General features: G+C 43.6%; 2 protein-coding genes across 5 annotated transcripts; both read right to left on the reverse strand.

Annotated features, from left to right (window-relative positions):
• Nucleotides 1-513: 513 nt before the first annotated feature.
• Nucleotides 514-48,121, reverse strand: SMURF1 (SMAD specific E3 ubiquitin protein ligase 1). 4 transcript variants are annotated; one of them, XM_049791069.1, is made up of 18 exons: nt 47,889-48,121; nt 20,555-20,593; nt 19,765-19,873; nt 19,023-19,156; nt 18,840-18,905; nt 17,887-17,962; nt 17,284-17,522; nt 16,398-16,482; nt 13,868-14,014; nt 12,406-12,610; nt 12,049-12,152; nt 10,236-10,350; nt 9,069-9,247; nt 8,077-8,214; nt 7,578-7,698; nt 5,870-6,071; nt 4,968-5,043; nt 514-4,219 (listed from the first exon to the last, which is right to left on the reverse strand). In XM_049791069.1, the coding sequence occupies exons 1-18, from the start codon at nt 47,941-47,943 to the stop codon at nt 4,120-4,122; spliced, it is 2,190 nt and encodes a 729-aa protein (XP_049647026.1). In that variant the 5' UTR covers nt 47,944-48,121; the 3' UTR covers nt 514-4,119. The 4 variants fall into 4 exon arrangements, with proteins under 4 accessions (XP_049647026.1, XP_049647025.1, XP_049647024.1 ...); XM_049791068.1 differs by having other exon boundaries at nt 4,968-5,052; XM_049791067.1 differs by having other exon boundaries at nt 17,284-17,537.
• A 4,051-nt stretch (nt 48,122-52,172) lies between these two features.
• Nucleotides 52,173-59,968, reverse strand: KPNA7 (karyopherin subunit alpha 7). The gene is made up of 9 exons (XM_049791036.1): nt 59,868-59,968; nt 59,227-59,312; nt 57,481-57,749; nt 56,894-56,976; nt 55,454-55,717; nt 54,854-55,087; nt 54,330-54,512; nt 53,486-53,635; nt 52,173-52,409 (listed from the first exon to the last, which is right to left on the reverse strand). Exons 1-9 carry the CDS (start codon nt 59,907-59,909, stop codon nt 52,329-52,331), a joined length of 1,392 nt encoding a protein of 463 aa, XP_049646993.1. The 5' UTR covers nt 59,910-59,968; the 3' UTR covers nt 52,173-52,328.
• Nucleotides 59,969-111,518: the final 51,550 nt, after the last annotated feature.

A 111,518-nucleotide genomic window follows, 5' to 3' on the forward strand; every position in this document is an offset into this window, starting at 1 on the left:
ACAAATAAGGTAAGAAGGGAAAAAGATTAAGGCTGGTAATTAATCAGTTAAAGAATGAATGAAACAAAGTGTTCTACCTGGAAAGGAGGAGTTTTATCTGGGCAGCCCATATAAATCTGTTAAATAAATTGCATTTCCATACCTTGGCCACCGAGTTTAACTACCACAACCACAATCCCACTGCAGAGGTGCTGGAACTCAAAACAGCGTGAGCCAGTTTTGTGAGCAAATGATGCTCGATATTCATGAGAGACTGTGTTAACACCAGGATAGCTTCATCACGCAGAACTCTTAAATTAAAACTGGATTTTTTTTACCCTTACTCACTATTTGGTAATGCTACATCATTTTCAATAACAGCAATACTTTTTTTTTTTTGTTGTTGCTGCCTTTAACACTTTGCCTTTATCCTCCACCCCCAGCTAAGCACAGCACTACCACACTCTAATCACAAGCATATCAATTTTCCTGTGACTTCCATAAATATTTTAACAAAATGGTGGATACCAAGAGTTTAAAGTTGTGAGTTTATTGCATATGTAACAAAAATGAACATGACCTCCTGGGTCCAGCCTACTATACAATCACTGTTTATTCCAGCTGGTTCCATAACCACATTAAATAGAACTAGTATTTCTTTAAATACTTTGATTTAGACATAAAATGAAACATTAGTGTACAACTTTCACAAAATAAATCTGCAATAAAAACAGTGGGAAGAATAACAAGGATAGCAGCAATACTTAAACATGACATTACAAAATAATAAATTAAAAAAAATACATTATAAAGTGGTTGAGGAACAAAAAATTAACAAATTAAAAACAGATCCATACTGTATTTCTGGGAACTTGCTGTACCACACGGCCCTGAACCTGGGCACCGGCTCCAGAGGGCCCAGTGGCTGGATCACTAATTTACAAAATCTGTTGGATTTCATAACCACCTCGACTTGAACTAAGTACATACTGCTGAGCAAACGCTGATTTCACCATCTGGAGCTTCGAGCAGCCTTTTTGAAGCAGGGTCTTGTCTAACATAATGCCCAAGTTAACGCTAACATTCATAAAACAGTCTCGTTTCTTCCCGATTTAAAAACACGAGCAAAGTGGTGGTTTCCTACATCCCTGAGCATATATAGTATAGGCTGATGAGCAGTATCAGGGCAAGCACTGAAGGTCTGTGCCAATGGACCGGCTTTTAGGTTTGCCTTTAGGACAGGAACAAAAGACACACTGTACCTTGTATTTCCTTCAGGTCAGATCCAAGAGTATCCGTGTACAAGGTGGAACGTGTAATGACAAAATGAACGCCAGACTTGATGTTATTCTTTGGGCAAGTTTGAGAAGTAACAACCAGTTCAAGTGCTGGCAGACCAAGTGGGAACGAACATACAAATTCAGACAGCTGAGGTTATCCGAACAGCTCCCGAGAAATCAGAGAGTCAATGGCTCAAGCCACACAAACTCTTGTTTGTATTTCATCCTTCCCTGGCCTTGAAACCAGCCATAGGAAGAACAAGCCATCGCTTAAAACCCATTCTGCCTCGCTTCTTTATTTTCCTCCATCCAGCCAACCAGCTTTAAGGCCTGCCTCAAACGCATGTACAGAACAATACAAAAAAATGTCTTCATCGTCACTGAAGTGGCACAAAATTGCAAAGACAACACGATGGGAGAGGTGGTGAAGCTGTTTAAAAGAGAACTGAAATAATTAAAAAGACAGTGCCCTATTCTCATTACTGTCAGCATGGAGGAGGTACCTTGACAAGGGCTTTTAAATACAGCAAAAAACAGACGGACTTTTCAAAACAACAATCCTTGCCTATTCTTATTTTGTGCATTCAATAAAACACTGACCTAGCAAAGACATTAGGAACTATCATATGTCAACTGTGTCATTGACATAGAGCTACTTGACCTATAGATCTCCAAATCAAGGGCCTTTACCTTCACCTCGCTTGGTTTTTACTGAGCCAGTTGTGCTGCATGTAGAGCTTGTGTGATAGGATTTTTGTTAGTGGTGGGCTTTAGTATCTTTTTTTTTTTTTTTTTAAACTCTTTTAGTGAAAAATCCACATGAGACTGCATGCAAAGCTTTTGGGCAATAATCCATTTTGCAGTTTTCCTATCTGACTGGTTTATTGCACATTCAAACAAACGTACTGAAAGGATTAAATACACTCTATGAACAGGTATGACTTCACAGCCATTTTGAAAAGCCAGGGCTGTGGGGATTCTGCTACTCAGCCCAAGACCGTACAGATGCTTGTCTGCTGACAGTTGCATTTCCTCTCTTTTCTGCAAAAGTGTCACACAGTTTCATTTACGTCCCAACAACCACTACTGCAGAAACTGGTCCCCAAGTGCCAAAAGATTCCTACAGAACATGGGTCTAAACATGCCTCTCCTGTACAGTCTTGCAGGATGAGCATCTTTAGCTACCCCGTGCAAATCTCACAATATGGTACAATTTTACACCTCCAATGCAATCCTTACTCCCAACAACAAATCACAAGAATTATGGTCAATGGAAGAAAGAAAACCACAAACAAACAAAACAGAGAAAGATGCCAGGGTTTTGACAAGTGTCTACTTTCTGTCCTATCACAGTTTAAAGCTATTATCAAATTCAATTAAAAAAAAGACAAAATAGAAGTATTCCAGCAGACATCTTCTAAGAACGATCTCTCACCCACAGCTGAATTTCAATGCACTATTCCATAAACATAACATCTGTTAAATGTTTCAGTAATGAATCTCTCTAAAAATCAGGCTTGCCAAAGAAAAAAAATCCTATACGAGCAAGTCTGCTTTACTTAAGTTTAGACATGTTTGATAGATAACTGGGTCTTTCTGAAGCCGTGTTATTTGTTAAAATACTGTCTCATCTTGGTGTGCAAACTGGAAAAATTGTTAGTGATTCAGGTATTTGATTTGCTTTTGTTTCCCCTGGGAAGTTGTTTTAGCAATGTGTTAGAGAACAAACCTTTCAATATTAGTTTCAGATATTTGACAAAATAGCCTTATATGGCTCTCTGGAGAAATCTTCATCCCTACAGAACTGAAGTCATAAATTCTTCCAATAGCTTTCCATAACATTTAAAATGTACTCACTGTATAGTTACCCTTTTACCTCAACCTCCAAATAAACCTTTCCCAAGGCCAAAAAACTTCAGAAGTCTGCTCTGTTAACTTAGCTTTCAGCAATTTCCATGTGAGTCTTAGAATTTGAAGTCACACAAACACATCTTGGGTAAAACAGTGGCACAGAAATCACAGCTTTGGGACTGAATAGATTTTTATCCTCTGTCTCCTCCTTACAAGGCTTCTCTGCAAGGTACTTACATCTGAATGAACTATGGAAAGTAATTCTGCAGGAGGAAATAATTGTTTTCATGTGCAAAACAATTAGATTTCAGCCAGGACAACCAAAAAGAAATCACACAATACCATTTAAGCTGTCCCAGATTCCTTCACTTTTCTCAAGGTGAGCCACAGCTTCCACTGGGAGCTTCCTGCTAAGGCAGAACTTGGATTTCTTTACCTTTCAGTTAAGTGTTCATATGGAGGTATTTTCTGCTAGAAGTTTACTTTTTAAACAGGTGTTTAAAATGTGCAATGCAAATTCTAGTGCCAGTCAGACACTATGCACCCACCGGACTTTACAAGGGCTCAAGCTTGATTTAAGACAAACTAACCAGGTACACCTACCAGTTGCAAGTCCTCAGCAATTAAGCTCATTCTTAATTATACTTTGATTCTCCTGTTAAAAAAACCCCACAGGTCACTGACCCTATCACAATATGTGTTACAAATCTAGCAGAATATCCTGTGTAACCAAAGCCAAATGCTGAACTTGGCTGCATTTCATTTTACGGGGGATGGAAGAAGAGGGAAGGGGTTATTGTAACAAAGGGGAGAAAATAGAGTTGGAAACCACCAACAAAAGCCCCTACCCCCACCCTCATCCACCAGCGGCGGAAGGGAAACAGCCCCATCTCTAAGTTGTCTAGAGTTCCGATGCTTCAGACAGCTTAGCAGGAAGTTCACAGCAAGCTTCTTCTAGCTTTTGATTTGGTGGTCCATGAGCTAGCATCTGTTTCCTTTGGTTGCTTTTTCACTCCACAGCAAACCCACATGTCTCTTCCACAGCTGTCAACAGCTTCTCATAAAGCTTCTCATATGACTCGTAAGGCGGAATGTCAATCCGGTTAAAGCTAGAGGTAAAATAACAACACATTGCAGTATATGAATCTAAAATATTTATTGGAAAAACAATTTCTAGACTAGCTAGATCAGTAAAAAAAAAAAATTTAAAAAAAATTTTCAAAGAAAGCCTCAGCCACTTCCGTGGCTAAACGAGACAAGATAGAAAACAAATGCATTTCTGCAGCAGGAATGCACGACTTAATAGGGCAGCATTTGGGAGGAGGTGGCAGGTGGCAGATGCAGGAGACTTGCAAATAAAGCAAGACATCAGACAGGCGTACTCCCTGCTCTGCCTGCAGACAATCTGTGCCACTGCTGAAATGATTTCCTGTCTCTGAAAGAGTGTGACTTCCGTACGAGAGCTCAGTTCTGTGCCTATACTGTACCAATAGCACGCTTTTCCTACATTTTACATCTGAAAACTATTCTTTGTAATCCTGTATGAGGACTCACTGATGTGAGTCATTTCTCAGTGAATACTTCTGCTGAACACACAGAAATAAACTTACAAACACCTCAGAATAATCAACTCCGGGATAAATGAAACCACAGATAGAAGACAAATCAAGCTATAAGAAGAAAAGTCGATTATTTTGCTGGCTGCAGAGCACAGATATTTCCAAGCTAGCAGAGCACACTTGGAGTCATCTATGCATATCACATGGTTAATCCATACGCAGGACAAAACAGAGATGACTCCTTTAAACCAAGACAAAAGGAAAGCAAGCACTGACAGGCAGAACGTTTTCATCTTACCAAGTGTGGGCTTTTGGAAGGTTGTCTGTGTTTGCATCTATTAAATGGATGGTAAACAGTCTGGGTCCTGCAGCGCCTGTAGAACCTTACAGACAGACATTCTAGTTAATGCACTTCAACAAAACATCATTCATGGACACAAATTTTGCTACTTATAAAAAGGCAAGAGAGAAAATTACAGCTGCAAACACAAGTATGTCATAGGCTAAATCTGTAGATCAGATATGCAGCTGATGAAGGGATGGCTGAAGTGATAGGGCTGGTCATGACAATTAATTTGCAGACTAGTATTTTGGAAAGCTGCTAAATTTTATATCAACAAAGTTGCACCTTCAAAAATGAAAAGACTTAAGTGCAAGAAGGTTTTCCTTGTAAAACAAAACTATGTATGTCAATTTTGAACATCAGTTTACTGTCAGCCAACAGATGGAACTTTATCAGGAGAATCGCAACAGCCTACAACACTGCCACCCTTTCTGATGACAAAAACTGCAATTTTCAGGAACTTGTTTTAAAGTCTAATGGTTCGTTGCCAAACAACGAAGGGAATACAATTCTCATGTAAAAATGTTGTTTGGTCAGCTCTATAATCGTGTGCATGCTTCCACCCAATGATTTTAACATCAGTCCGCAGGGCTGTAAGAGACTGATTAGCTAATATTGACACTAGTCAAAGCACTACATGATGACAGATTTACCAGCTTCTACCACTATCAGCAATGGCTAAACTGTTCGCCATCAGCAGAGCTGCTGACAAATGTAAAACTGCTCTTGGGATCTAAAGTTTTTGAGTGCTTGAGTTGTCCAGTAATACACTGGTATTTTACAAGGGGCTAGCAAATACCACACAATTTTTATCTCTTTCTCCCACCACAGATTAACTCGGCCTCCACATCAGTCACCTTGTAAAGCCTTGAAACCTTGAAGTGGGACGCGCGTCGAACCCGTCACAAACTGCAGCAGCCTTGCCCTTCTTTCTTCATCGAATGTTTCCACTGCTTGCCAGAACCACTTCACAATATTGCTATCTGCCATGCAGTGCTTTAGACGTGTGTTTGACTTCCAGTCATTCAGGTCTATCTTATCCAGGCCTCCTATGATTAGCTGTTAAAGGATTAGAAAATGCTTTAACATTCATTCAGAGTCATTTCAGGTTTGCAGCTATAAAAACATACATCCAACCATTTTGCAAAGCCTAGCATTCTTTATGCGCATGAACTGCCTTTTTGGTGCAAGTAACGCTCCAAAACAGTTTAGAATGGATGTTAAATCTCTCCAGTTTAACTGCAATGAAACTGAGGCCAAGGAGTACACTTATCAGAACTAGAATTTTCACAAGGAACTGGAGTCAGAAGCCCATTCAAGACTTGCTTTGTTAAATCTACGCTACCTGAAAAGTACAGCATGTCTTTGAGGGCACAGCACAGACTTAGAAGGCGGCATGCCATCTACTGTGCTACACAACATCATTGTCCTGATGCAGGTTTGTCCTAGACGTGCCAGTACCAGCTAAGACAGAATCCTGCCCAGCTTACAGTAACATCCTAGTTGGTTTGTTGTTCCATGACAAACTACAGAAACTTTTCATCTGTTTTCTGATGTCTTTTGAGAGAGGCTCTGACACAGACCAGTCATTCTACTTCAATCTCTTTTCCAGATGACACCAGGTTGCAAAATACTGTAAAAGGAAGTCACTGCTGGCCATGAATCTAACCACCGCCCATGGCAATGACAAATAAATGGCATAGAGAAAACTTCATCACTCAAAATGTGTGTCATATTCTAAATTTCCTATAGTATTACATATTGAGGATCACGTTTCTAAGAGCTACCATTTAGCAGCTGCCTTTTTGTGCCACCAAGAAGACAGCACCCGCTTACACTCATTTACATTATTAGGACAGTTGTGACTGTTCTGACGCAGACTATTGAAATATTTAATGGATTTTTAATCTCCCTTTTCAAGCAGCTAGCAAATGGAATGCAATAACTTCATGGGATTAATGAGTATGCATGAACAACTAGCACAAAGCTAGTGCTTCCAATACCGCAAATGGTCCATATTCCACAAGTTGCCTTATTTTTTTGAAAAGGCAAAAGCAGAGGAAAAATTGCTGTAACAGGAATTATTTTAAGAGGTAGCATTCTGCATCTCAGGATTAAGTGAGAAGACAAATTACTTTCTTTTCTATATGCTCTACACTTCTATTTTAGCCCCTGTAAACCATGCCCTACGTGCATATGGAAACAGCCATGTATGAAAACAGTTACTGAAGAAAACAAGCTCTGGGGTGGGTAACACGTTAGGTCTTGCCAACAGTTCCTCAAACTTGCAGTACTTCCTCCCTGCCCAGACCACCTGCTTTGAGCATTATTCCTTGGTTAGACAACATGGAGTATTTGTCTCTCCCTGTTTAAGTAGCCCTCTCAATAATGTTAACCCAAAGAACGTGGGTTTGGCTAAACAAATACACAGCTTTCTGGTATGTAAACTGCAATAAGATTTGTGCATTTGTTTTTTGTGTTTTGGTGTTGGTTTTTTTAAAATCAGTGCTTGATTGTGGATCAAACAAATTACAAAACAATATTCCATGTGGATATAACTTGTACCTCAAGTTCCTTCTGGTCGAAAGGCTTAAGGAGATGTTGAGGAATAAGTTCATTAAAACCCTTCTGCAGAGCCAGGAACTGTGCCTCTATTCCTCTCATAAATCGCCAGTTTACATACAACCTGGGGGGGAGGAAAGAAAGGCAGGGATGATGAGCTAGATAGGACTGGGCTTTTTACAGCAGAGCTGGAAAATGCCCATATTACTGAGGAACTTGTTTTAATACACACATTTTGTAATATGAAAGAAATGCTTATCAGTTCCTTTTTTCCATCCACAATTAATTATTGCACTATCAACAGAAAAACCAAAGTACAATTCAGAGCTTCATCTTCCCAGGTCTTACAATAGTGCGTTGTGTGAAAACACTCATGGCATTTACGATTCAGGTGTTTCCCCCCAAAATACTTACTTGATTAGTTTCACTATATAAAAAAAATTCATCTGTTTACTACCTTCTTTCCACTATATTTGCAGGATACATTTTTGGTCTGCAATACCTGACATATTCTTTCTTGTTCTCTTCTGTCACTGGAATATTCCTGCCATTTGGTTTGAGCTCATGCTGTAAAATCCGCCCAAAAGCATTGTGTTCCACACAAAATGTATGGTCCAGAACTGGGGTGATATCGTTCTCTCTGGCAATGGAAAGACAGAGGGTAAATCTAGAATTTTTGATATTTTGATAACTCTCAGTGGTGATGCTTCGTTATCTGAACACTTGGTTAGTCTTCAGGATTAACCTAGTAACTAGCCATCTGCATTTCACACCACTAGACGAATATTGCCACAATCACCAATTTCTATACAGCTTAAGGCATGTTGAAGAGCCTGATCAGATATGGGTCATCCATCCAATTCTAGTAGTACTCAGGATAATGAATAAAACCCTATATACACAAAAACACATACACATACATATATACAGCAATAATCTGATCTGCTATCATGTGTAAGTGTGAAGCACGGAAAAGATCACATGCAGTGAACTTCAACAACATCAGTAACTTTAAATACAAAATTCAAAACAGCATTTAGGAAAAGAAATTGAGACAATGCAGAGCCGTGCTGGAGTCCCAAAGCTACACCAAATGTTGGATTTTGTTCTGAACTGTAAGCATACAGAAGCCCACATTACTTCCATTTTTTTTCCATTTTAATCAAAGTTGTTTTTCTTTTGAACCAGGCTGTACTTCCCCACAGAACTCTGTCCTGAGTTTGGGGTTTGATACTGTGATATTCTACCATACCCATGCAACGTTTAATGATTTAGTATCTACTTTGCTGCAAGGAGAGCTAACACAGAGTTTGCAACGAGAACTTTTCCTCAAGTACCTCGAGATTTTTGACATAGTAGTTTAATAATTTTGTACAGATCTCCACCATTACAAGATTTTTTGCAAACATTTTCTGTAAGGCTTTATCTCACTATTGCCAACATACTCTACCCCATCTTCTCTAGAGTGAGACAATTGAAAAATACAGTACTTACAAGATCCAGACTAAACTTTTGTGTAACTCTGGGTCAACAGATTCCAGATCGGAGAGCTGAATGGGCTTCCCCAACAGCTGTTTGTAAAAGGGAACCGTGAAACCCCCATTGATATAGTGTCCATGGAACACAGCCAAACCCATTATCCGACCAACAAAATGGAAATAAGATAAATGGTCCTGCAGGCAGAGAGGAGAGAAAATCAGGCAGCAGGAAGACACTGACATCTTGTGGTTATATCTGTGCCATCAGTTCTATATTCAGTGCAAGTTATCTGCAACCCCCTGGAAAAAAGGAGCCACCATTTTTCCTCATAACATAACCAAGAACAGAAGCATTTAATGATTAAATGCCTCAGACAAGTATCTGTGCATTACCTGACTAATAAATTGGATACAAGTCCTCTAGACCTCTCAAATGGCAAAACTTGGAAAAAGAAAATCCCCATGAAACTCCCAGAATCCAAGAAGATATGACAGTTCCAAACAAATTAGTTTATTCTTTGTTTAACCATCAAAATCTTTTTGCTCTTGAGGAAGCAGGCCATGTGCTTGTTTCCTTCATGTCTTTCATGTTGCTTATAAACTGACTTCTGAAAACTGAGGCATAAGTCCTATGGATGAGATTCTTCCGATCTATCTTCCCCTTCTTACAGAGCAAATGTCAGGAAATGTGATGTCAGGAAAAATTCCCCTGTACTAATACAGAATTGCTACTTCTTTTAGGGTCTGCACCAATACAAATCCTCCAGTAAGAAAAGAAAGCAAGCACAGCAGCTTACTGGGAAAGGGCAGGCAAGGCATACAAGCCCCTACAGTCACGGGGTGAACACTGCTTAGAAATACAATGCTGTCTACACAACTACCTGCATTCATAGTGAAGATGAATTTCACCTACGTGTATCTTCTCAGAACCATGGTGCATCCCAATCAGTACTGAGGAATCTCAAAGAAATCAGATACTTATCAAAGGATACCTCCTCTGTCATGTTTTTAATTTCTGAACAAAACCCCTCTGCTTCATACTATATCAATATAAGACTCATTAACACATCCTTATTCTGCTTTATCCTTCAGTTCATACTCTTGTCATGGAAGACCAGCTGTAACAAAAAACTGCAGGGGACATCTGTTAAAGTAGGTATGTTGCTCAGAAGTTAATACTTACAGGATTGATAGAAGAGTCTGGATTGATTTGCAGCATGTAAATATTATCTGTGGAGTACTGGAAGAGTCCATAATAGGGATTCAACATTTCATGGCACAGTAAATACAACCATTCTCTGCCCAAAAAAAACCCAAAGGTATTTTAGAAGGGTGCAACTTCCACTTAAGTTTCAGACAACACAATTATTGTGAATCATCAGTTATGAAATGCTTATTTCAAAATCAGATCACCTTGTACTGCCCGCCATTTACAGACCAAAAAGGTATGCTTAAAAACCCATAAAGTGTCCTACTTCACTCACAGGCAGACTTGTTTTAGTTTAGAAGTACTGAAGGGTTTAACATCAATTAGAGAAGCTATAGCTAGCTGTTAGACAACGCCATCAACAAATTGAGTCTGAACAAGACCCACTTCCATAAAAATCTTGACTTTGTACAGAGTTCAGATATTTGGAGACTAAGACATCCACTCCTCTGCAACCTGTACAGTATAAAGAAATACTCAAAAAATCTGTTGTTTAAAATCAGCTCAATCACTGGAAGTCTTCAGAAAAGCTGTTTTTCTGCAAATGCTTGATGACTAGAGAAGCTCTGCTTTCAGCAGAGAGGCCAGAAGGGGCAGAGAGAGCAAAAGCAATGAAAGAGGAAGTGTTAGGTAAATTCTCTCACCTCAGTAACATACAAAGACTGGAATGGAACTAAAGCTATTTCTGACCTCACAACTCACCATGACAAATACCCCTTTATTATTAAATTTGGACACCCATCCCAGGTCCAAAATATTCTGAGAACTATCAACTTTAATGCTTAGAAGTGGAGCCATACTGATCTGAAAGAGTCTGTTACAGCAAATGAGCGATTATGAAAGCCATCAGGGCAATAGGATGTCAACAGTGGAGACACTCAAGGTTGCCTCGGGTAAGGCAGCTCAGAAAGTTCCAAATTCTTTCCTTTGTCCAGGGATGGGTTACTGAAAGACACCTAAGTGGGTGATGCAGCCTTTGTGGATCTGAGAAATTTCTCAGTGAATTTACACAATGCATCTGAGCCACCGCAAAGATGAGCATTTTAGTGATGCTACAATCAGCTCCAGAACTTCAGATCTGATGCAACCCACAGGGAATTATTATTTTTAAGAGGGAGGCAAGTCCTCTCTAAAATTTTAGCCTTTGTTTAGGATTAGTTCATCTCCACTCCTGCTCCAACAGATCAGAGGACCCTCCTGAATGTGGCTGAGACGTAACAAAAAGGAACCCCTATCGTCTTGCAATCCATTTGCTGGAAATCAGACAGGTGTATTTAACAAAACCTTTACTGTGATTTGGATTTTACTTCAGAGTCTATATGCCTCTTGAAAGACCTCACAATTTGAGCTGATCACACTTGCACTTATGAAACTGGAGCCCGTTGCTGGGATCAGCACTTTCTCCAATAAGATCAATAGCCTATCCTGAACAAGCCTTTTACACTCACTGCATAATGGTGATGAAGACAGAGTACCTATGGAGAAGAGGGGAAACAGAAAGACCTCAATCCCGTGTTAATTCCAGTAACATTCCCAAATACAAGGCATATTAACTCATTTAGTACGAGCCTTTGACACCAGGAGGGTGGTGGGACAACTGTTAAATCGCATGCTTCCACTTTCCAATCTGCCATGATATGAAGACTGAAGCTACAACCACTACCTATAAACTAGATCACAAATAACTAACACCATTAACAGATAATTTGAAAGGGAATGATATCAGCCATGGGTCACTTTAAGAACAATTTTACAGTTAAAAAGTGTCAGACAAACCCCCAAATCTCACCTTGCTACTCCTCCATAATCCAGGCCTTCCTCTCCTCGAAATTTCACCATAAGCCTCTTTTTCAAGTCCTTTGGCCTCATCTTCATTATCTGACGGTAGGATTCCTGTATGTGTATTTTTACAAGTAGATATTTTATTTCCTTCCTATAATTAAGTCTACTAATATGCATTACTGTAATACATAGATTGTTACTCAACTACAGAAAACATTAGTCTGTGAAGCAAATTCCAAGGACAACTCTAACACTTGTATTCACTACCTCTCTGGTGAAGCAAACTTGCTGTAATCAAAGATGAGTTTTACTTAACTCTTGCGTGTCAACAGCTGCTATTAGTAGTAGAAAGTCAATCAAATACCTCAAATATTTCCTCTCTGGATACTTCAATGCGACAGTGACCAGCCTGTGGTTGCTGAAGAGAGAGCTCATGTCTAAGAACTTTCAACTTTTGTACCAAGTCTCTTTCATATCTCTGTGCAGGCAACTCCTCACCATCTTCTAGTGATCCCTCATTTGGAGCTGGCAAAGGCTGCTGGCTCGGCTCTTTTAGCTGGCATTGATGACTTTGAAAGAAAAGTAGAATATTTATTCTAGAAGCTTAACAATAAGGAATATGTAAAACAATGATGGAAGAACTGATTAAGATTCTCCAAGAGGAACCTCGAGTGAAATGTGTATTCAGCTGGGTAACTTCTATAGCATCATTACTCTACATTCAGGGACTTAAGGAATACAGATATTTACAATAAAGAGTTTCAGCATTTTTCAGCTCAGTTTTTACATAGCAATACATTGCGGAAGGCTGTGGAGCATGATCACTGAATTAAAATGTTTGCGTGGTATTTCCCCCATACGGAGACAACTTTCAAGAGTGTAACACAAAAAGAGACCTCTAATGGAACAAACAACAGCTTTATAAATGGAAGTACCTAACAACCGCAATGAATTTTATTCCAGCTCCATGCAAAATAAGGCTGGGGATTCTTGACACAGTAAAAGTACTGCATCTGTGGTTATTAAAAAAGAAAGATGTACCTGTCCCAAATAGTTGCAGGTCCATACATTCAAGTCTCCTTAATCATCAGTGCTTTATTTGGATTGTGGAGCAATATTTTTTAGATACAGAGATTCCCCAACTGGCTTTAAGCACAGACAACTTGGATCCAGGAAAAAGTCTCATCTTGCGCTCAACAAGCACTGCCAAGCTGCTTCCAGGGTCAGTTCTGTAACAGTTCAGCTGCCTTTGCATGATGCAGAGCTTGAGCTTATTAAATCCTGCTAAACCCAAACTGGCTGTGCACAGCACCAGGTGACCAGAGTCCAGCTGGCTTTATATTCCTGTTGTCTGGAGCTCAAGGGAACATGAAGCCAGTTCAGGTCTAGCATAGCTAGCACAGAACTAGAACTGCTAATCCAGACAGGCATGAGCTGACTGCTGTGGAACCACCTGGCAGTCCCTCTACTCCACATCCCAGCATTTCCAGAACTGCATATTCGCTCCAGCACAGCTTAGGGAAATTTTGTCAAACCAGCCTAAAGAGATTAGTGTTGTGCCAAAATAAGCAAGCCCTCCCTTAAATCTGAGGGCTGGAAAGCATAGTAAAAACATTTTTGAAGAGTCTCTGCCAAAAGCTTAGATAAAACCAGCACTGAGAACCAATGCTCAGACCCTGACTAGAGCATTGGTTGCATCTGTTCTCCAATATTGTTATCATGCAGTTTTTCAGCTCCTCGTGACTCCCAGACTATACTTAAAATTGGACAAAAATAAAAGATTTAAGAATCCAAACTTGACATGAACTATCAGGCAAGGTTCTTACTTCATGATGTGATGTAGTCGTGGATCTGTGAATTGTGTGGTTCTGTTGTTATGATCTACAAAATATATTCTTCCTGAAACTGTACTTCTAACTTCCCAGCCTGGAGGCAAAGGTCCTAGTTCATCACAATTCACACTGTTAAGGTCTCTAAGGAGAAAAGCAAACAAAATGTTAAAGCACTTCTTAAGTTAAGATGAGACCAATTTACATTAAGGGGAGACTGGGGAATGAATTTGGTGCTCAGTGATTCTAGGCTATCAAAGTCTTAGGAAGGAGAGAATAGCTATTTTAATGCTGTCTTTTTAGAATCCTCAATCTAAGCAGTGCAACTCCCTATGTATGCGTGGTACATGCACAGAAAGGTAAATCAGCAAAACACCTTCTGTCTTTGGCAGGCTTGGAAAGTAACAAAGCCATACAGCTTAAAAGTAACTTCAATATGCAATATCATCATTTAGGTGATGACAGGGCTTCTGGGGGCTATAAAAGGAGGAAGAGACATTTTTTCAAAGCAAAAATTTCATGGAAAAATTGCCATTAACACTAACGTGATCCACATGCAGAAAACTAAACAATTAACCAAAGGCCTCTGCACCAACCACTGTCTCCAAACACCCAATAAGTTAAGAGGCTAAGGCAGCCAAATACTAAGATCACCTAAAAAACCAAAAATGTCACCACCTCTTTAATTAGACAAGGTTAGAATCCTAACTATTTTACTGATAAATCATTGAGAGTAAGGCTTTACCAACACATTCACCCCTTTCATCCTAGATAAATTTCGGGTATCACTCTACGTGCTGCTAAAGGTAGTCACTCACTTTCAGGTAGTGTTCAAACTCAATGCGTAGGATGTGCTTACACCTAGAAAACTGAAAACACTTAAGGCCCCAGCCACCTAATAGAGGAAAACACCAAGAGTGACAAGAAAAGGAAGGAAGGAAGGAAACCTGAAGATTATTTTTAGACAGAAAAGCTATTGTTAAGTAAAGTATTCTTTAGACTGCTGGCATGGATTCACCTGTTACCCAGGGTTGAAGACACAACTCTATATATTTCCTTACCTAAATCTAACCATGCAACATCAGTATAAATGAGTAAATGGAGAGGCTTTAGAAAGGTAGAAACACTTTGTACACCAAAGGCTTCATTAGTGTCCCAGTGAGTATAAGCCAGCAGGGGATACACAGGCAGACAGACAAGCCTTTGTTAGGCTCCTTAAAGAAGATTATGGTTGTAACCATTTGTTTCAATCAGCTGTGCATCTGAAAGTACTGTAGAGATCTGATTACATCAAGTTTTAACCTACATCTGTGCTAAATGCCAAGGTTAGGTTTTGGCACTGCAAGTTGGTAGTATGAAAGCCACCTTCAACTACAATAAGAGTGACCTGTGACTCACAAGATACTGTTGTGTCCACTTACTTTGCTGGTCCTGAAAACCTGGCTCAAAGGTTTGTTGAGAGAAGTAGCAATACCTTTCATTAGGCCAACCAAAACCACTTGAAGAAGAGACAAGGCTTTGGGTGCACAAGCCTGACATGAGTGACGTGAACGAATGAGCATTGTAATTTCTTCTTCCAGCGATATTAGCTAATCTAACATCAGCTATTTTCTCTCTCTCAACTTTATTTTTCATATCCTTCCATATACTGTGGTTTTATCAACACTTCTGCCCACACTACTTTATATCAGTTTTCTAATATCCTGTATCACATCCACGTATTATCCAGCCAGCACAGCAGCTGAAGAAGTAACAAACTTTGTGTTCCACTCTTGAATCTGGTGCGCAGGTGGTCCAGTGAAACAGCCCAGATTCAGAGCTCCTCAAGGAAGGGCGCCAGACCTTAGTCACAAAGACCTGGATTAACTGCAGCTTAAGGTTTAAAGAAGCTTTACTAAATTAATCATGTGCAGGATTCAAATTTTCTAGCTGCAAATCATTGGTCTAAAGCATAAAAAACCCCAACACCACTTCAAGTTTAAAGATGACAAGTAATCTCTGCTTCAGTTATACATGAGTGAGCACTATTAGAGCAAAAGTTACAAGTTCAATACTCAGGAAACAGTGGTTTTAAGAAAGTAGTCACTTTTTTCTTCCATTTGCAGTACAGTGTTTTCATACAAAAAAAGAAATTTAGGTAAAAAAGAAATTTAGGTAAGATTCAGATATCTGTAGCTTCACCAAAAGTCATATCGACATTTTAAGAATAATTTGTCAAATGGGAATTCCTGAAGGACTACATATTTTTTTCCCTTTCATTTTACATGATTCACGAGTAGATAACTCTCTCTTTCAAAAAGAGCAATCGTTAATGTTTGGTGAAAAGGTAACTAGAAAGATCCAAAACTATTCCTCTGCTCGTAGCTCTCCTTTTAAATTTAGACAGGCCATTTAATAGATTTTTGCTTTTAAAGATTCAGCCTACTGCCATAGACCCCCCCCCCCCCCCACCCCCCCAAAAAAAACCAAAACCAAAACCAAAACCCAAGCCAAACAAACCCCTGACTTTGTAACTATAAGTACATACCTTGGTATCCTAGGGTCATGCCATGTGCTAACTCCAGTCTGTGTGTGCAAAAAATAAACCTGTCCCTGTACCGTTGTTCTTTGTTCTATGAAAAGGGAAGACAGATTATTCTTAATTACAAATCTGAAAAAAATCAGACTAAACAGTTTGTTCAAAGCCATTACCATATTATCTTTCTGTCAGAGCTAGGAGAAAGTACTTGAGCCATCATCCTGATCTCTTGCAGCATAGACCGTTTTGTCCTTAAATGCTGTCTTCGCAAATTTACTTGACTACACATTTCTGTGCTCTTTCTGAAACTCACAAATCCATGCACCAGTATGTTTTAGTTTGCATTTTTATTTTTAGATTTCAAGACAACCCAAACCCCCAAACTGGATTTCTTTACTCCTAAATTTGGTGTGCTCTTTTCTGAGATTTAAATTCTCCTTAATCTCACCCTCCCTAATCTTCTGTACTACTGGCTTCTTTGTTGCTTTTATATATTCCTGATCTTTTCTCAAATGTGGGCTCAAACCTACACAACATGCCAAGGGGGAAGGAAAAAATAGCATTACTGCTCTAGTTTAAAGAGCTCTTTACATTCGTTCTCCCTAGATACAGAGCCAAGATTAGCAGTGAATTTTCTGTAACAGCATCATACCACAACCTCATGTTTAATTTACCATCAACCCCTCAGTGTATCCTGGCGTAGCCAACTGCTAATTAGCCAATCTCAAACTCCCATCTGCACTGCTTAGTTCCTTTTCCAAAATACAGACCATTAGACGCATGTGGATGCTGCATGTTCTAACAGGTAAACCACATCTATATATTAAAATGGGAGAATTTTTCTCTGAAGTCTTTTGAAAAAAACTTCAATTTTATAGTTCTGGAAAACTCTTACCGTAGCCTTCTGGTAGGTCAGGCGACTGGTGACCATGCGGTCTGTTCTGAGGTGTCTGTACATGACCTCTGACTTCAGGAGTCCGAAGTCGCTGTGCCTGAAGCCTCTGATCTTGACTGGGGGACTCTACGAAGCGACAGTTGCCTCCCCCAGCAGCCCCTGTAGTGTCTGTATACGGTGCTGGTTCTTCCATAAAACAGCTCAGCGGCCTTCCCGGCCCAGAATCTTCATAAACCGTTCTGAAAATGGGGAAACTTCAAGAGTTTCCATCACGAGAGAAGTGAATGCAGCAATAACTGTTTTTCTCTCTCTCTCCCTCTGTTACTTCAAGTACGGCAACTTTTAACTCAAGATATGCCACTTTCTTAATGGTTTTATCTCCCACATTTCCCATGGAAGTGCCAGAAGCACTGGTAACAAAAAATATCAAGTCCTATCCAGTATAGCTTATTTTCTTCAAGTATCCAGCTACAATCTTACTACCTGATATGTATTCCCAGACAATATATTAGTCACACTGATATTTAATATTTTTAGTGTTAATTACATTCTTTCCACATATAAACTATTCTTCTAATTAAGTGTAAAGAAAACAATACTTACCCTTCATTCTCCAAAAGCCCTCTACAGTCTACTACAGAACCTCCTGTGCCTATTCTGTCCCGTGTCTGTAAACTGACTGAAATAAAAAAAAAACAAAGAGAAGTTAATAATAAAAGAACAACTGTTCCCTTAAAAACAACATAAAGACAAAACCCCCACATTTTTACAGGGTAAAATATTAAGGAAAGCTATATCCTACACACAAGAGCACACCACTTACCAAAACTCCTTCTATAACCCTAAAGCATTACTGATTTTTTTAAAAAGGGAGAAGCAAAACCAGAGGCATCACCCCCTCAAAACTTAAGCGGAGCCTATTTCTGTAAATATCAAACATGTCAGGTTCTACATCTGTGTTTCATGAGGATCCAGAAAGCTAAGCTGGAAAGAAATTACTCACCACTAGATGTCATCATTACGGTAAAATTTGGGGTTTGCCGAATACATTACCTTATCAATGAAAAGCCTGGGTTGGGTGGGGGGCAGCAAAAGGTGGTAAAATGGGTTAAATTAGCCATAAAACTAGCACTGACTGGTTGAAATTTGAAAATCGGTTACATGAGTCAAAGGTATTAAAACAGCAATTTGCAAAATTTCTTTAACTCCTCCAGATCCTCTTTTCCAGGTAAAATTCTCTTTGCCTGTCACCTTGGTCCAAATGCAATCAGTTTCACAGTAACATTTACCCTTCTGGAACTGCATTAGAAACCTTACCAGATGCATTCCCTCTTTTTAATATTGTTTCCCATTATCAACTGAGAGAAAACAAACTCCTTCAGAGCAGTACAATGAAAATTTTCAGGTTATGTAATTTAATCCCATTAAAGTCAGAAGAAACAACACAGAAAAGGCACAGAAGCAGTAATGACTACGGGTTTGTTTTTTTTAATACAACATTTGTCCAGATAGTGTATTTACATAGCGTATGAACATTTAGCTGAGAGGATTCTTACCCACTATTTGGCCTCGTACAGCATCGGTATCTGTGGGATTTAGTTTGCATAGATCCAAACGCTGGTCTGCAAATGAGAAAAGGGAAGATTAACTAAACACCAGGGGTGGGTGGGAATACTATTCACTACTCAGATACAAGGCACTGAAGGTTCTTGATTGCACCAGGTAGGAATTGCTCTTACATCCAGTATCTTTTAGCCTGCTGATGGCATTGGAGAGGAGTCGGACACACCCCAGGAAGCCAGCTCCCTGTTTCTTGTGGATTTTTTTATGGTTCCATACACTGATGGTTATGGAATCTGTCTTGCCAACATATCTAGAAAAATACATATTAGAAGAGTAATTTTAGAAAAAATAACCTCTCTTTACTCCACAGAATTTATGCTTTATTTGGTACAAATTCTGATACATTTTAGTGCATTGGTCATGCTGCTTTATTATCAATACAGAAGTGCTTAAGCCTGAAATGGTGTTATTAATGAATTACTGCACTATGATTTCACACAACATGTTAAATTGTTACTGCTGCAGCATGAATTTAACTACAGACAGCCTCATTAAAAGCTATGCAACAAGCTGATTAATGTACAAAATGTTTAAAATTTATGTTTCTAATAATTTGAAAAAAATAAATCACTACAAGGACAATCTTTTGTAAAAGCTGGGCTGCACTGCTCCAATAGAGCTTACTCTAAGCAGTTGTGCTGTGTACCTGACACACAAATATTTCCAAATTCAAATGCCTAAAAGCAAAGTACCACTCCTTTATTAACAGGTAATTTCTTGTTGCAAAAAATCAGTCCTCCTCAGCAACTGTGACTCTTCTTGCTAACACAAAGTGAAGCTGCAGTGCCAACCCTTGCATTCTGTTTACTAGATAAATCCCTGGAATATTTTTTACTTATGACTTTATCAACAACTCACAGATCATAATGCTGGTTCCATTTGGGGTCCAGTGTGTTCTTCACAGTGTCAGTTGAATGGCACTGACCTGACCCATCAACAACTATTTTTGCAAATGGGTCAGGAAGTCCTGTAGAAGGGAAAAGGTGCTATGAAACATAATACTTTTTGGATTGTTTCTTCCAATATAATGCTATCATGAGCTCCCACTTGTGTCCTGCCCCCCGTCAAGAAAGGAAAGTTGCCATTATCCTAAAACTATTTTAGTAAATCCAAAATGGGGAATTGAGTTCCTAATTAGATAATGTACTTTTGTCATACAGATTGGTATCTGCCATAAATTGTTAAAGTTTCTAGAACACAAAAGGTTAAACGCGCTTAATTTAACAGTGTTTAAGTAACCCATGCATACTGATACATAGTCATTCTTATTCAGTCCTTAACATAATATGGAGACTGCAGCACTGGGATATTTTACTCGTACCCTTGGCACTCTTTACAAATAAAGCCCCCTTTGAGATTGATGCTCTTGGTATCCCACAACACAGAATCGTAAGCAGCAACCTGCCTGCAGTGTCATCAGCCAGACTTTCAACCAGAATTTGAGTCTCCTTGGTCTTTCTAACCCTAGAGTCTATGCTATCTAAATACAATACAGGGTAACGTGTACTCATGTAGTAATGCGATGTTACTGCAAGAATGGAACGACAGAACAAATGACATACATAGATGAGCTACGACAGTAATGCACAATCCACAAATAAATCTGATTAATCAAGAGCAGAAAGTTATACAATTAGGGCATACTTACTGAAGAAATCTTTCTTTGCAAGATTCTTGGCACATAATACTGCAAAACAAAATATCAGATAAAGACATCTTAAAACCATAAAAAAAAAACTTTCCAGCAATCATACCAGCTACAATACTACTTGATCTGATCATAATTCATAAAAAACCCAGCCAAATATTAAACGTGAGCATTGTTTTCGTTAGATAAAAATTCACATAAAGAGAAAAATTCCTTTACTGCTTTTGTTACAATACACAGAAGATTTAATGAACATCCCTCTGTGTTAAAACCTCCTAATTTTCTATACTGCATACTTACACAAATGCTAAGCCAGATTTTTTTTGTTGTTGTTTCAGAACCCACCCATTTTAGAATAAGGACTAAGCAGCTTCTGAACCAAGAACAGTTATGGGGCTCCTGGATGAGACCTCTATGCTAAGTCCCATCACACACAGTGCAACCTCCTGCTCTTTGCACACAAAAGGTACATGACACATCATAAAACAAAACATAGGAGGTATGCTATAACAGCATAAGCAGTTTGCAAATACAAAAAGGGGTTGTGGTAAGTATGACAGGACCTCACTCAAGAGAAAAAAAAAAACAACAAAAAAATTTGCATCAAGATGTTTTCCTTTGAAAGGGCCACAAATTAGACATCATTTTCCTCTTTCCAATTCTACTAAATAGCACAATAGTTTAAGCAAAAATTAGATCAGGAAACTCACATCAATCTCCATTTCTACGAGGTCTATTACCAGCTACAGCAAGGACTTCAATAAGGACTGCTGAGTATGATCTCAGCAATCCAAATTGTTCAGTATCTATTAAACTCTTCTAACAGGCCAGGAAAAATAACTACAGAGCCAAAGATGAAAACATTGGATCTCTAACTTATCTAAAACTAGGATCCAAGAAAGGAAGAAAACTATAAAAGACCTAACTATTTTTGAGGTAGTCTGTTTCCTACCCAGTTCTGATCTTTCAGCATGAGAATGAATGCTCAGAAGATACTCAAATGGCCATTTCCCCTGGTACAGACCATTTCTTCTCCTCATCTCCATCACACCTTGCTCCTGACACTTACACTCAGTCTCACCTTAACCCTATACTGGGGAAAGTGAGGATGCGGTAGCAAAGATATGGCAATTTTTTTTTCTTTTTTTAAAGTAGAATTCCACCTCTCAACTCCAGAGCAACATTCCCCACCTAACAGCTAGCAGAATAAAAACTGCCTCACCTCACGTCAAGCAAACAGACCAAAGTAGTCTACTCTTTAACCCAGATGTTCATGGAAAAAAAATACACAAATCCTCTGTCTTAGTAATAATTAAAGCAGCCACACCAGGAAACTATTTTTAGAATGGATTAAAAATTACTTATTTCTTACATTGGCAAACTGCATAATCAGAGAAAGTTTCTCTTGTATTTTTTTTAAACAGCTGACCAAAAAAGAGAAGTCTGCAGGACTATGGCAATTCAATTTGAAACAAAACAGGATTACAGAATTGCCATCCGCTGTTCTATGGAAGCACGACAGGGCAACCTTTAATTTCCTCTTCCTGTTGCGAGTGCTTCAGAAGAAAAAAATACCAGAAAAACAGGGAATAATTTCAGGTAAAATCAGAACTTGTATGTTCTGGTACTAGCGAAAATGACTTTTAAAGCTCCTGTGAGTGGTGGAGCTTTTTTTTTTTTTTTTATAAATCAAATAAGTCATTTTACTTTCCCATCCCCAATTTTAAGAACACATTGAGCTGGAAAAGTATACCATCTGTAACTATCTGCATATAGTCTGACTATATAATTATTACCTTTATTCTATATTTCAGGTGTGCTTTCTAGAGCTAACTAGCAGCATAAGTTCTAAAGCTATTATTGAAGAATTATATTTTTTCATTTAACTCTTCTGCCTCTGCCACAGGCTTTCGGTTTACAGTAGATGAGCGCAGCTGCCAATTTTCCAGTTGCAGCCTGTGAAACCCTCAATTTTAGGTTGCAAAAATCATTACTCTTTCTTGTAAGAAAAATATTGGCACAACAGCTAATAGCCGAAATAAACCTTTATGGAGCAATCTCCAGAATAAGGCTGCCCGAGATGGGCCATTGGCTCTGCTCCACTATGTGCATATTAAACCCACTAGAGCAAAAAGATATTGTCAAGTGGTCTATCACTTAAAAGCCACAGATTTCTAAATTCCAGTAAAGAAACAGGTGACAAAGGTCAGCAACGGGAGACTTGGACGTGAAACCATGCCGTCGGCAGAGCAGACTGCCCCTCCCTGCTCTGCAAAGCTGGGTATACGCCAGGTTTGCTTCTTAAATGCATTGTCTCCAACGGGACTTCGGCAAGACTGCTAGCAGGATCTGACTGCTGCTACTTCAAGCCCAAAACCCGTGAACTTGGGTAGATTTAGCTACAAAGGCTTAAAAAGTTATCAATTTTATCCCTGCATCAGAGTCGGTGGAGGAGAACGCGACGGATACTTATCTGCAAACCAGGCAACTGAGACAAGCTTTGCACAACCCTCCCTTTTCCTACTTTCCATCTTTTCCAAAGTGCTTTTTCTTTTCGTTTTTCTTTTTAAACAAGAAAGGTTTAGGGCTTGTCAGCAGGAGCAATCTCCCCACATTTGCTGCAATGTTACAGAAGGTACTAATTCTCCTGACTTGGGCATTTACATTCTGCCTTCTCAAAGTCAACCGACTTGTTTCAGCTTGACATAGTATTTGTTTATACTCCGCTCTGGATTGCTGCACAGCACTGAAGAACTATTTTTTTTAATACAACAGATCCCAAACAACACTGAAACAATGTCTTTACATCTAGATTATAATATTTATAAAGGGATGGGAATGTTTTTTTAAGTACCTGACATTATTGAGATAATTTCAAAGGCCAAATTAGCCAGCTGGGTAAAGTACTAGTGTGAAAGCATATTTGGCAGGAGGTGAAGAAAGGACGAGCCTTATACAAAGTGAGTATTCACCCTGGGGATGTCTTCAATGCAGATGTAACTTGAGCAAGTTGAGCGGTTCCTCTGCCAGCCCCCGGTTGTCCACCCTGCTTCCAAAGCAGAAATGAATCATCTGCTGTGGTTCAGGAGGTGCCGCAGGAGCAAGCTGCAGACGGGTGTAGTAAGGGAGGCACAAAGTGGCACCAATGTCTGAACAACCCAGCCGAGAATTGCATCAGAAAGCTGCTGCTTCATCACCGAGACACCTATCTCTGCAGCAAGACCAGCATTTTCAGAAAGGAGCCAGAGAAGGACAGCCTGGGTGAGGAACCATTTCAAACATCCCCAAGTAAACAGACCCAGCCTACAAAATCAAAGCCTTTGTGGCCAAGTTCTTCCTTCTGAATTGTCAGCGCTCAAAGTATGACTGCTAGTCTGCAAGAGAGTCCTCACATTGCTGTCTCTGCATCAACACCGGATTTATTCGCACACACCATACCCCATCCCATAGCACACTGCTGAGACGCTACAACGATTTTCAGCTGCACGGTGCTAATATGCTACAACTGTTTTCAGCTGCACAGTGTAAAAACTAGGTAGGCATGTTTTGAGACCTAAGGGAAAAAGAAGGGGGGGGGGGAGAAAAAGGTAAGCAATGAAAATATTACGTAGGTCCCAGCCTGTACCAATGCAAAATAGCAGGCAAATTTGCACCTGGGACTGCATTCATTCACACTTTGTGAGTTAGAGTTAAGAGCCTCCTTGCTCAAATCAAGGACTTTTACACGTGGATAGGATCTGAGCTAACGATGGTCTTCAATGTAGTACTCAGGTTAATTCTGAAGACAAGACAAATCAGCAGTACGTCCACATCTTCCTTAGGAGAGGAGGGGGGTTAGGTCATGCTGAACGATGCTAGCAAATACACCTTTCAGCCATCTTTGGCCTTCCCTTTGATATTCCAGGTTAATCATTTGTGCTTGTACAAACAGGCAGCTAGATTCCAGGATACATTCGTTTTGTTTTCTGACAGAAGATAAACACAGGCCAGCAGGCTGATGACGTAGAAAGGACTTTACTTAATATTTACTTCTGTGTAAACCATCTTTAATCATAGAGATATGTAGCATAATCATTAAAAGCATTACAGGTTGGTTGGTTTGTTTTAAGATATAAGCAAGAAGCAAAGAACAATGAGGCTTTGGAGGAGAGGGGAATAAAGATCTTGACATAAAATGAAACCAAAATTACTGCATACCACTGAAAAATAAAAAAGGCTGCAAAGCAGGTCAAATTTGATGCATCCAAGTAGTGGAAACATGTCTGCTAATGCTTCAAAGTCTGCCTAGCTTTTGACTTGTGAAGCTGGTAAGCTGTATTGGAGGTAGGGTTGCTTCAGCTCTACTGTATGACAGCAGGACAGCCCCCTGTGCATGCCAGCTTACAGGCTGGTTTCTACAGCAAAAATTCTGCCATTCTGAAAAACAGTTTTCAGAAGGCTGCACGGCAAAAATGATGAAGAGTAAAAAAGCCTCCAAAAAGAAGAAAAAAGCAAACATCAGCTATTTACCACATGCTGCTCTAACACCCCAAAGCGCTGTGACCCACAATTAAAATCTTTGGTGAATCTGTTATGTGGAATCATGTCTCATCCAAAGGGTTTGGTGTATTTTGTGGAAAATACTCTGAATACCACAAGCCAGCTCTCCTGAACTGCCTTTATGAATGACTCTGCTTACCGTTCCTATTCTCTGCACGTAACTTTAAATGAGACTTCACTGCAGATAAACGTCTGTTTTTATTTCTACTACTAGGCAACCCATGAAGATTTTAAGTGTTCTGCTTTTTTTAAGGGTGATGATCATTTTTATTTGGTAGGGTACAAGAGAAAGGGCTTATTGGGAAAGGAAAGATGGCTGAAGGCACCAAGTGTGTAAAAATGCAGTTTCTTTACAGCTAGCTGAAATATACCACTTTCACAATTCACAAATTGGAGTTTAAATTGTCACCACAAAGGCCAAGGTTTCTATTCTAGTCCTTTTTTTGTTTGCTTTAGGAATACTTTTGGTCTTTCTCTTCGTCTGCTTGAGACTGAAATGCATAAATCCAGACTGCTTTAACTTCTCAGTAACCAAATCTGAATCACTGCAGCGCCTAGCATGCAGAGAAGAGACAAACAAAACTGAAGTCTTCCGTTACATTTGCCAAATAAACCAATTAGCTGTACAGAACTAATTTTATACAGACGCGTACATTGAGTGGCCTTCACTAACAATCTTAGCATTATGATACCAACGAGATTTGCAAGAGGACATGCAAGGCAATGAAAAAAACCCTGAGACCCCTCAGACTTCAGGACCAGCATCCATCTTGCCCTGACATTGGAAGACTCTGCCTGAACTCATGCTAAAACAGACCTTGACTACCAGATTAAAGCAGTGCTTCATTAAAAAAACCTCAATTCTCAAAGAGCTGCTAGATTTGATACACGAAGCCTTTTTGTGGCCCTTTTGTGTAGGCTGCAGTAAAAATCAAAGCCTCTTTTCAAGGCATGCTTTCCTCGTGGGTTGGAACTTGGCTTCATGTAGCCAGTTGCAAACACTAGACAACTTTGAAGAGATCTTCAAAAAACCACACACCCAGAAAAAGCCATTTTTATTAGTCCATTAACATGTCATTAAAGTTCCTACTTAGCCAGGAATCAAAATTCTGTCCTACCTAAGCAGAAACCAGTCACGAACAAGAGTCAGTCCTCGTAGTGCAAACAATACCAAGTTGACAGAACGTAAGAGTTTCATCTCCAGGATTCCTAAGAATTACTCAAACTGAAAAATCCTCCTGGGCACTGACCAACAGTAAGTCTTCATATACACACCAGCAAGGGCTGATTTAGCTCGCAGTAACATAAGTCATTAAAAACCAGTACAGGACTATTGGAAGAACAAGACTCATTAAATTCCCAGTTAACTGAGACCATGTGCAACACAAGACCAGTAAAGCAAGTTTAAGAATGAACTGACTGCGATGTAAAACTTGGAGAAACACTAAGACTTATGGAATAGGTTCAAGAACTTTGCAGGGATGAAAAAGGGAGATCAATAGGAAGCTGAATGAATGCTGACGTACAGAATCAGAGAAAGGCACACAAATCAGAGAGGTGGAAATAAGCATTATCCAATTATCCCTCATACTAACTGTTCTTTCTTTTCTTCCCCCTCTGCTCACCCATAACAAATGCCTGATATAAAGGTTACCTCCCAGATTAAATCTTTCATTAAATCCTAGCTATTACATCAGTTTTCTTATGACTCTGCTATGCCTTCCTCTAATCCAGGCCAAGAACCTTCTCATATTCTCTATATAGTCTCCTATTTCCTAGGTAGACATAAAACCCAAGCATCCCCGACTGCTTGAGTCTTACAGACATGCCCTCAGCCCAGCCTCAGCTCCAAAAGCAGAAGCTGCCCATGGGATTTATTTGCCCCATGTACCATGGGGCAAATTCCAGCTACATTAAGTTCCTATTTCTCACTCAAATTGTACCTTCAGGGGCTTTTTTTTTTTTTAAAAAAAAAAGTTTATTTTTTTAGGGCGAACATTTCATAAACTTCTGCTTCACCACCTTCAGTTATTTATTCTTCTTGGCTCTGCAGTGACTGCAAAGCTGTAAAGAACACAGCCAGAGATGCTGGGGCAAGAGTGAGACCATAACTGATGAAGACTCCTCTGTCATCAAGAAGATGCCCTTGAAGCACTGTCCTCCCTCACATCCTTGCACCTTTTCTTTGCAGACTGTCTCCCAACACATTCAAAGCACAACCACTTTCTTTGACAACTGGAATTCAAGAGGTAAGTCAATTATTACTGTTGCCATTTTACACTCTCAAAAACACCCTATCAATTACACAGTCTTACCAGAGAAATGTTAACAGAACATAAAGTCATTTATATTGACTGTATGGTTTTTAAAACTCAGTCCTCCACCCCCAACAACACATCTGCCAGAACCACAACCAAGTGGAATAATAATTTTGTAGAGAGAGAGGGATTTACCAAATTCAGTCAAGTTTTTCCTTTGTTAAAGTGTCCACAAATGGTCTCCCAACTCTCTGAAAACAGAGTATACACTCGGGCTTCAACTATAGTATCAGGTTCTCTATATGCTAGTAAGAAATAGAAATATCTGGAAAGAACTCAAAATTTCTGTTAAAACTACACAGAATAGTATCTTGTTCTCAGGGCAAATACAATCCCTCAGCTGACAGTGAAACAAAACAATTTCCATGACAAAATTCCTACTGGAAATACAAAATGGCATTTTACATTTACTCTACACTTCATTGTGCAAGTTATAGTTACTGGGGTCAACACAATTCTGGATTTCTTCCCTTACATCTCTTGTATCTCCAACGACGTGCACTGGCATTGAATAATTCATATTTTCAAGCAAGTCATGTCTATCAAGATAGGCTTATCTGCACAGCTTGCACATACTTGTGTTCACATTTTGTGCTGTGCGACATCATCGCCATAATAAAAACACACCACAAAAATATGTGGCTCAATTTTCTTAAATTACATTAAAACTAAGGAATAAATCTACACTGAAGTCTTAATACTTAGCTTTTATAGTTACCCAAGCACTGAAAAAGCATCTGGAAAAAAATTCCTAAAGCATGAAAAACATGTTCCTCCACCCACATGCACTCATAACTCAGATTCCAAACTGAATTTTACTAAGATTGCCAGAAATATTTTGCACTTTTAACACTTGGAGTTTTCAAAGCACCTTTTTCAAATCTCTACAAATGTCACCACCTAACAGGACCATATACTCAATCTAACATTGCTCACAACAGGTTCCAGGCAGAGCTGGGGATCAAGCTCAAACCTAGCCCTTCTCCTCTACTCCCAGTAAACAAAAGGCCCTTTCTAGAAATACTGTCCAAGTCTTCAGACATATAGATTTGTTTCCCTGCAAAATGCTAAACAACCAACAGTGAATTACTAATCAAATATAGAAAAAAAAACCCCAACCAAACACTCTAGATATTACTTAGGCAGAAATTACACATAGTTGACACTCCTGTAACAGAGAATGAGAGCCCCTGTGCAGCACAGTCTACTGCTCAGTCAGCATTTAATTTAGGTGTGTTTCATATAACGTGTCTCTGATCTCCACTTTCATAAGTTACATGTATAAAGCGTTAAACACCTTATTTTCATTACCAAAAAGAAGCTTATAAGGACTCTCCTGTGCAGCTGATCATTTGCTTACTAATTCAGTACATAAAAGGCTTTTCCAATAAATATTATGTTCACTATAAACCACAGAAATTTAGATTCCCCTTCTTCCCAGATATTCTCTATGGGGCTACCCACACCACTACTACAACTATATGTTTTATAACCAGTTTGTGAGACTCAAGTTACAAGTACATTTCTGTATTAACAGCAGCTTTTCTTCCCCCACAAAACATCATCCAATTAATGGACTTGGAGCTTTTACAAGACATTAATTTCCTAAGTCCATGAGGAAAACCTGCACAACTGCTCTCTGCTGCTTTATAAAGGAGGAAAAAGTACAGGACGAGAGACCAAAACCAGAAGCAACACACTTGTGGATGCTTACCATATACCTCGAATTAGTAGAAAGCCCAAGCAATCAGACCAATTAAAACAGATCCAGCCTTGGTCCTGTCCATGGAGCAAAACATTTTTGAAATTATAGGAACAGAATACAAACTTTTGTACTTTCTAACCCAGTATTATCTCCAGCTCTCTTCATATACATATTGTCTTGCCTCAAAATAACCCGCTTGTTTCACAGAAAGCAGAAAAAAAAAGACTGACCTGCCACTGCAAACATGTAAAACCTGTGAAAGCAGAAACCTCAGTATTGAAAATCTTGGCAAAGGTTGACTAGATACAGCCAAGCAATTTTTCAATAGAAACACTGAATTTCTGTCAAACAGTAAAAGGTCTAAAACTTCCAAGCTAAAGCGAAGCAGATTTTTCAGTTGAATACCTAAAACATATGTTTTGTATCTCCAAAGAGTGGCTGGTATTTACATCCCTTCACATACAGGTAGTATCAATATTTCAACAAAGCAATTCGAATGTTAAACACGATTGTGAAGGAGGAAAAACAAATGCAATTTAACACATCTCAATTTAAGAACTGAGATTTGTTTTTCCAGAACCAGTATTTCACTTCTTTGATATCTTACTGCAATTAAATAAGCTACAAAATCAACTTTATAGGAACAAAAGTTTCCAATGGGGACATTTTAATAAACAGTACAAAATTAATGTCTGGTTTTCATCAAGCTCTAAGTAGATTGCTTAAAAGCAAGAACATTGTTATTTAAAAAATGAATGGCGTTAAGTTATGTGTAAGTTGTAAACTATGTAAACTATTAGTTCATCCCATGAGGGCTTAAATGTATCAGTAGAAGAGTTTTAGTTAAACAACTCACATGGAACATTGCCTTAAAGCTAAATATACAGGTTTGGCTCTGGCCAAAGTAGGACTGCTCAACTCAGTGTTAAACTAAAGCTGCACTGTGAACCAAGAACAGGAAGCTGGCAAGAGAATTGCTTAGGTGACCTAGGACACTGCTGATGTTGAAATTAACTGCCAGCAAAATGGGGGCGGGAGAAAAAAAATCTTTAAAAATATTGAAAATAAGAAACAACATATTTTGCCAGAGTAATTTTTAGAAGTTGCAGTTAAATGTATGAAACACTGATAACCACCATGGTCACAATATTCAAGAATCCACGCTTTCATTCATTCTGAAACATTCAAGTGAAGAATCTCCAATACAGAAATTCCACAAGAAAAAGAAATTTAGGCTATAGAATATTAGGTACATAAAAAGAACAAGCCTCAAGAAAAACAGTGCACTGGGTTTAAGTTGTTTTAGTAAAACTCAGACACATTTTGCATTTAATAACTGGACAATCTTATAACATGCAGTTGCTAGAAATGTACTGTAAAGAGTAGCACTTACCAAGCACCTCTTCCAGCATTACTGGCAACTTCAGCAACTGCTGCCAGCACAAATTCCAACAGGTACTGGATGACTTTTCAAGAGGCACAGTAAACACCCCAAATTTTTTTGCAAGTAAATGAAAAGCATTCTTTCTTTCAAACAAGGCATCAGTATGGCATCATTGCTTTAAAACCACATACCTAAGGTTAACAAATTACTTACAAACTTTCCCTAATTTCTAGCGCATCTAGTTGTTTTCCATGCTTGTATTTTAACTGAGGTATGCCAAGTGCGTTTTGGCATGTTTGGATAGAAACATAAAAAGCCTCAAGTCTTGTCAGATAAAGCTTTTCACAGCTATGGGCCTCACTGCCAAAGAAACTTTTTCATGCTCCCTCAGCTTTTGCCTTCTTTATTAGCAGATCTGTCGTTCGTTTTGCAGTAAGCATATTAACAAACAGATGAGATAGGGTAGTACTTTCTGAAGAGACTGAGAGCGAGCTCAGATTTAAAAAAATCAGGGTGGTGAAAGTCAATATTCAGTGAAGAGTTAACAGCATACAAAAGCCTAGAGCAATGAGTTCATTTTGTTCTAGGCTACTTAGTGAATGGACAGCCAAAAATTGAACCAGCTGGAATTCATTCAGAAGTAGTTCTTTCTTCCCGTAGCTCCCCAGGCTGTCATTATCAACCTGAGGATAACAAACATACAGATCTTCAAGATCAAGTTGGTGCTGGAAAGAAGTGGCATAGCCTAATAGCCCATAATAAATGAAGTTTCGATCCTAACTTGGATCTTAGTACTGAGGTATAAATGCTTTTGGTCTCTTATGGGGAAAAGCATAGGAATTGCCCAAGCTAGATGGAATTAAAACATTCTACTGACTTCTCTTCTTGATGAATACCTTGTTACCAGCTCTTGTACATGTAGTATTTAGAGAACAGTTTTAACCTCCATTCTTTTGCTGGGTTTCAGCTGCTGTCAATACAGAACAGACAGTATAGATTACTAAAAGGGGAAGACCGCATTTGTTTTAAAATACTCAGTCAAGTAAAGCTATCACCGCAAAAAAAAAAGCCAGAGTTGTTCAAAATAGCACTTGGATACCTTCCTGTAGCAAATCTGTACTAAAGAGGAGATGAACAGTTTTATTTGTCGCACACAACCGACACCGTATGTCAAGAAAGGAGCAGGGGTTCACATAAAGGACAATCCAGTATTTTTTCCAAGTCCATTCAGCTGGGCTGAGCAGAGCTTGGTCATTGGTATGGGCACAGCCACCCCACGATCGGCACGGCGGAGGATTGCCCTTGCAGCAGCTGCCGTCAGACCGGTGTTCTGCAGGAACACGAACCACAAGCCTGTTACAGCAACTCTGCATACTGACATTGGGCAAAATTACAGCCACACATCTATTTTTGTCTTCATTACCATTTCATATTCAAATTATATCCATCAGGTTCCAGATGATTCAAGAGGCACATGCAAAAAAACTGGAAAAAAGACAGCTTAACTATCCCGGTAAAATTTAAAAAATAATTCAGACTGATTAAGTGCTTAGCTACAAAAAGGGAAAAATTTCCAATACAAAAACTAAAATAAAGGTGCAAAGTTTAAATTCAGGAAGAGGAAAGAAAACTTGTGTTCACCCAAATTAATTTCTTGGCAACACTTCTGATTTTGAGTAAAGTACATCAGCTCTTTTAGAATATTGTTTTTTAATTCTTGGAAATTTTCAACTCTAAAATCTTCAGTGGTTTGTTTTGTGATTATTCAGGCAGTTATAATCCCTTTTAACATCCACCCAAGATGTTACAAATTGCTCTCCGCTTTATGGTTTTTTTTTGGTTTTTTTTTTTTTTTTTTTTCCAGAGAGCTCTGCTTAAACCTTCCTTGTTTACAAACGAAAAAAAACACAGTAAGCCCCAAATGCACAACTGTATTTGTGAAGGGCACCGATGCTAAAAGGTGAGCAGCGATGCTGGATACCTGCCAGTCAATAAGCTCGTCTCGGCTTATTAGCCTGGGCCCCGCGCCAGCACTGCTGAGCTCGCAGGGGGTGCGTGTGACAGCGGTGGCACCAGTTAATGGGGAAGGAGGGGGGCTGTGCGTGGGTATGTGCGGGAATAAGGAAGCTGTGGTAGAGGGGAAAGGAGAACGGGACAGAAACCAGGCTTGTTCCAAAAAAAGACTGCAATTACAGAGATATTAATAACTTTTGGAAGCCAAATTTTTATCATTCATTCACCTACTTTTGTTCTTTCTATTAACCCCAGTACAGAATCACTATTTTCTTCTATAGGACATTTGTGCATTGGTTGCAGGAAAAACATCCCTACGTAACAAACTTTCTGAGGAATTAGTACAAAAGCTTTATGCAGAGAAAAAAACCCACCCTGATTTAATAACCAGTCCTATTTAAAAGCTACAATAAGAGAATGATGCATAAAAGACTTTTTTGCTGCTGCTGCTGTTACTCGGCAAGTCTTGTCTACAAGGAGCATATACACACACTCTCTACAATCCACCTAATCACGTATTAGTCACACAAGTGGTAAATCCCTAAAAGCACTTTGGCTTGGGTCATGCAAATGCTGGATGAACCAAGTTACATCAGTTCTCATCTGATTTCCAAGCAATGAGATGCATGTGACTGCTGCTCTGCCCGAGGAAATGTGGGTCAATACGTGTGCATCCTACTGCTGAATTTGCATGCTCTCTAGGGACTTACAGCAGTGTGACTCAGGAGCACCGGGCTGTCTGCAGGCGCACGCTGCACATATATTAATATTATCGCTGCTCCTTGCCGGTGCGTTCACACTACACCGCCAGTCATCTGTAACAGATCTTCAAGGAGTCCAGCAGACACACAGCAAAATACTCGGCGTCTCTTACGGCCATGCTCCATCTAAAATGTTAAAATGATTTAGAAGGCTGACAGGCACATCGCATGACAGTAGCCATTGAAAGGAAACGTCTTCCTTCAGAAATAATTAATCACCCGTTGTGTTTGAGTATAAACATCCAGATCTAACAGGCATGTGTTTCTCTCAGCTGAGCTGCAGCGAGATGGACAATCAAAAACCGCTACTGCTTCAGAGCTGGCAGTCATGCTGCTCGCTTGCTCGGAGCGGTATTCCTCCCCGAGACACGGTCTAGCTGGATGTGGTTAACCAATAACCTCACGTTAGCACCCCCTTCTTCCAAACACGATTTCCAATTAGTATCAAAGTTTAGCAGATCCATGTTATATCAGTGTCATCGCTCTCTTACACAAGCAAAGCCATCCTCTGCACTTTAGGTATTTTAAACGAAATGTCTAATTCTTGTGTGACCTACGTGAAGGCACAAAACTGAGAGCTGAATAGCACCAAACAAGATTCATGAAAAGGAGGCTTTTATTCAGAATAAAGCTGTATCAGCCTATGTGTTACTCCCTTGTTCTAATTATATAGGACAGCATCTATTTAAACTGCCAAGTTAATGACTTCAAATTTGATCAATAGTCTCTGTTTATTCAGCCCAGTGCTACTGACAGTCACCAGGGATGAACGACAAAACAAACAGACTGGTCAGAGCCAATCTATGGTTGAGCAAGAAAAACCAATCCGCGACGGCAAATACCCTTCGATTTAGTCGGAAGGTGGGGAGGGAGGTCTGTTGCCTATGGACATTGACACAGTCCCTTTCCTTCATGCCCATAAAACATTTATCCACATTATTCTGCTAACAACCAACTCATGAGTTGAGTGAGCTCAAGCAGAACTAACATCATGGATACAGAGTGACTCCAACCCTTATCCTGTACCATCTAGCTATGTTAAATATTTCCATTTGTTTTCAGATTAAGTGTAGTAGAACATGACAAGAACAGGAGGACGTCACTAAGCCTTTGGATCATAAGCAGTGACTTCCCTCATTGTCACCGAACCCGCTGAGGAAGGAAATTTCCTTTGGAGCAGCTTCAAGAAAGGCTGGAACCATCTTCTTGAAAGCAGGATGAAAAACGTCCTTGAGTAAATCTCCAGCCAAAAGATGCTAAGAATGTTTTAGTTATAGACTGACTTCAGAGAGCAAAATAAAAATAGAGTTTAGAATGAAAACAGATAACATACAGCATGCGTGTAGCATTCTAAGATTTTTTTTTTTAATTAAAAAAATAAACACTTTCATTGCAAAGTCAGTTTCTCAGCAGTAGCTTAACAGCAACATATGTGGACCTCCCCCACACCCCTGGCAGTTTTTTTTAAGAACAACTTGCAAACTACTCAATAAAGGAAACCCCCTTTCTAATCCCAAGTGAATCTGCAGTCACAAAGGCTGGGATCTTGATGAAAATGTTTCAGTGCATTATTCTGACCAGGATGTTTGGTTATAATTTTCTCAACATTATACATTCATCACTTTGCCTGCAACAGCAACTGTTTGCTGTTTTCCTTGTACAAAATGTCAGTGTCCATTACATCAATAAATTATAATCCCACTACTGCTCTGAGATACCTCGATCAAAGGTACTATATAAATAAACTGGAACTGGAACGAAAAGATACCATGTCTCTTCCTATACAACCTTAATGTATGTGTTTCATGTTCAGACATAAGATTTTATGCAAGTGACACCACTTGGCTGCAGGATCCTGCAACAAAAAATATGAAGGAAGTTCTCTTAAACAAAAAGTTCTTTATCAAACTACTATATTAACACATCCAAAGTCCAAAATTTAATATCTAAAAAAACCAATACATGAGGACAGCTGGTTCAGTCAAAGCCTAAAGACATTTGCTTTCCATTTTAAATTGATTAAATAGATTCAATACATTACATTTCGCACGGATGGTTAACAGTGCTAATATTGCAGATAAAATGAAATGCTGTATGAAGAAAATTCTCACTAGGGCTAGGTCTCACTGGATACATTACTTGTTCTCACAGTAATTTAGTATAACAGAGGCCTAACAGTTTCACTGAACAGGATTACACAAAAACCATCTCTTCACAGTTCATGACACAGAAGCTCCCAGAAATATCTATTTCTTCACTACCTTCTCAACACAGGGAATGCACTTGAAAACAGGCTAACACTTGCTTTGTGGAAACCATAAAATAATATTTGTTTGTTTGTTTTTAAGAAGGTGATTCCCATTTATGAAATAGTTGAGATATTAAAAGCAAGCCTTTTACTTGCATTCATATCACTAACAGGACTCGCACACCTAGGAATCTGATATTGTCCAAATACTGAATGACAAACAACTAGATAGAACCGAAAGAGAGCAAAATTTAATAAACAATTTTCATAAGAGAAAAACCTTTAAACACCATTTTACTCCTTACTAAAATAAGCTATGTGGCACTAATTTGAAGTGATAGTGCTGTTCTTTTAATTAAAAAATGCCAGTAGGAGGTTGATGCATTGGCTGATGCTGTAAGCGACGTGCTCACAGGACACAGATGAATCTTTGTGTAAGGAATTAACACACAATTTCATCTGGATTAAAAAGCAAAACAAACCCCCTAAGTCAAAACAAACATACAGGGAGTGTTATTACAGGTGCTTGATAAAGTCATCTGGATGTTTCTCTTGGAGAATGTTGATAAGTTCTAGGGGAAAATAAACTCCAAAACCAAACCACTCTCGGTCTAGTTGTGCAATTAGGAGTTTAATTCATGAAGCCTGATTTACCTATAGGTGTGTGGTGGACTTAATACATATATGTCCTTCCCCTTCGTACCTCAGAGCTCCTCTCCCACTCTCCCAGGTTGCCCATTCCACATCTCCTGTCCACACGGCTGGGGCTGGGACTGGACACCCCTCCTTGCCCTCTCCAGCAGCTCCAGTGGACCACAGGAGGGGGGATTTGCTCTACCAAGCTACTCATCTCCAGGAGTCTTGGAGACCCGGGATGCTTAACATCTCTGCCCTTACCAAGTTTGACTGAAACCAGATGAAAAGCCAAACGTAAGTGAAAAGCCAAACATAAATTAGAAGAGAACGACAAGTGCGATCCCTTTTTCAGCCTGGTAATTTTTCAGTCTGGAAAGAAGATTAAGCTTGTCCCATAAGTTTATCCATCAGCCTGATGGTCAACTAAGGCAGCACCATCTCCCAAATTCTGTAGACAGCTTCTGTGTACTAGGTTTTACTGCTGATTTGCGAAACCACCGAAAGCCTAGAAAACTGATTAATATCAGCTTTCCAGCCTAGAAGAAATCCCCGCAAAAATATTTGCTGGATCCTTTTCCCCTTGGTCTTGCAACATCTTAATTCCACCACCCCAGAAGAGCCTGGCAGCCACGACCAGGACCTCCTGCACGAGTCTTTGGTTGCTGCTATCATAAAAAAAGAGCTCTACATAGGCATCTGGAAGCATGACCGTCCATAAAACTGGCAGCTGCTCCACTTGATACAGCCTCCCTAGTGAAGAAACTTCACAGAAACAAGCAGGACATTTTGTCTTTACTTGGTATACAGACTATCAAAGAGAAGTCAATTTATCCAAAGGCTTCTAGTATATTTACTCACCACTCCTACAATGACTATTTCAATCACGTTTACACTACCAGCATCATCTCAAACATCACAGATTAATCTGCTTCCTTCTGGTGTTTCAAAGTCTGTTTTCTCTCTGCACACTTGTAGGATTTACATCCTAAGGCAATGGTAAAAAACCCCTGCTACTACTTTCCAACTGGGCTTTGTTTTCTTTCCCCTCCCTACCCCTTCTATCAAAAATAGTTCTCATCTATGCTCTATTTCAATTTGAAAGTAGCATATGCAGACTTGATAAGCGTCCTGCGAAGGAAATGCCTTGAATTGCAGACTACTTACAACACATTTTCCCATGCAACTTTTTATAAATCCCATTTGATGGCTGGTTTGCTAATTTCTATTGAAGTTTATCAAAACACTATTTGTAGACTAGTCAAATTACTTAAGTGATTAAACCAAAAAAATAACCAAAAAAACCCTAAACCCTAAAAAACTGCCACCACTGTGACTGCAAGTCCAAGCCAAGCTGTTGGATTAATACTGAAGTATTATTTATCCTGTTACCAGACAGACCTTTAACGCTGAAAAGGTATTTAATTTTAAACTAAATAACACAGAAAAGCGCCTATTTACATGTTTCGTTTGCCTAAGTCTCCTAGACCATGTAAAAGCACTACTAATAAGAGCTGGTGACAGCGCAATTATTGGAACCGATTACATTACCCTAAGCAGATCTAGGGGTTGCACACTTGTGTCAGGCTGGCCGACTGACTCTCATACCTGTGCTCATTTATCGTGCTGTAGCAGATACATCTAATTAATAAGTCTTGAAAGAAGTCTATTAACATTCAATTCCCTAAAAATCTTGGAAAGAAGGACTAAAAGATATAAGTGCTCCTATTATGGCATATTAGCTATACATGTAGCATACCATATTTTAGTTAATTATTGCACAATATGCAGAAGTCAGTCCTACAAAAAGCCAGACATTTATTCCTATAGCCTATTTACAGTAGTAAATTTAATGTTGGATTATTTAATGAATTATAGTGCATCTAGGAAAAGGTGCAGGGGCAGAGATTTAAACTCGAGTGTGGTTACATCACCCAACTTGGTTACATCACACAACTACGACGATGAACAGAATAATTAAAGCATAAAAGCTCACAATTTGGACCCCTTCTCTGACTCAAGTACATTCACAGGCTGATGGAGCACACCGTGTTTCAAACAGTTGTGCCACTCGCTGGCACCTACTAGCTCCCTAACTTCATTTATGCCTTTTAACCTTATTTCACCTTATTTCAGCACTCATCTGTGAAAGGGGGACCTCAACACAAGTATTTTCACTCTGGTTTAAAAACAGTTTCAGGAGGGGGTTAAACGCATCAGCAGATCACAGCATAAAAATGCTTCAAGTAAGAAATAGCTGGGAGATGAGAAATTACGTATGCAGAAATTCTCTGCAAATTCCAAAAGCAAATTCCCAACACTTCAGGTATTTTGTTTTTCTTTTTCCACCAAGACATCTCTGTTCTCTCTGATCCGTTATTTAGTAGGGTGTTTACAGACACACGGAATATGAACAGGCCCATCGTAGTACTTAGCATGACAGCTACCTGCTGCTTGGAATTTCTACTATATATAATGCTGAAGTAAATGTCATTTCAAGAGCCCAGAAAATTCACCCTACTTTTCTTTCAAAGGCTGACATCAGACCTTTAGCTTACATTTACCTATTTGATTCCAAACCCAGTTTACCAAATCTAACAGATTCTCTTCCCATTAATGCTAAAGAAGCTTTGTTCAACAATGGGGTATCTGCTAATTAGACTTCTACTTGTAGAATATGACACCTCTGCATTTTAATTCTGAGTTTAAACTGAAGTTCCCACACGCTTAGAAAAACATCTGCACATGCAAAAAAAAAAACCAACCCAAACCCAAACTTATCAGCTGCAAGGATAAAAACAAGGCTTCCCCTGGAAGTATATCAATCACTGCACGTCTGAATCAAATTGAAATTCCTTGCTTTTCTAAATTCTGCACTTGTGTAGTCAAAAAACGATGTTAAAGCAACAGCACATTCCATACACTCGGTTAATTTTCATATGCAGTCTGGACTACTTTTTTTTCTTTTGCTCTTCAGGAAAACGGAGCACATGCATTTCAAAAGATGTTTGCTTTTCAATAAACTTTTCAGGTCATACACCCTACGTACTAGAAGATGTAAAAACACTGACCACAGGGACCAAATTTTCTGTTGTAATGTCTGGTTTGCTTTGAGGATGCAATACAGACCACATTCGGGGTGTGAGGAAGAAAAGTCAGGACCATGAAAAAAGAGAGTTCAGACTGATGTTCGTAGTTGCCTTGAATTCAAAATAAATAAAAAGGCAACTATCTTCAATGGGTTTTTAACTTTTATTTTAAAAGAGAAAAGTACAAAGGAGAGCTTTTCATATACTGTCCTGGAAACTAGGGAGATTAATTAGAAGAATAGACTTTTACACATGCAAATTTAATTTGCCATTTTGTGAAGTAAACAAGAGATGGAAACTTCAAATTGATAAGAACATACGCATTTTATTTTAGTCAAACCATCAGAGGAAATAGGCTGATTTTTATGAAAGACAAAAATGCAAACATATGAAAAGGTCAGAGAAAACGCTATTCCTCCTAATTCACTCATACAAAAATGCCATTTTACTCCCAATAATAAAATGTATCTAGAAAGACCTCATCAATCTGAGGAAAAAAGATTGCATCCTATTTAAAGTATTTCTTTACCTACTACTCGTTGTAGAAGCAAAAACTGTAAAAGCAAAAACTATTGCAAGAGAAAGATAATACCAGGTTATCTAGGAAAGAAAGAGAAACAAATTTTATTTTCTTCAGCAGAGCTTCTTCACAATCAGTTGGGAAAGAAACATCTACCATTCAAAAGAACCAACCATGGCTAAAACTGCACATTAGTGAGGACATTCAGGGACACATAATATTCCTGGAGAGTTCTAGTGGTCAATAATACTCGAAGTTAATAGCATGGTTTAACATCGCCTTTTATTCCTAAATGGGCTGCTGTATAGTCTTACAAGAGCATCAGGAACCAAAGTGTAAAACACAAAGCTATTACAAACACCTAATTCCACAGGATTTTCCATCATTTCTTATGGTCATAACAGCACGATTTAGGATTATGAGCTTAACCCATTTGAACTGCTTCATCACACAACAGCCAACGTAAAGGGCTGGTGCTCACCGGGACACAATGCTGGAGTCCATCCTCTGCCCATGACAATTCCCTCCAGCTGTGGCGGAGGTGAGCACAGCTGGAAGGCGGAGCAGCCTGCAGCACCACGCAGTCACTGGGGGGATTGTGCATTATTTTTGCATTACTCCCACACAATAATGGATTGTTTTACCCACAAACAGATGAACAAACCTTCCATTTAAATACTTTCTGTTAAATTGTATTAGTATGCGTAATAGTGTCCCCATCTTCAAAAAAACCCAGGCAAGAGGATTTTTCATGGGGGAGGGGAAGAAGAGTAAACGAGTAAACCACGCTCTGCCAGCTTTATCTATCTATGCTGTGAATTGGGTAGCCTTGGGGATTTTTGCCTGCTGTGCTTAGTGTCCTTGACAACAAGCCAGTTTGAATTTTGGCCTTTAACTTGACAAAAATGACTTACTGAAGAGGAAGGCATCAAGCTATTACAGCCCTGTGGAGAGATTCTTTCTAAAACAGCATGCATGCTTATTCTGCCAATTCAACTAGAGTATCGTCAAATTTATCATCCAGCTCCTATACCCCCAAATATTCCCAATGTATTGCCAGTTCATAAGAGAATATTCAAAAGAAAAACTGTCAACATTTTTTGCTATGTCCTTCCATTGCATTTTAAGACTTTCACAAAGAAAGATAGAGATGGAAAACAGAAAAATATCCCCTGGGAAGCCCTCTCAGAAATTACTAAATTTCTCTTCAAAGACATGTGAAACAAAGTTTAAAAACATGTAGCATCTTAACCTGTTACGGACCTACCAACTCTCCTGTAGCAAACATATGTGCCAGTTTCTTCCTATATTACCTTAATACTTCAATAAATATTTTGTAAATTGATATATACTAATAAACAAGCTCTAGCAAAGCTTGCTGCATGGTTTAAGAAATCACTACTCTTGCTTCTGTTTTTACCTCCCAAAATCAACTCCCAACAGAAGGCAACACATGCACATACCTCAGCTTTTCAAAGTCCAGCATCTTAGTTTAAATTCTTGAGCTAGACTTACACTGGGAAGCTGAATTTGTACTGAAGCAGCTGAAGTATAAGCACAGGTTTTCTTCCACCAGTGTCCTCATGGTGGGTGACAAATTTTTGACAATGCGGGTCAGCAGACTAGCAAGGAAATAACGTCTTGAGTTACTGCAGCAGTATCTGCAGGAACTCATTTGTAAGCACCCAAAACATCACAATCTGAGAGCAGTGCAGCTTCCATAGCTTCTGCATAGCCATAACATGAGTGCTCAATGTCGACTACCTGCATGCTTAACTTCAAGCTTTCCAACACACATGCTAAAGAAGGCGAGATGATATCAAGGTAAAGAAAACTGGAAGTTAATCAACTGTAGTGCTGTCCTCACCATCAAAAGAGGAGGCATCCTGGCATTGGCAAGAGCATCGAGGACTATACGTGAAACCTCGACACAGACGTACCCTAAAAACTAACAGATCCACAACAGGAGGAACGACGTGGTGGTTGTCAACAAGTATCTCGAGACTCAAGATCTCACCAACTCCTTTCTCCTCCTGCAACTGCTGCTATAGGAAAGAACAAACCATTTTCAGAAACAGCTTGTTTCACTCTGGGAGAATAATTCAGCATCAGTTTTCATGAAAAATATCAAAGCGCTAATACAGGTAAAAGCTTTCAATGATATTCCAGAATTTGGTCCTTTTCACAGTAATATTTTGACCATTTCCAGAGGAATCATAATGGAAAAACATAACGAAAGAGATTAAATTCCTAATTTAGGGAAAAAGATGGCAGATGGAACTGTCTCTTCTAGCCTTTTTTTTTAACATTCTCTTCACTCAAGTCTTAAATGAGTTGCTCTGCTGTGTACATACCTAATTTCACAAGTATACTACATCAACCAATTTAACTGCGTCTTTTCCAAACCACTCTGCCTTATCGCGCTACCTGAGCCAACATGGCCCAAACCAACAAGGCAGCCGAGTGAGTAGTTAAGTCTAGAACCATAAATAGCAGCAAGTAATGTAACCAGATTAATCCAACTTTAAGCACATCCACTGGACTTGCTTCAAGTTGGGCAGCAATCCAGGTAAACCTCCAAAATACACACATGGATGGTATTTCCATACAGTACTTCTTCATTCTGTGACCCACCAAGCACACCTCCAGCCAGCTACAGAAACAACCGAGGGGTCTCATTTGTCTGTATTTACAGTGGCAGTTTTAGCAGTCTCTGAGTTACTGTCAGTAAGAGGTCAGCTACCCAGCACATATAACATGGCGGTATAAAATCAACTTCCTCGCTGAGAAACTGGAAACACTTGCTCATGTTACCCAGAATTGATGCTTAATTTTGCAACGCAAAGATAAAGTATGATGCTACAAAATTTTAGAAATGTGATAAAGCCGTTTAAGGGAATAGATGAGAAAACTGTTCTTAGACTGGTGGGTAGTATGGAATAAAGAAGAAGAAATCATTAAGTAACTGCACAACCACATCCCAAATTGCATTTCTTTATATGAAGACATTCAATTTGAGAAAAGAAAGTTTCAAGTTAGGAATAAAGTAGTTATTGTTTCTACTTTCCCTGCCTGAGGGGGATATTCAAACAAACTCCTTTTGGAGATTTAATTTACTTCCACTAGGACAATGGTGCTGGCACAGCTTTGACTTACTGGGAGAAACAAAAAAGGAGACTCGCTACCCATAGCCTGCCCAGAGGAAAAGACTGCTCTTTGGATTCCCACTCCGGCAGCCCAAAGATGCCAGCTGGCCGCCTGCAAAGGCTGCGCTCTCCACTTCCCCCCATGAAAGCAAGATTTTTAAATTTTTTTTTTAAAGTCCCCATAGTTACATGCCCCAAGCCTCTTTGCCATCCCTATCCGAGGGGCTCCGAACAGCCACAAATCTACCTTCATGAAAACGCTACTACTTCATAACACAAATGAGGAAGAGAGGCAGAGAGAGATTAAGCGCCTTGCTCAGCATCGCACAGGAAATCTGCGGCAAAGCTCAGCGTCGAGTTCCAGCCCAGCGCTCGAACCACAACCAGGCAACCCGCTCCCAGAAGACGTGGAGTAGAGAAAATCCTTATGAGAAGAAAATAACGAGACATAAGATTTCGACATACTCCCAGATTACTGTGCAAAATAAATTTGGAGCTACTAAACTGCCACTTCCCACTGTGTTCCCCCCATTGCACAAAACCGGCTCAATGTTAAATTCCAAATGCCATGGCGGGCTGGGCTGAGCGGCCAGCCGTTTCTGCCTTCTTGCACCAGCGCTCTTAGCCTGCAACCCGTAGTCGTTCTAATGTATGACCATAAACCTACAGACAGCCTATGAAGTATTTACGATGTCTGTCTGATATAGAGATCCTTACACAGATATTCATTGTTTCTGAACACTGGACATAAAACTGCCCAGGTCACCAATATTAGTGTTGCTATTGATCAGTCAGTTAACTTTCATGACTAATGTATTGATCAACGCAGCAAAGGGAAGCAAAACATACTGACGTTTGTGACACATTTTAACCTGTGCCTTTGTAACAATCCTATGTAAACACTGCTCTTAAGGTAATGTAGTATTTTGTTTTCTACTTGAAGTCGCTGTCGTCTTTTACATACTCCTTAAATTACAAATGCATATCTGCAAAAAGACCCGAAGCCACCCATTTACCAGCTACTAAGTGGTCAGGTTTTGCAGATGGGACTTCCCTAAACTGTGCTGACTACAGTGAACTGAAAGTGGTGTTCAGGATACTTGTCTGCATCACCTCTTTCCCTTTCTTTGCCACTGCTAAGCACTACCACCTTTCCTACAGGAATCAAATTTGTCACCTACAAATCCCCTCACCTCACAGAAACCACCCGCTTCCTCATCATCTTCCTCACTCCTCCCCAATGCTTCCAACACTGCACTTTCCTCCCCCTCACACCTGGGAGGACTCTCACCTATACCCTCCCTCCAAAACTGCAACAACCACCACCAGCGGCCCAGCATCTTCCCAGGCCATGTCTGCCAAAGAGAAAAACATTTTTACACTCTTGAGTACTCTGAACCTCGCTAAGTGAGATGCTTGGAGAAGATTATTTGTATTCTCCTGTTATACCAACTCCTGCTTTTCTGTTAAAGAAACTGGTTTTGCCATCAGCCCTCGACACAGCCATCTGACCTTATACATAAGATTGTTCCCCCTTCCTGCTCCATCTATGAAGTGATCCATAAAGTTTAAACTAATGCGTTTTCCTTCCCAATCTTTTCTCAGTTCCACAATGGTACCAGAAGCCAGCCAGCTTTTAACACCTCAGCTGAGACACTGCTGAAAAAGCCAGTACCGATGAAGCCAGAACACAACTTGCAGCTTTTTTTGGTAGAAAAGTTACATGTTTAGTCCACTTCTTCACAGCCTTTCCAATTCCATCTGCAACCTTCGCCTGCAAGCTACCTGGAATAGGAACGTCTCCGATACCCAGCACAGTGAGACTGCAGTTTTCCCGAGTACTTCTGGGTGATATAACAGTATGAGCAAGACGCCTGTAAGCCTCGGAGATGATGAACCCTTTGGAACTTCCCCAGGGAGCAGCAACTGCAGCAGCAAACAAAGGTTTCAGAGAAGTACATCAGTAAAAAAAGGGACACGTGCTCTGCAAAGGTCCCCTGGCTTGTGGATTGTGTTCCTCCCTGACCCGGCAGATCCTGAGCGGACTTTTCGAGCACCTGTACTCACAATATCACTTTATTATTTCCATCCCTGTTTTGACAATTCTGCCACTGTTGCACTACCCCGATGACAGTACGGATACAAAGAGTCTGTATTAGACTTAACAATAGGTTTTACCTTACTTTGCCTAGAACTGCTCCAACCGGCAAGAGACAAGGCCATGAATATCTCTGGCTCCTACATCACCAGCAGTGGTGAAAGCGCCAATGGAAATAAGAGGAACGGGCTTTTGGAGAAACTGAGATACAACGAGAGATTAGCATGTTTGAGATCCATCGGACACAAAGTCATTTTAACCCACCATCCAATTTACTTGCTGATATTGGGCTTCTTAATGTATTTCTAAACAGGATGCATTATTTGCCTTTTTAGTTCATTATGATTTGTATCAGAATAGGACCGACACCATTCTGTATAAGCTGGAAGATCCTTTCTGATAATCATCACGGGATGCAGAACTTTTAGATATATTCATGTAAATCAAATAATCCCAACACACTGCTAATACAAATACCTTTCCAACATACAAGAAAAAAATTATGTCTTTAAGCATTAAAGATTCTACCACCGTTTGCTTCCCATTTACAAAGTAACGCTCACAGGCATCTTCAGACTAAGTGGTATTTACACAGCTATTTTCAGTAGTGCAAAATGTAAATGGTTTCTAATCATAGGAAACACAATGCAGGTAGTAAATCATAACAGAAGAGGTCCTCTGTCTTGATTTAAACCTGCTCAAATCTCTCAATAGCAAAACAGATGAGGAAACAAAAGCCACACTAGCTACAGCTATTTGAAACAGGTAAGTCAGCACACTAGTCTCCAGTGAAGCCAGGAATACAGCATTGCCTAATGATTCTAAAGCTAAACCTCTCCCAAAGCAATTTATTTTTTGATGAAATACAGCAATTTTTGTCACACCACACAGGTTTCCTGCTTGTAAAAACAGAAGATGTGTTTGAGCAAGCAGGAGATTTCTTCAATATAGTTAAAAAAGAAGAGAGAGAAAAAAAAATCCATGAAGTTGCTCAATAAACTGAAACTTCAGTCTCTTCCAGAAAATGTTCTCAGCTAGGAGAGAAGACAGTGCATGCTAAAAGTAAAAAAGCATTTTGATGCAGCGTTCATCCTTTAAAATTAAAACTAACAGCTTCTCTCTGTTATTTAAATTATATCCTCCAGCTCAGAATAAGGGCTATGACCACGGCGTAAGTTACTTAACTCACAACATTTTTATTGACTGACTTGCATAAAAATAAGCCACATTAATGACTGAGTTGACATTTAGTATACATCACCACAAAACTAATTTCAGATCAAACATCATCCATACAACCTAAAAATATTTTCAGCCTTCTCACGTCCAAGAAAAGGATTTTCAGATTTACATTATCCTCACAAACTTTGGTCCTCTAAAGCACAAGCAGTGCAGAATCAAAAACAGGATTAAAAGAAAACCAGGATTTTTTTTGAAGAGCTGATTCTGATTGATTGCGTTGTATGCCAGAAGCAAGTTAACCTGTAACTGAAGTTTAACTAGAGCCGTTTTCTCATTATTTGACAATGTTTTATGCACCCACAGAAACAGCTCTATATAGATCAATGCCAGTGACTTGGAGTAGCACTGTGGCTCCTTCAGCCCCAGAGACCTTCAAGCATCCACCTGTTGCCTTTGAAAGGCTCGACTGGACCTTATTTATTAATAATTCACACAGCAGTCTCAAGAAGCAGAAACTGTGTCTCTTCCCATTAAAGAAGCAGTCTCGGCATCAACCAGAGCAGCTTCTAGAAGACTTAAGCCAGATCTTTGAGGGTGCAGCATAAGTTGGCTTATCCATACATACACCCTCGCAGAGGCCTCGTAAGGAGGCACAACGCGCACCGCTTCTGGTGTCACCTCTCGCTCGGGGAAGGAACTTCAAAAGTTGAATGCACAATTTGCCAGGCGAGACCAAGTTGCAAGGAAGGAGGGAAAAAAACCAAAACCCGAACACTAAAAAAGCAACTAAATGCATGTTCTGTCATTAGCAACCGAGTCCTCCGTGGTACACGGGAGGCTGAGAGGGTTTATTAACTAAAGCGAAGCAAGGCAAATTACGAAAGGCTTTGCTAAAAGCCAGTCTGTGGGAGAGGTGGCCCTGGAAACCCTCCTGGGGAAGGGTGCTGAGGAGACCCCAGGAAGGGGCAGAGTGGCCTGGCTTGCTGCAATGGGCTGGGTGGGGGTCTACACAGGGACCCCCCCCAAAGTGGAAGGTGCAGAAAAGACCGCAGGAAGGAGCGAGGTGCTCTGGCTTGCTGGAAAGGGGGGACACAAGGATCACCCCCCCCCCCCCACGGGGAAGGTGCAGAAGAGACCCCAGGAAGGGGCATGGTGCTGGGAGGGGTGTGTGTGTAGGGGGGTGGATGTGTGTGTGTCACAGGGACACCCCCCCCCCATGGGGGAAGGTGCAGAAGAGACCCCAGAAGGGACAGGGTGCCCTGGCCTGCTGGAAGGAGACGGGGAGACAGGGACACCCCCACCTCAAAAAGCCCCCCCCAAATTTATGTCAGCCTAAGAGGGCCAAAGCAGCTGGTGGAGTCCACACCTGGGGGGGCTGGGGGGGGGGGGGCAGGAAAAAAATATAAATAAATAAAAATTAAGAAAGGCTCCGCCGGGCCACGGAGGTGGAAGCGGGGCTGAAAAAAACGCACAAAACCGGCGGATAAAAGTTAAGTAACGATCGGAGGTCGGTCGCGGCCTCCCCCCCCCCCCCCCCCGCCTTGGGCCCGGTCTCCCCTCCCCTCACGCCGTCAGGCCGGGGAGGGGGCGGCCGCCCCCTCCCCGGCCTGACGGCGTGAGGGGAGGGGAGACCGGGCCCCAGGAGAGATGTGTGGGGGGGGCCCACGGATACACCCAACGTCGCCGCCACCCCGTTACCTGTGAGGCGAATCTTGATGCTGGAACCGTTCCGGCGTGTACCGGGATTCGACATCGCGCCGGGAAACGGCGGCAACGCCGAGATCAACCGGCAGCCCTAAGCACCGACCTCCCCATGCGGACAAGCCCGTTCGTTTCGATGCCGTTAATCTCCGGCCTCCCCGTGCCGCCGCTCGCCTCAGTCACCGTCGTCGTCGCCGCCGCCGCCACAGACCGACGCGCCCGCCCGGCCCGGCCCGGCCGCGGAGAAGCGCGCTGGCCACGCCCACACCCCCCCGCCCAGCGTACGCCGGGAGGGTGGTGACGTCAGCGCGCGGCGCGGCGCGGCTACACCGAGCCGCCATCATGGGAAGGTCGGAGGGTGGGTGGGACGCATGCGCAGAGAGGCAGTTGTTTTGAGGGGGTGTAGCGCCCCCTGGCGACGGAGGGGGTGGGGGTGGGAAGTGACATGGCGGAGGGGGGTGACAGAGGGTGGCATGGAGGGTGAATAAGGGGGCCTGGGGGTGGAATGGAGGGTGGATCGGCGTTCCCAGGGGTGCACGGTGGTGGAATGGGGGGTACAGGGCTGGCATGGAAGGTGGCATAGGGGTGACACGTGTGGCACGGAGGGTATTTAGGGGTGCATGGGGGGGGCAACGTGCAGGGTGGTGTTGGAGTGGCATGGAGGGTGAATAGAGGGGTGTGGGGGTACGTGGTGGGTGTATAGGAGTGTGTGGGGTGACATGGCACTCGGGGTGGCATGGAGGGTGAAGAGGGGTGAAATGGAAGATCGCGTAGTGGTGACCTGGTTGTGGCACGGAAGGTGGCAAGGGAACGGGTATGAATGCGTGCGCATCAAACACGCGGGGTCTGGGAGAAACAACCACAGCCCTGGGCATCTGGGACCACCGGCACAGCCCCCAGGACCCGCTCCGGATGGTCCCCACGTCCCCCACCTTGCAGGATAACAGCCACAACTTCAGGTGCTGCTGCCCGCCAGCTCCGCCGTGCCCCATCCCTCCATCCTTCTCATGACCCAACCCCGGCTATTGATTTACTAACTGCCAAAAAAACCCTCCAAAGTATCCCACAAACCACCCCTCCTGCTCCCACCAGAAATGAAATCATATTCAATGGAAAAATCCCTAAATCCAGAACCTCTCCAGAGGCAGAAACATCCTCCCGGCTCCCTGTACGGAGGCAAACCTTGGGGCCAGCCTTGCTTCACGCCGAGCCTGGGCTGGGCTGTCTGCACTGGCACGTGCCGAGGGTACCTGAGGCCCGGCACAAGTAGTAAATACCTGGCTTTTATTTCTTTGCTCTCCCCACCCCTTCCCAGGGGCAAGAGGAGGAAAAAGCCTTTCCCCGTAAATTCCAGGGAGAAAGCAAAATAGCAATGGGAAAGAGGGGAAAGCCTCAAGGATTTATGGCCAAGCATCAGGTGCAGCAGCAGACCTGGAAACTCAGGTGGTGCTTTTCACCATCCAAATTCTTCCTTAAAATCCCCCTCCCCAGCCTTCCCCTGCCCTGCAGTACTGACCTGGCTTGGTCCCCACACCAGGATGCTGCCCATCCCGGGCAGACCCCTGCCTCCTGCCCAGCCGAACTTGCCCAAAGCCATCTATCTCTCCCACCTTCTCTTCCTTCTCACCAACCATCAGTTTTTGGCTCACATAGCTCCCCAAACTGGCTCCCACAGGCTCTGGGTTTGCAGCCTCAGGGGCAGCCACAGAAACCCCCTTCCACCCGCTTCTGCAAAGCCAGACCCGGGTAACAAATCTGCACGGTGCTGGGGAGGCTGCGGGGTGCACCCATGGTGGTAGGAAACAAACAATTAGGCATAAAAGTGCTTTAGAAGAGACCCTGCTTCATGTGCATAAATTAATTGGGCCCTAATTCGGGGCAAACAGGCCACCACGGGCACTGGCAGCACCTTTTCCAGCTCTCCAGCAACGTGGGGACCGAGCAGCCATCACCGTGCTCCTCTGGGGTTAGGATGCAGGATGTTTAATTAGAAAAAACTACCTTTTTTGTGCCTCTCTAGAGGGAGGTTGAGCTGCCCTGGGGAAGTATTGGGGAAGCAGCACAGCAGCATCTCCCCCTCGCTGGTCCCCACAGATGCCCCATCCCACCAGGAGAAGTGGGTGGCTCCAATCCCCCGGAGCAAAGCACCGAAGCCAAAATTGCCTCGGCGGCTGCTGCCTGCGCCCCAGGCAGGAGAGCCAGGGCCAGCAGTGATCAGAGGAGAGCAGCTCCAATTAACCAGGCAAGCAGACGCCTGTAGGTCGCTCACACACCCACGACGCAGCAACAGGCAGGTACAGCCCAGCGGCCTCGCCGTTCCAGCAGGCATCGGTCCCGGTTCTCCGGCCGCCGTGGGACAACAGCGGCGGTGCTGGCCCAAACACCTCCTCTGCTTTGCTTGCCCTGCAGCACGTACCTATACTCTTAAGAAAAGGGGCATGTTTCTCCCTCCGTTACATTCAGGGCTACAGGGACGCTATTTTATTGCACCTTAAGGATGCGACAGTGGAAGCGAGCGGCTTTGGTCCCAGCGCTCTGCGTAACACCATCTACTGCAGGCTTATGTCCAGCACACGCAGGAGAGCAGGAAAAAAGTCAAATAACTCTGCCCTTTTTCTTTTTAGCTTGCTTTTAGTCAGCAGAGCATCAGCAAACAGCAACCCTAGTGCCCAAGCACCTGTAAGGGACAGCCCTGCTCGACTGCGGGAAAAGCCACGTGGGATGCCCCATGCCGGACCACAATCCAAAGTCAGGGCAGCCACATGGACTCCAGCTCCGGTCTGCATCTCCATTTACACTGAGGAAGCACCTGCCTCAGATTCGTTTTACCTGGTGAAATCTGACCATTTCCAGATGCTGTATCAGCCTTGTCAGCAGCAGCATGCTACAAGAAAGCACGCACAGCTGAGCCAGAGCCCTTTGTGTTAACCCATGGGCACAAGTAAAAGATTTTCACAGGCACTTGTTTCAGTTGCATGTTCAGGCATTGCTTTATTGCAGTTTTAAGTACATAGTTTTGGATCCAAGAAATAAAAACCAAGCAGCACTTTGCAATTCATCAGTTCCAGCATTTTAGTATTAAATAAGTGATACCCAGCTCTGGCACACACTATCAGGGCTACACCCCTCCTTACAGGGCACAGTAACACAACCCAGCTTTAACTACCAACTCCCTTTTTCCTAGGTGGCCTGGAGGAGAAATGCATAAATCCTCTGATGAAAAGAGCCAGGGTGGAGGAAGAAGTTCTGCTTCCTGGAGAGAAGGTTTTTTCTTTCAGATTAAGTTACCTGTCACATCACCTCCCACTGCACCTGAGGAAGCAAAGCCCTGAACCCACCCAGGGTCATTTTCAAGAGTGTGTCCCCCCCCCAAGCAAGGAGAAGGAAGCTGCCACCCCCATCTTATGTTGAGCAAAGCCCCTGAGATAGCCTCAACCTCTGGGGACTGAAAGGTACTAAGCAGAACCTTCCACAATCCATCAGCACTACAAAGATGGAGCAGCATCCAGCAGCTTGTTACAAACCTGCAACACATAGCATTTGTGCAATGCATCTGCTAGCAGAGCAGTACATATAGCTGCAGGGATGGATGCAGGGCACCGGAGCTTGCTGCAAGCTGGAGTCAAGAGTCACATTAACTCCATCCTTGCCTTCAGTTCAGCTTGCAGATAGAGGCCAAAGTTGGAGGGCTTGGAGAGGGAGGACTCCTCTCAGCAAGGGGCAGTGACTGACATGCCATGGAAACCTGAAATACAGGTCCTTCATATTAAAGGGCAGCTCTAGATCAATGGGCTCCAGGCTAGTGGATAGCATCTGGGAAGCAAGTTTCTCCTACTGCAATAGCTGCCTCTGACACAGCCTTCCTGCTAAAGAACCAGCATTTGTTCAGCAGCTCCTGTGTCCAGACCCCAATAATTCCACAGGGAGTGGAGTAGCACACATAGGGGTGACAGTGACCCACCTTCCCCTGGCCAATTATCCTTCTCTGCTAGAAGGATGTCCTCTCACAGAAGCGGTTTCACCAGCAGAAGGGTGGAAACACCTTTTAAATAGCTTTTCAGAGCTGCTTCGGCCACTCCAAGTCAAGCCTAGAAGTTTCAGCACAAGCACCAAGGCCAGCTGAATTTGGTGGCAACAGCCTGGTCTCCAGCAGCTTAATGCAGTTAGGGAGTTTCTGGCTGTGCTTTCCACCCAGAAAACATGGCCAGGAGCTCCAAAACACTTCTGCAGCACCTTAAGACACTATGGAAAATAGTCTATATGACTTGCAACAGCAGCTTATAAGGGGGGAAAAAAGGCAAGAATTACAAAGCCAGAAGTGCAATTTATTGACAAGTTTCAAAAGTAAAAAGACTCAGCATGTTTGCTCCTCTTGGTTTAGATGTCTGAACTCTACCAAGACACCTCCACCCACCAGAGCTGTGTAGTGCTTCATCTTCAGAATTTGAAGTTTTGCTTCTTCACTGAGAAATCATATAGTCCATTTTGGCCAGTTCCAGGCTGCAGATCTGGATTTTCCTAGGGGGAGGTTGATAGCCATCAGTTAAATGTTCTGCATCTTAATAAACACCTAAGCTTTTTGCACCAGCATTTGCCTGAAGCTTTTTTTACAGAAGCTTACCATTTTATTCTTGTTTTAAAAACCTCTGCTGCTGTAACAAGCTGTTAAGATCAGCTTGACTCCAACAGGACCCTTGGAGACCAGATCAGATCCTCCTGTTCTTTACAGCACACTGAAGCTGCAGCATCCCTGTGTCTCACACACAAAAAGCAGCCAAGACTACAGGCTCAGACATCAGAGGTAGAAGAAAAGAACGGCTGGAGTGGCAGCACTCACTCCAATTAAATAGCCTGCTTGGAACAGCAACAAGCCAGGACTGCTTTGGAGAGATGTTCCCTGTGGCATCCAGTCCCTCAGGCAGGTGCTGGTGTGTAGGAGAGCATCCTTCACACCCTTTTGCAGGGACATCCTGCAGACGCTGTTCTGGGCAAAGGACTACAACAGACATTTGCTCCCTGCTGCTGCAGTTCACATCTAGACTGAGCCATGGCTCCGAGATCTGCCAAACTGCTAAGCCTCTTCCCTGATGTTTCCCCATCTGTGAGACTCAGGCTAGGACCAAGCATGGAATCTGTAACAATCATGGGACTCTTTCAACTGCTAGCTGGTGTCCTATCCTCTTTTTCCGTAAGTTCATTAGCATGAGAAGGGTCAAGTAATCCAAATGCAACCTGAGCACGGTTATCAGCTGAGTAGGAGGCTTCCATTCATAGTGACAAGCTAGCTCAGCTCCAAAGGAGGAAACTTCTCCACATTTGGTATTCATATCAGCAACTGCAGTAACTCCAGCTGATGCCAGTTTAAATTCCAGCAGCAAGATGCTATCAAGGCATCCATATCTGTTGTGCAACTCATCAGCTGACAACTCAGAGCTTTTACAGACCTTTAAAAGCAACTGGAACAAGCTGCAAGGACTACTCTAGTCATGTAGAGGTCTCTCCCAATAGCCTATTTCAGCACCCTTAAAGTCTGTGCTTCATTCCAGTGTAATAGCTTCATGTTTTCAGAGGAGAAACAGCAAGAGTTCACATACCTCACCAGAAAAGTATTTCTCTATGATATTCAGTGCAGCTTGGTAGACCATGCTGTTTTCATGCATCTGCAAGGCTTCAATTTTCTCCAGACCACCAAACTCTTCCACCAGCAGACACAGCTTTTCTGTCTCTCCCAGCTGAGACGCTGCCTGTACCATCAGATAACCAAGCAGGAAAATACAACCTTACATCAGTAACAGGTCTGAGAAGGTCTTTACTGTAAGACCCTGATCTACAAGTCAAAGGACCACAGTCCCTACCTGATCCCAGGGGTATGACTGCTATGTACGTCAAACATCAGTCCCTGCTGGGATTACTGCACAGTGGCTTAACTGCCAACCAAACAAGCTAGCCAAACCCTACTCAGCCACATCCACACACTGAGAAGGAGCAGGTGTGACCTGCCACCCAGAATTTCATTTGCAAAAGCCATTTCACTGGTTCAAAGGTGCTACAAGAAACAGGCTTTAAGTGAGAGGCACATATACATCAGGTGGCAGGGAGCCGAGCCAAGCTGAAATGCCCCCAGGACCACTTGATTTCTCTGCAGCTGCATTTCTGCAAGACCTTCACCTCTGTCCAGCTCAGGCCTTAACACATAACCTCTTTTCCTTTCCAGAAGGAGACTAAAGTCACAGAAGGGGAAGACAAACACTTTGGGAACTTAATCTTGTCAGGCCCTTTGGACAACCCAAGAGTGTTCAAGAACAAGTTAAACAACATAAAGTCTACCTCTTACTCCTGCAAGATCAGCAGCTGCTGTTCTAACCACACAACGTAAGCATTCAGCTCACACCTTGCTGCTCTTTTGGAGAAGGAATGCCAAGACATGGGAGATCTTACCAGGAAGAGATTTGAAATAGTATCCAGGATGACCAGGAGAGTTTTGCTGTCTTTGGCCAAGAGCAGGTTGAATAGAGGTTTGAGGACCCCAGACTGGACAAGCTCCACCACCTGCTCCACAGTACCTCCTGTCGTGAAGTTGGCCACTGCCCACACAGCCTCCTTCTGAGCTTTGAAGTCCCCCTGGAAGAGCAGCACAGCGAAGGCACTCCCAAGCTTTAACATCCCTCCGAGATCAGTGTGAGGCGAGGATAGCTATTTCCCTTTTATTCAGCTTGGGCTGACCCACATTCCCCAGCACCGAGTGATGGACGGACACCTGACAGAGCTACAAGAGCAGCTCCAAGCCATGCTTTCACACAGGCATACTCGCAAGTCTAAGCGCCCAGGCTCTCAACAGCCTTGAAGCAGATTGCTCAGGTGGGCACACACCAAATGCTTCACAAACGAGGCATCGTGGACCTCACGAACCTCAGCATTGCTTCTGCAGCAGCTGGATGTGCCGCTCCGCACCCATCCCTTACCTTATCGAGCAGCTCCACCAGAGGTGGCAACAACCCACAGGTGATGATTTGCTGGATCTGCCTGCAAGGACCTGCTGCAATGTTACTGAGCATCCACGCGGCTTCCTTCTGTACGGTTGGCTTTGCATGTCGCAGGAGACTGGGCAGGACAGCCAAGACACCAGCATCGATGGCTGCCTGGGTCTGCTCATCAGTCCCTGTGACTACATTCCCAATGGCACGGAGAGCTGGAGTCTAGACAGAGATTAAAAGGAGATGAGGAGAATCCATACCTCAAGGGATACATACCAGAAAGTCCAGTGAGATCCCTCACTAAGTGCTTGATCCTTCAAATAAGGAAAGCATTGTGGGTGATTACTGTTGTATTTACAGATCTATTGTCCTCCTATTTTGCTCTAAGCTGCTTTACAGTCTCCATCCAGTCTGCCAGCCACAGCAAGCTGGAACAGAGCTGTGGCTTGACCAACAACCAAGTAGTACTGCCATCTGAGGAGACAGCAGACCACGCTAGCCACTTAGAGTAAGGACACATGCCTTCCCTCTCTTCAGATGTTCCTCCATGAAGGGACCAAAGGCTGGAGATTGCTGATCATTTCTTACCATAACCATCAATTCTGGGCTGGCCATGAGTTCCACTAGCCTTGGGAGAATCCCTGTATCCACCACAATTTGGATGCGATCATTGGAGCCATCCGTCAGATAGGAAACAGCCCAGCAGGAGTCAGAAATTATTTCCTTGTCCTCATGTTCCAGGAGGCAGGTGAGGACTGGCAGCATCTTCTTCACCGCATGCAGGCAAGGGTAGGGGTTCTTGTTCCTACAGAGGTTTGACAGTGTCCATGTGATGTTCCTCAGGAATCCAACCTGAAACACAAGGGAGGTATAAGACTCACTGCAGTAACAAGTGAGGAAGAGGTAGCACCCTGGTCCCTACAGCTCAGAGATGTTATCCAGTAGCCAGAAGCTGAAGAAGGGACACAAAACAGGTGACTAAAACAGTAGATTCACCCCCTCCCTCCGCAATACTAAGTTCCAATAACTTCAGCTCTAGTGGCGTGACAAGCTACTATGACCAACAAAGGTGCCAAACAGCTTACTTGCTGGGCCCCTGGGACAAGTTACAGAGCATTCTTCAGACACAATCAGGAATTTGTTTTTTAATACTAGCATTATTAAATATTAGCAGCTCATTGTTCTAGAGTAAGTAGGGCCCCTCAAAGATTTGATTCAGTTGCATCATTCAGACAGTTCATCCCAATAAGGATGCTCCCAGGAGAGCAGTGGAGCTACATCAAAAGCATTGCAGCTACCAAGGTGTGTGTATATATGAACTGGTGCTTTGTCATGTTTCTTCCACATGGCTCCCTAAGAGGAGGCAAGGGTGAGCTGGGCTAACAGAGCAGCAAGAAGAGTTGATTATTTTTAAAAAAATCTTGCAATGTAAACTCACAGAAGGCCTAGAGGGTGTTTTCTTAATGCTAGCCTGAAAGGCCCTAGTTATGCCTAAAGGCTACAGCTTCCACCACACCCAGGGATGGGAAATCTGGAGGCATTGGTACTGCTGTTACAGCCTGAGAGCTTCTCAGTCCACCTTATGCTTCTCTGTGTAGGTGCTTCTCCCCCAGAGACCAAGAAAGCTGTGGGGCAGGCACCATTGCAGAAGGGCAGAGATAAGCCACAAACCCAACAGTTTAGAGCTACCCAAAAAAGCAGCAGGAAGAAGCTTGAAGGGCAAGTTCAGCCCTTCCACATGCATATGCAAGTCTACCTTGCACCAGTTTCATCTTATTCCCAGCTTGAGATGGTCAAAGCTGGATAGGAAAGCCAAGACTAGAGGACATCACATTGACTTGAAGACTGTCTGCTTGGCATCCCCAGCTTTCTATATAGCTGAGAGGCAGGGTCATTAAAAGCAGTTAGGACAAGGTCTCATTCAATTATACAAACAGCTTGTGGTTTATAAGGCAGATGATAGACCACCATTCACCCATTACCCAAGTGATTAAGAGCTGTTAAGTCAAGAAAATGAAGGTTATTTACTGGAGTCACAGGTGACACCAGAGCCAACAAGGGAGGAATCGCATTGCAATTGATAAGAGCATCCCTGTACAGAGGACCATCACCTGTAGAGATGAAAAAGGGTTGTTTATTGCATCTGCCCAAGTCACAAGACAGTCGATATCAAATAGCAATCAGACCTACAGGCCAGGGCTGGGTGTCTGGGCTTACTCACCAGCCACACACCATTAAGTATTTTCAGGTGGGGAGGATTTTCCAGGTAGACTGGAGTACCATCATGGCTAGCTTGTGGCAGGCTAACCAGACATGGCCCATTCTGTTCTCCCTACCGACAATACTAGTGGGTTAGACCATCCCAGCAGGATGGAGTCTTGCACTTGGCTTTGGCCAAAATCCTCTTGCAGAACCAACACAGGGTCTCAAAGGCTGCCAGGCCACACAAAGGGGCTGAAGGCCTAAGGGTTTCAATAGGGGCAGCATCTTGGAGACAAAGCTGCAGGGAGACATGGCTATCTTGAAGAGCACCAATATTTTTAGCTCCCCAGCACTGGCTTGGGCAGTGACCCCTCTGCACAGCCCTAAGCCCAGTCCTGGAGACCTCCGCTTACCTGCGATGTTGCCCAGTGCCCACACAGCCTGCTCGCTGATGTGCATGTGTGGGGAGGACAGGAGGGAGATGAAGGCTGGGATGGCACCTCCTTCCACCACCGCCCTGGTGTGGTCAGAGGTGCCAGAGGCAATGTTAGTCAGTGCCCAGGCTGCTTCGAACTGCAAAGGAGCATTGTCAGCATGGGTCAGGAATTCAACCAGCCTGGGGATGATCCCCAGCTCGATGATCTGATTGATAGGAGGGTCCTTCTGCCTGGACAGCATTCTTCTGCAAGAGAGGACAGCGCACAGCCTGCCATGAGAAGCCATGTGGTGCCATGACAGACCATAATCCTGTGGCCACGTTCAAGGCTGTGTGTGGCCTGTGAGGGAAGCAGCTCCTGTTAAGAGATGCTTGTTCAGCATCCCATGTCACCAAACCCTCTAGCAGAGGAGTTGCCATAGAGGCTTCTGCAGGAGACACATCTAAGAAGATGCTGAAGCAACAGCAGTGTGTGTTAGAGTGCAATACTTCACACATCCTTTTGGGACCATGACAGCATTATTCCGTGCTCCCCACCTTGCAGGGGTTTGAAACAGTGGAAAAAAATCAATACCTACAATTTGTTCTCTTACAGCCTGCAAGCCTGCCTCTGCTGCTCCCCAGCCCAGGAGCACCGGCCAGCCCTACACAGACCAGAGCTTGCATTTTAAATGATTTTCCACAGACTGCTTTTCCAGCTGAAAACCAGAATCGGCAACTCCCTGCTGCCGTTCTGCCTCACACCAGCACAGAATCATGTGGAGCTGCCAGGGAGATGGGATCAGGGCATTGATCAAGTCAAAGAAAGCCAGAAAAAGAAGTGCTTTCACCCAGATCTGCTTCCCAGCCTGGTTCGCAAGTGCTGGCAGAGGGTAGCAGGGAGGTGTGAACCCCCAGCTCAGAGCTGCATTAGTGCTGCCACTGGTACCCCACCACGGCTCGATGGGCTGTCAGGGCACCCTGGGTGCAGGCAGGCTTGGTTTGGGCAGGCAGAAAGCCAGCCCTGTGCTGCATAGCAGATTAGGGAGCTAGTCATGACATGCCCCTTTAGGAAGGGTCTGCTCTGGCCAGCCCCCAGTTAACACCTTGGGAGGAAAGTTTGCGATCTCACCATGAGCAGACATCCTCACAGCCATTGGGAACAGTGCTGGTCCCCCAGCATGGGGGCAGAGCACTGAGATGGCAGGTCAAGCCAGCCAAGGAAGCACCAGCAGCAATGAAGCCCCTCCTGGACCCTCAGGAGACATCCCTGCCACCAGCTGGGTGATGGTGGCACCCTGTGATCCCTCCTACCCCACCCCAGGTGGGGACAACCTTGCTCAGCTTTGACCCTTACAGAGCCAGGCTCCACAGCCCTTGTTCTGCCCAAGCCTTTGCACTTGATTTCTTGTAGGAACCAACACAATCCCTGCCCCAGCAGAGGGACAGCGAGTGGGGGGGGCAGCTCCAGGGGCCACAGCCAAACCCTTGGTTAGGTCCAACAACCACACAGGTCCCCACCACAGGCACTGCCCAGGACCACGAGAGAGCCAAGCAAGGCATCCAGGGCACAAAACAGGCACCAGCTGAGATTCCTCAGGGCAGTTCAGGTTACCAGGCTCCTTCCCCCTTAGTCATCTCTTCAGAGAGCTCTTCTAACAGGAAGAAATGCCTTCTGCCAACAGGACCCACCACAGCTCCATCAGCCACCTCCCGCCCAGCACAGAGCAGCCAGGCAGCATACCTGGTGTCCTGCGTAGCCTGCAGCTGCAGCTCAGCATCGCTCCCATTCACAGCTTCAGCGATTTCCACCAAGGACAGCTGAATAATCTGTGTCACAGGGAATGATTCAGAGTCAGATGGCAAGCCAGGACTCCCTCCAGTTTAATCTCTGCAGTCAATCAGCTGTCTAGACCCAAGTCAGTCACCACTTCATATCTAAGCAATGTCTATTCTTTATGCAATGCAGTTTCGAGATGAGGCAGAGGAAGAGAATCCACAAAAGCCTTCGAGGCAACTAATCCTTATAATCAAGCACAGAAAGAGTCACTGACACACCGTAATGGGCCTACAAACTCAGTAATTACCCCTCGCTGCACAGGGAGCCAGACGAGGAGCTTTGCCAGCTCCCAGCTAGCTGCAGCACCAGCCAGTTCTACCTGCCATCGAGGGAAGCCACATGGGACATCATCTCCATGCAAAGCAACACTGAAAATGTCTAGGCAGTCTAAAACACTCCCCAGCACTGGGCATGGTGATCAGGAACAGCACTGGCTATTTAACCCAGGTCACCCGAGCTGGATTTGGTAGCGGTCCAAGTAGATGATACCTACTGCACAAGCTGCAGCACTGATCCTGCCCAGGTGCAGAGCATCCAGCACTCACCTCATTTCTTTTGTCTTCTACTGAAGAGATACTCTCATCCATCAAACTGAATGAAATACTCCTACGCTTGAGGATCTGCTCATCCTTCTTGGCCTTTCGCAGCTCAATGTTCAGCTCCACTCTCTGCCTCCGCAGGACCTGGAGGGGAGGAGGAGGACACCATCCCACTGGTGTCTGCATCACCCCATTCCCCCAAGGAGCTCATCTCTACTCAGCTCTGTAACCCTCTGCCCCAAGTTCCCTACATGAGGAGGGCAGAGCGCCAGCAACTGCTCTCAGGCAGCTCCTTGCTATGGCCTGGAGGGTTATGTAGGAGATGGGACAGAATAAAGCCTCTCACTTCATGCCTCCCAAGAACATGGATGAACCAGCAACCAGTGGGTGTTTTTAAAAGTAGATTCGCTGAACCTGAAAGGCAAACCCTCATCTCCTCCACTGGTTTAAAGCAAGCTGACAGATCCCATGGTCTGACATCTCATACCAGCCCCCTCTCCGCAGGGATAACTGCTGCTCAGAGCTCAGCAGGCTGGGGCTGAACCATCTCCCTTCCCCAGCACATTCACTGGTGCAGCTCAGAATCACCCACCCAAAACTCACGTCCCCCTTGCCTGTGCCACCACACTCCTCACCACATCTCAAAAGCTAAGTGACCATCCCTGCTGGCAGAGCCACCTTCCCATCCTCATTTGCTACCCCATACAAGTAGATTTGGGGACAATTGCCCTTGAAAAGCCTTCACATCAGCTCCTCCCAGCAGGCAAAGCCACAGTGGGCTCCGCCATCGTCCAAAGAGGATGGCACAGGCGGGTGGTGGAGGTGGGTACTTACAGCTGCATCCTTGCCCTTGTTCTTGTACTTCCTCATCCGCTCACTCTGCTCATTCATAACTGGCATCTTGGCAGATTTGAGAGAAGCGCCAGCCGAAAGCCTTTACGTGCTTTTGGGGTTCAGAACAGAACAGGGTCAGGTCACAACCACACCAGCAACATCCACCCTCATCCACAGAGGGGTCCCCCACTCCCACCAATAGCCTGTGCCACACATTTTCTCCCCCGCCTCCTCAGCACAGGAGATGCTGGGGGTCCCCTGCCCTAAGCAGAGCACAGCAGAATCTTCACACACTGCAGCTGAGCCACTGAACTAAATGCAAGCACAAACTACCACTTCATACCAGGCTACAAAATTTACAGCTGCTGCTGTAATCCCAGGAGGGAGCTGGACACACCACTTCTCATTGCTATAGAAACATCACCTTCCTCCTGGTCTGGTCCCAGGGCTTTTAGTTTTACTTGGACACAGAGCCCAAGCCTGGCAAGGCCTTTTGCCTCCAAAAGGATCAGTTTAAGATCTGATTTAAGGACAAGTAGCCACATCCAAGCCTACCCTCTCAGCCCACCACACAGCTCAGCTTCCTACACCAGGGTCCCCCCACTAGGAAAGACACAAGATCACATACAGTGGCACAAAGTGACCAAGTTCAACTAAGCAAAGAGTTCTCCTAGAAACCCAGCTACTAGTAAGGACTGCCAGGTGAAAAACATTAAACAGGGACAGGTAAAACCATTTCTAAAATTCTTCTAGTGAGAGAAGCACAGACATACCCACAAATAAGACCAAGAGCAGGCCTTCAGACAGTTTTTGTCAGAAAAAGCAAGGCTTCCCCCCAGCAGAAGCAGTGGTGTTTTCAGAGCAGCCAGACACCACCAAGGGCCCCCCAAAACCAGGCTGTGCCTAAGCACACACAGGTGGTACATCTTCACCTTCCCTCCAGGCTTACAGCCAACACCTGGGGCTCAGAGCAGCCTCCAAGAACTCCCCTTACTTCCTCTTTCCAAGTTTAAGGCTTTGGTTTGGTTTTTTTTTATCCTTTCTCCCTGTTTCCTGCCCCAGGAACCAAGGCTAGATACCAGCAGCGTCAGCTCTTTACCCCAACGCAGCAGCCAGCCACCAAGCCACAGACATCCCCCAGCTCCTGGAGGGACCAGGATGAGCCACCTCTTGGCTTGAGCCAATTACATCCCATAGCCCTAAACCCAACAGTCAAACTTCAAGAACTTGCTTCAGCTTCCCTTCCTCTGTTTTCCCCTCCAACAGAGGAGAACAGTAACCCCCCAAAAGGCCTCTTCTTTTGGGGGAACTTCCCCCACACTGACACCAGCCAAGCAGGAGACCCAGCAGAGTCCAACCAGCAGCCCCGTACTCATCATAGGATGGAAGAAAACAATCAGACACCCAACATCCCAAAGATGAAAAAAGCTACTTACCACAGGTCTCTCTCATACCCCATTGCCCTCAGACTGCCTCTTTTATTGCTCCCATGGAGCCACATACCCCCCCCAGTTCTCCCCCAGGATTGGCTTTTCCCAGTACAGCCTCCTCGTTATCTCCAGCTGCTCCTTTACCATGGCCACCTGGATGCACCTGGAGGAGGATGGATGGTGATGCCTTCCCTCCCGAGCTGCCCCGCTCACCTCTCCCACCCACCTCCTCCATACTTTTACGCTTTGCCCATTTTGGCCTTGCCTGTGGCCAGACCCTTCATGGGAGATGCCAGCCTGCACCCACACAATATCTTGTGACGCAGGGGACAATCCGGGTCCTGTGTCCCCATCGCCGTGCGGGTCAGGGGGAGTGCAGGGGACGGGTGGTCTGGGGATGCCCCTTTTTTGTCCAGGTAGCTGGAAGGTCCTTGTGAGCCGTGATTCAAGCCAGGAGAGCAGCCGCCTTCGGTTAGCGGGGACCAGGACCATGGAGCCAGGTGGTAGCTGAGGGGAATTGGCCGCAAAGAGCTTGCAAGTGGGCTAAGACAGGATTAAAAAACTTGGAGCCGCAGCAGGCGCTGAGCTGCTGGCTGGCACAGGCGGGAGCCCGGCAGGGCTGCGGCAGGAGGTAGCATAGAGAGAAACCCAGCAGGAACCTATTATCTTCGTAAGTCCTTTAGATTTTGGCCAGGAGCTGCTGGGCAGCTCTTATCACGCTACATTATGTGCCTATCACAGTCTCCATCAGCTTTAGTCAAGAAATTGTTTGCTTTTGCGGTGCCCTAACACCAGTTACGCGCTGATGCTCGGGCTGCTTGCACAGCTTGTCCTCCTGCCTGCGCCACCGCTGTGGCCAACAGGGCTAACAAAAATAACCCTCAAAATAACCACTCGCAGCGGGGTTTGGCTACAGCACCGCAGGCAGTTTTGGGGACTCTGAAGTGCTGAAGGCATCCCGGTTTTGCAAGCTCTCCGAGCCATCGCCTTTTTTAGCAAAGCCCTGTAAAACTCACTCCGTACACTTCCATGTGTGCAGAGGTGCCAGCCCGGTCCAGCTGATGGGGAAAGAAGGAGCAGGGTTTGCCAAATGGGTAGGGAAAGCAGCTATTACAATATTTAATTAAAACCTGATTTTAAATTACTTAACATCTTTTTCAGCGAGGGAGATGGGGAGCACAGTAATTCAGCGCGGGCGCCTGGGCTCGCTGCAGGAAGGTGGGAATGAGATGGTGCTGGGAGGCAGCGGGGAGCAGCACCCACCGCCGGGGTCTGCACCCTCCGCACCCCGGGAACACAGCCTGGGCCTTCGTGCCCTGCCAGCCACGCACACAGGAGCCATTTCAAACTAAATTATATGAGTTACAGGGAACAACTAGTTCACTGTGTGGCTATTTCCAGCATGGAAATACCTATGGAAATACGCTGTGCAATACCCAAGCGGCTTTTAAGTCACGGATTCAAATCCTGGGGTCATACCAATTCTCCCTTTCAAGGCAAATGAAACAAGTTGTACAAAGCTCTGTGCAGAAGTTGATGTCGGGGGCGTTGAGAGAAGACCTTCAGATAAATCTGTTGTTTGTGGGCATTAAAAAGACAGTTGTGCTAACCCTAGATGCTATATTTTTAAGCTTCAAGTGCCACCGGTTGCATTATCTTGTTTCTTGGCTGCTTGAGACAGGAAAATTACATTTCAATTGCTTTTTAATTCAGCTTAATCTGGTGCAAAAGTTAGTGTGCACCCTCTAATTTTGTTTTCTGAGCGGTTTGTTTCCGTTAATTCCTAATCAGCCAACGCTAAATCAAAACAGGCCTGGTTCAAGCTGAAATAGATGAGTCCTCACAACCTTGCCAAGCAGTTTAATTAAATTGGCTTAAAATCACGCCCCAAGATAAGTGGGGCCAGCCTCCTGCATAGGCCAGCCCTCAGCATTCGCTCCTCTGCCTGGAGAGCTCTCTTGCCCAAGGTGCTGTAGGATACGGCCGTGCAACAAGGCTGCGAGAAGTTTATCGTTATCCTGGGCTGCTCTTTTCCTCTCTGCCCTTTCCATTCCATCTCCACCTGCCAAGTGCAATCAGACCCATCCCATTCAGTTGCCCCGTCACTGCCAGCACGAGGAGGGAGAGGATGGGGAGAGAAAAACACGGGCAAATTGATTAGCAGCCCCCCTTCCCAGCCTTCGCTTCAGTCACTGATGGCATGAGAGGTGGCGTCGCCGAGCGCTCGGCCCCAGGAGCAGGCAGAGGATGAGCAGGGCTGATTTCAACCCACGCTGAGGACACAGGCAGATCAATATTTGCCCAACGGGAAAGGGAACAACCGCTGGAGGAAAAAAAAAAAGAAACGTTTCGGTTTTCAGCATAATAAGAGGGTATCACAGCTAATGGAGAAGAAAGGAGATAAAACCCTAAATCTACATGACAGTGTCCCCTGAGCTCAGCCTTGTGTGCTCAAGCTGAAAATCCACATCATGACAGGTATGAAAAGCTGCAGTTCCAGTTTAGAGGTTTGCTTTGGGGCTGCTCTCTCCCACCCTGCCACCCTTCACCCTGCGCTCCCACCACGGGCACTGCAGGTTAGTTAGACTGGGACTGGTGGTAGATTGGAAAATACCAGTTTTAAGCCCTGAGATGAAAGCACTGATTATTCCTTCTCTGTTTTTTCATGTTTCTTTAATAGGTTTACCCTGACTGCATGCGGAGTAAGGTACTTGTCAGGAAAAATATTGGTGTGTGGCATCTCCGCAGTGGGGTTAGAAGAGGCAGGAACAGCCCGGGCTCCATCACGGGAGGTTGCACGGCCACAGCAGCTGGTCGGAGCAATCCCTCTGTGAAAGGAGAACCTCACCTGGCAGAGAGCGAGCAAAGGTAGGGATTCCTGTCAACCCCCCAAATGTCTGCTCTCAGACAGCGTATTTTCTCCATCAGCTCTAATGTAGTCCATTAAGTTAATATCAACAAATTAATTTTACTTATTAGTTACAGTAACACCAATGAAATAATCCATTCGGGTCCCTGAACCAGCTGCCGAGGTCACTGCTGGTGGATGCGGGGCATTCCCAAGCATGGCAGGGATGGAGCCTGGAAATTCCTCCTTTTTCAGTTGGGATGCATCCTCCTGTCGCACGATCCCGGAGGGAGGCAGCGCTAACTCCGCAGCCTGTACCGGTTCCCCCCGGGAAGGCAGATGTCAGGCAGCCGGTGACCTCCCCGCCGCCAGCCATTAGATTCATTTCAGTCCTATTGTTCGTGCAGCAGCCGCGGGTTTGTGTCGAGATCAGAGCCGCATTGTGCCAGGCACTAAACAAGCACATAATAAGTGACAGCCCCTGTCCGTTACAGTCTATCTAATCAGGACATGCAGAAGGTGGGAGAAGGGATTTATTGTTATCCTTGTCTTACTGTTGAGCCAGAGGCAAAGCTGAGCTCCGCAGCTGGATTTTCTGAGGCTCAAGGTGCAGCTTGTTGTTTTCCCTAATTTAGTGTAGCAGCCTCAAAAAAGTGGTCCTGCTTTTCTCCCCCTCCCTGGCTTTTCTCCCCCTGCTCCTCTGCAGCCGGGCAGCCATGGGGATGCGTCAGTTCAGACAGCTCATTTGCAGGGAAAGCAACCCATGAAAATGAAGAAAGAAGTATGGGTTTCCATCAGTTTGGTTGAAACAGCTCCTGCTGTGGCCATGGGATCGTTAGAGCTGGTGGACAAGGAGGAGAGGTGTCCCCGAGGGCAGGCAGCAGCGCAGCAGCGCATCTTGCATTGCCAGCAGTTACAGCAGGTCAGGGCAAACTGGTCCCCAGGTCAGGGCAAACTGGTCCCCAGTCCAGTTCCTCATCCCTGTGGTCGGTACAGGAACGTATCAGTGCTCTGCCATCACCAAGAGGAGGGAAGCCTGTCCTAAACAGCTTAATTTTCTCCCAAATACCTGGGAATTTGGCCCATTTAAGCGGGTTTGATAAATACCAACTCTGCCGTGGTCGCCTGCTGTGCTGTGGGACGTCTCCACTCCTGCGATCCTAGTTCAAGTTTGCCAGGAGTTTTTATGGGGTTGAGCAAATAACACTTCTATGGGGTTATACGGCCCAGAAAACTTGTCCCTCTGTGTGGTGCTTTTTAAGGCAAAGTGTTCTTCAGTGCCTTTTTCCAGCCCAGAAACTCAGGAATGTAGGCGCTGAAAGAAAAAAAAGAAAAAAAAAGTCACATTACTGTTATACAGGAGAGATCTATATTTATTGACAAAGAGGCCTGGCAGAGCTGGGAATTCCCTAGGAATTAAGGAGAAGGGAATTGCTATGCGGGAAGACGGCTTGTAAAGTGGGTGACGCCGGGAAGCGTAACACCAACCGATTATCCCGTCAGCTGGGCTGAAGTCGGTGGGAGCTGCTGCGGAGCTAACTGAGCCTGGGGAAGGAGCACAGCTAACGGTGTGAGTTGTGGGAGCCCTTTCCCACTTGCCAAATGCAGTTGTTAATGTCCATTAGGCGGATGGTGTAAGCGGATGCCCCAGAAAACCAGCACAGCCCTGGAGGGCCTGTAACTCCACACCAGGCTGAAAGTTAAGGAACTAATTTTAACTTCTAAGCAGCATCCTTTCTGCCAGCCACGGAGGGATTAGAGTAACAGTTTTTGAAATTATTTAAAAATAACTTCAGACTTAATCATAGCTATTTATTAAATCCATTATCCTCTGTCAGTTATGGGACACTGATTTATTCAGCTGCAGAAACTATAATCACCTATGGCCAATAATCTTACTTTTTTTTTTTTTTTTCCCCCTAACGGAGCCCAGTAATAATTATTCCTTTAGTCCCTGAATCTATAACTCAAGGAACTGAAACAGAGAAATCTATGGTGAATTTGGGGATGAGGCACAACAGAGTGTTGGAGAAACCTTGGACTTCATGAAAAAACACATAATTTTGTATAACTCACGTGTGACCTTGCTCCATGGCACCTAGCAGGAGAAAGGCTAAGGAGTGGAGTACATTGTAAATCATGTAGCGGGGAGAAACCCCATGAAAACCCCAGAAAACCCCCATAAATCACGGGGTCTTGAGCTTCTGGATGCCACGTTGCTGTCAGGGAGCCCACATGCAGCTTAATTAGACGAGGAGATGAGCTTTCCCGTTCTCCTGCGTGCACAGTGCTGGTCCTGCGGTTTTCCTCGGTGGGGAGGGCTGCCAGATGGCTGTTCACCTTGCTCCCACGCCTCTGATTATCACAGCAGTTCAACAGAAATTACTGTCTTCGTTTAAAATGTGTATTTAGGGGCCTTTCCTTGAAAGCCATGCTTAGGAAATGCTAAAAAGAGGATTCAACATGCATATTCCACCTGATCCCAGAAGCTGAAGATAATTTTTTGCTAAGCCCAGGGGCAATATTTGTCTCTGTTTTGACTGCTTCACATCTCGTACACATACTGATTTGGTAATGAGCTTTTTTTGGGGGGGGGGGGGGGGGGGCAGTAATTACATCTCACCGTGCCATCTCCTTCCTGCCACTCCACGGCTCGGAGGTTTGTCCTGGACAAGCCGATGGGAGCAGGTCCCTCCGCACCGGCACAGCCCCTGGGCAGCACCATCCCCCTGGAGTGATCCTCCAAGCAGATTTGTTTTAACTGGAGCGGCTTGCATTAGGGGATTAGATACGTAAAAATACGTACTCAAATTCTGCATGTCACTCCGAGCGGGCAGGTAATCGGCGTGGTCCACTTTTCTGAGGCTGAGGCACACAACTCCCTGGGAAAAAGGGCAACAAGGGGAGGAGGAATGGCAGAGCCCTCTCCTGCCTGCTCCGTCTTGTCTTTTCTGCTCCTCAGTGTTACAGAGTAAAGTGAACAGGAGGTGCCCGCAGCACAAACGGAGCGTTCCAGCAGGTGATCTCCCAAACACAGACGGTGAAAGCCCTGCAGACCTGCTAATGAAGCTGCTGATGGCTTATGTCGAGACCCTGGCAATCATAGCCCATGGTGAGGACTAGGGCTGTGGTTTTACTGGTGTCCTCGTCCAGGGCTGTGGATGGTGGGCCAGTCAGAGATGGGGTGGAAAGAAGCCCCAGGTCTGTGCTGGAAGGGACGGACCCAGGGACAGTCCCAGGACGGGGCTGGGATTTGGGACCATTTTGTGGGTTGGGGCTGGCCCAGTCCCACTGCTGGGGGCTGGGAGACGGTCCCTCTCCGGGACGAGGTTGGGGCTCCCGATGGCCTCTGGCTAAGCACAAGGATTTGGTTGGTGGTGGTCCTTGGCCAGAACCAGACATAGAGCCCTGAGGCTGACGGTTGGGGTTAGGCGAGGACTAACTGATAGACCCCGCTTCAGGTTTAGGGTGGGTTCTGAGGGTTTTGGCTATTCCTGACCTCTGTGTCAGGAACATTTGGAGAACTACGGTAGGACAGACAGGAAGGGATGGTCAGGTGCTCGAGCTGTTAGTCCACACTCCTTTCCAGATCTGGGCAGAGACCTGTTTTCTGACTTAACACTCCGCTGCTGTTGGCAGACACAGCTAAACCCTGGTGGAACAGTTGGCTCAGCCCTCTGTACAGCTGGTCCACCTAGGGCAGAGACACTCGGCAGAGCTCTATGTCTCTCCGTGAGCTCAAATGGCCAAAGTCTGTCCTATGGATTAAAAATTCCCAACCTTGCCAACGGTCTGTGTGGGGTCAATTTGGCGCCACATGCCAGAGGTTTCAGGGGATTTTTTCGCCTCTTTTTCCTTTAAAAAAAAACCTTCCGAAATTTTGGGGCTGTTTCTTTTGCCTCCATAATTCTTTGCATTAAAAGAGTGCTACAGCTGAAAAGCTGAGCACTGAAAAGTTAAGACACCAGAAAGACAGACTTGAACTTCGCTTTCATGTGCATACACCTCCCCGTAGAGTTTTTGATCGTATTACTGCAGACTGTCTTCTGCAAGACTCATGACTCACTGAGCACCTAGTGGGATTTGAAAGTACTTGCTTGGCATTGTCCCCATCAGACCCTCTGTGCCTCACGAGCAGCGATCTGCCCTTGTTTGGTTAGAGACTGGTCTTGTCTCCGTACAGCCAATACCCCTCCAGCCCTCACAGGAATACACTGATCCTCCCCAAGCAAGCAACAGACGACAGCTGAGAATGAGGATACAGCTTTCATTACAGAACCAGTATTATTTTTTAAATGACTAATAAATGCAAAAACGTCTTGCAGTCTCCTGGGCCAGATCTTTATATAACCCAGTGATCCTTCAGCAGGGCTTTCTGGTCTGGATACCGGTCCTCCCCTAACCCCCGGAGATCAGTTTGCTGCTGCTGCTGCTACTGAAACGCAACCCCAAAAGGCAGCATCTGAACCGAGTTCCTTGTTACTCCAAGGCTCGTCACTACAGCACAAAGGCTGAGGCTCTAGACCAAGCCATCAAAAGCGATTTTGTATTTTCTGTTCCTCACCCTGCCCTCCTCCATTTACAACCTCCTTCTTTGTAACTGGGAATGTCACCATGGACACCTGGGCTACCGCGTTTAGCCTGGGATCCCTGGCAGCACTAAGAGGGATTAACCAGAGCCTTTCTTCCACATGGTCTGTATTACATGGGCTGGTTTGCCCCTTACCTGAAGACCGTTTTCCAACCTAAAACCTAGTTATGCTCCCCATCCCTTCGGGCAAGAAGGCTGGACTCTCAGTTTCACCTTAACATGATGAAGAAATCTGTGTCAGGGCAAGAAACTGAGCCCACACCGAAGGCAAACATCCTGCTTAGCAGACAACTCCCTCCCCGTGATCTGTTGGCCGCAGAGCTTGCTGTGCAGAGCTATCAGGCCACGTTACTGCACGTCTCCTTCATTTTCTAAGAGAACCTTCAAAAACCTCCTTACCGGATAATGTCATCATTGTAACGGGATGCGGCTGGATGAACCAGCTGCAGCCCAACGCGGGCTGTCGCAGTGGGATTTACAGAGTGCGGTGATGTGCTGGAGAACAGCGTGGCCAGGGATGATACAGGACGGGGTCTGTGCTATAGAAACTGCGATGACATTTCATTAAACTCAGCAAGAGGCATCCTAGTTTCTCAGGAAGCAATTTGGCTGAGTTCTAGTCGTTGCTGATCTGTCCATGGGCTGAGTGAGCTTGTAGCTATTTAAGGTTTGCCATTTTGACCCGTATCACTTCATAGAGAGATCCGATTGCTCCCTTTGCAGCTCACTCCTCCTATGCGCTCAGAACAGACATTTATGCACGTTACACATGAGCGAACAGGTCAGAACCCATTATTTATTTGCTGCATTTCACGTCTTTCTCCAAGATGTTTGTCTGAGAACTGTTTATGATCTCCATTCACAGATTCAAGGTTTGAAATAACGACCTAAAAAAGCCCAGAAAATATGACTTGCTGCGGATACATTCCTGAGACATTAATCACAATTCTCAATATTCAAGACTTGAGCTGGCCACGGTTTCTGTGGTATTATCCTGCTCCTGATGGGACATGCTGAGTTCTTAGAATCAGATTTTCAGGGTGAATAGTCAGTTACAAATTCAAGAGGTGGGTGTAACATGAACTCTCTAATTTTCACCTCAAAGCGGCTGTTTATCTGAATCTTCCTGCTTGGAAACTCTATCCCAAGCGTATTCACCCAAAACACCCACAGTGGCAATACTTGCAGAGTAACCACATCCCAGACACTCCAGCTGAGGCAAATATAGCAGAGAAATACTTAAAGCTGATACAGAAGCAGTTGCCTTTCAGGGCAGTTCACATCCCCTAAGCACCCGAAACAAGACCATAACACGACAACGGCCTTTATCCTCTCTGCTTGTAGGAAACACACAGAATTTATTCATCATAAACATGGGGCCTAGAAATGATTTAAAAATGAAACTTTAATTCCACCACCAACACGGCTGCTCCTGCCAAAGCTTCAGCCTGAGGTTTGTCTGCCAAAGATCAGCTCCTCTCACCGATGAAATCCGCCAGTCCGCCTTGGCAAGAAGGGCACAGCCAAAGACATGACTTTGAACGAAGGCTTTATTAGACGGTCTTTCTATTTCAGCCTCTTGTCCCTATACTCCAGCAGCCGAATTCATAAAACACCCTATAAGGAAAGGAAAGACAAGGAGAAATCCCCACGAAACGAAGCATTATCTGATCTCTCCTGAGGGACCATAGCTTTCCCAATCGGGCTCCCAGCGTTACAGTCCGCTGAACTTACGGATAAGGAATGTGTTGTCTCTTTTAAAATGTAAGTGCTGGCTCAGGCCCTTTGGGCAGCTGTGAAAGAGCCTGGCCAGCCCTTGTAAACACACATCTTCCAGGATCGTGGGTTTAGCCAGGTAGGTACTTGCAGAGTGTGGGGTGGAGAACAGGAAGGACCACGTGGCAAAAATCGCAAGCAGAGGCAGAAAGAGAAAAGCGCAGCGCCCGCAGGTGTACATGAAGCCCGTCTGGATCTATATTCACCCTGTTTTATAACAGATAGACTTGAACTCACAGGTATTTTAACCATAAGTTTATTAAGTTCCGTGTGATTTGGGGGAAGTGAAATTTCAGAATTTTAACTCACCCCCAATTGTTGGCATGGCCTTACCACTTGACCTATGGCTTTTGGAACTACATTTACACCCAAGCTTTTAAAAACATATATTGCCTCTGGGTACCTAAACAACACAGTTGAGGGCTGCCTTTAGAGAAGCTAAACACCAGTCACTCCTACTGACTTTAGACTGAAAGGCTGGAATAAAATAGACTTTTTGTAGGTACTCAGTCTGCCAAAGACTGGACTGACAACGAGTGGACAACTCTGAAGATTTAAGTTTTCGTGCTGTGCCTCAGTTTCCCCAGCTGTAAAAGCATGGTGAGGCATAAAAAATGTCAAGTTCCATTAAGGTCTGAGACCTGCACCCAAGAAACTCTGTTTGATGCGGGTATGAACTATTTTCAGTCACATGCATTTATCTTCTGTAGGTGTTTGGTTTAACATTTCATTGATCTGTTTCAGAGACCATGCAAGTCCCTGTATTTCAGGAAGATGACAGATAAAGCGTAGACCTGCATCAAGTCTCAAATATACGTTGCCAATCTGGGCATCTAACACCAGCAAGTCTACAGATCTAACTGTATAGATTGAGAGGGGAAATGATTGCTGAGCTGCTATAGTCTCTTACCGCTGCCTGATCAGAAGTGGAAATGGTCAGAGGAAAGTTTCTCCTTCCTGCTTTATGGGTGAAATTCATCCCAGAGCAGCAGATCCCAATTGACGGTGTTACACCAGGACCTCCTTGAGCCCTAAAACCGGTTTCTGAAGGTGCGGCACTGCTGCCTTGGAGTCCTTGCACACATATATTTTTAGACCACCAAGGTTTTCAGGAGGATGGTGGGGAAAATGAGATCACCAGAAGGGCCAGCGCCGTCATCGTCTCCAACCAGTGCTGAGATACTCTGATTTCAGCCCAAGCAGTAGCCTCTGAAACCAAATCCTGCTGGCAAAGAGTCCCCCCCCCCCGCCCACCCCAGTTACCCCAGACTAACTCCAGTGCAGCCGGCTGTGACTCACAAGACTGGCGCGAAGCATTGCTTGGGGCTGTCATCACGGGGGCTGCAGAGGTGGAACGGAGAGCAGGAGAGCAGCCCTCGGCCTGGGCAGTGTGTCCGCACAGCGAAACAAAGCCACAGCACAGCCCGTGTTCCCTTTAATCTAAGTAATGCATAGTAGTGATGAAATCAGCTTTGCCTCTGCAGGGAGCAACAAGTTGAGCAGGTATCGTAGGTCCCAGGGAAGCATGTCTTTAGGTAGCTGGACACTAACGAAGACTACTCACTATCTGCAGTTTGACTGTTGCCTTGACAACATTAAAGCTAGTTCAGATGTGTGGGTGGGGGAAGGAAGACTGCTTGGAGTGTGGGACATAGTCTGCTCCCGACAAGGAACAGGTCGCAAAAAATGCAAAGCCTTGGGACATGAGTCATGTCCTTGAACTCCTCTGTTGCCTCCTGTGGAATGGCTTTGCCACAGGTATGGTCTCAGGTTGTGACAGGGGTCAAAACCACCAAGGGGCATGTGAAGTGGATCTCGTCCAGGATGACCCTGGTGTTTTTTGATGCCTGAGGACAGGAGCTGATGAACCAGGTCCTCCCTTTCAGGTTCCTCTGAACTCCTTTCACAACTGTGCCTGCATTTCTGCTATTTTGTGCACTGCTGTAACCTTTCACAGCAGAAAGGAGTGTGTGTGGGGGTTATGCCCATACTGCATAAGAGGGTTTATGCCCATACTGGACAGGAGGCATCTGCACGGGAGTTGCCTTACCCCAGGGAGCAAGTGAGAAGCTCTGCGCTTGCCCTGACTTACAGCTACTTCAGGGGTTTCTCTGGGAATCACAGAAAACCACCAACACCCTCACTACTCCTGAAATCCCACTGGCACCCCCCATCCAAGAACTGCCCTCATCAGAATTGGGCCTCAGGGTCTTGTGGTGTTCAGAAGCAAAAGATGGAAGAAATACCCTCCTTCTCAGCCACAGGCAGGTTGCCAGTGGCCCGGCACTGGACAGTGAGGAAGGCTGAAAAGAAAGTGGGAATATTCTCCCTATGTCTCCTCAGTTCATCTCTCACTTTCTGGCCCCTCTTAGGAACTACCACCTGGGTTTGGGATGTTGACTTGCCTGTTCCTTCTGCTGCAGGTTCCTACAGAACTGGAAGGTATTGTTGGTGTGAACAGGACAGCACCACAGGAAATTCCAGGCTTCTTCAATCTGCTTTCTCAGCAACGTAGGAAGCACTGTTCCCCTTCTCCTTTCCTTCTAGTTTTACCTTCTGCCTAAAAGAGAAGCCAAGATGTCTGATGGTTATGAGGAAGAATGTGTGGATGATGCTGACCCCATGCAGTTCCTGGGTCCTCCCGAGAAAGAGAAAACCGAGGCCATGAACAAGCCCTATGACATCAAGACATCCTGCTGGGTGAAGAATGGGAAAGGGGGGCTCCTTGCTGGGGAGATCCAGTCTGAAAAGGATGACAAAGCCATGTTGAAGATAGTAATCAACCAGCTAAGCTCTACTTGATGGGTTCAACAGGAAAGCTGTAGCCTGCTGCCCCCAGAGGAAGTGCAATGACGTCTGGGTCCAGACCTGTTTTGCTCTGTGGGTCAGCCAATTTGTGGGACACCTTTCCTGAGGCCACCGGGCAGGGGCAGTGGCTGCTAGAACCAGACTTGGAGTGGAAACATGTCCAAGAGAGTGTCTTCCCACGTGGTCCACAGAGACCCATCTGGAATAACATCACCTACTTCCTCTTCCCCAACGCTGCAGACCATCACACTGAAGAATGTCCAGCAGATGGATGGAATGGTGGATGATGAACCCACCCGAATTCAACCAGATCGATGACATGGCAAACGTGACCTTCCTGAATGAGGCCAGCGTCCTGGACAACCTATGTCAGCACTACACCCAAATGAGGATCTATGATTTGAAAGGGCAGAGGGGAATGGCAAAGCAGCGTGGGGTAATGGCAGGACAGGAACCCGTCCCGACTCAGAGGGCCAGCCTGTGCTGTTGAAAATTGTGCGTGTGCTTGACTTAAATCTTCCAATGTCAGCTCATACCCAAGCCCCTTTTCCCTGCCTGTCTTCTGTCACTTGTTAAAAGCAAATGGCAAGGCACCAGGACATTTGAGTTCTCTGCTTTGCTCTGCCCTGTCTTCAAATTAATTCCCTGTCTTTCTTTTTTCCCATTCATAAAACAGGGGGTGATACTGATCTGTGGCTGCAATGAATCTACCCTCACACAGAGCTCTGGGGGCTTGCAGGTGGTCTGGAAACTGAAATAAATAGCAGTGGGAGGAATAATCACAGTGTTTGCAGAGAGCATGGAGATTCCTGAGAAAACAGTGCTGTAGAGCAGCCTCAGGGATCCTCGGCCAGGTGGGATTTCCCAGCACTTTATTTCCTGCCACCTGCAAAACCAAAACACAGTAAAAAATGTTTTATCTGGGTAAAACATTGTGAAGAGCACGTTATCCAAATAATAAAAGAGACGTAAGCATCAATAATCAGGGAGGGAGACCTGGTCTTTTTTCTCATGATAGCAATGAAGTATGTTGTTTGGTAGCAAACAAAAAGAAGCCCTCCATGCTACTGGCTGCTTCAGCATGCAGAGGCATTGCAGCTTGTAAGGCTGAGAGCAGTGGTTTCTCTTTTCCCCTTCTTCTCTTCTCTTCTCTTCTCTTCTCTTCTCTTCTCTTCTCTTCTCTTCTCTTCTCTTCTCTTCTCTTCTCTTCTCTTCTCTTCTTCTCTTCTCTCTTCTCTCTTCTCTCTTCTCTTCTCTTCTCTTCTCTTCTCTTCTCTTCTCTTCTCTTCTCTTCTCTTCTCTTCTCTTCCCTTCCCTTCCCTTCCCTTCCCTTCTCTCTCTTTTCTTTTTCTTTTTCCTTTTTTTTTTACTTTTTCTCTTTCTTTTTCTTTTTCTTTTTCTTTTTCTTGTTCCCTCTGACTCTGCTCTGGGGGTCGATAAAACAATTCGGAATTTAAAGACATACATAGCAGCTACATTTGGTCTTGCAGCAAAAATCCTGTTATTCTAGCCTTGTGGGATTCCTTCGGTGGCTTCCTATTTCTCCTTCCATCTTCCTCACCACCAGAGCTCTGGATTGTCATGTCCCAGCTTGTACCTCTGCGCCTGTTTCCTCCTCCACAACTTCTCCCTGCGAGGCTGTCCCTACCCTACACACATTCCTAGCCTGTCTTATGCTGCCCTCTATCCTTGGAATAACCTTCCTCTTCCTACAAGCAATAAACCTCTTTCCTAGCTTTCTGCCTGCAGACCCCAGCGTTCCCCTACCATTCCCCCCTGGGTCTCAATCCTGGCATGACCCCAAAAGTCTTTTCTGGAAGACTGAAGTACTAAGCACTGAAAACTGCACCACACTTTGCATTTGGTGTTCCTTCTTGGAACTCAGGAGATTAGCCAGACTCCTGCCTGCTCCAAATCCACAAGGCTGGACCTCTGTGGAGAACCTTTGGTAGGGCTGAACCTGAAAAGGAACTACTGCTCGCAGCAGTAATTCAGCTTTCTGTGGGAGCTGACTGACAGAAAATGTATTTACAGGGTTGCTTTGGATGGTGAGGAGTAGTTGTGCTCAAAGCCTAAATCTTTAGTGTTGAGCATCCTGCCGATGCTGACTTTTATCTTCTTTCTGTAGGAATCCCTGGAAGATCGAATCATCCAGGTGAATCCTGTTCTGGAGACCCTTGATAATGCTAAAACTACGAGGAAGAACAACTCCTCCTGTTTTGTAAGTACCAGCCCTTCACTGATAGGTCACTGGTACGCCATACAAAGATGTTCCCTCAGAAGAAATAAAAATAAAAATTATTTTAAAATGCTTCCTCAAGCATTACAGTTAGTTTATATTTACTAACATTTCACATGAAGGATTATTGGTTCCCATTTTCTTGAACCAAGTTTGTCGGTCGATTTTGTTTTGACTTCATATTTTTATATGTGAAAAGAATAAAACAGTTTTGATCAACCCCAAATCAATGCCCTTTCAACTGTTTACTTCTGCAAAGATTCAAAATGCTTTCATTTTTGGCAGATCATTTTTAATTTTGAAATTGTCAGTGAAAATGTAAAATGTTGGGATTTTCAACTGAAGTCTCATTCCTCTCTTTCTGTGTGCTACATGCTTCTGCCATATGCTGCAGAGAAAGGAGGATTTCTTTAAGCTCTAATACAGAATCCAAGAAGAAAGAGGTTTTTTATAGATCTGATCTTTGAAAAGATTAAATTTCCTCTCACTGACTTGCAAATTTGCCCCTACAGGCAATGCTGTCTGTCCCTGATGAACGCTCAGAACCTCCCAGCCACTTTCTGTTTTCCTACAGATATTGCAATCTTGATTAACAGACTCATTTTTTATTTTCTCATCTAGGGCAAATTTATCTGAATTCACTTTGGTAGCACAGGCGAGCTGGCTTGGGCTAACACAGAGTTGTAAGTAAGTAAGCACATAATTCTTGATATTAATTTTGCTTTGGATTTTTTCTTGTGTTGAATGGAACCTGTTCCGATTACATCAGACACGTGCAAATCTGAAATGAATTCTGTTAACTTGCGGGATCTGCACTGCTGTAAATGAAACCAAAATCTGCCCCTACTTCCACAGTGAAGTTACGTGCTTTAGATGATGACAAATTTATTTCTTCCTTCTTTAGTTGCCTATGAGACTCTGTGAACACATAAACGGCACAATGCCTCCCCCAAAAGCTGTACACTTTTCATTCTACAATTATATTGGAACCATTACTCACATTCATCAGTACAACACTATAATTGTCTTGCAACCAAGACCCTAAAAATAGCTATCCAGGGAAGGTGCATTGTTCTTTGTTTGCACACGTGCATCCAAGACTAAATTGAGAACCACAAATCCCAGCTCTCAAGGTAAAAAGACCCCACCATGTTTCCTGACTAAAGCCCTTTAGCATGCAGAAAAAGGAGAGAGGAAACATATGGACCGGTTATTCATTAATGTGGGATTGTCTGCATCCCTCCTACTTTCAACTCATCCCAGATTTGCATCACACCCAGAGACCATATGTTGGATTTGCCTCTCCGGACAGTGGGCCAAGGCAAGTTTCAGGTTGTTTACTGGCAGGTTGCAGCTTCTTCCAGCCCGGCCTGGAGAGCACGGGCATGGACAGACCTTCACTGGGCAAGCAGCAGCACTGGCACGAGGTCCTTCTGTACCCTCGCTGGAGCTCTGCTGGCAGACGGGATTGTACGAGTGCTCCCTGAAGTCACCTGGACTAACTAAAATTGACAATAAAGGTGGTTTGAGTCAACCCAAATTTGTCTGAAGAGCTCACATGATGCCATTCACCAGCAGAGCTATACGGACAGAAGACTTCAGCTGAGAGGCAAGGATGAAAAATGCCCAGTCAGGACGGCCAGCAAGTTCTGGTGATTTGGTACAGCTGAATGAATTGATACAGTGAGGTCTACAGGAGGGTATTTTTTGTGGAGGCCAGAAGCCAAAGTAAGCATGTTAGTGCCTGACAGGAGGTATGGACAGTGATTACAGGGTACAAAACATCTTTTCCAGAACTCTTCTCAGAAAGAAAGGGCAGCAGAAGGACATGTTTCACAGGTCAATCTTACAAACCATGCACTGACAATTCAGTGGATGCTTAGAAGTGGGATGAGTTAGTCTGGAGATCTGTTCCTGAGCCCATAACTGGACAAGTGATGGCATCTTTGCCTCCAGCTGTCAGAATAGCTGTACTAAAACTTGGGCCAGTGGGAATGTTGTGAAGCTTAAAAGCATGCTTTGGGAGCATCACTGAAGGACACTATGGTTCTTGCTGCACTCACAGGACTTCCAAGGGACATTGGAGAAATGCTGGTTTCACTGATATCAAAAGCAAAATTCTCACTGACATTCACAGGGCCATGATTTCTTCAATCTCTGGCTGCCACCTGCACCTGGATGTGTTTCCCTCTGTGTTTCAGGTCTAGAGAAGTCACCTCTCATTTCCCAGGAATAGCTGAGAGAGATTATCATATCTGCCACCAGATTCTCTCCAAGAAGAAACTTGGAACTTACTGGTATGGCACTTTCTGTGTGTTATTCACTCCCTTTAATGCACACATCCCTGCTCAATCCTCTGTTTCTAGAATAAGAAACCTACTCACCAGAACTGTACTTGGCTAGAGATTGAAATAGGTTCTCTGCAGTGGGGGTTCGTTACTAATTATCCAGGAAGAAGAGGATTGCAAGTGACTTTTCCTTAGGCAGGCCAGAGTGAGAAAAGAAAGCTGTCTTCTCTTATCTTGATCAATGCATGGTGAGGTCCCGCTTGATCTGGCAGGGCTGCCACTAAGGTAAAAATGATCATTTTCAAATTGAAGTGTTGAGCTGCTTCGTGTCAATTGCTTACGTATCCCCAGGACAGGAAAGACAGCCAGGACAAGTTTTTCAATACTGTTGAAAAGGTTTGGGCGTTCAATCCCACTTACTTTGACGTGGCTGCTATGTCAAAATCTCCTAGGTAGCCTAAGCAACTCATCCCACAAAAGGCTTTTTTCTTAAGTGATACACTCAAAACGTGCTCAGGAATTGAAACCTAGAAGAATCCTCAGTCTCCAGTCCTAAAGCTCACGCTATGCCTTGGTTGTAGTGATGGCAGTTGGTGTAATCGCCTCTTGGTCTGTCTCTTGCTGCAGAAACTGCTGCTTCTGCCCAAGCCTAATCATTACCACTGGGTGCATCAAGGTGTGATCACAGCAGACAACACGGATGATGGGGAAGAGCCACTTCTCACTAACGTGAGTCCAGAGAAACATCAGTGAAGCTGAAAATACAGCAAACAGCATGCTGCCCCCCCAGCCTAAGTTCCCCTAGGAATAAAATTCAGCTTCTTCAACCTGGGGATAAATAAGCTACTGAAAGAGCAGCTAGGGATAGCCTAAAGATTTGTTCAATTGTCTGTGAGCTGAAGCCTGAATGTAAAAGATCTGCTCCAGAGCAAATAAGCTTGACGTAGGAGTTTCTGGTTAACATTCAAAGGCCTGGGGTTTGCAGGACTTCAAACGAGCTAGTTATAGGGTTTGTTTGAAGCCTGAAAACTGACAGATCTGAATGCTGTGGCAGAGACCATGGGTTAAAACCTGCTCATCTCACGCATATATATGTAATCTCAAGGAGCAGCTTTTGTAAGAGGAAGACTTGACCCTTTGTCTAGTTTTTACACACATTTTCCATTTTAATATCATTTTGAAGAGTATCTGTTACTGAAAAGAGCTTATTGGGAATATCTGCTGGCTCCTGAGACTATTATTATAAGCAGGACTTGAGCTACAGAGAGATCAAACAGTCTCCAGCTGCTGAACTTACAGTGCCCTTTCTAGCAGCCGTTGGTATTTTACAGCTTCCAGGATTTGTACATTGCAAACAAGCCTTTTGTACAAAGCAGATATGATTTTCATAGCCACTAAGACAGGCAGTCCCAAATCATGGCTCATGAGTAACACAATGCGAGATTCTCTGGCATGCTCAGAGTTGTGCGCTCTCCCTTCTCTGGGCATGCTGTGAGAGCAAAGCACAATGTTCCCAGCAGAGCTACGCTTCCTCCCTATCTGTGCTAGCTGAGATGTGGGATAATTGCTGTAAGGGGATGTTGCGGCTCACGTCCTGCTGATTTTAAAAAGCATGGTGAAGAGTGGAATGAGCTGATATCCCAGATGATACGTTGCATTTTGCTCATGGTATCAGAGACACTTAGAACAACTGCTGTCAAAGCACATGGTTCTTAGCTAGCATAAATCAGGATATGAAAGAAAAGCAGAGTCCTGGTTTACAGCAACATTAAGCTACTCTGTCCCATGCTAGTCTGAAGGAACCTGGCTGGTCAAATTGCAATGGGCTGGAAAATTATTTTAGATGTCTAGCACTATGGGCTGGCTTCCAGCTTATGGCGCAGATTAAGAATTCCCTTGTGTGGGTCTGTGTCCCTTCTGCCAGGTGGCCTTTGATGTCCTGGGCTCCTGTCCAGAAGAGAGGATCTGTGTTTACAAGCTGACTAGGGGTATCGTGCACTTGGGCACTATGAAGTTCAAGCAGAAGCCAAGAGAGGAGCAGGCAGAGGTGGAGAACACAGAGCTAAGCTGAGATCTTACTCTTGGTGACAGCAAACCAGGATAAAGCCAGCATGCTAAGAGCTTAGCCAGTTCGTTAAGATTGAAAAAGCCGCTAAAACCAGACTCTTGTTTCCAGGGAATATAAAGTGACCTTAAACAACACACTGATTTTTTTTTTTTTTTTTTTTTTTTTTTTTTTAAATGAACAGATGTGCTATTGAGAGTCAGAGCTGGCATTCACAGCTGCCACAGGGCAGCAGGCCTAGCCAGATGGCTGAGCTGTCAGCTAAGGACTTGATCCTTCTTTGTTGAACAGCCCTGCTTTGCAGGTGTTTTTGAAGCCATGGTGGAGCAAACAGGCGCATACCTCCCAGAGCATGTGGGAGCCCAGACACCTTATTTGAGGTGTGTATTATTGCCTCTGCTCCATCCAGCAAGCTCTGCTGAACAGCGTGTGTGTGAAGGGACAGAGCTGAGACCTGCTTCCCTTCTGTCCTTCCCAGGGAGTTCCCAGCAGGGCTGGAGAGCTCGCCTGCCCCTGAAAGCAGAGCCCGTAACCAGTTTTCTGAGTATGCAGCAAGGGGATGGGGACGAGTGATTTTCTTCCTGTTACTCAGATTAACACGTTAATCTTCCCTCCAATAGTGGCTGACAAAGTTCCTCAGTTCATGAGTCTGAAGTCTGGAGAGCTCCAGAGGGGCCATCACCAGTCCCAGGGTGAAACCAGGGAACAAGCTGGAGCAGAAGGGAATCCTCTGAGCACTATAGTGCCAGAACTAGGGATTTGGCCAGCATGCACATGTTCCCCAAGGCCACTGATGGTCATTGAAGGCTGCCATTGTAACAACCGTCTGGGCAAATCACCCAACTCCCTCAAGCCCAAGGGAGGCAAAGGCGATGGGGAAGAAGCTCGCTTTGAGCACCGCGGTGCATTACATTGGCACAGTAAGGGCAGACGGGTGCTGTTTCTGCCATACCCCTGTCACTAACCCTGAATAAGCTGGAACATGCACTTACCGAGGCCAGACGTGAGGCCAAGACGTAGAGGCCAAACCCTCTGCATGAATAGATCAAACTTCCATAGGTTTTAACGTACAGCAGCACTGGGAAAAGTACTTTGCCGGTGCAAATTAATGTGCCTCTGTTGCCTTAAAGAAGTACTGCAGCCAGAGATTGGCTCTGCCACACAGAAATGTGCACCTCAGAAATCCCTTCCAGTAACAATTAATTGAAAACACGGATTGTGCAAATGTCTGTCCAGTGACGCAACAGTTGAATGTTTTAACGTAGAAAGAACAGCCAGGCTGTTTCATGACTCTTCAACATGTTGCCACTGGCCTTGATTAAAAATATAATCCGTATAGATATTCTGAAAAGGAACAAACCCCCCCAAACTCAAGCCAAGGCTTGTTTCTAGTAACACAAAGTTCTAGGAAAGCTACCCAAAAGAGACATCAGCCAAAGGATTAAATTCATTTTTGCTTCTGTTGCTTACGTGTTGCTGGAAGAGCCAGAGGCCTGCAGTTCACTGCAGCTTGTCTAGCCTTTCCTGGTGTATGTGACTTGCCTCTCTGCTTTGTTGTCAAGCAGCCATGCTAATGCTTAGCAGCGGGAACAGTATTTAAGCATATTATCAAACTCCACCAGTTATTCATATACTCCACTGCACAGACATACTGACAGAACATGATCAGAGCATGAATCACGGGTCTTTTGCTCTATCTTTTTTACACTCAGCAACTACTTCCTTTCTTTGCTACCAAGCAGGTTTTTGAAAGTGACATTTGACTGTGCCAAAATATGTTCTGTTTGTGCTTGGTTATACCAATCTATAAGCCACATTGTCCCCTCTGTCAGCATATCAAAGTATGAGCCTAAAAGGTAAAAATATAATCTCTCTGCAACATCCTTTCCTTTGGCAGACCTGCAGAATCATTTATTCAGGGCAAATGGTCTTTCCATGGTAAGGGCCCCCCATGAGTCCCGAGACTCTAGGGAGCGCATTAATGCTATTTCCATGCCAGCATTAAATCGCTTCCTTTCCCTAGACCCACAGCGGATTTGTCCCTCTCTGCAGGTTGACAATCAGAAATCTGCTTTCTCATGCACTGCTACTGGGCTATTCTCTTGCTGTATCTGAACTGGTCATGCCTTTTCTCCCCTGCTCCTTTCCAGGTGTGACACCGTATCACAGGCTGGCTACAGAAGAACAAGGATCCCCAAAATGAAGCAGTGGTGGGCTTGCTCCAGAAAACCAGCATGCCCCTGCTCTGGGTCCTCTTTAAAGAGGAGGAGGCTGCAGGTAGAGTGAACATTATGCGGTACAATCAATACTGTCAGCTCAATGTGTCGGCAAGCAAATGTCATCAGTTCTGGTGCCCAGTGCTTCCCCATCGTTCTTTTGCGGAAAGGATTAAGCCTGTCATTGTAACACTCTCTTCATCCAGGTAACAGCCTGTGTCTGCCTCTGCATACTTCTCTTCCGTGCTGAAAGACAATCTAGCCCTGTCCTTGAAAATTCTGTCCCTCCAGCACTACGAGAGGCAGACAGTACACACTGTGTTCACTTTGCTCACTGAAGGCACTACCGAGCACTGCTGCAGAAACATGCTTGCGCAGATGGGAGTGTGAGCGCAGTCCCGGCATAATGACAGGCTACATAATCCCCTCCTGGCAGTCAATGGCCTTCTGCTGCCCAGACAAATGTCAGGTTTCTATCAACCAGAAAAACTTGCTGCCTACTAGGGTTGTCATCAGCCCAGCCCAGGACTCTGCAGTTGAAAGGTGAACGGGAAACAGTTTAGGAAACTGCTTTTCAGATTTCAAGCTACCAAATAGACAGGGTCAAATCTTACTTCTACTTCCTGCATGTGCAACTCCATCTCAGCCTATGCTAAACTGGTAAAGCAGCACCAGCGTAAGAGAGAGGAGACTGATGTAGAGTGCAAAAAACCGTGTATGCCAGCATACTGGGAATGCAGATTCTCTTCCTTTCCAAGGCCTATGTTCACTTCTGGTTTGACGATTTCTTTAGAGTAGTAAACAATGAAAGAACAACCTCCAAACCAAAGCAGAATGCAGTTAAAATGATGCTTTTTTTTTTTTTTTTTTTTTGTGTGTGTGTTAGTAGTTTATCCAGACAGCACTGAACTGCTCACTTAAGTCAGTTAAGACAGATTTACGTTGGAGGCTATAGTATACTACTTCAGTGTGACTCCTTTTCAAGATCATCTCTCGTGTATTCTGTGCAATGATACTGATTTTAGCTGGTGGCAGCAAGAGGCAGGAAAGAGGGTTCTCTTTTGTGACTGTCTCCAACTTCTACAGGGTAAACAATCACCCATGCCTTTGTACTTAAACTGCCGTCAATGCCTTTGTATTCCACCAGCAGCCTAGTCCCCCTAGTTTACGTTCAACCCTGGCCAAGGCTAGCTAATGCCGTTACCCTGATTTTACCAATGCAGAACTAAAAGAGAGAAGGGTGGCGTTCAGTTAACTGAAACTTTGGCGTTTAGTGGCATTGGTGTAATTTAAAATGCCCTTGGGTATCTATCTGGGACATCCACAAAGGGCAAAAAGATACAACACAGGACTTAGACCTATGTTCTTCTGGAGCGATGGCTGGTGATACATGAATGCATCTAAAATTGTCATTATATTTAGGCAACTGAAAACCCTCCAAGAGGCTTGCAGGGTGACACGGGGAGGATATGGCAGAGCAGCGAACTACATCCCAGTCTCTTGAGATGCAGGCCAGCACCTGGAGTATATCTTTCTGAGGCTACTTACTTACCTTAGCTGTCATGAGTGCTAGAAACAGGACAAGAAAGGTCTACAGAAGCTTGTTAGTATTTTGCCTTGAAAGTCACAAATGAAGAGGGGAAATACATTATAGTGAAAGTCCCGTGTTACTGTTTCTGTGGTATTTAAAGCTGAATGCCAGCTAATATGGTTATGGACGAGTTCAATCCAATCCTTTCAGACATCCTTGTTTGTTTTTATCATGCACCGTGCTGCCATTTCACCCACTCTTGGTTGCTGACAGCCATGCAGGAGTTTTCACAGAAGCCTGAATGAGATTACTGCGTGTTGCCTGTCCTCTCTAGCACGCTTCTGTCTCTAGGGGCTGGTCCACCCAGCAAACAAAAGCCAATTGCTGTTATCAGTTCATGGAGCTATTTCTCTAGGCTTGCTAGTGGAGAGCAGGTCTTTTCATTGTTAACTCTTTGTACGACGGTAATCCCTGAAGGAATAGTTATATAACACTATAAGCCAGAATCATGAACCACATTTACCTGAAATTGTTTCAGGTTCACACCATGTGACACACCACTTGTGTCCATACATGTAAGTTTGTTCCCCTAGGCCATGTAGGACCAGGCTCACTTCCTTCTGTGTGTGGTTCTTTTGTTTGGGTTTTTTCTCCCCAGCTGTGAAACACAAATGACTGTATAAACCAGAAAGTTTTCATTTTCTCTCTCCAGCCTTGGTAACTCCTGTTAGTTTTTTCACTCCATTCCTCTTTGTCTCATTCCAGGAGCAGCTGAACTAGCTGATGACCGCTTTGCACAGCACATCCCCGCATTTCATCCACTGCATTGTTCCAAATGAATTCAGTCTGGTAAAGCAATCCTCAGGCAAAGCCACACAGTGCCTTCAGCGCAAGCTGTGGCTGGCTCAACAGCAGATCTTTATTCAGGAATGAAAGAAGTTGGGTCATCACTTCACAGACTACCTTGTACCCCTTCAAGGGAATGTTAGTCTGAGAGACGCTTCCAAGCGCCAGGGCTAGAGACAGGATGTCTAATAAACCTCTCATTTCGTGAGAGAAGCACAAAGAATTAGGAAATATACGACCTGGAACTAGACAAATTGGCACCATTATTTATTAGGCTGCATTCCCTCCTGCAATCCTTTTTTTGCGGGATCAACCACAGAGTGAGTTGAAGAGGGAAAGAGCAACATAAGTTTTCACCTATGATCTATAATAAAGTGGAAGGGCAAGTAATGGAAAGCAGTGAACAGCAAACAAATCTGCTATGAAAAGGCAGTTACTCATGTTGTTTGAATCCCAACACTGTTACTGAACGCACATCTTCCACTTTCAGGTGACAGAGGTATGCATCCTGTGCAGTAATCTTATCCAGGAGACATCAGAGAAGGAGTGGGTATGAATGCCTACTTCTAGTGCTTCTGCATCCCCCTCCGAGAACTTCCACTTTGCACAGACAGGGAGAAATGTCCACAAACTTCCTTACCACCAGTATTTCAGTGCCATGCCCATGGGGCTAGGAAGCTAAACCAGAGAAGATATTAAGCAATGATTAGCCTTTCTGCACTGCCGCTAACTGTAGCTCTTATATCATTATACCTGTCTTTCTCATTTTAGCTACCAAAGCCTGAATCCCAGCATAATCCCTCCAGGGTTTGCGGACAATAAGAAGGCATCAGAGTTGCTGCTTGGCTCTATTGACCTGGGGGAAAAGGAGTACAGAATTGGATATAACAAGGCACTGTTTACTCCTACCAAATCGAGCTAAATAAATTGATGGCAGTTATGACTCAGCATGCCTTTGGTGTAGATATAGCTGCAGAGTTAGAGTTTCTACAGCAACCCACTTCCTCATGCATATAATGATCTCTCTTACACATGCTCCCCAAACTGACTTTTAATCAGACAGCACAGTTAATATAATGCAAATGAAGTGCACCTTCAGCTATGCGATAAATCTCACTTGCTCTTTACTATTCCTTAGTCAGGCAAAAAGCCTACTAACTGATCATTTATCCAATTTAAGACTGGAAAGGAAAATGGAGAGGGACTGTTGTAGCTGTCTAATATTAGCAGCATATATCATTAATTTTGCACATATGTTTTTGTCATAACATAATGAAAGTAGCTGTTGTAACAGTCATGCAAAAGGGAGCATTCTGTTCTTTGCATGAACCTAAAATCTGCATGTCCCAACTTTCATAATAATTACACAATAGTAATGAGTCCTCCAGCCTATTCTATCCTTAAATTTCAACTTACGGATGGAGGTTAAAGTGCTCCAGACACCGCCCTGATCTTAAGTTTAAAGCCAACAGCCACAAGATTACTACTATTATTTTTTCATTGTGACTGAAACTACTTAGGGCGTTTCCTGTCACAGGAGAACACAAGGTATATTTGGGTTTCATCAAGGAAAACATTTCCACCCCTGCTTTACTATATGACACTTAGCTAGATCTTATGATGATCCCGATGTTATTTTTTATAGCTAGACACCTTGGGCCCAGAAAAGACTAAAGAACTCTGAGCAAATCCATGCTAAAGGTGAAAGGAATCGGATTCCTAAATATTAGTCTTCCATTCCCATAACCTGCCTAAACTTTGTCCTTTTTTTAAATGTAAGCAGAGAACCAGACAAGATCACAATGGGATAAATTGACATGTAAAGACCAAAGAAGTAAAATATCCTCATTTCTGAGTGCTAACACATGGCACGTCCAGAGTTTCATAGTCCTGAAGGTGACCTAGAACTCCAGGTTCTAACAGTCTCCTGCCTTCCAAGATATTTTTCTGTGCTGGGATCCTGGCCACACTGGAAGACATGAGACACGAACCTCTGGCAAATATCATGACCATGCTGCAATGTCATGCTCGTGGCTTCCTGATGAGGACTGAGTACAAAAAGATGCTGGAAAGAAGTTTTCCTTGGGGAAAAAACCTAGAAACTATTCTGTGACTCCAAGGCAGCATTAGAAACCAACCACCAATGTAATTAATTTACTAGCAAGAACCATGAAATGAAAGTGGGACTTCCAAGTTCTACATCCCAGTACACAGCAAAGCAATAAAGCTTTCCTGCTTTTTCTACATGGCTCCATGCAGTAGAACAATATTGCAGCTGGACAGCTGGGTAGCTCTGTTACCTCCTGTGGATCCATTCCAAAGACCAACAGCTGGAGGATCTCTGTAATTTGGTAGTGAGAACTATCACTGTCAAGAAACCCTAACTCACATGGTGATGCTGTGAGTCTCCTGGAACTCAACCACAATACATATGTTCGAGTCACAAGATTTTGGTTTCGACCTGTGCACTTTTTCTGTCACTGCCTCTGGTATCTGTGGCTGCAGGACAGAGCAGAAGGAAGACAGGAGGCAAAAAACACCCTTGCAATTAGCTTCCAGTTTATTTCTATACGCATGTATTTTTATTTGTATATTTCCAGCAGTATTTGTTTCTGTTAGTGCACAAAAGCTTCAATTTCTACATCCACAGTAGCATTTTTTAAACAATTTTAATTCTGTTGTCCTTTTTCCTGTGTCAGCAAACTGCTATGACTCTTTTGGCACGCCAAAAAATTGTGGGGCATCGAGGCCTACCCCATTTGACTGAGATTACCTACTGACTCCAGCATTCTGCTGCATATGATTGAGCGTGAACACTCAGGAGTCCCCCTACATACATTGCCTGGAAACACGGTTGTTTCTGAGCCCCACATGTTCTGTTTGCTACAAGCTAGGTCTGATGGCAATTCAGAGGAATGTCCAGAAGCTTCTGCAGCTGCTTTTCTAGGGGAGGTGGAAATTGTACATTAGGGTGAGGAAAATACTCTGAGGTTGTCCTCTTCTGCAGAATTAAACAGCGGCAATTACAGGCACTGAGAACCTTGGGATGTCTGGGCAGGGAAGATAAGGGCTGCGAGAAAAAATAACGGCCATGTTCACTTAAGTAAAGACACTGAGAAAGCTAGTGACTTTCTTGTTAATTATTAATAGGGCAAGGGGCCTGAATTACTTCTTTCCAAATCAATGCCAGAAAAGTTAGTAAATGGAGAAAGCCCTGAAATCTGAGTCTAAGCCTGCTACCTCCAGGGATTGGAAAGAGAGAGTCTTAGAAATTCAAGACCTGGACTTCCCACTTCTCAAAATAGCATAGAGAGAAGTGGTGAGATTATGAGGATGGGAATACAAAATTTCACAATTCATTAACATTTAAAAGCTGAAACAAAGCTGCTTGGTTCACTTCTCTTAAGCAGGACCCCATTGTCAGCATGAAGGGGCAGCTCTAGCTCAGATTCTCTTCACTTAGTCCCAGGATGGATAAGTCAGTTGGTTTTCTGGTAAGAGAGGAAAGAAAGCGTTGACCAAGACACTCAAGCTTAAAACAAAACTATATCAAAGCCAATTTTCCACATATAGATGAAAAAAAAAATCTGCCTTTTTACCTGGGGACACACCTTCCCAACTCCAGTGCAAACCAAATGAACTTCCATAGCCTTAGAAAGAAAGAGCTTTCAAAGGGTTCTGGTCCCATTTCAACTGGTATGAATCTAGTTCATTATAAGAATCACTCTGCATTTTTATCAGTTCAGAATCTGGAATACATTCCTGATTTCTATGCTGGCATGCAGATCTGCTACTGTGCAGAATAACAACCTTTTCTAGGAGTTGTATTGCTCACGCTATAGATATGAAACCCTCTGTACTAAACAGGCACTTCAGGAAACACCAGGCCTCCCACTGGTAAGCAAAAAATACTAGGATCTGATAATAAAAGGATCACCTCAAGGCTTTCAGGGACCATTATAATAGAAAAGTCTTGTTTTGGGAACATCATTGCTTGAACTCCTTACTTGCAGGTGAAACCATTGCTGAATGTGGCCCAGCAGGAGGAGGAAATACAACTGAAGGAACTGGACATGACAAGCATCATGTCAAAGACTTGGGATCTCAGAGAACACAGAAAAGAGCAGAGGAGCAGCCAGCCACCCTCAGCGAGGAGAAGAATGACCTCCCCATCCAACTGCATGCAGGCTGAGCATTATCAATAGGGGATGGTTAAAGGCAGAGAGCATTGGCTTTCTCAAATGACTCATAGGAGGCTCCTTTTCAGAATATGAAATGAATAAAGAGCATATGGGGATGATGCGTGAGATTCACAGACAGCCTGGCTGTATCTTTAGTAAAGTCAAGTCCTTAGAAAACAGAGGAGACTGAAAGGCCTCATGGCTAAAGCAAAGGAGCTGTTGTCACAAGTCCTGAGTTCACTTCCTGGTCAACCACTGATGCTCAGTATGATCTACAGCAAGTCAGGGTGGCATCTTTTTAAAATGCAAACTCGTCTTAAAGGATCGGGGTGTGTACAAACAAACAGGTTTTTTGATGCTTAACTTTAAGAAGCTATGGCCTGAGTCATGGAAATTCAGATCAGCTATAAAAACAGGTATGTTAAAGGAATCTTACTAAACTCTGCAGAAGAGGCAAAATCTTGCATTTCTTGCAAAAGGAAGTTTGCTGCCATAAGAGGCAGGAGTTTTAGCAGCCTTTCCATAGGATGAACACTGGATTCCCACCTCTTCATTAGGAACAAGAGAACTTGTTGGATGCTGAGGAGTGCCTGGCCCAAATAATCAAAGATGGACCTACTGAGCCAGATCCTGGATATGAAGGAGCTTACATGAGTGCCAGCAAGCAGATGCTGGAGGATTAGCTCAGCAACTTGAAATGTGACTTGGAAGGGCTGGAGACTACCTTGCATAAAACTGAGAAGGAAAAGCAGGTATGAAGCATGATAGAGAGGTTTTTTCTGCCTTATTCTTCAAGGAAATGAATTCTGACAACCATTACAGCTCCTCCAGTCACAGCACGCTTTGGGATGCTCAGATTCACTCAGCTGATTTCCCCCACAGTTTCTTATATTGTCTTCCAGCATCTCATATAACCTGGGATGGATTTAATTCAACACTTCCCTCTTCTTCCCCAGAGTAATAGTCATTTCACAGCAATTTCTAGAGACCCCTCTACACAAAGACATCTGCATCTCCTCTACGTTCTTTATTAATTATACCTGCGTTTACATGGCAATGCTCGTAGGCCTCTACTTATAAAATGCCCTCTTCCACAGCCGTGCAATGCCTTTCCACCTAGCCTTGGGGAATACTTCTCCCTCTCCTACACCTGAAGTGTTTTTTATTTAATGTAATTGGAGAAGTTTTAAATCTGTACTGTAGCAGCCATGTGGCTGTCTGCTGCTTTTTCTGAAGTCAGTGTTAACATCCACAGGATGTTAAACTCACAGATGCCTCATATGTCTCAGAATTTATTAACTGAATCTCAGATTCCTTCTCAAGAAATACAAGTTTCCAGTGACATTTTGTCCTGATGCTGCTATTGGCTTGTGTGATCCACAAAACCCGCATGATGTTCCCTTTCCTGTCTGCACGCATTAGACCACAGAGTTCAAACTCTGACTTCAGATCTCTCTGCTCAGATTCTGACTCAGTCACTAAATTCCAAAAGAGAAGGGCTTTGGAGGAAGTTCATCAGGCAGAAATAACTGTTCCATTTTTCTTTACTCTCTCCCATTCTCATTCTCCCAGTCTGGGGAAAGGAAAAAAAAACATTGTCTGCTTGTTTAAATACTGCGAGACTACAGTGTGCTGCACAAACACGAAGGGGGCTGTGTGTTTCTAGGTATTAACTCATGGCAGCACAGTGAAGTGTTGCCAATTTCTGCCACTGCCCAAAAGAGCTTTGTGAATTGCTGAGGGCAAGCAGGATTCTTCTCTAAGACTCAATGCTGGACCAAGACTCTCTGGGCCTATTGAAAATGCACAAAGCGCATAATGCCTTCAGGAAGCACCTCAGATGAATCTATTCTTTGGGTTTTCAGTCTGTTGCCAGGGCAGGGTAGTTAGTTTCTCACCCAACTCTGTGCACTAGGCTTAGTCTCTCCCTTCCTAAAAAACTGCAAGGTGAGGAGAACAATGTGAACCACCTGACCAATAACAGCAAACCTACAACTCAGATGCATGAGGTGAGGTGCAGTTGCGCTACAGTCTATATTTTCGATGTCCCTCCTTGGTCTGTTTTTGACATCTTGGGCCCTTCTGATAAACACCACCTGTATGTTTGTTACAAAGTTCTTTTTCACACCGATGCCACTTTTTTCAACTTGCTGGTGAAAAAAAGGAGAACTTTTTCCCAGGAGAACTGGGAACAAGAAACAAAGATCCACAGCAAGATGGAAAAGGCTCATCGTAAAGCAGAGAATGACCTCAAAATGATAATCACAAACCTCAATGAGATGAAATGAGCCAAACTTGGACGATGTTCTAAGGAAGTAAGTATCAATTGTAACAGAATTTTCCAGGGTACAAGACCCTACCGGCTGCAGTTGTGCTACATCATAGCTCTGACACCTAGCATTAGCTACACCTGAAAAGTCGCTTTATCATAAAGTCACTGGGAAAACCCACAGTCATACCTTGATCTCTTCAGTATTAACCTACTGACAAGCAGAAGTCCAGTTCAGTAGTTCAGGCAAGGAGAATCAGAAATACAGGATTTTGTTTCCTAAGTCTTTTTCTGACTCATTGTCTGATATTTGTAATTCATCTTCCACACTCACCCACATATAAAATGTGTATAATCACCAGGAAGTTATGAGGCTTAAATGATTCATGTTTATGTAAGGCCTTATGATCCTCAGACAAAAACGGTTTTAGAAATGCAAAATATTATCACAAATTAGAACTTTATTTTAGTGTTACTATTGACTACTTTAGTGATGGGTCTGCCAGCACTTCTCTGACAAACCTCCCATTAGAAATTAACTTCCCAGAATACAAATAGCCAACTCTGTATTATCCAAACCACTAATTTACCTAGTTAAAGAGCTAAGTAGCTAAGGCAATGTGTACAATCATTAATAAATACTGGCAAGCTTTGCTAATTCAAATTCTAACAGTGCTCCACAGGGAGTACAAGATACTTGTGCTTCAGAGCAAGGCCACTGGGATGCTTAAGTGACAAAAGAAAAATTAAATGCTGGTGTTGGTCCTTCAGAGCTGCAAACAGACAACTCAACTTCCTGGGGTGCTTGTGCCTTTACTTGCAGACTAGTTAATGATGGGGTAAGAAGAAGCTTCAACAAAGGAAAAAGGGACTTAAGTGCCCTGCCAGTCCCAATAAGGAGACAGGACACTAGATCTCAACCCACTTTCAACAAAGATTAACCTGTTTGCCACAGGGTAGAAACACTTACTTGGCTTAACTAATTTTCTGTAATATCCTACCTTTTCTTACCCCACAGTAGCCTGTTTGCGCAGCTTTGTCTTTTTGTAAGACTGAGTTGGCGTAAAAGATTAATACAGAACTTTTAAACCTACCCTGTTGAAATGGAGTCTGGAGCCTATCGGTCTTTAAACCCTTAAATAACAGAACCAGCTGAGAGCTAGTATTTATTTTTCCCCAGGTGAATTTTGACTTTTTTTTTCTACAGTAGATTCTGACTACTACTCTATGAGCTTGTGAAACCCCTCAGCTTGGAAACATTTACCTTTTTAGCTTCCAGTGAATCAATAGTTCAGCCAGCTCTGAGATCCAGCTTGTCCCGTATATTATCCACTCACTCTAAACTCCACTTTCTTTGAAGTCTGGGGAACTGTATGCTCACTGCAGATGTCCTGCCATGCTGCTATGGCCAGAAGAAAGGTGATCTGCTGCAGGGACCTCCTCTTCTGCTTGTAGGCAGGCAGCAAAGACAGCTGATAGGCCTTTTCATCCACATTAATGCCAAAGGCTCCTGCAAGGCACTCTCCTCCTCACTATGGAAGGAAAGGTGGTAAATAAAACCAGAAGTGAAGCCACAGCTCACAGGATGCACAGTGTTACCATTCTGAATTCAAATATTTCTTTCATCCAAGGTATTTCAGTGCCCAAATACTTAATTAAAAACACAGCATTTCAACAAAAATATGACCCACAAACCTAAATCGTAGCTTTTTCTATGAACAAGCCTCTAGTTTCCTCAAGTAACCAAATCAGCTTGATTATATTCCTGAAGGCCAAATTCCAACATGATACAGGAAGCTAACCATGCTGCAGATAACATCAGTTGTCTACTGAGACACCTAGCCAGGTCTTTGCTGTTTTTTTGGCTCAGTATTCCCAGCTGTAGATCTCTCCCAGGAAAGAAAATCCAGTAGACCTGACAAACATATAGAAAAGGGAATGAAGAAATTAAGATTCTTGTTTGTACTTCCACAAATTTCTCTCGCATCTCTTGCTCAGAGACACTGCTGTGCTTGTGTCCACCCTCCAGGCCCCTGTATCAAAGAGTTGGAAGAAGACCTGGAAGCTGAGCATCCTATAAGAACACAGGTAACAGTATCTAAGGAGGAAGAAAACACCTCAGGGGAGGGATTACACCTCTGAAAACCCCTAACAACATTAAACTACTAATTAAAAAAAAAATTCCTCATGAAGGAGTAATAAGATGGACAACCATCTTGAACTCTAGTTTTAGCCTATGCAAACTCACTGTTATAAATTGCACATGCTACTCCTTTCACAGAAACCTCTGAAGAAGCCAGCTACTGATGAGACAGTCCTCCACAGAGGAAGAGAGTAGCAGGACAGGGAAAATGGGCATTTCTCTATCCTGTGCTTCAGCTATCAAATCACTCCACCCACTTTTTATAGTTCTGTAGTGATGGATGGATCTACTCTAATAAATCTTATGTAAATTGCCAGGATGCAGTTGTTAAATATATAATCAGATTCATTAACAATGGAAAAACCTGAAGATAATTTAGTCCCGAAAAGGTAATATTTTAATAGAATACTCGGAACACATTCTAATGACTAGTACAAACGGATAGTATCAATAATAAGTAACATTTCCATTTCAATTCACTTTAGAAATGCTAGCTAATTAATTTTCAACTGTATCAGGAGATAGGTCAGTGTTGTTAGACACCTTGCACAGGTGGGAAAACACAGGTGAAGGAACTTGTCCAGTGACAGAAAAAGCAGCAATGTCAGTTAAAGCAGAGCATAGAGTTTGGGAATTCCTATTCCCTCTCTGAGTATGCCTCACGCTTGCTACCATTTTTTCCAAAATGGTTATGCTTCTGAGTATATATAGGCTCTTTGGCATGAAATAAGAATTTCTTCCCCTCTTTCCCACTAGGTGGAGAAACAAGGAAGATTGCCTGGAAGAAGCTGGTGTTGCAACAACAGCTCAGGTCAGACACCTTCCCAGCATCTGAGCATCTTGTCTCTTTCCTCAGAGAATGAGAAACATCACTTGGACTTTCCAAAGGAGTAGCTTCTTCAGCAGCTTCTCTGAGCTCGTCAGCAGGCCAGATCCTGCAGACCTTACCCAACCTTCCCCTCACACTGCAGACCTTGGAAGGGGTAAAGCACCAAGGTTCCATGAAGTTCACTGTGAGCTTTGCTCTTCCTGTTGCGTTGGAGTGGAAGGTGATTAGAGATTCATTAGAAAGTTTCTAATTCAGAAGCACACAGTCAAAAGAGGAGGCAGAACTGTTATGTGTATTTTCTATTGTTTTGCAAGGAATATACATGGCCTTCAGTCCAGAGAATTACTCTGAGCTTTAGCAAGGAGGCCTAGAGATGGTTAATCTTTCTGGAAGATACCAGCCATGGACCTTCTAATGGATTAATACCAAAGATGGGATTTGTCCCAAATACAAAGACTATTAAAGCTAAATAAAAGGCTTCCAGAAACCTTTCTTATAAAGCATCCCTGAGGGCCTTATCGAGAGTCCAGGGCTGCCAGATCCCAGCCAACAACACCTTCTTGGCCCCTTCTCCCAGGAAGCTGGACTGCTGAAGCTGCTCCTTGACCTAGAGGGGGCAGCCCTGCAGATCCAGGCCACAGGCTCTACCCTCCTCAGGAAGCACACAGTTGCCATCGCTGAGATGGCAGAGCTCGTGCAGAAGCCCCAGAGTGAAAGAAAAGCTGGAGATGGACAAACAGGTCATGAAAGCAGAGATGGATGACCTCAGCGCAAGCATGGAATCTCTGCAGAAATCCAAGCTGCTCAATCCAGGGCCTCAACAAACCCCCAATGCAGCCAAGGGTGCAGTACAAGGCAGAATTCAGCCCTCTGCACTGGGAGCTCACTGATACCAGAGAGCAGCTGTTTGCAGGTGGTGCTGAACACTGCCCATCCTGGCTGATGGAGCGGGCATCCCCCTCGCTAAAGATCAGGACACTCTGCACTCCCCCTGGCTATTACAGTCATCCCATTGTAATTACAACCAACAGGAATAAACTGAATTTGCAAGAGAGGGAGGCTATTTTAGCCCTTCAAGCCTTACTCAGCATCATATGACTGACCTCTCTCTTACAGTTGAACTCAGATGCTCACGTTCACAAGTAGGAAGATAACCTGCCTGAAGCCAATGCCCAGTTGGCTGAGGTGCAGAAAAGCCAGGCTGAAATTAATGCCATCAGGCTCCAAGGTAAATTCCTTGACAACTTTGTGCAATGTTACCTCCCTCTGATCCTCATCTTCCCCTACATTTCATCCAGCTCTGGCAGCCCTGCCCTGTCTCCTCTAGCAAATCTGCCCAATCCTTCTAGCCTTCACTTCTCTCTCTCTCCAGTCAGGTTGAATTAGTTCCTTTCCTACTTCTTTATGCAGTTTTCCCACAGCCGAAAACAGCCAGCTGAGTCGGGAGCACAAGGAAGCTCGGAGCAGGCTTAACCAGACTGTCCACATGAAGATTTCTCTCACCTTGCAAGCAGATGACTTCAAGAAGCACCTGAATGAAAAGTCAAAGGTACTGGGAAACACCAACTGCCTATAGAGGTTGCTGCTGTCATGGGACATGCAATGCCTGTTCTTTTGCACGCTGTCCACTTCAGAGTAACAGATCTTTCGTGTTAGCTCTCACAAAGGAAAACTTTCTCATCCAAATTAATCTCTGGGCTTGTTACCAGCTGATCTTGGAGGCGGTGTGGGGGACACAAGCCTTGTATGGATATGAAAATAAGATGCAGAATCTCCCACGAGTCAGCAGCAAAGAGCAGAACACAGACCTTTGATTCTCAGTCCACTGTCCATTCAATGGATCATACATCAGTTTATTTGCCTAGATCACACAAGTTTGGCTCAACATATACCAGTATTTCAGCTCTCTGACACATCTGTCTTGGAAATTTCTGCTTACCTCCAAAAAGCAATTCTAGTGCTGCACCTGTATATCAAAAGTCTGGCAAGAATTCTCTCTGTGTCCAGAATAATCACCGAATGGGTTTGCTGTAATAATTCTTTTGAAAGACTGAGAGAAAACAGCGATGACAACAAGCCAAGTCTGTTTTCAGTTGTATGAGCTCAATTCAATTCACTGCAGTACAGCAAAGAACAGGTACAGAGAACAGAAACTTGGCTTCTGACCAGAAAGATATTTTGAAGCCTGAGATGTTTCTAGCTGGTCTGGAACCGAGTTGTTCAAGTGGAGCACTCCAGCTCTGGGGAGTGAGATCAGTGTATTCGTAATTCCAACAGGACAGATGCATAGTAATGGCTGTGCTATGTCTTGCACTGCTGCTGTAGTGAGCCTGGCCAACACCAAGCATGATTTGGACCCGATGAAAGACTAGTTGGAGGAAGAAGAGGAGAGCAAAGCTGAACTGCAGTGCCTGGTCTCTAGACTCAATACGGAAGTCACAATCTGGAGGACTAAATGCAGGACTGATGCCACTGAAAGACCTGGAAGAAACCAAGTGAGCAGTCAGCTTTCAGGGAGTCTGGGATGGGACTTATGGCAGTCTCATTATTTAGTTTGGCTGCTGAGTCACAGCTTATAGATGTGATCTACTAGGACTCAATTTGGTAAGACAGAGAGAAAGCAAAGGGCTCCAGCCAAGAGAAAGAAAATAATACTTGCAATAATAAACAGAGACTACTGAGAACCAACACTTGTACACTGACAACAGAAAAACAACACTGATCCTTTCTGATAAAAACTTGAATTTGGATAGCCTTTCTTTATTCCAACAAGGACTTTACTCTTCCAGCAGCCCTACAAAAGCCACTAGCATTTCCTAAGAATAAAGCAAACACCAAACCAGATTAAACCCCTTAGAATCTGGTGTTACAGGCTAGAAGTTGAGCCAATCTTTGCAGCAGTCTCTCTAACAGAGCTAACATAAAGGTGCTTTCACATAATAGCAACAAAAGTTAAGGCATCCAGAGGGTTTCACTCTGCACCTGAACAAGTTGAGACAAATGGAATAAGCTACTACATCTCTGCATGACTTTGTACTGAGACCCAGAGATACTCACAAGGGAGCAAGGCTACTTTGCTCTTAGACAATATCCTACCTGAATGGAAGGTTGAAGTGTCTGTCACCAGGTAAGAATCCAGCAATAAAGATCTGAGCTGCAGCCCAATATGCCATATCTACCATTGGAGGGGAAGAACCAGCCACATCCTACTAATGGTTTTACAGTCTCTTTTCTGAGACTGCTGCCAGGATTTCACGTTTTCACTGGTGAAAACAGTGATGGTGCTCTAGGAGAAGAGTGCTGCTGACTCCTACAATTCCTCATTCCATGAACAAGGATATTTCTGCCCTCCTTCCCTCAGGACAAAGTTGGCTGTGAAGCTTCAAGAAGCAAAGGTAACAGCTGAATCAGTCCAAGACTGGGTTGCCAACACAGAGAAAACTAAGCAGAGGCTTCAGAACAAAGACCTCACTGTTGACCTTGAGAAGGCAAGAAATCCAGCCATTCAAGAGTGCATCCAGCACAAGCCTGACCAGCAAGATTAAGACCTGGTACCAGAAGCCCTTGAGTCGTTCTGTTAACTCAGGTGGGCTTTGGACTAGTCCTTTATTTCTTAAGATTTTAAGATCTCTCTATTAAATGTCAAGTAATCCGTATGTCCATGAGAAGCAAGGCTAAGATTTATCACATCAAGAGAAAACCCAGATGAGAGCTGCAGCTAATTCCTAGGAGCACACAGCATGCTTCTCATAAGCTCATTAGCTGACTTCCAGAAACAAGAGTACAGCTAAAGCAAAAGCCCTTTACTGCAAGGCAAGGTATTCATCTTCTTTTTAAGGATAATGATATACTGCTTTGAACTTTTCAGTGTTGCAGTACCAGTGGGTTGACCACTGGTTATTAACTACCATACTCAAAGCAGATCTAAACAACATGTAGTTTAAACACTAGCAACGAATGTTCCTTCATTAAATTAGTATTTCTACGCTTGCTACTGTTAGTGCAAGAGCATGAATAGTAGTGCAACTGTGGGACATTTGAATAAAAATGTTACTTAAAATAGGCACAAAGGCCGCTCCAAATCCACTGAAGTCCTTGGGTATCTGCCAGTGACTGCAGTCAGCTTTAGAACAGGTCTCAAGAGCTGAAAATCCCACATACAGCATTACATTACTGGGCTGAAAAAATCTGTTTCACCATCACTTTCTTTAATGAAGCAGTTCTTTATTCTATGGTTCCTGTGGTGTGCTTGTCACCATGGTATCTGAACACATGTGTGGATCATAAGGATATGTAGAATATTTGTGATTAAAAGCTCCTAGGAAAGAAAAATTTACCTTTATTCTTTCCCTTCATGACAAGCAGTTAAACACAGTCTAAAATAGTCTTGAATAACATCTTGTTTGTAACCGAATCATCTTTGAAATAGAAAGAGTCACACTCATCAACCCAGGCAATTACTAACAGCACATCTGCACAAGGAATATCTGAAGTGGAAAACATTTGCTCCACAGCAGCATCATTATAACCGCAGGAGCAAGGAAGACTATCACACTGATGGGAACTGGGTGATCTTGTTAAATTCCTAATGGTGAGGAAAGAAAGCATCGTAAACATTTTAATCATCCATTCACAGTGACCAAGAGAAACTCTGCCAGTCATTAGAGCGGCTGCCAATTTAACTGTGACTAGCTGGCAGGACATGCAGAGAAGCGAAGTGTAAAGAAAACTTGTGTCCGGTGAATGCTTGGCTTTATCTTTCTAGGCCAGTGCTGCCCTGGACAAGAAGCAGAGAGCCTTTGATAAGATGCTAGCAGAATGGCAACAAAAAATGCAAATTACTGCAGGTGAAAGTGGATAGTTCCCAGAAGGAATGTACACAACTGAAAATTTTGAGCTTAAAAGTGCCTATGAAGAATCCTTGGAGCACCTGGAATCTATGAAGAAGGAGAACAAGGCCCTTCAGGGTAAGTACTGGTTTGATGTTAAAAAACTCTGCAAATCATAAGCCCCTTGATTCCTAGTGAATGATCTCTTGTAGTATCTTCCAGCACCAGTTCCACTTTTCTTATTTCTAGTAGTGCTTTCACTCTTTGATGCACTTGAAGTCGCAGGTTAGATTCTGTTCTTGGGACAGAGTCTGCACTCACACACACACCACCCCTGTTGGATCACCCAAGATTGTAACTAGCACCAGTGTACTGCTTCCAGGGAACCGACTCTGGGGATAACATTCAGAATCGATGTCCTTTCTGAACCCTCAAGGTGTGATCACAATAGCAGCTTGGTTGTACTCACTGTTATACCAGGAGGTCATCACTACAGGCTGGGCCAGGTATCATCAACAGAGCTCTACATAAGGGAATAATGGACTGGTTATGGCATTAGGCTTAGATAAGACACAGGCTGCAGTCCCAGTTCTGGCTACCACCATTCTCTCTAATTCTGAGCACTTCACTTAGGGGACTATTAACAATGGCCAGCTTTACCCTGGGAGGACGATGTTCCCTTTAACCTCAGTGGGGAGGATTAGGCATCTCCAGGAATCAGTTCAGACAATATCAGTTAAACTCCTGCTCAGAGTCTCTCTCTTGGCATCACTTCTCCCCCACTAGCTCTACTGGGAGACCAGCTGCCTTGGCTCCATTATTTTTTTATTTTTTTTTTAAAAACACTTCTGTAAATTGCAAAAATTGATCTCTTACAGGAGGCTGGAAGATGACACTGTAAATATTTAGAAGATGCTACAATCTGCTGCCCTTGCGGCCAACAGAAAACAGTGATGGCCTCCCTGGCACAGACCCAGTATTTTCTAGGCTATCTCCCCCAACCCTTTGTGCTGGCCTACATCAGCTGGCAGAAAGCCCCATTCTGCTGTAGAGAGACGATGTGGTGTCCTGTTTTCATTTTGTAAGAGCAACCATCTAAAAGTGGGAGAGGGGAAGGCTGGATAAAAACCGGGAAAAAATTTCTCTTGATTTAATGGACTTCATTCTTCCACCTTCATGAACACATGCAGCTAGCAAGGGTTCATTCAGAAATCCAGGATAACATTTAGCAACAAAAGAAAAGGGCAGCTGATATAAAGTGACTGGAACCATTTCATGCCATTTCCATTCAAAGAATCTGTCTGGTGCACTTGGTAAAGTTCAGAGTCCTGAAATAAACCTATCATATGAAATATCTGTTTTCTTCCCTAGAGGAAATTAAGGATCTAATCAATCAGCTGGGAGAGGGAGGGAAGAGCATTCACGAGCTGCAAAAGGTAGAGACTGGAGATTGAGAAAGATGAACTGCAGGTGGCACTGGAGGAAGCAGAGTCTTCCCTAGAGGTTAAAAATGCTACACATGTGCGAGTTGCATACTAGCCTGGTACCTGCTGCCCACATTCCATCAAATGGATTTTGTATGTATAACCCCACAAAGGGCATTTATTCATCCATCTGTTGCCCTCTTCCTTGCAGGCTGAAGAAAGTAAACTGATTTGCACACAGCTCAAAGTGGCTCAGGTTAAAGCTGACATTGACAGGAAAACATGAGAAGGAAGAATTTGAACCAACCAGGTATAGCGATGATATAACATTAAGCCACAGGCAAAGGCTGCAGACACTAGGAAAGTTTTATAATCATTAAGGGGAATTACTGCTTGGACCAGATTGTCTGGAGGTTGTAGAGTCTCCATCATTGGAAGTTAAGTGCAGTCTGGTCACACGTTGTCTAGTGGGACTGGTTTGGCAGGAAGTGATCCAGATTTCAGGCAGTAGATTTTTAAGATGACCTTTTGAAAGCTCTCCTAGCCCTATGTTTTAAAAGAATGTATTCATGAATGGCTTGGTGCAAAATCCTGGTATCTCAGTTTTAAACAGGTTTGAAAAGTTACTGTATTTTTATTATTTGGTGGGCAATAATTTCATAGAAAGGCTGGATCAGACTCAACACAACAGAATGCTGTACCATATGCTTCACCGGACTCTGCAGAAATAATCACCAGCATGCAATTGAGTCTCTGCAGGCGAGTCTGGAGACTAAAGCAAAGGGGAGTGCTGAAGCTCTCAGGCTTAAGACGATGGACACTGACCTAACCAGCATGGAAATGCAACTGGATCCTGCTAACAGGAACAACAGTGAGCTTGTCAGGACACTGGATAAACTGCAACAGCATGTCAAGGTAAATTGGAGAGGGTGGAAGCAGGCCCCTGGATGGGAAAGCATACCAGTTCTATTTTATAGCTTAAGCAACAAAGCAGTAGATTATGTACTCTTGTTTGGGCAGACATCTTGAACAAATTGTGAATTTATATTCAAAAGCCCTGGTTCTCCCACTCATACCAATTTGCAGTAGTTCCAACAAACCTTATACAAGACAAGCATTACTATCAGCTTTTGTCCAACTGGAAACCCAAAGAACTATTCATATGTAATTAAAACAAAAAAGTTCTGCTTTTAAGAGAAGTTGTAATTGCTTTTTGAACAGAAATGGACTAGAAACTAACAGAGACTTAAAACTAAGGAGCTTCCTCTGGCTCTTCATTTCTAAAATAAAACTAAGTAAATCAGTAAAAGGCTAGTCTCTTTGTTGGAATATAGTGATACAACTGCTGCCAAAAATTCAATTTTAGTAACTTAAAGAGTAACAACAAAGATTTTTTTCCCTCTATACACATGTATATATACATATACACACTCAAACCTAACTTGTCCTCCGTTACATCAGTCTCATTCAGAAGTAATTCTCTTAAAGTCAGTGTGGCTACAATGATACAAGACAGACATACATGATACTGGGATCCAGTGATGGGTTTGGGGGTGGGGGGGGTGGGTTGTTTTTTTTAAAATTATTTTTAAATTTGGCATCACCTTAAAGAACAGCTTTGCAGAGAGACCTCCTACATCTTTCAGCTTCCTCTCCCTTTGTTATTTACTTTAATCTTTCAACTTTGGATCTAAATAGATAAGGATGCTTGCCAGCATGAGGAGGAACTGCAGGAGCTGTACACGCTGCCTCAGCCCACTACAGAGCGAGCTGGAAGAAGTGCAGACTGGCCTGGAGGGCAGTGAGCACTCTCACAAAATCTAGGAGCAAGTAGACATGATGGAGAAGGCACAATGAACTCAATGTCCATGTACAGAGAAAGTAGAACTATTTATGCAACAGCTAACTTGTCGGAGAGTTTACATGCAAGTGGTTTAACATTAAATCTTAACTCTGGGTAAGAAGTGCAGGATTAGGCCAATAATGGATAAATAACAGTGGTCTGTAAGACAGGTCTGATAACTCTATGGAACATGAAGAACTCAGCCTTTAGAGATATTACACTGATAGCAGGATTTTTAAAAAAACCACAATCTTGGCCCAGCTTTGCTCCTAGCAAGGCCTATGAAGACTTCTAGCAAATTTGGTGGAAGAGTTAAGACAGTGCTGAACACCTTTGAAAAACCCACCTTAAAAGGGACAGTGTAAAATTCTGCCTCCATTGAAACTATAGTTTTACTAGTTGTTTCCATGGTGCTCAGATTTCTTCCATAAACTGTAGCCCACAGTGAGATTCATTTTAGTGAAATTTTAAGCATCCTTGTGTTACAGATTGCAGTATGAAATAACATACCTACCATTTCATTCTGTGCATAGATTTAAGAAGCTACTTTAACATTCACCATTACAGTCTGCAGTTCTTTTCCATAAAGACCACACATGCTAACATTTCCAAGGAGAAAAGTACAACTTCTGGAAAGGACTGATAATAAAAGAAGCATTTCTCAGTTGCAATTATGGGACATCAGTTATAAAAACTGAGTCGTAAATGTGGCTTTTATTCAAATAGGTTAAAAAATGCAACCAATACATTCACTTCCAATTGACTGATAATAAAAGGATAAATTTTTAGCAGGTGAACTGCTACCTCCATACCAAATTTGGGGTTTTAAACTTATTTGTTATACAAAACCTACACAGCACACAACTTGTGCAGCATTCTGGAGCACAATGGCACATTAACATGATGTTGTTTTGCCGAAGAGCAGCTTGTGTTGCTAGAATGCAGTTTTTCTATTAAAGCCTTGGTAGTTCTCCTTCCTTAGAATGGTTTTTTTGTTTGTTTATTATTTTTACAGCAGCAACAGCAGTCCTCCAATGATTCATATCAGTAAACAGTAAGCACTAAATGAGCTGTGGGGCTCATATTTTCCATGAGATAGAGAGACACATACATATTGTAAACTGTGGAGCAGAGACTATGTTTGTTGAGAATGCAATCAAATACAGTTTCAGTTGGGTCTAAAGCCAGCTGCTGCTACTGCAGCATAACTTTGAAATAAATAATATTGGTATATAAACTCAAATCCATACACAGAGAAATTCAGGAAAACAGACTCAGACTCAAGGCCTTCATGAACAACAGGATCTATTTCTGCCTCAGAGGTGTATCATCACTTTAGCTCTCATTTAAGCATGAAAGTAAATAACACAGGTCCTAAAGTTCCATAATGCAGATCCAGTGGGGATGAATCCCACTTGGCTTAACAGTGCACAATTTTATAGAGAAAAAACAAACTACAGAAAACTGTGATGCACAAATCATCTCTTTGAGAGCCAAATGGAAAAGCTGAGCAGGTAAGACATTTTGGGTCTCTAAGACTCCTTTCTGCCCTCTAGAATCAGTCTGCTTACTATTAAATGAAAGCTGGAGTCTGACCTTCAACACACTACTAATAAGCATGAGGAAATCATCAGCGAGTACTGAGCAGCTGATGAGAGAGCAAAGAAAGCTGTGGCTGATCTAAGTCACCTCCCCACCTTTCTGCCCTTTACATTGGAAGCTGGAAACCTTAAGGTGTATATTCCATTATTTCTCTCCAGTGCTGATTTTAAAGCACAGTGATAATAATACATGTTAGCACTTGCATTGCTTTTTATGATCCTGAAAAGCAGAATGCATGTTAGCTCACTGATTGCAGCCTGGCAAAATTAATCCACAAAAGAAGAAATCCACTTCCTCTCTGCCTCCCTGGTAATCTGCATCACAGATGGCACCCTGAGGAATTCCTCCATTTCCTCTCAATTTGTCCTTTCTTTCACTTATTACACAACTCCACTCATCACACCTATCAGGCCTCCAACAAAGAGTAGGCCAGCTTCCCTCTCTAGCTAGTCAATGGCATTCGTAATTGGCACAGAGGGGAGAAAAGTTGCCAGCACCGAGCAGATTGCTCCTTTGGCACTGTGCTGACAACTGGCACTTCAGAAATATCATAGCTAGCTGTGGATTTAATGCACAGCATTTCCTCCCAGGGTGAGGCTGAGCCTTCTGCCACCTTTGTGCTTTCAGCTACTGCATGTTCAGACAGTATCTTCACCTTCCATCTACAGTACACTCTCAGCCACCCTCTTTCCACTAAAGGGTAGAAATAAAAGCCTCAAGTGTCATTAGAACTAAAGCTATTGACTTAATAATAGGTGGGGATAATACCTTTGATTAGTCCAGTGGTACTAAGCAAGCATACCACCACCTGGTTTATGATCTGATCTAGAGTTGTCCAACTCAGCTGGGATTACTTCCATTGATTCCAGTGAACTGTGGATCCGGTCTTTAGAAGGGCAACCTATGATGCACAGAAAAATTAAAGATATGGCACAATTTGTCAGAAGGTAACATACAGATATCAGGTCTATATATCCTAGCTTTCAATGATCTGTATGAATAGCTGTCAATCTGTTTCATACCTTCCTCACAGGCTTCCTGTGTGGCAAAAGATCTGTGTCAGGAGCAGGATCATTACGTGCACCTGGAAAAGATTAAGAAGAACTATTAAACTGCAATAAAAGACCTGTAAGTCAAGATGGAATTGGCTGAGCAGTTAGCCCTGAAAGGAGAAAAAAAGCATCATCATGAAACTCCAGGGTAAGAAGAACACGAACAAATATATTAGAAAGATCATTCCAGCAGAGCAGCTGTGAAACTTTTTCTTGCACCTGAGTTTCCACATTCAGCACAAATACCTGAAAAGGAACATTTTCATTTAACAACCAACATGTCCCAAAGGGAATGCTCTAATTTAAGGAAATCCAGACTAGGCAGAAAAGATGCATGTAGGACACTCTCAAGCCACTGGAGCGCAAGAGAACTTCAGCACTTTGCACCCTGTGCAGAACTCATCGATCAGAATCTTTATGGTGCTTGAGTATAGCAGTAACAAGCCACTGGTATGAGCAGCTGATCTACACCCACGAGGGAGAATCCGCAAGGTGTACTGTCATCAGCGGCATGAGTTGCCATTTATTTATCAACTGCAACAAAACTCTAGAGCATGAGTAGCTTCAAATTCCTGGGGTAGATACTATCTTCCTATTTCTTTTTCTGAACCTCATAATTGCACATAAGTTATCCTTCTGCTCATTTTCAAATTAAGGAACTGGAAACGGAGCTAGACTCCAAACAGAAACACCATGTGGAGGCTGAAAGTTCTGCACAAGAACAAGAGGCCTCTCAAGGAGCCAGCCTTCCACAAAAGATGGCTACAAAACCAACTAGCACCATGCAGGAGCAACAGGAAAAGATGCAGAACAAACTGTAAACTTAGAAGAGGCAACTTGAGGAAGCTGTTTGTATTCCCTGCTCCAGCTCACTGTTTTGTCACTTGGGAGTTGGACTCGATGATCCTTATGGGTCCCTTCCAACTTGAGATAGTTTATGATCACACAATCGCACCTTATGCACACCAGGGGCACTTTGCCTCTCCAAAACACATCCTGCAGGAAGCACATGTTCGATTTATACTGACAGCATCCCTAGACACAGACCCCATTGTAGGCTTGCATGCACCTTTTGAGACAGTCACCCGAAAGTGTGCATCATTCTCTACAAAGGATTCTTCTCTCCCTTCTTTGCAGCCACTTCCTGCCCTCAAATACAGTCTCTAATACGTGCACAGACATGAACATGCAATTTAAAAAGCACCTATTAACTACCATTCTTTAGTGTCATGACTGTACTCTTCACCTTGATGTCATTATGCACAGATATCAGACATGTTCCAGGTCAGTGTTTTCCAGTGCGAAGATTTCTCTGTTAAATCAAACCATTTCTGGTACAGGAACAGGAGGCTAGGCAGAGCCTGGCCAAGTAAAGGAAGACCATACATGAACTGGATGATGCAGAGGAGAGGGAGATGGGATGGTTGAATCAGCTCTAAACAAACGTATGGTGTCTCAGCAAGCAAAGGGCTCGCTTTCTGGGGAGGTTATCCAAGTGCCTCAATCCTCTTCCTCTGTGTCAGTGGCTCAGGAATAGCAACTGAAGCTGGAGCTCACATATCTGAACCCACCTGCCATGAATTTATTAGAGCAGAAAAGGGTGTGGGATGGCAACAAGGAAAACATAGATATGTTCTCAACACCAGCTGACTCATGCAATTCCCTACAAAAGGGAACAGGGATATTCCACAAGTCTCTCTATGCACAGAGGTAAGTTCTGAAATGGCTAATGGTTAGTACAGATGTGTTTTCACTAATGGTAAAGCAGACAGGGGAAAAGAGTAGCATCCCTCTGCTTCCAAAAGGATGCACATTAAGGGCTAAATCTTTTCTCAAGGGCACCAAAACTCCACAGCAAGGACTTCTCTTAGGAAAGAGCCCACCTCATCCTGGCATGGTACTCCAGGACACTTCTGTACACTCCAGAAATCTAGCAGGGAAGACAGGGACCAAACCATACAAAGCAAGTACCATGCAATTCCTACTCCCTCTCCTCCTTTCCCTGGGGTAAAAACAAGGGGTTGCACATCATCGCTTATCAAATGTGCTTAGATATTACAGCATTTTTACCTTCTTTCTTAGCAAGGTTTTGAAAGGTAAATAAGATGCTACTGCAACACAGCTTCAGTCCCCTCTTTTCTTCCAGAGTACTGTGTATCTTGCCAAAACCCCTCATTGAAAAATTGCTGTAGTACTGATTAAAACAACAGGTCTCAGATATCAAGAAGTGGCCTACCTGGGAAAAAGACTAGAAGACAGAAAAAGTGTACAATGATCTCCAGATAGAAGAATTATCTGTGTGTCAGACCTGGAAACTTGCAAATATACTTCTCAAGTATACCTGGAATGATAGAAGATATCCAACACTACTTGAAAAGGATCTGCAAACACAGATTTGGGATTTTTCATGTCAAGGATAGAAGGTGCTATCTGGGCCACCTCTTGCAAATAATCCTCCTTATCAATAGCCTTCATTCATAGTCTTAATAAAGGTTATTGTATGGGGAAAAAAATGAATTTGTTCGCAGCAAGACAGCAGAACATAGTGTTCGGGGTTGCCGCTCAAACCTAAGATGTTAGACATAGCAGGGTGTTGCAACAGGAGGGTAGAGTAGCACAAAAAGAGCAAATTCAAACAAGCTGGGAGGCAGAAACAGCTCCTGTGGCAGCACAGTGGGATACAGTCTGCAGGACATGAGACTCTGTTGGTTGCAGGAGAATTACTCCAGAACTAGCAGTGCTGACCCTTAGGGAATGCCATGAATCAGCCAACATTAACAATGCCACTGCACAATTTTGCTGCCATAATCTAAAAAAATGGTGATAAACACTGCTGCTATTTCTTTTCTAGTGATCATTTTCTGTAGGAGCTAGAGTAAAACACTGCTGTCATCCAAACAACCTGCTGCTGTTCACCAAGCCCTGCTTGGACAACTGGAACAAATGCATTTAGGCATACAACCTTTGAAAAGCAGGCTAACAGAGCACAGATGCTGCCAGATGTCACACACTTTACACTTTGCTCTGAAGGTGGTCATTTAGAGCCTGAGCCTAGGGGCCTGCCGGCCTGAGCACGCAGCCTTCTACCTGCTTCACCACAGATCTTCTCTGGCAGCAGGGGAAAAGCAGTCAGCACCAAGCTCATCATCACCTAGAAAGCCAGTATGCAAAAAGACTGCACAGTAAAAGTCTGGTCAAGCTGCATGCAGAGGGAGCAGTCTTCCTTTTTTCTCATTCTGTATTATGACCGCTGCACACATTCCATGTAAAGTTAAAACAGGAGTTGGCAAGGTGGACACAGTATTAAGTAGCAAAAAAGCAGGACATTTGGATACATGGATTCTCCCTGCTTAAAAATCCCAGATTTGCAGCTATTTAAATCATCAGTGACTTTATCTGATCTTAAGGCAATGTTCTTGACAATTCAAGGACATTACTGATGAAAACCAATTTTGACAAATTACTGTGATATAGATGGCAGTTCTAGAGAAGCAGGGACTACAGTTAGGGGGAAAAAATTACATTTGTTGCATCTTTTAAGCACCAGGCATGATATGACACTGTGCTGGCAATTGCTGTATTTTCAAATACTTGGGTGAACAATGCACATCTACAATGCCTCTCACAGCGAGTATTTTTATCCACAATTACCTGTTTGTATATATAACAGCGTGCTTCCAAAAGACCTCTTTTTGACTAGCTGCTACCCATCTGCATGCATTTGATGCATGAGGATGTCCCAGCTCAAAATTTTTTTATATACATCTTAAAGTCAGACTGCATCTAAACTACTTTTACTAAGATCAGTTCAGCCTCACTTCCGAGGCCTTAATCTCAAAAACATTGGTATCCTTTCTGGATTAGCACAGCATAATTGTATCAGCAATACAGCAGGAACAATGGTGGAAAATTCTCTGGAAAGCTTTGCTGGAGACAGGGCCTTAGCTTTTAATGCTTAAAAGCTCTGCAGAGTTCCTCATTTAGATACTTTCACTCCATCTGGTGAAAATAATTTTGTAAACATAAAACCATACTTAAACGTAATTTCATTCCTGTTACGTAATTTTACTTGGCCTAGTTGTGTATCTTTAATCTGTGCAGCTGATCTAGTTTTATCGTTAAGCCAATAAGGGCTGCATGATTACATATCTCACTGTTACAGAACCATAGTAACACTGATTTAGGAGACCTGCGACTCTAGCCTCCTTCCCAAATACAAGATCTTGTATTGCACTTTTGCCATTCTGACAAATAGTTGTCTGATCCTTACTTAAAAACCTCTAAAAAGAGCCCTACATCTGCCAAGTCAGTCCAGCACAGGGCTTGACTACTTCAAAGGAATCGCTAAGAATTTTTTTCACTGTAACCTAGATCTGCCTTGCTGTTATCTTTGCTTATGACTTCTCGCCCTTCCCCCAGTGGACATAAGAGAACAAATTGTTCCTTTCGTCATAGCAGCAGCCTTTTATCTATTTGAAGACTTACCACATCTTTCCTCAGTTTTCTGTCCTCTCAACAGGCTCAGCTAGTCACGTGTTCACAGACTCTGATCATTATTGCCACTTTTTTCTCCAAATCATTCATATTTCTCTTGTGTGGAGTCCAGGACTGGACATACTCTTCTAGCGCAGCTCGGCAGAGCAGGATTCCTGCGTGTTACTAGCATTTTCTGACCTATGTGAACCTGCATGGTGTTTGCCTCTTCTGCAACAGCAAGACATTATGGACTCCTGTTCAGTTTACAGTCCACAGCAGCCCTTCCATCCTTTCCTGCAGCACAGCCAGCTGCCCAATTCTTCCCAGCCTTGTAATTCTGAAGTTGATTACATTAAAGCATACAGCAGTGCACCTGCTACTGAACCACATCCTATTTTTTCCATAGAGCTCCCATTCTGAATCTTAGTTCTATGACTGTGTTTATTCTGCCTTCAAACTTGATCTCATCTTCAAATGCAGTAATTACATTCTTTATTTCATCATGGATGAGTAATGGACCCAGGGTAATTCCCTGTACAAGCACTGATATCAAGCACATTTTTCCTCAACCAGTTTTGCAACTCCCTTAGAGCAGTATCATCTAGACTGGTTTCCCAGTTTATTATTAGAATATCCTACAAGCCAGTATCAGAAGCTCTACTAAAAAATCAAGATATATGACGTATACTGCTTCTCCCTTATCTGCAAGCGTTGTTATGCTGCCAGAAAAGGAAATTAGATTGGCTCAATTCATTCACAGCAGAGCCATACTGGCTAGCATTCACCTTCTTGTTTCCTTCTAGAGGCTTATAAATTGTTTATTTTCTCTCAGACTCAAAATTAAACTCACTACTCTATTGCTCCTCAGTATATCTGGGAGTCAATAATCTCTCCTCATTCCCCCCAGACTTGCCTTTTTTTGTTGTTGTGTTGTTGTTGTACTTGAGCTCACAAAACCTCACAGGCAATGGAGTTTAAAGTTTTACAGGAGCCAAACCGTGAAACCCCTAACAGCAGCAGCTCCTCAAGGGGATTAAGAGTAGGGCAAAGTACTACAAATGCACTTCATTCTATATCCCAGCCAGATAGGAGAGAAGGTCCTACAGCATCTGAATGAGTTAGATATAGCATTGTTATCCTCTGCCATGGAGAGCGCCTTCCTTCCATCCTTCAGCCTCCAAAAGGCAGGTCACAAAATTCTCCTAGCGTGGTAGCTCCCCAAGTCTCTGTAAACCAACTGACACTGAAGAAGCCCAAACCATCTCCCCTCAACTCCTCACAACCCCCTCCCCAAGCCCACAGCTCTCCCCCTGCCAACCCCCACCTCAGGAGACCTCACACAAACCAGCCCCTCCAGCAGCACTTCGGGCCTCCCGAAACACCAGAGAGCCCACAGACATCTAGCTCCTGCCCCTTCCAACAGAAGCAGCCATAGCCTCCTTCACCTCACAGGGCTACAAAGCCCCAGGGATAACACCGTCTCCCTTCCCCTCAGTCGGGGGGACAGGGGGAAGGACACCTCTACTGCGCATGCGCA

Source organism: Accipiter gentilis, chromosome 33 (assembly GCF_929443795.1).
Source record: "Accipiter gentilis chromosome 33, bAccGen1.1, whole genome shotgun sequence".
Taxonomy (NCBI): Eukaryota; Metazoa; Chordata; class Aves; order Accipitriformes; family Accipitridae; genus Astur; species Astur gentilis.

Bases quoted from the DNA above. Each gene is read 5' to 3' on its own strand.
- SMURF1 (XM_049791066.1), bottom strand. From the start codon at position 47,943: ATGTCGAATCCCGGTACACGCCGGAACGGTTCCAGCATCAAGATTCGC. The intron at 19,874-20,554 runs GTAAGTATGCCC...TCCCTTCTACAG, and splicing joins TGCAAAGAAAGATTTCTTCA to GACTTCCTGACCCATTTGCA. The intron at 10,351-12,048 runs GTGAGATTTGGG...TTTTTTGGGCAG, and splicing joins GATTATGGAGGAGTAGCAAG to AGAATGGTTGTATTTACTGT.
- KPNA7 (XM_049791036.1), bottom strand. From the start codon at position 59,909: ATGGATGAGAGTATCTCTTCAGTAGAAGACAAAAGAAATGAG. The intron at 56,977-57,480 runs GTAAGCGGAGGT...TCATCTCTACAG, and splicing joins GGCACTGGGCAACATCGCAG to GTGATGGTCCTCTGTACAGG. The intron at 55,718-56,893 runs GTAAATAACCTT...CTTGTGTTTCAG, and splicing joins TGGTGTCACCTGTGACTCCA to GTTGGATTCCTGAGGAACAT.